Source organism: Podarcis tiliguerta (assembly GCF_965153285.1).
Source record: "Podarcis tiliguerta genome assembly, chromosome: 5".
NCBI lineage: Eukaryota > Metazoa > Chordata > Lepidosauria > Squamata > Lacertidae > Podarcis > Podarcis tiliguerta.
In genome coordinates this window covers 15,501,757-15,643,411 of record NC_139538.1, presented here as the reverse complement: position 1 = coordinate 15,643,411, position 141,655 = coordinate 15,501,757, and the positions used below count along the sequence as shown (strand labels likewise).

Here is a 141,655-nt window from a genome sequence, read left to right as displayed (position 1 = left end):
TGGCGTGCTCTGGTCCATGGGATCACGAAGAGTCGGACACGACTAAACGACTAAACAGCAACAAATTAAACCTATCAGTCCACCATGCTCACCTGTTAACCTCTTTCGTTTGTCTGCAAAGCAATGTAAGTCCCAAAGTTCCCTGGGAAGTAGGATTGACTGCTAACCCAATCTGGATGTTGTAGCTTTGTGAGGGAAATAGGGGTCTCCTAACAGTCCTCAGCACCCTTGAAAGACTACCCTTCCAAGGATTCTTTGTGAGAAGGCATGGCTCTTTAAAGTGGTATGATACTTCTTGAAGTGCACAGTGCATATGGTGCCTTTGGTCTAATCCCTTAAAAAAACAAAATACCCCATGTAAGTCTCCAGCTACCACCACATCTTGAGGCAGTAAGTTCCATAGTTTACTTTTATGTCTCTGAATAAGAATGTTCCAGGTTTAGTTTCTGACATCTCCTGTTAAGATGATTGAGTAGCAAGTAACCGGAGTGTTTGCCAGGCATTTGGCAGCTTGCAAGACATGGTTTCTTGGGACACAGGTGGCACTGTGGGTTAAACCACAGAGCCTAGGACTTGCCGATCACAAGGTCAGCGGTTCGAATCCCCGCAACGGGGTGAGCTCCCGTTGCTCAGTCCCTGCTCCCGCCAACCTAGCAGTTCGAAAGCACGTCCAAGTGCAAGTAGATAAATAGGTACCACTCCGGCGGGAAGGTAAACGGCGTTTCCGTGCGCTGCTCTGGTTCACCAGAAGTGGCTTAGTCATGCTGGCCACATGATCCGGAAGCTGTGCGCCAGCTCCCTCGGCCAATAAAGTGAGATGAGCACTGCAACTCCAGAGTTGGTCACGACTGGACCTAATGGTCAGGGGTCCCTTTACCTTTACCTAAGACATGGTTTAGGGGGGGGCTTCACATCAAACTGCAGGCCTTAAACCATGCAAGCTGGTTAGGGTTAAGTGATTAAGAGTTTCTCTTTCATTTTTCCAGTATTAAATTCATTTTTCCACATTTCCACTTTAGTTTGCATTAAAAAACAAAAATCCTCATGAAAATTCAGCAGCATTTTACTGCAAAATTCTCCTGACATGCACAATTTTGTTTGCAATTCTTCCAAATACAGGGAATTTTGCAACAGTTTTTCCTAATGTAACACATTTCTCCACGTTGTTTTCACGAATATATGCATGAACACTTTCTCCTAGTATTGGTGCCAGATTTAGGGTGATTCCCCCATACAGGTTGTCAAGTCAAGGGGGAGCAAAACTGAGGCGATCCATAATTGGGAAGATGCATTAGGGAGTGCCGAATTTTGGCCTCAAACAGAGCACCATATTATGAAAGATGGTCAAAGTCTGCCTCAGCTGGTATATGCATTTTGTACACATTAGTTGACTAGAAAAGACTACTGAAAATTCAGAGGACATGCAAATTACAACAGTTGTTCGTGTTTTAGTCCTTATTGTTTCAGAAAGTGTGAATTGGTGTAGGTTTGCCTTTAAATGTGAACCAAGTTAAATGTGAAGCTTTATTACTTAGGCTCTTAAAGTCAGCTGGAAGCCAAATAATGTCTCTGACCAGAATGCCCATTTCAGGATATCACTATTGCAGGCCAAGTAATAGCTTGGTGTATTGCAGTCCACCAGGCATAACACCTACAACTACAACTCCCATCATCCCCGGCCATTGGCCATGCTTGCTTGAACTGGTAGCAGTTGTAGTCAAGCAACATCTGTAGGGCCAAAGGTCCAGGGGTGAACGAAGGCGTTGTGACACCCAGGGCAGGCGTCACTATGTAAGGCACATGAGCGGCATTGCTATGTACAATGCATGTGCTGTATAAAGCCTTCGTTCGATCCTCCGTTTGTGGCTGTAGTGGCGACAGAGGGATCCTGGCACTGACTGTACGGCGCTGGAGCAGCGCTGGTGGCAAACCGCTAAGTACAGTGCATGTGCAGTGTCATTACATACAGCGCATGCGTGCGAAGCCACACATGCACTGTACATAGCGGTTTGCCGCTGGCGCCAGGATCCTCTGCTCACGGCTGCAGCCATGAATGGAGGATCCTCCACATGCGGCTGCAGCAGCATGATGGCTGCTTGCGCTACTGCGAGCCCCCGTGGGGTGCCTTCTTGTCACCCCTGCAGACATGGCACCCGGGGCGCACCGCCCCCCCATTGCGATGCCACTGCAAAGGTCCCCTAGACCTGTAATATTTGAAGACGACATTGTACTAATAAGCACAATCTCAGGGGAAGGCATGCGGACTATACACAGCTTAACAACAAATGCACTCTTACTGCACAACAGTGGAGAAAAGCATGGAGTGTCTCCATCTATCCTCTAGTTTCTTTCAGCAGAAGATGAGGGCACTCAGCACCTCTTAAGAAACCATCAGCACCTAATAGATGGGGAGGGTGCAATTACCAAGTACTGTCTCTGCAGAGTGAGCCTGCTCTTTTTTCCTTCTCTTTTCTTAAATACAGCTAGCCCCAAACTCATTTCACCAGAGGTCAAATTCACATATGTGACCCAGGTGCCCTTTGCTGCTCTCTGGTGATAACATCTAACATAACATAAGTTGAACTCCTGATCCCTCGGCTGTCCGTGAGTCATCTAACAGTTGCAGGAAAGCTCCATAAATAATACAAATGCATAAAGCTTCATGAGATGGATGACAATGGTAATTAAAATGGTCTTGCCACTGGTGGACACCATTAGCCCAGCAACAGCTGTAGGTAAATTGTTAACTGTAGTCAACGTATTAGAGTTTGTCAAATATATTCCTTGTGGCACTAATACATTCTGGAGATTAAGTAGTACCAAATGAGGGTTAATAATCGGGAACATGCTGCAGTCGGTGTTGGTTACGACTTTTCTTCTTCATATTTTGTTCCTGAGGTCTCTCTTATTTTCTTTAAAAATTCGCTCTTCTGTGTTAAAAGACAAAAACACTTGGAATCCAGCTTCTTTAGCTTACAAATGTAAATTGCAATTTTCAGGGGTGACGTACCCCTATTCATCTCTTGAGGCAAAATGGAAAGTGCTGTCCAGTCCTGCTCTCCTGCTGCCGCTGGCGCCACCATACCTGCTGCCGTCAATGCTGCTCTCCACTTGTCCTGCTACCTCTTGCTGCTGGTGAAGGAGTGGTGGCAAAAATTGATTTCGGTGCCACCTTGAGGGATTCTGCCACCTGAGGCAGGCGCCTCAGTCTGCCTAATGGCTGAAGCGGCTCGGGTACTTCCTTAGAATAAACTGAGAAGCATTCATTGGAGTGGGTAAGAAGTACTGGATTTCAGAAGCAGAGACCAGGGACCAAATCATCAATAGGGTTTATTAAGTTTTGGGCGAAAGGAGAGTAAGGGGGAACATGATAGAGGTGTTGAGAAAGTGGTTAGAGAGAACTCCCCCACACCGCCAGTAATAGAACCTGCGGCCATCCAAGAAAGTGGAGTATTGGAAAGTTCAGAACAGTTATAAGTATTTGATTGCATAGCATAGTCAAATTAGGGACTCTGCTACCAGAAGATGGACAACAGCTTGTGGCTCTAAAAGGAAGTTAGAGTAATAATGATGATGATGATGTCTCTATTTTGGCTGAACCACAAAGTTCATTGAGTGGCCTTGCGCAAATCCTTGTCTTACAGCCTCACCAGCCACAGAGGATTGTGGCAATTCTCTAACTCATTGTCTTCAGCCATCAATATGCATATCAGAGGCAGGATATAGATAAAACGCCTTAAACTATACCCAACGCTTATTCTTGGTACAATCCTAACAAAACAAAAGATGGACCCAACTTTTTACAAACCCATTCTTGCTCCACTGGAGCCAAAAGAAGCATTAACTGCTTGCTTCAACAACCAGCTGTTATTTTGAAAACAATAGTGCTTTGTTTTTTATTCTTTTCAATAGCATTCTTTTCAGATGCATTTCCCCCCCATATTTATTTTCTGCTTCAAAGGCTAAATTCCAGCCTTGCATAATGTTCATCACTGGAAAAACACACTCAATAGTTGTGATGTGGTTGAAATTGTGTCCATGGTTCATTTAGCATGATCGCTATTTTTTCAGATGAAATAAGTGGTCATAATTAATTACATATCCTTTAGTGCCATGGCATTATTTACTCTCCTAAATCTATTGAGGCTACTTTGAAGCCACACATTTCACTGTCGCATTGGGAAGCATAAGCAGGATGAGATGGGAGGGGTCTGCTGGCTTTATTTGAATAATAATTCATGTCTAAGGTCTTTTACATGTTTTTGACATAATTTGATGCTATTTTGGCAGTCAGATACCAGTTACATTTAGAAACATAGGAAGCTGCCTTCTGCTGAGTCAGGTCATTGGTCCATCTACCTCAGTATTGTCCACACTGACTGGCAGAAGCTCTCCAGGATTTCAGATTGAAGTATTTTCCAGCCCTACCTGGGGTTGTTCCTGGGACCTTCCATATGTAAAGCAGATGCTCTACCACCAAGCTATGGTCCTTCATGTTATAGAATCATAGAATTGGAAGGGACTCCAAGGGCCATCTAGTCCAACCCCCTGCAATGCAGGAATCTCAGTTAAAGCATCCATGATAGATGGCCACCCAACCTCTGCTTAAAAACCTCCAAGGAAGGAGAGTCCACAATCTCTCAAGTGAGACTGTTCTCTGCTGAACAGCTCTTACTGTCAGAAAGTTCTTCCTGGTTTTATCCAGAATCTCCTTTCTTGTAACTTGAAGCCACTGGTTTGTGTCCTACCCTCCAGAGCAGGAGGAAACAATCTTGCCCGTCTTCCATGAGATAGCCCTTGAGATGGTTGAAGATGGTTATCATATCTCCTCTGTTTCCTCTTTTCCATGCTAAACAAACCCAGTTCCCTCAACCATTCCTCATAAGGCTTGGTTTCCAGACCCTTTGATCATTTGGTTGCCCTTCTGTGCACACTTTCCAGCTTGTCAACACCCTTATTAAACTGTGGCACCCAGAACTGGGCACAGCACTCTAGCTATGGTCTTACCAAGGCAGACTAGAGTGGTACTATTATTTCCCTCGATCTGGACTTCTGTTGATGCAGCCTAGACTAGCAGACTTATGGGACAGACTGATGATTAAGTCAGTGCTACAAGATTTCAGTGGAAGTGACTCCCACAAAGGCTTGACCTCCCCATGACCAATAGCTGAAAATTCATTTCAGGTCATTGGTAAACAGTGGTTCATTACTGAATCTAATACAGATTCTCACATTTCCCTCCCTGCCCTCACAACACACTCCTTTTAGTCAGCATGGTGTTAGTGTTAGAATTTGAACAAAGAGGCCCTGTTTTACATGAAGCTTACTGGATGACAGAGCTGGCCCAGGATATTTTTTTCCTGCCTGAGGCAAAGGACAGGATGGCAACCACCTCCTCCATTTTCCATGAACAGCAGATGACTGGGTTGACTTTGACAGGACAGCATCCTCCACTGCACCTGATGGCAGCAGGATAGCTGTCTTCCAACAGTGGAAGACAGTGTTGACTCACAACACCTGTTACCTGAGGCGCTTGCCTCATAATGTCTAATGGCAGGGCCAGCCCTACTGGGTGACATTAGAATCTTCAGCTTACCTTAACTAATGGGTTGGTGCTAAGCATGAAGAATGAGGACGCCTGACATGCAGTCTTCTTGGGGGAATAGTGGGGTTTCAATGTGATAAACATGAATTGATTTTAAAAGGTGGAGGGGGGGGGGAGGATTGAATATGGGCAAACTGGCTATTCACTGGATCAAACCAGAGCCCACTGGGCTACCATCTGATGGGCTGCAGTGGGACAGAAAATTGATTCCGTACTGCAAAGGAAAGGTCACATCAATTGTGCATGGTACTTTTGTGTGTGTGTCTCTTAAAAGGTAATCAAAATGCTTTTATTTTTGAAAGCAACTGGGATCTTGTCCCCTATGTAGTTATTGATACCAATGGAACAGCTTACTTGCAAATAACTTTAACCCCTTTATTTTCAAATAGTCTTACTACAGCAAGATTTGGGCTCAAAACTGTCATTGTAATTTGTGGGAATGGGGTGGGGTTGTGTGTGAGGATATTATATTGCATATGTTCTATGCAACAGAAGCCTGTCAAGCTGGAATATTAGTCAAGGAGAAATAGGGGATAATGTTTTCATAAAAATAAATAAAATAATCTTTCCCTGGTTGCTATATAAAATTCAGTTTTATTAGTCTGAATCTTCTGGGAAGGATCTATTTTAATAAGGCATAAAAGAACTGTCTAGTAGTTGACTCTTGGCATTTGCTTGATACTTAATGTAATCTGTAATTACTCTAGTTGTTTCAGCGTTGGCTAGCATGCTGAGGTCATTGGCAAGCTATACTATGTAGTACTTGACGTACAAGAACATCCTTACATTGATTAATGTTTAGGCTTTACTGAAGTGTTTTGATTTTGTCCTTGAAGTATGTCTTAAGAAATGCTCTCAGTGTGCATCCTTTCCTATCAAATACCGCACAGTACTTGGAAATCTGGAAACAGATTATGAACTATGAGTGCTCCTGCAAGAAAATCAGGATGAATTGCTCTGTGTCGTAAAATTAGAAGAAATGCTCAGTTAAGACCTCATATAATCTAACTGCACATAAGCTTTGTACAAGGAAATCAGGATGGATATACAATAGATAGGTCATCTGGAATGGATCTCAGGTCTTGCTAGCAGTGTTAGTACATGCTACAGTGTACAACACTAGAATTTACAAGACTTTTTAAAAATCAGCAAAGTATACAGCAATGTTTTCCCCTTTAATGTTTAAGAGCATGAGGCCTGTATCTTTCCATTTCATAAAATTAGAATATGGTTATTATTTAACCCAACTAAATCAGTGGCTCTCACTGTTCATTAATCAGGAGCAAAATGTATTGGGCTGATCCTCAGAACTTCCGTAGTACCTCAAACACAATGGTGTTCATTCTAGTCAGTTTTCACATGTCCAGGAGTTAGTTGTCAAATGAACAAGTAATCAAAGAAACCACCAAATAAATCCACAAGGTATTTCAAGGATAATTGACTAACCATTTTCTTTCCTTGTTTCCGGATACCAATGATAAAATCTTTCCTATTCTGAATTTCAGAACAATTCTAGTTCTCTTACACCTTGGAAATAAATACCTCAGTCTGGTGAAGGGTTAAACACTTTTTTTTTTACACACACACACAGCTGAATATGTTTTACACACACCCTAATATACCATGACACAGGATCACAGGATGGATGTTTAAGGAGGGCATCTGTGTTTAAACTGTACTTATAAGCAAAGAGTTTATTAGAACAGCAATCAATTAATCTTAGGCCTTATCTTAAGCCTGGACTTGATGCAAGGCCAACACAGATGGAAACGAAATATATTCTTGGTCACCTGTAATGAAAGAGCAGCCCATGTTTACACAATGCTCTATTTAACTTCTAACTAACAATTCTGTGCATGGAAAGCCAACAAGCTTCTGCCCTTGAAGGAACCGTTTGACGGTCTTTGCTGAAAAATGTGTTTTGTTCTGCCTGTCAGCTGTGTTGCATCATTCTCTTCAGGAACTGTGACAGCACCAAGAACAGGCACATCAAAATAATGACATACAATCTCTAGTTAACAGGATCAAGATCAGACATGTCCAAGACTGAAAGATTGCCCATTTTAACACAAAGAAAAATATACTAAAATCAAGGTAATTACAGGAGGGGCGACTTCTACTCAACCCAGCACCGAAGATCTCCCTACTTATCTGTTAAGATTCCTGCTGTAATCCCAGATAATTTTTTGGAACAGGATCAGAGAGGTACACCACTCACTACCAAACGGCCAGGGAAAATATATATTGAAAAAAATGAAAAAATAAATTTTCTTATGTTTGGTTTAGAAGTGCTCAATTAGCACATGAAAAGATCCAGCACAATTTGTCTTACTATTTGAACACTCTCTTGTAAACATGCAGATAAAGACATTTACCTAAGGGAATTGGTTATGGGGCGGGGGAAACAAAATTAGGAGATTTCAGTTTGTTCCTTTAATTTCACTTTTGCAATGCCCTACTTGTTAAAAGTTGATAACAAAAAGCATAGTATGAAGCATTTACTAGATTGTAATATAATATAATGTTGGGTAATATTTACACATACTTGTCTTTAACCACAGCTACACCTTCCTAGGCAGCACAACAGAGACATTGTGAAAAAAGGCAAGAGTATTTACTTTACAATTTCTAAATTACTCTGGCTGCTTCCTGCAGAAACATGCATCTTGTAAATAAACTACGGGTAAATATGAATAATATTTGAGTGGTTACCTCTTTGGTCTTGAATACAAGCATACATTGGGTTGGACTCAGACATAGCCATGCTTAAATTCACGACCCACTGAGATCAATGAGTTCTATCTACACTTAAGCATGATGAAGTCTAGATCCAACCTATTACCTTTTTTTTTTAGTTAGGGGGTTAGCATGCTCTATTTTTCAATTATATATCCCAGTGCAACATATCCACACCTTTTCTGAGACAACAGCAGCAGATCATCACATCGTTCTTTCAGGATGAGACACCTGTTATTTGACAGCTCAAAAAAACCAAAGGCAATGTTTATATGTCAATACATGCTTACCAGAGCTGCTTTATTGCAGCTGTCCAGTTTTTCACTGAAGATGAACTCCACCCAGCAGTGTTTTTCAATGATGCGTTCCACAGTACAATCAATATCTTTATAGCTGTGGCAAAAAAAAAAATGCCAAAATCTGTTCACTGACATTGTTCAAAGTACCTACTCTTCTGAAGTAAATAAAGTAAATAACTGGGATGGGGTGGGGGAATAGGCAACAAATTCAATTACTCTGCTGTTTATATGTCAGGCCATTCATATAAGCACAACAGAAGTACTTAGACAAGCACTCTTACTATAAAAGCCAGCCTTCACCAACCTGGTGCCCTCCAGATGTTCTGGAGTACAGCTCCCTTCAGCTTTGAGAGTTGTAGCTCCAAACATCTGGAGGGCATCGGATTGGCCAATGCATCTGCCTGCCATACCCTGCACTTTGGAAAGTCTGTCTTGCACACAGACTTGTAAATTCCAAATGACTGGTTGATAATGGACAAGTACAGGCACACAAAATGGAATCCATAGCTCAGAAAACTGGATCAGCACTGGATCGCACTAATCTGACTTTGCCAAGGTCAGTGCTAGAGATTAAGGTCTGGATATGCTGTTCTAATCCAAGGAATATGTTATATGCAATTCTCTTAAAAGTAAAACACAACTTCTGATTAACTATCATGCTTGCTTCCTCAAGGAAGCAATCCTGCACTACTACACATATAGTAAGGTGGACTTACTATCTAGTAAGGTGGATACAATCTAAGGTCGGCAGCTGGAAATAACTGTGCATACATGGAGCAGTCGTGTGATCATAGTTCTTAATCCCACTGCAGTCTATGGATTTTAAGAACAATTTAACAGGTACTTCCTTAAGCATGTTATCTTGATATTCATTTAGAATGCATTTATTATTTCTTTTCTGACATTTATATCCTGCCCTTCTTCCTTTATGGAACAAAAATGTGCTTCTCAAGAGGTTAACCATCACTGGCCAAACTCAGAATGGCTTAGCTTTAGCAAGGGTGTGTGTCTTGTGTGCATTCAGACAATACCCTGTGAATGTATGCATATATATATATATATATATATATATATATATACACACACACACACACACACACATACACATTCAAACTGACACCTAATTTCAATGGGCAGAAATGGGATTTCATAACAGTGTATTTTCATCTCACTTGTTTTGGAACAGGAGACATAGCAATTATTTTATTATTTGTAGTCTGCAAAAAATCCCCCCCAAATCTGAGCTCTTCATAGTTTGCACTAGCGACTACGTAAAGGTTTAGAGGGAAATATGCTATCATGATCATAGAACTGTATTTTAAATGTTTAACTGTTTTAAGTACTGTACTGTATCTTCAATCTTGCGAGTTCTGTGAGATCTACACTTTATTTCTACTTCTAGTGAAAGTATGTTGCCATCTGCTGTTGGAAAAAAAAAATATGCTCATTCAAAACAGACTGAGTTGAACTTAGTTACCATTGAAATCAACAGGAACAAAATCAATTCGTAACTTGTCCCATTGGTTCAAGGGGAACTAAGAGCAGCTAGTCTTCTGGCTCCAACCCAATGGCATATGAGTGTGATTCTGTTTGCAGGATGGTGCTTCCCCTTCCTCTCCTCCACTCTGTGCACTACCAAAAACTGCTTCCATCCTTCTGAAGCTGATTTTTACAGGCACACACAGGGTGGTCCAAAAGTAAGTATACTGCTTTAGAATCCACTTTGTTTTTGACTCGTTTGCTGTCATCATTTATGATATCAGTAAAGAAAAATAATCATTTTATCTGACTCCACTATTCTTTCCATCAGCCTGAAATTTAACTGCCACTTTGTTGTGTGTCAGTTATGTGTACCCATTTCATCTGTTGCTGATGAATTTCGTTGATTCAACTGAATACCTACTTTTGGGTCACCCTGTATAGGAGATTGCAGGAGGTGGTGAGAAATCAGTTATGTCAATAGTATTCCATTTCACTGGCATATTGGCACTATTGGATTTCACCCATGTTTTTAAAAATGCAGTGTTCCATCATTTCATTAATAGCTATTCCTTTGTTGTTTCATGAATACATGGTACTATCTTCTTCTTCTTGTTGTTGTTTAGTCGTTCAGTCATGTCCGACTCTTTGTGACCCCATGGACCAGAGCACGCCAGGCACTTCTGTCTTCCACTGCCACCCGCAGTTTGGTCAGATTCACGGTACTATCTTACGCTGTCTCAAACCAGTAATCCATGTAGCCCAACATCATTTATAGAGTGGAAGCAAGTCCTGGGCCTCAGGCAAAGATCTTCTCCAACCCAATTCCACCCCCTCCAACTGGAGATGCCAGACTGAACCTGGACCCTTCTGCTCAGCTGTTGTCTGACACCATGTCAAATGATATACAATCCTGAAATAATGTTAGAGCAGAATGCATCCACTTAAGTTGTTAAACTATTATACTTGCACATGGTATGCCTATCATGGGGCATTCTACTATAAAAGTGCTGTGGTTTTTAGATGAAAGCTAGGCAGACTATGCATAGTTGATATTTACTTAGAAACACAAGGGCCTTGCCCTAAGTTCTTTGATGATTAATTTGCACAGTAAATCAGCAGCTTTGGCAAACAAACTTATACACCAGCAGCACAGTTCTTTACCTGCTTCCATGGAGTAAGCGCCACAGGGGTTGATTGAGTGAACACATGCAGGACTGGGTCGGACAGCACTCAGATGTTTTAGGGCCAGGCTTCTGTAACCTGGTGCCGTCTAAATGCTTTGGACTATAACCCCCATCTTCCCCAGTCAGCAGTCAAACACGATGGGAGTTGCAGATCAAAAATATGGAGGGCACTGTATGGTTTTCCAATTGAGATAAATATTTCTCATTCCTGCTTGGCAGGGGGTTGGACTCAATGACCCTTGTGGTCTCTTCCAACTCTATGATTCTATGAAAACAGACTATATCTTCCTTGGTATGGCATAACTCTTCTCATGCAAAAGTCAACAAGATTGCTGCTCAGACTCTGTGCCTCACATCTCACCTGTAAAAACAGACAATGGATAATTGAATCGCAGATGTCCCTCCCCCCACTTATGTGTGATTGACCAACACACGGCTCTGGGAAATAAATCTAACCAGGAAATGGAGAAAGAGAGCTGGAGGGTCCTTGTAGCTCACAAGAAGACCCTCTCCAGAGCCTAGAGAGGACTTCAGTGAGGGCGGGAAATGGCTGAAAGGGACTGGAGGTGCAGTGAGACTTTGTTTAGGCTGCTCAGCTGCCCCACCTAGCAGCAGCCACTTTCCCGTGTGTCCTCCAGATGGCTCCTCCAGGGCTTGAATAATCAGGATGTTCATTTTTAAATGTACAGCTACAACATCAGAGTTGGAATTGAACTGAAACATCATTTGGACTAATCACCTGCAAAAGCAGAAAATCTACAACAGAACCTCTGTTAGGATGCTTTCCAGCCTAGAATTAAAACCAACGAATGAGGTTGCCTGTTCCACTGTCTCCAGTCACTTACGGATTCAATGTTAAGACTGTGTTCATGGAAGACAATCTTACTTGGCTTCGAGTGATCGCCAAAGAAGTAGTAGTCAGTCAACAAGTGCATTCTTTCATTAGCTGAAATTCCTTTCTTGTAATTTGAATCCACTGGTTTGAGTGCCACCCACTAGAACAGAAAACCAATATAATCCAGCATGTGACAGAAACTTAGAAGAAAATATACACATATTTGGTCTCATTTTCTTTAAGTAAAGTGGTTTCCACCTCTTTACTTGTGTTAATATTACAGTATACCACTAGATGACAGCATACTCAAGAGCATACTCCTTGCAATTAGTTGTATTTGATTTTTTATTTTTTTAAAAAATACAACAAGTTAAAGGTGTTGAGACATTAAGTTTGGTATCTTCTAAATAAAATAACACTTTCCTAACTTAAACCAGACCATTCCTAATCGTTCTTAATTCTAAAATTAGCAATTTTTATACTGTCTTTCTCCAAATTTTCATATTGATAGATTGGCTGCCGGTATGTCAATGTAACTTTATAATGCATTACACCAGTAGCTTATCATAGCTGACAAGCAGCAAAGTCATTAGGAAAAATCACATGAGCCCATAGGGAATTAAGTTTTAGTACTGGTCTGCAGGATCTTGATATACTGTGAAAGAAGTATTCCAACAAGTATCAGACACAGCACAATTTTATATGCATGCACAACTGTCTAAGCACACAATTCACAAGAGCTAATGCCATTTTAACAAACAAAGAGGAACAAACATCAGAAGTGCAGAGAAACAAGTTACAAGTTGGGGCAACAGGGGGACTGAGAATTGACGAAACAGCTCTGCTGTTTTTTTATGATTTTATAAAATTCAAAATATATAAATACATTTGCATAGACTTACAATTTGGTTGCATATGAACATATAACATAAGAAATAAAATTTCAAAATAGCATCATTTTTAACTTGTAGACTGAGTAAAAAGCTCTGTTCTACAGAGATCAGGGGAAGAGAAGGGGCATGAGAGAGATAAAAATGTACCGTATTTTTCGCTGTATAGCTCGCACCCAACCATAGGATGCACCTTGTTTTAGAGGGGAAGAACAAGGGGGGAAAAATCTCCCCCTCTCTGCTCAGCGCCCCTTCAGCGAAGCTGCAGGAGAAACGGAGCCCCTTCCATTTCTCCTCCCGCTTGGCTGAAGGGGCGCTGCACACTCTCCCTCTCTGCTGAAGCCAGGAGAGTCTTGCTCTCCAGGCTTCAGCAAAAGGAACCTGAAGCCTCCGGAGCACAGTGCGAGTTCCCGCTGTGCTCTGGAGGCTTCAAGCGCCTATCTCTGAAGCCTGGAGAGCAAGAGGGGTCGGTGCGCACTGACCCCTCTCGCTCTCCAGGCTTCAGCGAAAGCAACGCGAAGCCTCCGGATTTTCTTCTTTTTAAAAGGCCTTTATTTTGGAAGACTAGTAACTCTTAAGCGCTGTGGCGTTTGCCTCCTAGGATGGGTCAAGGAAAGGGTTAAAACGGGTGTGATGTGATTGGCCAGTGAGAATGCGAGGGGGGAGTAAAAGATAGAGTGGGAGGTTTTGAAAAGTCAGTTGAGGTTTGGGAGTTGGGAATTGAGGTTTGTCAGTTGGGAGTGGAGGCTTGGGTGTTGGAGAAGGAAGAGGGTGGAATAGGCAGTGGGTTGGTCGAGTTGTATTGTGAGAGAGTGAGAGGAATTGTTAGGGAGTTAGATAGATAGTTGGGAATAATTCAGATTGAAGTTGTTAGGAACTAAGATTTAAGAAACTGACAAGAGAAAAATAAACCGAAACCATATGCTTATTCCTGCACTTAAAAATAAACTTGATTATTTGTTTATATTAACAACTGTCTGGACTCCGTGTGTCCCCATGAGAAGCGGGGTGGTGGCAGCGAAGAAAGCAACCGCAGAGGTGGCACAGGGTCAATAGACCGTGAAACGTCCGGGGGCCCTGTGTGATCGTCACAAGCGCCTATCCAAGAAAATGTAGAATGCTCATGTCAATGCTCCCCAACCCATCGACGCGCTTCCTATTTAAACGGCGGCAACTTTTCTGAAGTTGCCTCTGCTTGGCGCCCATGCCGGCTGGCTCCGCCCCTTTAGCCGCATGCAGGGCGTGCGCGCTGTGTCACGGGCCTCACGTTGTCCATAGGCAACGGTGATATGTCAAGAATGCAGCCCCGCCCTGTTTGAGGGCTTGTCACAATGGCCCCCCTAGCATCGGCAGCACTAGGGGCAGTAACCAGGAGCATCCAGGTAAATACCCCCCATCACCCTCAAACTATATTGAGCTTCATCTCTGCGGGCTTCTGAGTGAGGTTCTGCTTGTGGCCGTGGGAGGAAAGGCGGAGACTGAGGGTTACACGGGACTTCGCTGGTTTCATACACATGTCTGAAAACTACCACCGTTGCTCGCTATGCCGTCTGGGCCTCGATTAACGCGTCTATTATTCCCGCAAATAAAGGGATCCAGTACTGTCAGGACCGGCTGAGCCATGGCGCAGCGGGGATCAAGACCCTTTGAAGGCGGCGGATCCGCAACCGCCCACCTTATGGGCCTTGTTCGCAGGAACTATTATGTGCGTGAAAGTTCTGGTGTGCTCTGAGTTTGTCAAATTGCAAGTAGATAAATAGGTACCGCTCTGGCGGGAAGGTAAACGGCGTTTCTGTGCACTGCTCTGGTTCGCCAGAAGCATCTTAGTCATGCTGGCCACATGACCTGGAAGCTGTATGCCAGCTCCCTCGGCCAATAAAGCAAGATAAGCGCTGCAACCCCAGAGTCGGCGACGACTGGACCTAATGGTCGGGGGTCCCTTTACCTTTAGTATGTCCTGCTTACCAGCAAAGGAAAAGAAAGCCATAGCAGCAGAGCTAGAGATGAAGAAAAGAGGGTGAACTGTCTCATCGCTTTTGACACAAAGTTGTTAAAATGGCAAACGCTAATTAGCAACATTATCTCACCTCCTTTTTTTGTGCTTCTAAAATCAGAAATTCTTGATACCATTTCTCATGCTGCAGAATATCCTCCCTTGTTCTGTCAGGAAGATGATCAAGGACTTCACCAATGTACGATGGTTTTCCTTTGCTTTGTCCACAGTTTCAAAAATTCTTGGTGATCATATACATCCCAACCTCCTTGCTTCCCCCCTGTCTGTTGAAAGAATTTATCAAGCTCAACTACTCCAGGAGGCAGGTGATTTCGTGTCTTTTTATCCACTACAAGCATGCCTTGATAAAGCATATTTCCTGTTGCTGAAGTACTTAATGGCCAGAGCTCAATTTTTCTCTCCAATGAATTAATCTCATTGGTAGCTGTCTTCTCCTCTCTCAGAAGCTCCTCAGATCTTAAATAAAAGCATAATTAATAAACCATTAACAATTAGCAAAATAATTATCCAACAATCCCAAAGGCAGTAAGATCTCGATAACTATGTGACTAGTACCAACCATGCTTGCCTGGAAAAATATGTTTGAAACTGAGTAGATTTGTAAAAGTAGTTTTGGAAGGCATGCTGATAAAAGTCAAAAATCCCACTGAGAATGCCTACATTATTGGATGTGTTCAACAATTGGAGCCTGACAGTGGCAGCAAAACGTTGGAATAGTAAGTTTTCAGACAGTATTTATGCCAAAAGGTCATATAAACAATCTCTTGTCTCTGTAGATGAAGAGCGGCATGCATTCCTGAAAACTGGGAAATACTGTTTAAAAATCACCAACAATACAATCCTACTGAATTCAAACGGACTTACTCCCAGGTAAGTGTGTATAGGACTGCAGCCTTAAAATCTTAGGTAAGGAACCAAATAATAAACAAACGGTTCTTTAAAAAAAAAACAACTATATACATTTCAATATTTACAAGATGGTACCAGGTACCGTATTTTTCGCTCTGTAAGACGCACCTAGTTTTTAGAGAACAAGAAAAAAAAATATTCTGAATCAAATGTTGTTGAAGAGGCTTTGTGTGACTATCTCTGAAGCCAGAACAGCAAGAGGAATTCTGCGCAGCAATCCCTCTTGCTGTTCTGGCCTCAGCGAAAGCAATGCAAAGCCTCTTCAGGGAGGCGGGAGAACGTTCCCGCTGTGCTGAAGAGGCTTCACGCGGCTATACCTGATCATGGGCTGCGCAGCCTGCATTTGCTCCATAAGACGCACACACATTTCCCCTTACCTTTTAGGAGGGAAAAAGTGTGTCTTATAGAGTAAAAAATACGGTAAGTATTATTCTTAATTAAATTTATAAACTGCTTTTCATCTTAAGATCAAGTATGGTTTACAGTATAAAAAGGGTGGTTTACAGTATATGTTAAGAATACAGAAATTGAAGAAGGAAAAGCAGTCCTTCCACTGCCTTCAGGCTATAGTCATTCTTGAGAAAGGCTTTGGGAACAAACCCCAATAGCAATCAATACCTACTGCTATGTGGGACATCTTTGGGAAAAGAAAAGGCTCAGGAGGAAACCCTACACAAATCCGGAGTGAAGCCCCTAAGGGAATTGGATGGATGCCTCCTTCCAGCAACTCCTGCAGCCATGCTGCTGCCAGATGTATTTCCTTAGACCACATCAGCAAGGCCAAGAGGGGGGTGGGTCTTGTGTTTTGGGCTGCTCAGGAGTCAGGACCTCTATACACATTGCCCAGGCTTACACTCCGGAGAGGTGGCAACACAGGAGGCAGCAGTTATGAGCAAATAACAACACAGAAATAATAACAATACAGTGGTGCCTCGCAAGATGAAAAGAATCCATTCCGTGAGTCTCTTCGTCTAGCGGTTTTTTCGTCTTGCGAAGCAAGCCCATTAGTGGATTAGCGGTTTAGCGGCTATTAAAGGCTTAAGGGATTAGCGGATTAGCTGCTAAAAGGCTATTAGCAGCTTAGTGCCTTAGAAAAAGGGGGTGGGGAGCGGAAAAAAACCCCAGGAATCGCAAGACATTTTCGTCTTGCGAAGCAAGCCCATAGCAAATTCGTTTTGCGAAGCACCTCCAAAACGGAAAACCCTTTCGTCTAGTGGGTTTTCCGTCTTGCGAGGCATTCGTCTTGCGGGGCACCACTGTACACAAAAGACTTACTGGAATTAAGGCAAAACACCACATAGGCCAAGCTTCCTCAACCTCGGCCCTCCATATGTTTTTGGCCTACAACTCCCATGATACCAGCTAGCAGGACCAGTGGTCAGGGATGATGGGAACATCTGAGGGCTGAGGTTGAGGAAGCCTGACATAGGCAGAAGCTGTTAAAACTTGCCTAAAACATACAGAACACAGGCAGAAGAATGGCAAGAAAATGAGAATAACTCTCAGGGGCTTGATGACTCCCAATTGTATTATAATGCTTTTTTCTCTCTTTGCAGATTTAAACCCACCAGCATTTAGGAAGAATCAGAAGGTCAGCAGTTCGAATTCCTACAACGGGGTGAGCTCCCATTGTTCAGTCCCAGCTTCTGCCAACCTAGCAGTTCGAAAGCACGTCAAGTGCAAGTAGATAAATACCTTCCGGCGGGAAGGTAAACGGAGTTTCCGTGCGCTGCTCTGGTTCAGCAGAAACTGTTTAGTCATGCTGGCCACATGACCCGGAAGCTGTCTGCGGACAAACATCGTCTCTCTTGGCCTATAGAGCGAGATGAACACGCAACCCCAGAGTCATCTGCGACTGGACCTAACGGTCAGGGGTACCTTTACCTTTAGGGCAGGCCCAGCTGTACAAAAGTCCTACCAGGTAAAATATGAAATTTCAAGGAAGCTTGCCCTGCAGTCAGCATGCGTGGGAACCCAGTCAATTGCTACCACCTACATTGAAATTTGTCACTTCAGCAAACATACAAGCAGGGCTCCCACATCTCCCTTGCCCGTAGACTTGCTGACAAAGATACAAAAGGAGAGGAGGGAAGAGAAAAGCTACCAGCAGAGAGCAGCACCTGTACCAAACTTGTCTTCTTAGCATCCTGCACCAACAGAGCCTCCCTCCCTTAAACTCTATAGTCCCCGTTCCCCATGGTGGGCGTGCGGCTTCTTTTAAGCCAAACTTGAGGGGCCAAGGACACAACTTTCTCCCCGCATTGCTTCTTAAGGCGCATTTATTGCGCGCTCGCCACCACCATCACCTCCTTCCCTCTTCCCCTTTCGAGTGGGTGAGACGGGGGGGGGGGGGAGGATAACAGCAATAGCAACAGCTTTGTGTGTCCGGGCGGCGTCGGCCGCGCGCCCCACTGCTCAGGAGCGCGCGGCACCGGCTCGCGGGGAACCGCAGCACCGCCCGGTTGGTTTGGTTTGCTCTCGCGCCGGTACCCGCCCGCAAGCTCCTCAACCGCCCTTCAGCCGGCCGCGTCGCTCCCCAAGGCTGACAGGGCCGAACCCTTCGCGGCAGCAGCGGCCCAGGGCCAGGCTGACCGCGGCCTCTTCACCGGGGGTCGGGCTCTGGCCGCTTCAGGAGAAAGGAGTTGGGCGAGAAGGCGCGGCAGGCGGAGGAGAAGGCAGCTCCCCATTACACGGATGACGTTTTTTGAAAACAGAATTCGAATCGCTGAAAGTCAACGGTCAAAACAGCGAATGTGAGCGAGAGCCGTTAACGGCTAATTAGGGTTAGAACAGCCGGGGGGGGGGAGAAACCCCACCCGGGGGAGAGAACCTTTCGGCCGCCTGCGGACTGAATGTTGCCGACATGCGGTTTTATATAGCTGGTCCGCTTCAGGCGATTGCCCCGCCTCCCCGGCGTTTGATTGGCTTCTTCCGGCGCTTGCGCGGCCTACGCAGCGCTTGATTGGTTAGCAGGCGGAGCGAGCGCTGCTTCTCATTGGCTGCAGGTCGTGGGCGGGAATATAATCTGGCGGAAGTTCATGGTGAGGTCGCTCTGACTTGTAGCTGCATGCTAGGACATGCCTGCTTGATAGTTTACTGTGTGGAGTTGCTCGAATTTTGCAGCCCCCCCCCCCCCCCGTTTTCGTAGCCTTTGCCTTTGGGGCCCTTATTCGAACTGTTCAGACATGCACGGAGGCATGTTGCAGCACGCCTGTCTTTATACTACTGTGTTCCCCCATTTCCTTCACAAGCAGGGATGGGTCTTGCGAACACAATTTAAAGTCTAACAAATGTATCGCAGTATAAGCTTTCCGGACAAAAGGCTAGTTCATCTGATACTTTAATGTTTACCTTGATTTGTAGGCATATATACACATCGTTGAAGGCTTCGTCTGCCCTCTTGCTGTATTGATTTATCCCCTCCCCTCATTTAAAAGCCATGTGGATGGTTCTTTTCGTTCAACAACAAACATAAAAAGCTACTGTTGTTGCCGAAAGTATTTTGCTTTGCAGTGCTTCATGGTAAGTCCATTCTGGCTTAATGGTAAAACATGCCAAACTGGGATCTTATGTTGAATAAGGTTGTCAGAAAGGACCTGGTGAACTATATGAAAGAAACATGTAATTAAACCTATACTTGAAACAAAGAACTAGTGCCTTAGTTTGCTGTTTACAACCTTCCTCCAAGTATTTTTTTTCCTTATAGATTGCAAGCATGTCATTTTTCATCAATAAACAAGTAGTCTATTCTACAGACAATCCCAAATTTGTACTCTAAACAGGTATGCATGGAAGTGTTACCTTTATTCATCTTTCAGAAAGTTGTGAGGCTAAAAGCCTCACCAAGGATGCCGTGAATTTGTGTTTCTTCCCCACAGCTTTTTAAATAAAAATGTTTCAATACAACAGGAACCTAGAAGCACTTCCTGTGTACTATATTGGCCCCAACTTCAGCATATTCTTCCTTGGATATCCACATCTCCTGGAAGGCAGAGAGAGAAGCAAGGATAGATCCTCCCATCCAGACAGAGATCTTCCTGTCAGAAGGTGCTTGGACCATCACCTCCGTGTCCTTGGGAGCCATACGAATCAACTCCTTTGTGAGGCGATCAGAAATGCCAGGAAAGAGACTTGAACCACCAGAAAGGAGTATGTTGGCATACAAAGTGGTCCTCAAATCGATATCACATTTCATTATAGTGTTGAACAGCAGTTTATCAATACCTGGGGCTTCCATGCCAATGTTAGATGGGCGAAAGAGGGTCTCAGGGCAGCGGAACAATTGGTTGTGGATTTTAATGATTTGCCCATCAGGCAATTTCCAGGTTTTCTCAATTGAAGTAGGTTTTTTAGCCATCTCTTCCTCAGGGTTCAAGCACACGTAACACAGAGCCTCCTTGATGATTCGCACAATTTCCCTCTCAGCTGTGCTCACCAACGCAATGCCGCTTTCCCTCAGGATCCTCATGAGATATTCTGTAAGATCCCGGCCTGCCAGGTCAAGCCGAAGAACAGCATGAGGCAAACAGTAGCCCTCAAATATCGGGACAGTGTGGGTGACGCCGTCACCAGAATCCATCACACAACCTGTTGTGAGACCTGCTGCATAGAGCGCCAAGACAGCCTGGATGGCCACATAGAGAGCTGGTGCCTCAAATTTTTCAAAGAGCAGCTTTGTCATTTGTTCACGGTTGGCCAGTGGGTTGAGTGGTGCCTCTGTTATCAGAGCTGGTCTTGTGCAGGAGTTTAACCTTAATTCATTATCATAAACATGCTTCCATATTTTCTCCATGTCAGGCCAGGAAGTGACAATTCCATGTTCCACTGGATATCTATAGAAGAATAAAAGGAGATGGTGGTATTATATTATCATAATCTGCCGTTCCCTTTAGCCCTCCCAGCTTTAAAATGCAGCATGCCTATGTACCCTTGTGAAAGCACATAGCAAACTTCTTGTACTACTAAATTTGCCAGCATCTTATGTACTCTCTATGTATTGCATGTACAAGTGTATGTAAAAACACATTGAATCAGAAAATAACCAAAGTGCTAAGTGTGTCTAGTGTTGCACTTGAATCTGGGACATCAGGTTTCAAATTCTTTATCAGCTGTGTGGTTCATTGGGTGACCTTGGGCCAGTCACTAACTCTCCACCTAAACTACCTCTTAGGGTTGGTGTGTGGATGAAATGGAAGGGAAGGAGGAACCATATATGCTGCCTTGAGGATAACCGTAGTAAATGAAAATAAATCCCTCATGAAGAGTGGCTCCATGATGATGAATCGGAAGCAGTTTCAAACTTTTTTTTTTACTGTCATGGATTTAAGGATTCATTTCTAGATTGACTGACTGATTGATTTTACTTATACATCACTTTCCCACAACAAACTATGCCCAAAGCACCTTACAACAAACATTCAAAACATTAAAATAATACACAACATATGGAACATGTCAGTTAATTCAAAATACAAAAATCAACAATTTAGCAAACACAGAATAAATTCAGCATCCCCCCCCAATACGCCAATTTAGGCTCAAAGCAAAAACAAAAGTTAACCAACAATAAAATTTCTGGTAGTGGTCTTGCTACTTTCCAAAGGAGCCTGACTTAAATATGGTTCAGAGTGGAGATATAGATGACATACAAGCAGGGCTCCCACATCTCCTGCAGAGGAGGCTGACAGCACCAAAAGACTATTGCCAGGCAGAGCAATGGTGGCAAGTCTCTTCCCCAGCCTCCTGGAAGTGCCAACTCAGTTGCAGGTCTTACTGCACTTCAGGGAACACCTCAGCAGCCTGCCCTAAATGCTGTTCAGGGGGGAAGAATCCTCTCATCAGGTTAGATGACGTATAGCTGAATCCCATATCCTTACTCCAGAGGAGACTGACAGCAGCAATGATGGTAAATGCACTAAAATGCTGATGCATTTACATGAGGACTTCGTTTTTTGTTTTTTTTTTTTTAATGCCAACTGATGTAGAAATGTGGAGAACTGAATTTAAGATTGGGAAAAATAAAAACTGAGCAAAACCAACATTGATAGATTCACCCATCCCTCATGGGCCCTAGCTAATAAACCTTGGGAACTGTACCTGTGCCAGGGTGCTTCTTGGTGGGGTGAGGTAGCCATGACTGTTAAACCAATTTCATTTGTAATATAGATGTGTACCAAAGACTTTTAAGTGCCAGCCCTTCTACCACCATTTTAAACACAGTATGAGAAAACAAAGCCAAACTGATTTTAGCTACCTTATGTCTATCTCGTATGTGTGGTGGAGTTGGGGTGAAAAGTTCAGTGTGAAACTGGATACACTGCAAACCATAGATGAATGCTCCAGATAACTATCAATCCATTATAAGCTTTGAAACTCACTCTACCCTGTTACTAGGCATTGCATTGGTGGGACTGTGACATTTCCAGAACAAATTGCACCCGGACTGTAGATTGCAAAATTGGCTCTTTTCCCCCTGAGTCTGGCCATTTTGAATTTGACTATGAGTCTTCTGCAAATAAGTCAATTTGAATGTCAGATGCTTTTACCTGTGAACTAGTTCTATTAATTTATATTGACCTAATTTGCTAATTAGTGCAGTTAGATGACAGCCTAAATTTTGAATCCTAAACATGTTAACAAAAGCCATGTTGATGTAGGGCTTCCACACATTGGCTTCAGCCTACAAAATTTGGTTAAGCCTATAGCAGTGGGGCTTTTCATAATTTACCAGACTCATGCATTTGAATAAAATTTCAGGACAACTCTTTGGATCAGGACCAATGTGTTTCTTATTGTGAAGCCCTCCCGAAACCTGTTTATCCCGAATAAGACTATTTTGACTTTGTTAATTTGGAAAAAGATTTCACACTGCTCCTGTATAGGATATAGAAGATATAGAAGCATGATTAGTTGCACTAACAGGGTAAAGAACAGCTTCTATCCGTTGGCTGTTAGGCTGTGAATGAAAAGATAACAACAGGGCAACTGACTTTCGGGTTTGGTGGGTGTGCGTCAGTAAACGAGGGGAATTAAGACTAAAAGAGCTGAGTGGGGGGTGCTCGTGTAATCTCACTGTGTACAAGTTCTATGAGTGACAATAAAGTATTTCTATTTCTATTTCAATTATATGTAAAAAATAAAAATAAGAAAGTACCAATCAGTGAATAACCTTAAGATTTTACAAAATGTAGTCTTTGTCAAAAAGAATCATAGAAACATAGAGTTGGAAGAGACCACAAGGGCCATCGAGTCCAATCCCCTGCCAAGCAGGAAACACCATCAGAGCACTCCTGACATATGGTTGTCAAGCCTCTGCTTAAAGACCTCCAAAGAAGGAGACTCCACCACACTCCTTGGCAGCAAATTCCACTGTCGAACAGCTCTTACTGTCAGGAAGTTCTTCCTAATGTTTAGGTGGAATCTTCTTTCTTGTAGTTTGGATCCATTGCTCCTTGTCCGCTTCTCTGGAGCAGCAGAAAACAACCTTTCTCCCTCCTCTATGTGACATCCTTTTATATATTTGAACATGGCTATCATATCACCCCTTAATTTTGACCTCTAATTTGTTCATTTTCAAGAGTGACTCACAGCTGCAGATAAAAGGATGCAGCTGTTTCAGCTTGTGGGTGCAGCCCCTCTCTCACTGCTCTTAAACCCCTCCTCCTGGCCATTTCCCCTGATGCCACTGCCCTCCTCCCTGGACTGCTCCTATCCTTTTTTTGGTAACCTTCCATGGGCCACATGCTATTTGTGACTGGAACAAAAGGCAAAAGTGGGTGGAGCAATAAATGCAAACATTTGCCTTTAGCTAGTTTCTGCACACATTCACACACCTTCTCTCAGGAAAGCAAGAGGCATTATCAGAGTTAAAGGGCACATTCCAGCCAGGCAAAAACACTCAATGCCAGTGTGAAGCAGGGCCAGTGAGGGGGTGTATTCTGGGCAAAGTCCCAGGGGCCAGATAATAGAGGCTTGGAGGGCTGCATTTGGCCCCCAAGCCTGAAATCACCACCACCGTTCTACCCTATTGTGACACTATAGCCTTCATGAGCCTGAACCACTTTTTGCATGACCTCGCCACTCCCCTTCTGTGTACCATCTCAGGCCACTTGTTTCCCTAGACACCCCCACTCCTAAGAAAGTAGCGTAGCCAATATGTATTGCTTCCCTACGGTTCGAATTCCCCCACGTCTTCCAAGCACCTGAGGGAGAGGATCCCTCTCTTTGCTTGCGCTTCATCTCCAATGTAGAAGTCCTTCTGGCCAGCGCCCAACATCACAGACTTGGCCTTGGGGCGGCCTATTAGGTTGGTGAAGATGACACGCGGTTCCTTGTCCCCAGCCACGCCAGCCTTGAGCAGACCTGAGCCATTGTCTATCACCACAGCTGGTGGCAGCTCACCCATCCCTGAGAGTTGGTTCTGCTTCTGCCTAGTTCCTGAGCGGTGGTTCCCTGAGTGATGGTTCTGCTGCTGCCTGTTTCTGCTCAGGGCACTTGACTCTCAGTGGGCTTGTCTTATTTTGGGGGAAGAGTAAGGCTAACAATCTTCCCAGGCATGTGTGGCTGGCTCTATTGTGACTTACATGTTGCTATGATACCTTCTCCTGAAGCTTTGTAAGGCTGTGAATATCTATATGACTAGGAAATGGGGAAGGATTTTTCTTTTGTTTTGCTTTCTGTGCACGTACCGTGAATCATTATTCCAAGCCTCAAGAACCCAGTGGAAGCTGATACATACAATAAGGGTGAACAGGGCACTGCCCCACCAAGTTGTCAATAATAATAATAATAATAATAATAATAATAATAATAATAATAATAATAATTTATTTATATTCCGCCTATCTGCCTGGGTTTCCCCAGCCACTCTGGGCTGCTACCTTCAGCCAGCCCCCATTATGCAATATAAGCAAAAACAAGACTATGTTCTTAACTGTTAATGATTTTTTGCTGCAAACTGCTATACGTAGTTCAGTAGTGTCAAGCATGAAGCTTCTGGGACAAAAGGGATTCCTATGCCTGGGACTACTAGAGAGTAACAAATACCGGTACATTTGAAATCGTATCAGGCCCTGTTTAGCTTTGCAAATGTGCTAGCAGTTTTGTTGCTGCACCACTAGGAGGCAACATGAGCATACTTTGAACAACATGTCCTGTCTCCATAATTCAGCTACTTTTGGGGCAGAAATAAAGTTACAGTGATCCAGATTTGCGTTTTGTTTTATGCATCTGTTTGCTTATTTGTAGATTTTTCTATGAATGAGAGAGCTGTAAAGGTCTTAGGGGAAGGTTCACCTGCTGACTAACATGCTCAGCATATAATGCAGATTTGCATGACCCACAAATGAGAGAAGAAATGAACAAGGTGTGACATGATGAAGGAAGGACAACCAACAAACAGTTCCGCACAGAATAACCCTAAATTTACATAGTCAGAATTAAGTTCCAATGAGTTCAATTATAAGCTCTCTAGTCTGGAAATTTGCTGAGTGTTTGTCAGGCTTCTGGGTGCAAGCCTCTACCTTGGTCCACTGCAATGTTCACCTGCTAATTTCTTAAGGGCTTGCAGTAGGTTATGCCTACCTACCTGTAGTTGGATAAAATCACTTTGTGAATGTGTTCTTAATGGCTGCCCAAAACTGCACAAATTCCTCTTTCTGGACCTTCAGTGACCTCCTTCCTGGTCACTGTGCCTGAATTTCTTTGAATGTTTGTGATTTATGCATAAATAATAAAATAATTTATTAGCTGCTTTTCAAGTCCTCAGAAAAGAGAGGCACCGCAGGAGAATTTCAATAACGTTTTTTTAAAACCGTAAATTTAGTATATTTTTAAAGAACAATGTAGTTTTGGAGATCAAGGTCAATTCAGGCTACTGTCTATGCACACTTAACTGGGAGCAAGGCCAACACAGAATGCAACTGAGAATATAACTCACGAGGAAACATACCGAAGATTGAGTTGTCAAATCTTCCTGCACGGACATGGCTGATTGATCGGAAGAAGTTTTTTTTTTAAAAAAAGTTATGTTTCCGCCCGGTTTCGAACCGGGGACCTTTCGCGTGTTAGGCGAACGTGATAACCACTACACTACGGAAACCTGAATACAAGGACATCGCTTTCCTCTTCCTCCAGTAAGTACAATTGCTGTTAATTTCAGGTGTGTGTCCTAAACAAGTAGAGCAGATAATTTAAGTGGGGGGTTTTGTTATGGGAGAGCTAATAAGCACCATTTCCACAATTAACAAGGTTTTACCTTCGTATTCTGCTTGTGGAGATATATACGTATAAATTAGCATACATCAGGCAACCGCTGGGGTCTGCTGTAGCAATCCCCTGACAAATGCATTGGTCGTTAAAGCTAGAAAGGAGACAAGAGCAACCTTAGTTTTAACTGTAACCCAGCCTCCCCACCCCCCGGCATGCTGGCCGGGACAGATAGGAGTTGTAGTAAGCCCTTTAGAAATATATGCAATCATAAGTAGAAGGGAAAAAACCTCAAAAGCTGTCATTGCAATGATCTACTCTTTTCATTTAGAGCGCACGCCTGAGATTACAGCAATGGTACTTCCTAGGGAAAGAGGAGGCGTGGTGAGCTGTATGCAAGTTTCCGTAGTGTAGTGGTTATCACGTTCGCCTAACACGCGAAAGGTCCCCGGTTCGAAACCGGGCGGAAACAGGAAAAGTTTTTTAAAAATATGTATACACTATTGGACATCAGCATGTCCACGCAAGGAAGACCTGACAGCTCAGTCTTTGGCATGTTTCCTAGGGGTTGTAATCTCATTGCGTTCTGCGTGGGGCTTGCTCCCCATATGTTTGGAAGTTCCGTGCATATCTGTTTTTGGGCTTGACTATTTAGGATTATAAATATACTTTTGGAACAATAGTTCAGTATTAAGTACTATGTATTGTGCTGATGTTCCTATTCACTCCCCCATTGAGCCACAGGCATATATATAGAATAATTTCAAACGTTTTCATATAGAGGTTTCCGTAGTGTAGTGGTTATCACGTTCGCCTAACACGCGAAAGGTCCCCGGTTCGAAACCGGGCGGAAACACGTAGGTTTAGTTTTCTTGAATTTATTTATTTTGACCGGTTTACATTACGGATTTGGGATTCACTTTATTCGCTGCCAAAACGTGTTTTATTTAGTTCAATCTGAAATTGCCTAATCCTGGATTGTGGAGGGAGGGGGCAGAACTGGCTGGTAAATCTATTTCAGATTAACCCGAGTGTGCATTTGTAACCGAACTTTCAACATATCACTTTATATCTGCAGCCATTAGGGCCACATTGGAATCACATTTCCTGCAAAATAGCATTTAAGCGGCCGTTATATATCTTGATGGCAGTCCAATCTCGGGATTTTCATTTATTTCCCTCTTCTGCCCCGCATTGCAGTGCCTTCAGCATAAAAACCGCAATAAATGTTGGGAAATTATCTTATGCAGTTTTGCGGGTGAGGGGACATTCCTTTGCGTGTTCTGCAGCTACAACCCCCTTCCTAATAAAGCCTATTCCTATTCGTTCTCTTTTCATCCTGCCCTTGGCACCCAAGCAGTTAACCTCGGCGAGGCATTTAGGAACTACATTTCTCCTCACGCTGAGGAAAAAGTCTGCCGCCGGCAGAGTTCATTTTTGGTGCTAGGCATCATGGGAAACGTAGTTTTGTCAGGGGAGGTGGGCGGGAAGAACTTCCCGGCCGGAACCTAATTCGGCCCCGCCCTCCATTTCCACCTTTTTTTTTCTCCCGCCCCTCCCGCCGCCACTCTTTAGTTGCCGGAGTTCATTTGAGAGCGGAAGTGAGATTTCGGCCGCCGGTGCGGGTCGCGTCATCATAAAATGGCGGACTGAGGTGAACAAGGTTCCGCGTCCCCCATCCCCCCACCCCACCCCTGCCCCTCTCCAGGTGTGTTTCCCCCTAGTAGTTCTGAGGGGAGGGAAGAATGGGCGGTTGGATGGGACTAATCTGGCGCGGAGGGGGGGGGCGGTTCGGATAGTGGAGAGAAAGGGTGTTTTTATGTGAGGAAAGATACACAGGAGGTGTATAGGAAGGGCTGCCTCGACGAAGTGCAGGAGGAATGGGGCAGTGCAGAGGGCGGGGGGGGGGGCAGGGCAGGGCCAGTAACTGTGCGGAGTGGTCCTCAGACAGTCAAATCTGGGGGGCGGGTGGAAAGGGGCGCTCCTCGCCCGCAGTCTATTCGTTGGCAAGACTCTGTCCCGACCCTGGGGTAGATCAGTCGGTAGAGCCTGACGCTCTTAATCTCAGGGTTGTGTTTTGAACCCCATGTCGGACAAAAAGATTCCTGCCTCCATTTGGAGGGGGTTGGACTAGGTGATCGTCGGGGTCCCTTTCAGCTCTGTGATTCTAGGAAGTAGAGCTGCCATCCTAAGCACGATTATATCTATTTATTTCATCCAATTTATAACCGGAGGATTGGTCAGACAGACAAACCCGCCAAACCACTCCGAGTGATTTGCAAATAGAATTAATAAGGAACCGGAGCCACTGAACACAATGGTGACTGTTGTCCCCAAAGCGCTGAGTGAGCTTGTTGGGAAGAGGCATATTTGGTGTAAGATTACAACATGCGAGTGCAGTTGTGTACATACTTAGGGCATAGCTGTCAACTTTCCCATTTTTTTTTGTAAGGAATCTTATTCGGAATAAGGGAATTTCCCGTTAAAAAAAGGAAACTTTCACAGCTATGGCTTAGGGGTCATCTAAGCAAGCTGGGAGGAATTTACCTGCTAGCTGAGCAGCCTGAAATTTACAGTTCAGTTGTGATGGTGACAGGATTGGACCACGTTGCTCTCCACTCTACAGTATGGGAGCAAAATGTTGTGCTAAATGGGTGGTAGAATTGATGTAAGTTTTCAGGAGTAGGCTGGCTGAGGTTATTGGGGGGTGTCGGTAACCATCCTTGACAGACTTGCGCTTGGTTGGACTGAGAAGGCTGGAAGGTTGGTGATAATGATGTATGTACTGTATATAGATAATTGGGTAAAGGGAGAGCGATTTATAGGGAGCTGGCACCAAGGTCTAAATCTTTGGGCATAATATACGTGGCATAATGACTCCTGAACTCATTCCAACTTCTGTGTTGTTTTTATGTTCAAGTGTTGAAAGGGAGGCAAAACCCCAGAAAGATAAGGGATTCTTCTCTCCCCCCACCCCAATTGATATAAGTGATTGTGTATACTGAAGGAGAGTTAAATTATCCTGGTGGTTTAAGTGTGTAGTTTCAGACAAAGGCAGTGGTCTGTGAACACTCCAGAATAGTTACATACTGGATTTCTTTTTGTTTTTGGGGATTGTTGAATTGGAGCCCAATTCATATTTTACAAAGGTTCTATTTAGGAAGTACTTAAGATTACTTATTTTGAGCATTTGTATCCCAGTCTTCAGCTGAAAAGGCTCCCAGAGTAGTTTACCTACAGTCAGTTATTCTGGACTGGAAACTACATCTAACACACCTGTAAATATGTGTGTTCTATATGCAGCATATCCATGCAGATTTGCATCCGATTGGAGCTTTATCCTAGCAATTTATATTTGGATGCCATATTATTTTCTTTATGGATGTGCCTTCTTTGTAGGAACTACACGCTGTATGAATAATAACTATGCATAATAGTTCTAGTTACAGGTAGGTAGCCGTGTTGGTCTGCTGCAGTCGAAACTAAAAAAATTCCTTCCAGTAGCACCTTAGAGACCAACTAAGTTTGTTATTGGTATGAGCTTTCATGTGCATGCACACAAATTTTCAATAAGCTATCATATAAAAATGATAGTTGTGACCCAAACCAGTCTGTAAAATTTAATAATCTGGTTTTAGTGGCAAGTAACAGGAAAACTCACTGCATGTGATGCTATTCATATAATTTGTCCTTAAGTGCAGGATTGCTTAAAAGTTTAAGATCGTTGAGTGGGAACTATAGTACATCTATATTCTATTCTGAGCCTGGCATACTGATACTAAATATGTTCCTTTGCCTTCTCAGACCAAAGCAAGGAAGCTGTGTCTCAATACCCAAAATGCAGTATTCGCATCACTGTGAGCACCTACTGGAGAGACTGAACAAACAGCGAGAGGTGGGCTTCCTTTGTGACTGCACCATCGTTATTGGTGAATGCCAGTTTAAAGCTCACCGAAATGTTCTGGCTTCCTTTAGCGAGTACTTTGGGGCTTTTTACAGGGATACTTCGGAGAGTAACATATTTTTGGATCAGAATCAAGTGAAGGCTGATGGATTTCAGAAACTTCTGGAGTTCATATATACAGGAGATTTAAACCTTGACAGGTAATACAATAAGGCTGGGCATTTGTCTGCAGAGTATTCAAAATAAGACATTCACAGAGAACTAAAAAGACAGGTTGCTGCCTGACAGCTTGCAATTTAAGTAGACATGTCACAAATGGAGCAAGGACAAAGAGGTCAGAAAATACAACCAGGATGTGCTAGGATAATACCACCCCCCTGATAGTTGATATCGCTGTAGTTTCAGACTCCTCATTCAAGGGAGTAACTCATAGGCCAATATTATAACATAAAAGGAGGCAAACACTAATTCTAGTTTTGCCAGAGATTATTTACGGGAACAGTTTCTCACCCTAGCTTTCCCTTGCCCCCCAGAGGGATATAAATAGCAAATGGAAGGGAGCTGAGGGCTAAACTATTAGTGATGCCCTTGAGTGCATTATTTTTCTTTCAGAAATGACCAGCATGATCCACCAGATCCAGATCGTGACCCTGGTTTAGGGGGGCTTCAGCCCTTTACTCCCTGTGCCTACAATTTACACAGAATACAGTTCCCATTGGACTGTGATCATCTTGGGCCTGCACTGCTTCTGTTTTAGTATTATACTGCAGCCTCAGTTGTTGTATTGCAAGCAGCTGCTTAAAGACATTCCCTATTTCCACACCATCCCTCCCCAGGGACGCAGGTGGCACTGTGGACTAAACCACTGAGTCTCTTGGGCCTGCTGATCAGAAGATTGGCGGTTTGAATCCACACTGTGGTGGAAACAGCGTTTCCATGCGCTCTAGCTTCTTTCACAGTGTTCTGTTGCGTCAGAAGCAGTTTAGTCATGCTGGCCACATGATTTGGAAAACGTCAGCTCCCGCGGCCTGAAGCAAGATGGGTGCTGCACCCCATAGTCGCCTTTGATTGGACTTAACCATCCAGGGGTCATTGACCCTACCTTTTTTATTACCCTCCCTCCACTATGCATACCAGCCATTTTCTTCCATGCATCCTGAGGCAAAGACAAAAGTTGTAAGAAGTGGGGGGTCACTGAGGTGATAGAAAAGGTAAGCAGAATTAGAGGCTTTTGCAAAGACTATTCTTGCCTGAGTCAAGACACAGGGAAATTGTGAAAGGAGGGGTGGGGCTTTTCGTGAATTTCAGTTGATGTCCCAGTTGTGAAGGAAATGGGCTTAAGGGGTCTTTTGTGCAGCAGCAACAAACCTGTGGGTGAGACCAGTGTTACGTGTCCTTTAGCTTTGACCAGTTTCAAAATATAAACACTTGATCATTTTCAAAATATTAGCATTACTGACTGTGGTCTTGAGATGTGGTGGCTCATACCTAACACCTTTCCTAGGATTTAATATATTTATTTAAATCAAGTTCTTAACTTTAGTTCCCATGTTTTATTATGGAAATCTTATGTTTCTAATAACCTGGTTATAAACTGCATCTGAAGGGCACCTTTTAGATAGTGGGATCTGAACCTGAGTCTCTGTTGTGCAAATTAGATGTTCAACCACAGCACCACACTGGAAAAGAGCAGTGGTTGATGAAAACTCTATGAAATTCAGCTTTTAAACTAGATAATTTTTAAAGGAATATGTAATACATTTGAATTTTTTAAAAAGATGAAAAGTTCCAGTCTAAATTACAAAAACCTGATTTCAAGCTTCATCAGTTTTTATCCACTTAGTATTTATACTAATTCTATAAGACAGCCTGCTTTCTTCAGCTGGTACATTCCCATTTAACTTTTTTCCCTTGCAGCTGGAATGTTAAAGAAATACACCAGGCTGCCGACTATCTCAAAGTGGAGGAGGTGGTCACTAAATGTAAAATAAAGATGGAAGACTTTGCTTTTATTGCTAATCCCTCTTCTACAGAAATCTCTAGTATCACTGGGAATATTGCATTGAACCAGCAGACTTGCCTGCTAACCCTTCGTGACTATAACAGCCAAGAGAGATTGGATGCCCCTTCAGTGGACACGGTGCAGTCCCCAGTCTTAATAGCAACCACAGGGAAAAAATCTGTTCAAACCAAAAAGCGAAAGAAGGCCTTCAGCTCTCCCAAGAACCTGCCAAACAAGCCAGCGCAATATCCAAGTGATGCTGCAGAGAACTCTGCAGTGGAGATGTTTTTAGATGCAAATAAGCTCGCCACAGAGATCACGGAGCAAGCTGCCCAAGGTGGGGATAATTCTGAGCTGCAGCTTACACCTGTGGTGGAGAGTGAAACCTTTGCTGCGCAGGAGATCCTTGTCCAGACGATGACTCTGAAGTCCAAACGGGGTAAAGCACAGCAGGATTGTGCTTTGAAGGAGCACTGCTTGTCCAACATCGCCAGTGACAAGAACTCTTACCAGCTGGAAAGCTTGGGAGAGGAGCTGGATCCAAAATACCCCAAGGCCAAGCCCGTGTGTAACACCTGTGGCAAGGTGTTTTCCGAAGCTAGCAGTCTGAGGCGGCACATGAGGATCCACAAAGGAGTCAAACCGTACGTGTGCCAGCTCTGTGGGAAGGCCTTTACGCAGTGCAACCAGCTGAAAACACATGTAAGAACCCATACAGGTAGGCTCCTTGCTTTGTGTTGGGAGTTGCCTCTTGTGAAAGTCAGCAGAAAGACCCTCATTCTCCCCCAGAGAAGTTGCTTTCCCTTCTTCAGTATTGTGGGTGGATAGTTGCTTTTGAATGATCATGGCAATATTGTGAGTGGAATATTCTTTACTGCCAGTGTTTTATTTTTAGCTGTTATCAGATTTGTACAATTACCATTTTTAAAGATTTTTTTTTCTACACTGGCATTGCAGGGGACTACTTTCTTCCACATCAAGTTACAAATACCCATAGCTTGCTCATTTATTCAAACCATAAAGGGCCATATCTGTGTGATAGAGGACATGCTCTGCCTGCATAAGGTGAATTCCTGACAGATCTAAGTAGGGCTGTGGAATACTCTGGTCTGAAACTTAGGTGAGCCAGGGTCTATCAGTGTACAGTAACATATGAAACAATGCTCAGTATAGGTCAGTTTCATATGTTCATTAACCATATTAGGCATGGATTGTGTGACACCATAAACCATATTCATTTTCTTTTGCCTACAGTACAAGCCTGCAGACTTGTGACCAAGCAGCCATGCTGCTGGCTTGATAAACACCATTTCTTGGTGCCCAGCTGCAACTACAAAGGCAGCAGTGTTAACAGACCTCTGCCAGGCGTCTGTACAGAACTATGGTGATGTGCTCAGCTTGGTGACACACAAGTTATGTTGGCCGGCTCTGGTTTAAGCATTAAGTTTACCATTTGCCACAAAAGAATTTAAGAGGCAATTTTTTTTGTGTTTACCTTTTTGGTAGTCTTTTTTAACTGTTTGTTGTGGGAGCTGCAAAATAATTATTATTATTATTATTATTTATACCCTGCCCATCTGGCTGGGTTTCCCCAGCCACTTTGGGTGGCTCCCAACAGAATATTATTATTAATAATAAAAGCAACAACATCAAACATTAAAAACTTCCCTAAACAGGGCTGCCTTCAGATGTCTTCTAAAAGTCAAATAGTTGCCTATTTCCTTGACATCTGATGGGAGGGCATTCCACAGGGTGGGCACCACTACTGAGAAGACCCTACTGAGAATATGTAGTCCCCACTTCCATACTTTTCTCATGTACACTTAGAATAAAAATAATAATGTGAACTTCCTACATTTCCTTTCATTCTGTGGTAACCACTGATGACATTTGCTTTTGAACAGGTATTTCTGGTGGAATTATCAATAAGCTAATAAGCCCATCAAATCAGACTCTTTCTTTGTTTCTTTTTAGTCTTGGGAGAACATGGTGCATTTTAGTAATTCAAATGTGGCAGTGATTATTTATTAAATTTATATCTTGCTGATTCTCCCAAAGGCTATATTTATATGGCATTTAATTGGGGAAACAAATGCTTATGAAATTAAAGGAACACTTAGATAGCTGCCATATATACATTAATGGTGACTCTGAGACACCATGGGGTAAATGTGTTATCTGAAAATGGTCAAAATGGGAAGGATTCTAACTTAAAAAGACAGTACCTAGAGCTCCTGAACATTTGCCATTGTTTATTTTTTATTTTTTTTGTGTGTGTGTGTGTGTGTGTCAAGAGGTCTCCTAGCATCTACATTATTTTTTCAGCCATTAAAAGTAATACCAGCATTTCATCTGTCACCAGTGATAGATGTCGATTTCCAGTTGTTTGCTAAACATTGAAAAAAAGCTGCTTAGTGAGTTCATGGCAGAGGTGAGTCTTGAACCAGGGACATCCTGAGATGCCAGCTGCTGTGCCACACTAGCTAACATTAATGTTGGCTGGTTTGGAATAGTTATTTAGGGCCCTGCCAGCTCAAATTTAGAGACGGTTGAGTAGTCTATGACATACTTTCCCTTTATTCCGAACTTTGCCCCCATCCTCCGGTTTGCTGTCACTTCTCATCTGAAAAACCTCATCCTTCACAAGACACTGCTAAAGCAAGCAGCTCAATTCTCTACACAGGTGAAAAGCCATACAAATGTGAACTCTGCGACAAAGGCTTTGCTCAAAAATGCCAGCTGGTTTTCCACAGCCGCATGCATCACGGGGAGGAGAAACCGTACAAGTGTGATGCCTGCAACCTGCAGTTTGCAACCTCTAGCAATCTGAAGATTCATGCCAGGTGAGTAAAAGGACTGAATCTGAAACTGGCTGCTTAAGTTTGGGAGATTAGTCCCCCCCCCCATGCATTAAGAGAATGCATATGAGTATACAATGTGAAGGGGGCACAGGCTGTGTGCATGCACACCATCTGTACCCGTAGTTTCCTTGTCCCCTCTCTGACCTTCCCACATTGAACGGGAAAGTCTGAAGGCGGATACTTCCTGCTTTCAGCTGAGTGTGTGGATAATCCTTCCTATGGTCACAAATCCTGATAATGCAGGGGTTCCCATTCAAGGGGAGGACTCTTAAGTACTTTCACCTGAGCACACAACCCCCCTTCGGACCTTCCTGGTCAATGCAGGAAAGTTGGGGGTAGAGCCAACTGGAACATGGAACACTGGAGCTAGCCTGTGCAGCCTGACATCCCTTTTGCTATTTATGCCTGCATGCGTTCTTTGACTGTTTTAATAGGGCTGTTGTCCAGGGAAACCAATTGGTGCACCAATAGAATCTAACCAGTTCCTTTCCTTTAAGGAAGCACAGTGGAGAAAAGCCATATGTCTGCGATAGATGTGGGCAGCGATTTGCACAGGCAAGCACACTGACATATCATGTGCGGCGACATACAGGAGAAAAGCCGTATGTCTGTGACACCTGTGGGAAAGCCTTTGCAGTCTCGAGTTCCCTCATCACTCATTCAAGAAAGCATACAGGTGAGATCCAGAGTGGAAGACATGAGAGAGGTGTCGCAATCAAGTTTGCATGGAGTGCTATAGATATGGAATGGGAAGAGTATGGCTTTGTTGAGCAGTGCAACAGGCAAGAAAATCTGCAAATTGTACATGAGTTGACCTGTTCTTGCCTGCTTTATTGCCTGCTGAGCAGAACACCGTGATAAGTCCAGCTTTCGGTTGGCAACCATGCCACTTTGAACACACCTGATATTAAAAGCTAAGGCGGGGTGGAGATAGTTAGACTGTTTGAGAATACCAGATGCTTTAAATGTTAAATGAGGTGCTTGAGGTCAACAGCAGAGCTCAGCAAAAGAACGCATGCTTTGCATGCATGATTTCCTAGAAATCTCCCGTGAATGAAGCTCAGGCAAAATCTCAGAGATGCTTTAGAAGTGCTGCTAGTCTGGGTGGATGTATGTGTGATGTATATCAATCAGACCTTCCAACTGGTGAGCCCAAAGGGCTCAGTGGTTTAGACCACAGCGCTACCTGCATCCATGCCTACTAATAGGGGAGACTGAAGTGCATCCATACACTTGAGATTTCATGATGTCTTCACATGCATTGTTGCTAGGTCGTGTACTGAGTTCATCCACTTCTTTTTCTCTATAGGAGAGAAACCTTATGTATGTGGAATTTGTAGCAAAAGCTTCATTTCTTCAGGAGAGCTCAGCAAGCATTTTCGGTCCCATACAGGTTAGTTTTCAGACATGCTCCTCCCTCTTACCTTTTCCATGCCTTGTATGCAGGTATGTGCATACTCAAAGTCATTTAATATCAAATAGTTAAACGATAGTATACTACACATAATCTAGTTTCAATTAGCATGATCCTCCTACCTGCCTTTCTAATTGTCTGCCTGTATTAGAAGGGCCATAACTTAGAGGTAGAGCATCTGCCTTGCAAGGAGGAGGTGCTAGGTTCAATTCCTGGCATCTCCAGGCAGGGTTGGGAGAAACTTCTGCCTGAAATCCTGGAGCTTCTGCCAGTCAGTGTAGACAATTCTGAGCTAGATGGACCAACAGTCTGACTTTGTATAAGGGAGCTTCCTATATGTATGTGAACTGGGGATTATGATCTTTATATGTAATTCTCTAATAAAGAATTGTGAAATGATAGCATTTCCACATTAAATGTGCTCTTGTCCTCTGATATTGGACACCAATTTTGAAGGAACCGAAAAGCTTTATGCCTGAGGATCGAAGTCACTTTGTGACTTGTTATTTCCCAAACATGTAGAACAGCCTTAAGCAACTTTGCCATAGAAACCTGGGTGGAGTTTGAGATGCAGTGGCTACAGAAACTTGTTTTTGGTTGTGGGAAGCCCTGGTTCAGATCCTAGGATTGCACTGCACATCTATGAAGTCTAATTGACAATTTTTGTTGAAGGTGAAAGACCATTTATCTGTGAGCTGTGTGGAAACTCCTACACAGATATAAAAAACCTAAAGAAACACAAAGCAAAGGTTCATGCGGGTAAGTGCTGGTTATTTAAGAACTAATATCTACTACTCATAGAATCATAGGTAAAAAGGTTAGCTGTTCAGCAGTGCTATCCAAAGACAAACTTAGCCACACTAAAATGGTGGATTCTTTGGACTGTGCCTCAGTATGCTCTGTGGTTAACCTAGGCTCCTAAGTGCTACCAATGGGAGACCCGCTACCCTTTGTCAAGAGTGCCAACTCTGTACGTTAGTAAAGTGATGAAGGAATGGCATTGCTGAACCTGCCTAGGTACATGTTTAGGTACCCTACTAGCTGTCATGTATGAAGATGCACTTGGCTTTAGAGGGCAGATACCTGAAATGAGCTAATCTAGTATCAAATTCTGTCATAATGAAAATATTGGTTTTGAGGTGGTGGTTTTGAGATTCTCTCTCCCTCCACCCAAAACTGTAATGAGATTAGTCCTTGAAGTCAGGGCCATCAGCCATTCAGTTATCAAATTTTGCTGATAATTCTTGTAGCCCAACTATGAACTTTAAATCCAAGTTATCAGTTTTGTTTTCAGGTTTACAATAAACCTCTATGAAGGCTTGAAGACTAGTAAATAGTAGTGAGTGTCCTTGAATCGTTTGCAGGGGGAAATCATCTCTTCTTGTGTCTTCCTGTGCACAACTTTTAGCAATGAACGCAATTTTAGTTCTGTTTGCTTTCACAGGTTCTGAGAACCCCCTGGATCCCATCACACTTGACCATTCCTTCAATGATCAAGACTCCATTCCAAATGAGAAAAGCCCTTTGCTGGAATCTGCTGATGTGAAGCCTTCAGATATAGCATTACCTCTCCCCTTTGGAACAGAGGACCATCAAGTTCTGTTGCCTGTCACAGATAGCCAGTCACCCCAGTCAGACACACTTCTGAGGTCTACCATCACTGGCTATTCAGAACCTCAGTTTATTTTCCTCCAGCAGTTGTATTGACATCCTGCACATGATGAAAACTCGCAAAAAACTTTGGCCACGAGAGCTTCTTCGGTAAAGGGAACGTAATCATGCAAGCTGTTACTGAGCTGGACTTCATATGGGTTTCAAATAGGGACATTTGAAAACGCACCTGTTTTTCTTCCGTTTATTTTGTTACTCTAGAACAATGGTTGCCATTCTTTTTGTCATGCAGCAAAATCAGGATAGAATTACAGTGGTACCTTGGGTTACATACGCTTCAGGTTACAGACTCCGCTAACCCAGAAATATTACCTCGGGTTAAGAACTTTGCTTCAGGATGAGAACACAAATCGTGCAGCGGCGCAGCAGCAGGAGGCCCCATTAGCTAAAGTGTTGCTTCAGGTTAAGAACAGTTTCAGGTTAACAACGGACCTCCGGAACAAATTAAGTACTTAACCCGAGGTACCACTGTATTGTATTTCTAGAAGATAGATACTTCCTTTTTTTCTTTAGTAACACATGCCTTAAGAATTCTCAGTTCATGCTGGAGGTCTCCTTCATTGTTCATGCAGAAGCTAATTCTATGTAGCCAAGATGTTTGATCCGTGTTGTCCCCCCTCCACCACATTGGCTTTCTTCAAAGTGAAGATTGCAAATGTGCATGATTTCTCTATTTTGTGTAGATTTTGGTTAGTGATGAGGAAGGGCCAGAAACTATATGTGAGCATTAAAACTGTGTCCCAATGCCTGGAAATCTTTAGTAAATTCCCTAACTTTGGATATTTTTGTAGCTGTTGCCCCCTACACAGTTTTGAATGTATTTTAATAGCTATAAGGATTTTAAACTTTTTATTTACAAGAAGAAATGAAAGTTGAGATTCTCAGGAAGCTAGATTCTGTACCCAGCACCATATTTCGACCCTTTCTCACACTCCTCAGCAGATCTGCAGCAAACGCACAACCTTCCGAATATGCAGCTGTTTTATACAGGGATTCAGATTCTTGTAGTTATGATCAATGTTGGATTAGTTTTCTGTTGAATGATTTTTAGGAAACACTTACAGAGTGGTTCTTGGCCTTCAAGTTCAGTATTGTAGGACATGGAAATGCCCATGTTGTCTCATCATTTTACAGTGAAAATACCTTCTTTTTCTATTATGTAACAGCATCTTGTCGTTCAAGGTTTCATATTTCTCACCTTCTGAAGTTCTGGGATTAGAAAGAACGGTCAGTTTTGTTGCAGTGTCAGTGGGAAATCTTCCTTCAGAAGGCTCCCCTCCCTCCCCAATGAAAGGGGGGCCTGTTTCAGGAAGATCAAAGCAGCTTAAGGGGAGTGCAGGCAGTGGTAGAGTGTTGGCAAAAATGGTTCATGGGAAGAAAACAAACACACACTTGGCTATGATAAATCAAGCCCCTGCCCGTTATAAATTCTAAAGTGCCCTGCAAAAAGGGACAGAAAAACGGAAGCCTCATTTACAAGTAAGAAACATTTTGAGAAGCTGGAGGACAGGTTTTTGCATAGCACTACAGAAAACATTTGTTGGATCCATATTTTAGAGGAAGTCTGATGGCTCTAGCAAGTTACTATCCCGACAAGTCTAGGATTCTGTTCCCAGTTTTGGCTAGTAAGATGCTTTCCAAGAAGCTTGGCATATCGTGTATAGTTCTGGTCTCCTCGCTGCCAAAATGATATTGTAGAGTTGGAAGAGGTTCAGAAAATGTGGAAGGGCTGAATAGAGCGACTCTTCTATGAAGAAAAGTTGCAGCATTTGGATTTATTTTTTTTTAGTTTAGTGCAAAGGCAAGTAAGAGATGGCATGATAGAAGTTTATAAGATGGTGCATGGCATGGAGAAAGAGGATGGAGCAAAGTTTTGCTTCTCTCATAACAGAGTTTGTGGACATCCGGTGGAGCTGAATGTTGGAAGATTCAGGACAGATAAAAGAGAGCATAGCGCATAGTTACACTATGGACCTCACTCCCATAGGAGGCAATGATGGCTACCAGCTTAAATGGCTTTCAAAGAGGATTGGAGAAATTTACGGATAAGGCTATTTGATGGCTACTTGCCACGATGGCTATGCTCTGTATCCATGAGCAGAGGCAGAAACATTTCTGAATACCAGTTGCTAGAAAACTGCAGGAGTGGGAAGTACTCTTGTGTTTGGGTCCTGTTTGTGGGTTTTCCACAGGTATTTGGTTGACCACTGAGAAAAGGGTCTAGCAGCCTTTTACGTTCTTAAGTGCCGCAGCAGGGCCTGATGAAGATGGCTATCCCTTGTTTGTTCCTAGCTTTTGATAATTGGGGGTATACTGCTTCTGAGTACAGAGGTTGCATTATCAGCTGTTGTATCTAATAGATATTGATGGTCCTATTCTCACTCAATTTCCCTGGAGGTGCTCTGAATTAAGTATGCAAAGTGGAAGTGTCGGAATAAATGGTTATTTTTAGTGGTTCATCGGCATCCATACGAGATCACTTAAAAGTTCCAAGTTATACACTATCTAAACACCCAAAAGAACTTTTTGATCTCCCATGAGATCTTTTTTTAAGTCGAAAAAGCAATTTTATCATGTAGTTCAGCCAGTTACTATTTACTGTGCTGCTTCATAGGCTCTGCTTCCTAGTCTGTTGGGTGTTTAGGAAGCAACAAGCCAGGTGGCCTGATGGGATAGAAAAGCACCCTTGTAGGGTGCAGTTGTTTTAGAGCTTATCCAGTGCAACAAATGCAAGTTCAGTGTAGAATACAAATAATGAGTTGCCTGTTATGGAGCCAGTTTGGCACTGAAGAGGAAAGAGATAAAATCCAAGATCTGTTTGGGATGGGTTAGTGGTGTCCCCTGGAATAGGGCCACATGTATGCTGCCCAAATTAAACGCATTTCTGTAGAAAGGTCACCAAATTCCAACATCAGAATACAAGGAGCTATTTCACCCGACATCTTCCCAGTGGTTCCTCTAGCCTGGCAAGCAAGTAGCAAGAGCCCTTAATCATCGCTGCAGCTTCTGTCTCTCTTAACTGCATGTCAGCTATTGAACCTGGTTTAATATGCAAAACATACTCTTTGCCATCTGATTGTCTTGCCAATGTTTTCAAGATATTTGGTGACTTTTGGCATGAGTGAAACCGAGATAAATGGGTGAATGGTTTGAAGCTGTCTGCAAGCATTTCTCTGCAGTTGGAGGGGGGGTTATATTTGGAGATAAAGGCTGTAGCTTAGTGGTGGAGCCCATGTTTTGCATGCAAAAGGTCCCAGGTTCAACCCCTAGCATCTCCAGAGAGGGCTGGGAAAGAACTGTCCAAAATCCTTTAGAGCTACTGCCAGTCAGTGTAGACAATACTGAGCTAGATGGACCAATGATATTAGCCAACTTCCTATGTTCCTATTTGAGCTAGAAATCCCCCCTTTCCCCATATGATGCTTCAGAAACCATACCCCATGCCTGATATGCATGCTTGCCTAGTAAATCCACAAGGTATGCAGAATCCTCAATAGCCTCTGACCCTTGTTTCCACAGCTTCAAGAGAGGTTGCAGCACATGTCAGATAAGACCATCTTGTAGCAGCCCAACTTCTGTCCTCTTAGGCCACAATGCAAAGACTTCAGCACAGCAGCAGGTTGTTCACCTGTATCTGCTTTTGGGGATACTCTTAACCTCTGCTCTAATTAAAGCACTTAGCAACTCTTTTGACATGGTTGGGGGAAGAGAAAGTGGGTTGCATCTATGAGTTTGACACCAGTTCCCCCCCAAACAGGTGATCAGCTGCTGGAGCTGATCATCTTTGTATAGTGTTGGAGTATTATGCATGTGACTCCATGGGGGTTAGTTATGGTTGTATCTTCTTTTCCACACCATTTTCTCCAGCCACTTGCTTTTTTGATGAGAGAAATTAAAACACACACATCAAAACCCTAAATTTTGGTGGAATTTTGTTAAGACCTGATAGTACTAAGTTGCTGTTAGCACAAATGGGCTGTGTCTTCTGCAAAATATTCCGGACCTATTTCTTCACAATATGACTGCAACAGCTAACCATCTTCTTGAAAAAAGCATACTGTAGTGTATGCATATTTGATATGAATGTTTTCGCAATTTTTTTGGTGTCACTTTTAAAAATGGTTTTGGACTTTTAAAAAACCTGTTCTTAGATTTATAGTAGACCTTACTTAGCTATTTAATATTTATAAAGATGTTTTACTTTGTAGAACTCATTTGTCTTTTGTACATGAATATATTTTTTAAGAAACCATTGTTTTACCCCCTCTTATAACACTACGCAGGCTCTGGGAGAGCTAGAATCTATTGCAGCAATAATTGAATAAACAGCGCTTTTTGTTTCTAAACTGAAGTGTTTACCTGTGATAATCAAGAAATCTTGGGCTGTTAAGCTAGAGTGACCTCTTAAAAATACTTATTCATTAAATCATGACCTGCTGAAAATAAAATACAGTAGTTAGAGTATGATCAGCTTGGTTCTATAAAAGTTGCATCTTAGTAAGCAATATAGGGGTATGTTACAAACATCCTTTCTGTCGTTTATTGCTCCTAAGTTTTGTTTGGGAGTTTCAAGCTTTCCTGCAGTCATGAGATGCTCAACATGGAGACATGTTTAAGAGAAGGGAATACTTAAAAGCTTTTTTGGTTCTTGGAATGTTACTACTAGTTCTGGCACCATAACAATTCCAAGACTGGACATTCTGAGGAGCTGTTGTGAATCCTCTCTGGTTTAAATTATTTCCGAAGTACTTTGTCATGGGTGTTTGTGTGTATATAGCTCACCTGCTTTTATACTCCCTTCTGAGGGATTATGTACATAAATTTGCAACATTTTAATGTTTAGACCTGAATAAAACTTTGTTTTGTAACCCTTCTTTGTTCCTCTTGTTGCTCATTTAGCTATAAATAACTGAAGGAAACAAGTGGTTTGAAGAAGCTTCGTCCTAGAATGATCTATGAATGAGTCCTAAGCAAAAGCACAATAATAATTTGACAGCAAAGTAGAATAATGTCTTATAGTGGTAAAGTACATTCTCTTATTGCTTTGACTGTAACAGGCTTTTTCCTCAATCCCATTTAATACCATTGTGGACAGCAGCTAAAGTAAATCAAAGAAACTGGCATTTTGGTCTCGTGTTTTGAAAGTGAGTTATTGGGGAACATTGGTTTATAGAGACTTATATAAACATTACCATTGTGCGGTCGGCTGGTTTCTACACATACACAGCCAGGCAAGGAAGAAGCATTATCAAGAGTACAAGCAGGTATGGGGAACCTCTGGCCACTCGCCATGCTTGTTGGGGCCGATGGAACTTGTAGCTCAGCAACATCTGTAGGGGCAAAGCTTCCCTATACCCGTGGCCAAGAGCACATTTCAAGCACCCAAAAACCCTGAAAGGACCTGGGGGGTGGGGAGTGGCCAGATTAGAGAGGCCTAGAGGACTACATTTGGCCCTGATGCTTAATGAGAAGGGTGCCTGCGACACTGCCAGAGGTCTGGTTCACACATCTAAATATGCAACTGCGAATGTTGAAAGAACCACAAATGTTCCAGCACCACAGCTACGTCGCTAACAGTGACCGAAACATAATGCTTGCCAATGAAGATGGCACATTCAGTACACCAAGGCTTGAGAAATCAAATGATGCATTTGTACCAGTCCATAGATGGCTAATAGTTTGGAGTAAAAGGGCAGGGACTGCAAAGAAGGAGAGGATGCTGCAAGCGAGTCTGATTGTACTAATCAGATCCTTCCTGGTCTCTTGGAGCCTGTATAGCAGGCGTAGGAAACTTGCCGTCTTCTGGATGTTGTTGGACTCCCAACTGCCATCAGCCCCAGCCAGCATAGGCAATGATCAAGAATGATTGGAGCTGTAGTGCAGCAACATCGAGTGAGTCACAGGTCCGCGCCCCCCGTGCACTGTGAATGATGGGCTCGTCACTTAAGATCTTGTCTCTAGCCATGAAGTCTATCTTTGTACAATTCTAATAGCTTGCAAAATATGATTAACAGGAGCATAATGCATTCACTGAAAGCCAGTGTCGATGAATGTATAAAATTCAGTGCAGTTCAGACTTAACAGATCAGAACAAACTTTATTGAACATCATTTAGATTACCCCGCCCCACCCCCAATGTAGCTCATTTTTAAGCAAAATTTATCATCATAATACCTGGAAAACCTATATTCTTAGAAAATAATGTGTCTCAGTCTAAGTCATGAGCCATAAGCCTGGCACTGCTGCATTGTCACAACTTCCTTCTTGCCCATGCTCCCCCACCCCACAGTCGGCTTCAATGAATTCATTTGCATAGACAAATGTTAATATAAATAATAAACATCCTAAAAACACTTACATTGGCATCATGTTGATTTATATGGTGTTTTATTTCCAAAGAACCATGCCTAGCATAGGAGCCTTACTTTCAAGCTATTGAACATTCCTTAGTAGCCTCCAAGTGTTTGAATTGTATGAAATCACTTCTACAGGCTGCTTTGTATTATCACAGTAAGTGTTGCTCATGACGGTCCCAATGCAGTTAAGAACCTATGGAACTCACTGAAAGCTCTGGAACAAGGGAGTCATCAGTAGTTTAAGTTCTGCTTTCAACGGGACCTGAAATTAGCTGTCGCTAGACTGGGATCCAGCACTTTCCCACTTCAGTTTAATATAGTATTTATGGTTCAAAACCTTTTAAAATCAGTTCTCCAAGTAACTACATGTAATTGGTTGCAGGTTTGAAGCACACATTGTTTTAAAAAAACAACAACCCCAAGATGCCAAGGCTTAAGAAAAAATATGTTGGCATTTACAAGTTTTCTGCAACAGGAGTTATTGCCAGAGAGGCATTCTCATCGTGGTTATCAGGCTGCCCGTAACTTGGTGTCCAGTAATAGTGCCTCTTAAGGCCATGGGAGACTTCGGCAAAGTATGTGTTCCCATCCACTTCATACGGATCGACATCTGTGCCAGTTGGTTTCAGGCGACCGCTTTTAATTAACTCTGCAAATGCCTGAAACACACAGGGTAGAGAGATATCTCTTGGTAAGAGATCCTTGTTCTTTTAAGGGGAAATGCAGCCGTGGGTGGCTGCAACACTGGGAGAGGGAGATCAAACCCTCCCCCCACCCACCACCACCCCAGCATTGTTTTTCTAATCCAAATCCCTCTTCCTCTATCTATTTTTTTACAGGGTTAGAAGGATGTCAGCTATTTCATTTCATAAGAAGACAACAGATGTACCACACAGCAGTCTTCATCAAATTTGTTCCCCCATATGTAGATATAGGAAAGAACTAGGTTTGTTTTCATTGACTCTGCAAGGGCCACCAGTCCTTTCCCAGATATGTTGTTGTTTGTCACTGCCAGCCTAGAGAGCAGAAGGATAAAAAAAACAACAACCCCAAGGTGATTGAGTAGATGCAGACAGCCAAGCAATCATAAATTACACAAATCCATATATATGAGCCATTCTATTCTTTTCTCCCAGCAGCTACCAGCCATGAAGTCCACCCAGCTCCTCCCTTAACAGCCTCTGCTTCTTCCTGCCCACTAGCGAACCCAAGAGAGGAAGGCTGTCCTGTTCCTCGTGACTAGAAAACCCTCTGCTGCTGGTTTTTGAGATTTGAAGCTGTTGTTCTCTTCTGTTTTCAACTTTTCCTGATCTACCGTCATATCTGTTTACTGGGTTCACAGCAGGGATGAGGAAGAAGATTGATTCAGTTTACATCTCAAGGCAAACTTAAACGCGCAAGAAGAAATCCTTGCACTGAGGGGACTCGAAGGTTGACTACTGCCCAAAATTTCTAAGACAGCCCCCCCCCCCCCCAATGCAGGCTCTGATTGCACAAGAAGTTACTTGGGGACAGTAATACTTTTATGGCAGTCGCAAGCAGCAGGTAATCTGAAAGGTGCAGTGTAACAGAAGTTGCTGAGGGGGGCCTTTTGGATTGGAAACTGCTTCCCCAGTGATGTCACCATCACCTCAGCAGTTTTCTGGAGCTAGGCCCATGGGTCACTGTTGTGTTTACTGCAGACACATTTGGGTCTGAAGTATGGGCCATTTTGCTTCCGAAATTCTGTGCTGCCTTATTCAAATGCCTGTGCTCACAGTAATGCATTATGGGAGTTAGGAGTTCTGTATACTAACGCTTGAAGAGTCCGATTATGTGTAGTAAGGGCCTCACTCAGATAGAAAGCTCCATCGTCCTCTATCCTGTTAAAATTAAGGTCCAGGATTTCCAGGGTGGCGTTGTGTTTTAACAGCTTTCCCAAAAATTTAATACCATCCCGAGTAATTTTGTTGCTGAAAAGAGACAAGCGTACACATTTGTTTTTGTTCAGAAACATCGGTCAGAGGACAAAGTGGACTTTGTTCTACAAAAACTTAGGTTGCTATAAGTGAGCTAGTTTTTGCCGTGCCACAAAACTCTTGTTTCTTTTAACTGTCAAGGGGCATTACTTTTTATTATATTTATCAGTCGCCTTGTAAAATAAATGCTGAAGTCATTGTACAAATAAAATGTGAATAAAAACATGACAATAAAACCATACTAAAGCCACAATAAACTTAAGAGACAACTGGCATAAAAACCCAAATGCAAAATAAAATACTATGTATGTGTAGCACTGAGCAAGAAGAGTCATCAAATATTTACAATAAAACCACCAACCACATTACAGGGACTTAAAACCAGATCTTAGGAGCCAGTGTAGTGGATATTGTAATTAAGAGTGTGTGCTGGAGAGCTGCCAGTTCAGTCCTGTTACTGTCATGAATACATGAGGTGGCCTTAGACCAGGTGTGGAAAACCTTTGGCCCTCCAGATGTTGCTGAACTACAAGCTCCCATCATCCCTGGCCATTGGCCTCACTTGCTAGGGCTGATGGAATTGTACCGTATTTTTCACTCTATACGACGCACTGGACCATAGGACACATCGGACCACAGGAGGGGGAGAACAGGAAAAAGAAATTCAGGAGAAACAAAGCCCCTTTCAGGCTTCAGGCGGCTATTTGCAAGCCTTCGGAGTGCGGCAGGAACTCCTGCTGCACTCTGAAGGCTTGCGGATAGCTGCCAGAAGCCCCTGGAGTGCAGCGGGAGTTCCCTGCGCTTTGGGGGCTTCAAGCGGCTTCAGCAAAAGCAACGCGAAGCCTCCGGTGCGTGGGGGGAGCTCTCCTTCTGCGCTTTGGAGGCTTCGTGTTGCTATCGCTGAAGCCAAGGAGCCTGCATTCGCTCCATAGGATGCAGACACATTTCCCCTCCCCTTCATTTTTGGAGGGGGGAAAGTGCGTCCTATAGAGCGAAAAATATGGTAATTTAGAGACATACGGAGAGCCAAAGGTTCCCCATCCCTGCATTAGACAATCCATATTCTCTCAGCCTCACCCGCTGCAAAATGGCCCGCTGCAAGAAATACCAGAATAATGTATGTGAAGCACTTTGCATATTTAAACTGCATGATCTAAATCTTAAGCATTATTATTAAACATTGTACAGTCGTACCTTAATTGACAAACGCCTTGCGAGTCGAATGTTTTGGCTCCCAAACACCACAAATCCGGAAGTGAGTGTTTTGGTTTGCGAACGTTCTTTGGAACCCGAACATCTGACGTGGCTTATGCGGCTTCCAATTGGCTGCAGGAGCACCATGCAGCCAATCGGAAGCTGTGCCTTGGTTTCTGAATGTTTTGGAAGTTGAACAGACTTCTGGAATGGATTCCATTTGACTTCCGAGGTATGACTGTATGTACAAGTACAGTTGTTTGAAACACTCAGTTAAAAATCGATCTTAGCTTATTTTGAGAAGTAGGTATCAAGTGCATCAGTTTTCATACACTGCATATCATTCTAATAGCTAAAATGCTATCTTTATAACTCAAGCTTCTCTTACCAGCTGAGATCAAGATATCGCAGGGTGCTGTTTTCATACAATGCATCACACAGGCGTTCCATGCCAAAGTTCTTCATTTCGTGTTTACACAAATGCAGTTCAACAAGAGTGCAGTTGACTTTCAACATGAGGGCTGTGTGGACCGTGGTCTCTTCCTAAAGTTCCGTATCATTGAATTAAAACTTGAACACAAGATGTTCTAGAGCCAGTGGGGATGTGTACCCTGCTCACATTACAAAATAATGTAAAAATAATGGTCACTTCTATGGGGATAAATGCAGATGTGATGCACATTATCGTTTGCTTTACTCCACAGGACACGTATGTTCCATCCACCAAATTCTATTGTGCGAACGTGTAGCATGTAATGCTAAGCCAAACCATTGCTTAGCTTGAATGTGTGAAGATTCCCAGAGAGGAGCTTGTGGCAGCTGTGCCCCTTCCCCAGTCCTTGAGCTCCTACACTGTTCTGAGCTAAGCCATGGTTTGGCTTAGTGCGTCATCTGAACCAGGGCTCATGTATTCTGCTGCTCCAGATAGACCATGATAACAGAACAAACCTTGATGACAGCCCGTGAGACAAACCATGAACCTGGGTTTAGAGGGCACACTTAGACAAACCATGGCTTAGTTCAAAGCAGAATAGCATCAGTAGGGCCAGAGAAGAAGCCAAGCAGCCGAACTCTCCTTTCCAGGAGCCCGCATGGTTGTGCATCTCCGCTAGGCCAGTTTGGCATAGCATTATGTGCAAACCAGCTCTGTATGTAACTAGCTACCCACAACATGAAGGTGTTTGGAGGTGGAGTTGCCCTGTGTTTAAATTCAAATATGCCTAACTCTAGGGTCCTGCTTTATGCTGAACCAAGGCTAATTTAATTGAATAGGAAAGCATCCCCTTGCACTGCACCTGAGCATACAACACAGCTCTTGCTGAGATTAACAATAACATCTATATTAAGGAATGGGGAAAAGCAGAACTGGAGACTACGTACAGACAATAGGGTTTGAAAATTCTGCTGCCTAGTTTAATCTTTTGGAGATGTGCTTTCTGCCATTTACCTTACAGTAAGGGTGGGTGGATGTCAGGCTAGTGGGGTGTGTGTGTGTTTGTTTGTTTGTTTCTAGATCTCTAAGATCCACCCACTAGAGCCAAGAGTTTGCACAGTGGGGCAGATACTTCAAACAGAAGGATAAAGGATACCTCTGAGAATTTGAGTTCTCAGCCATTTCACACAAAAATCTATTGCTTGTTCCCATCCCTGCCAAGTTTTCTTCATTTCAGCAGCCACAAAGAGAAAGAGAATTTTAGCTGTTATTGTTAAAACTGTTGAAAAGCTTTGTCAATGCTTATTCTTATTCCTTAGGCTTGTTTTTTGATGCATCATTCCTGGCTCCTGGCTCCCCATTTCAAGGGAAACAATGCAAAATGTTGCTTACCTCTTCGCTGTAGAGTATTGGCCGATTTAGATTTATGGCTTTGATTGCACTATTGTAATTCAAAACTGTTGCTAATGCTATGAGACTCTGTGTGCGCTGGAAATAAAAGACAAAAGACACAATCCAGAATAAGGCAGGTGCATTTAGCTCCCACTGAGTAAACCCTCCATCTACAAGCAAGCTTATATTTTGTCCCCCCAAACTCACAATGATATGTTTGAAACAGGCTTACATTTCTGTGCATGTAGACGTGTCCAAAAATGGCAATTTTACTCACCAGATCTGTGTCTCCCAAATCTAACTTCTGTAAAGTGTTGTTAACTTGCAACATTGCTGCAAAATACATTCCTCCCTTGTTGTCAATCTTGTTGCCAGTCATTCTTAGGTGAAGCAGTGTTTCATTCCTCTAGGTGTGAAAAGTCAATTATTTCCAATATAACCATAATCTAAACTCACAGATATAGGTTATCTCCTAGAATACTGTTTACTGCTATGAAAAATAATAACCTGCTACTGCTACAATCCTGTAACATGCTTAAGAATTATATCTGGGCAGCAGGGGCAGAGCGGGGGGGGGGGGGGGGGAGAGTACTAGTGTTAAATAATCCCACAGCTGGGAGGGAGCCTGTGGTTTACCTAATTGATCCCCATTTTCTTAAACCAAGACAGCCCACACCCAAAGCACTGCTCTCAGTGGCAATTCTAAATAAATATGCTTCTGACTGCAGCTTTAAACAATTTAGTTCTGCAAGCTGATTTCTGAGTTCCAAAGTATTTTGCTTCAAAGGGGAAACTCGTGTAGTGTTCTTTCTTATCCAGCTGAACAATACTTACATGCAATGATTTAGCTATGAATTCTGCTCCCATGGTACCAATGTCATTAAACATCAGGTTCAGGTACAGCAGAGTATGATTATCCTGGAATACAAGGAAATTCAGCTTGCTGTCAATGTGTGGGTTTTGCCACACCCTTCCTTCCCATTCTACCTTGTCATCTGAAAACTGCAAAGCCATGCCCTTCCCAAGTGGATGTACACTTCATTCCAAAGACACCAAACTCCAGGCAGGCACCGGGTCCCCAGAAACCTCTCCATGCTCTGAGTCTGAGATGCGCATAGCAATGCCGTACCAACGACATTGATTACGTCACCCTGCATTTACACATTGCGCTGAACTCTGTTAAGTTCTTTATAATACCTGAACGGTTTGTATTTCTCTCGCTTTTCTCATTTAAATTTAAATTTTAAAAAAACGATTTACAAACCCCCCGAAAACGATGACCTGGAAGGAACGCAGCGCATCCTAAAGGAGAAAGTTACATGGATAAAGCTCACTTTTGGAAGAAGGTCACCTTAACAAATCACCTATAAAATTCACAAATATCATTTAGCCTCCCCCCCCCCCCCCCGCAAGAAGTACCTGAAGGAAAGCTGCAATGTGTACTGCGCCAGCATCACTCAAAAGGTTGTATCTCAGGTCAAGTCCTGAAAGAGCCGAGGAATATAGAAATGAGCAGGCTCCATGTTAACCTTAATGGATCACTTTTCACCAGTCCTTTTGTCTTAGCCACCAAATTCTCTGCACCTTTTCATCTACTTTGGTACCTCGGGTTAAGAACTTAATTCGTTCTGGAGGTCCGTTCTTAATCTGAAACTGTTCTTAATCTGAGGTACCACTTGAGCTAATGGGGCCTCCCGCTGTCGCCGCGCAGCCAGAGCACAATTTCTGTTCTCATCCTGAAGCAAAGTTCTTAACCCGAGGTAATATTTCTGGGTGAGCAGAGCCTGTAACCTGAAGCATCCGTAACCCGAGGTACCATTGTAATTGCATTTCCATACATGAGACTAAGGATAACTGTCGAAGGAAAGAATCCTGGGAACCGTAGTTTACCTCTCAAAGCGCTACAATTACCAGCACCTTTAATAAACTACACTTTCCGATATTCTTCTTTTTGGGGTGGGGGGAGGATATGCTTTAAATGCATGGTGAGTACAAAAGTCGTCTTTCAAAGAAGCAGGTTTGTTGCACAATACCTCCAAACCACCTGCAATTGCATGCGCTGAATTTGGTGTGATGTGACTGCATCCCACCCGAAAATAGTGACGGTCTGTAAGTGCCCTTAAAGTGGCTCTTGCTTCCTTTAGTTTTCTAACACGAATAAGAAACCTAGCCTCTCTTTTGCTTCCACTTATGCAACCCTCATAGGTTGGACACTTTCACTGGAGGACAAAAACAGAGCTTCATTATCGTGTGACCCTGAAATTCTGGATTGCCCCCCCAAAAACCTGATGCCAAAGTTTAGTGCTCGTTTAGTGCCATTTTGTGCCACCCACAAACGGAGCAATTGACACAGAAAATCGAGGTCACAAGTTAATGCCAAAAAAATCCAACCTTCCTGCTTCAGTTGGGCTTATCAGCTGAAGGCAAAACCTTCTCCAGGGAAGAACACTCATTCATGCAGCAGGTGGCTCTTCTCTCTTTGTCTCTTCAGCATGAAATAATGCCTGCAGCTAATATAAGTAACTATGGGATAGACTCACAAGGTGATTTAAGCCTCCCTTGGCAAAATGCCCCATGTCCTGTTTGCACAAGAGCTGGCTTTTGCTCCAGCCCTGGGTTTGTTCTGTAGAGAATTCACAGGAAGAAAACCAACTCTCAGTATCCAAGGCTCTGGATGCCATGCAATGAGCTATTTCATAATGAAAGTTGCCGCTTAGGTTGTGTCTGCACCACGTTTCATTTCAGTATTAATTACATCCAGTGCTATTTTCCTAGAAAAAGAGGCGACAGAGCTCACCATGAACACCTCCCTTCTTCTCTTAAAATGGTATTGGCGCCCGCCTGAGAGGTGCCCCAATTGCACAATAGGTAATACTCTTTTCTTCCTTTTTTGGGCAGGGGGTAGGGAACCATTTCTCACCTGAGCACCCCATGTGCTTCTGGGAAATTTTCCAGGGGCTGCATGCCCAGAAGCAACAGTGGGAGGAGCAAGGAATATAAATGTTCAACGGTAACATTTATGCTCATTGCTGCACCCACATGCTCCACACGCTTGCATGGCCTTCTCTACCCTCCACCCAGGGAAGCGTGAGGCATTATCAGAATTCAAGGGCATATTCCAGCCAGGCAAAATCACTCAAGGAGGATGCAAAGCAAGGCCAGTAAGTGGTGTGGCTTGGAAGATCCCTTAGCGCTAAAAACAGAGGCTTGGAAAGTGGCCCTCAGTAGGTGATATTGCCTTTGTGCTGAAAAAGGTTCCCTATCCCGGTGAAAGACGTCTGGGAGAAGATTTATAACGTATTGAAAAAAATGTTGAAATATACATTTATTAAGAAACCAGAGGCCTTTCTTCTTGGAATAACAGGTTTGGAATTGCCCAAGAAAGATGTCAAATTGTTTTTGTATGCCACAACTGCAGCAAGAATTTTGTTAGCTAAGAACTGGAAAACACAAGAAGTTCCAACAGTGGAAGATTGGCAGATGAAGGTGATGGACTTTTCGGAGCTGGCCGACCTGACTGGAAGAGTCCGCGACCAGAAGGAGGAGGAGTACCAGGAGGAATGGATGAAATTTAAAGACTATTTAGTTAAATATGTTAAGATAACTTAATTGGAAAAGCTTGCAATTATCAGATAGGCTTAGGATTTAAATGTGTAATGTTAGGAATTAATATGTTTAAAGCTAAAATAGAAAGAAAGATGTTAAGTGATTAAGTTAATTTTATGAGAAAATTGGTTTTGGAAAACTGTTAAAATGATATACACTGAAATTCAACTAGCGGGATTCGAGGAAGTCACTTAACAATGTCACTAAGATTGGTTCAAATAGAGCTGAGATTTATGTTTGTCTGTTTGTTTAATTTTTTTTTGGAAAATCAATTAAAAAATTGAGGGGGAAAAAGAAAAAGGTTCCCTATCCCTGGCTTAGAGAAAGGGGGGGTATGTGAGTCTGAAAGGCAGTTTCTATAGTGGATCTTGTGCACAAAAACTGCTCTGTGGATCAGGTTGCAAATCCAAAATAAAGATTATTGATGGTTCTTTGTTTGCTCAGTCCTCCACCCTGGGCTAAGTGCAGGCATGGGTGTGATAAGGAATGTTTTCAGTGCTCACCCACAGCACAGAACAAGCAACAGAGAAAAAATGCCTACGTTAGTAGCTTAAGGTAGTTAGTAGCTTACCCCCTGGAAGGCTGAATATTTCTCAATATGCACATATGAAAAGACGGACAAAGGAAGTGGGCAGAGAATGGAACTAAAGCTATCAATTGGTCTGCTTTTCAAAGGCTTAAATAAAAACAAGACATACCTGTAAGAAACATATTATTTGTAAAAATCGTAGCCAGGATTTGAAAATCATCATCTGTCACCTTCTGCACAGGTATCAAGCGGTTATTTCCAGCAATTTTTATAGTTATTTTCTTTTTCAACCTGTTACAATGTAAATGGGAAAGTTGGTTGTCGTTGTGGTTTGGTTTCTCTTAGTGCTTCAAAAATTACTTCTGGACTCATAGAAGCTCCTCTTCAATTAAACTTTTAGTAGACAGTGATTGATTTATATAATTACAATGTGGATTTGCATGCTCTGTAATGTATGTATATGGTTTTTTTGTTTTGCTTGGTTGGTTGGTAGTAAGTCGCTTTGGGTTGCCTTGGGCAAGATAAAGCAACCAATAAATTAAATAACAACATCAACAACAACAACTTACTGATTGCAGAAGCCAGCTTAATTGCCGCAGAATTTGATTTTATCTCAGCATATAATGTTTGTATTTTGAAGCACAGCATATAAAAGCCCAACTTAACAGTTCAAAATCGTATTGGTTTAGTCCCCACAACATAACTATTCGCTTACGTTTCTTCGTCCTGCTTCACTTCTTGGAGAATGCGGACTATGAAGGGGTTCTCAGGGTGTTTTAGTTCTTCACACGCTAGAGAATATTGTTGGTCAAGGCTTATGTATTTTGGCATAGTATCTACCTGAGGGGGATAAAAACAATTGACTACACATCATGTATGAAGAGAATAATAACAATGCATACAGCAGCAGGAGAAAACGTCTGTCAGCCTCAGGGCCTCATTTCCTTCTGCAAAAGTTTCCAAAGGTGACATGTGGCAGCAAAAGTAGGTGGAGCAATGAATGTACATTTTACCTTTGTACAGTAGGCTAATTTTTACACATGCTCACACACCCTTCTCTGTTCTACATCCAGGGGAGCAAGAGGTATTATCACAGTTTAAGGCTACATTCCAGCCAGGCAAAAGGAGGCTGGTGAGCGGCAGAGAGAAAGACAAATTAGGAGGTGCTTTGAGAGAGAGAGAGAGAGAGAGAGAGAGAGAATATGCAGTGGCCCTGCCCATGCCAACATGCGGCCTCCAACAGAGAATGCAATTTCCCTCCCTTCCCTAAGACGTAACAACAAGGGAGTTGTGCCATCTCTCCAATACAAATTGGGCATTAAAGTCCTGGCGGCAGAGTTATTTTGTGTGCACGCCCACTGTTTTACCCAGGGGCATAATAACCCCAGAGGAAGTAAGCACAGGGTAGCCAAGATGGTGCCATCCATACGCTGTGGGTCCCAGCCAGCTTGGTCAATAACCAGGGATGATGGGAGCTGTAGTCCATGGAGGGCACCGTGTTGGGTAACCCTGAAGCTGACCAGGCAAATGCTGCTTCCAGTTACCAATCCTTCTTCACTCAGGAGCCAAGGTCCCTTCCTCCCCCCTCAATAAAATATTTTAAGGGGCTGCCCCCCCAATCAAAGTTGATGGGTATTGCCATTCAAACAGTGTGTGTCTGCTGTGTCATGGGATCAATTATGTGGGGCAGGGCTTACTTGCCCCCCCCCCATATTTTTTTCAAGTTGGCACTCCTGCTTCTTTATCCATCTAAACAAAATGCTAACAGACCAATTATGAACACAATTGTTTGGAAGCACATAAGCTGGTTCCAGTGGATTTTTTTTCTAAGTAGTTTTGTTCGGGGTTACACCTAGAGCATGGAAGGAGGAGGAGCGGGAGGAACACTAGGGGGGGGGGGTGTCATATGATCCCAGTTAATCCCTTTGAGCTGAGTAGTACTTGCTTCTAAATTGGCAGGCAAAAGGCTCAGGCTGCCTGCCTGCCCTGGGCTCAATTGGAGTATATACCCTGTTGACAAAGGGTTTTTCCAGACAAATGTTTATTGTGGTACAGGTGCTGCTCATGCACACAAGTTTTCTCCCAGCATCCACACAATAATGTCTTCAGCATCAGGATACCAGCTTGTATCCTTCCCCATTCAATCAGGATTTGCCCTATCTGTACACAGAAGCTGTGGGAATACCCTTTCCCCACGCACCCATCGTTTAAATGTCAGGGAGGGAGGGAGGACCAGGTCACGTTCTACTCTGTCAGCTGATGCCACCCACAGGATGACAGACACCCCCATCATCTCCTCTCCTTAATCCCCACCCAAAACCTGAAAATAAATTTCTAGCAGCTCCCAACTAAAAATATTGCCCTCCGTTCTAATACAGTACTTCACTGGAATTCCGCGTGTCAAAGATTTTCAGATTAATCCCGCAGGAGCCAATCCTTTGCACAGTTGCTTGTGAGCAAACCCCACTAAAAGCAGTACAGTACTTCTAAGTAAACGCGCACAGATTTTGCACACCGGCACTGCTTGAACGAAAATAATCCCTTTTGTAAATCCAATTCCGCTTTGTCGATCGCAGGGCAAAAAGTGAGGGCACCGCTGCCGAGAGCCTTGCACCCATCGCGCCTTTGGGGATCCGTGAAACCCCAGGATTAAGACCGCAACCCTCTCCAATTGCGCCACTTACCTCCTGCTGCTGTTGCCACCGAGACGCTTTTTATTTATTTTTTATTTTCTTATTTTTTTGCAGAGCGCGCGCGCCAAGACAACCAACTCCGCCCCGATCGCGGTTGCTATAGTGTCTGGGCACGCGCTTCTTTTTTCGCCTGCGTCCCGGGGGATTCCTGAATGCGCCTGCGCCCCTACAGTTTCAGTCTACAAGATCCCGGGTAAGAAGGGGCCTCGCGCCACCCGCCTTTCCCTACAAAGGCAACTAGTAAGAGGGCCTGGCGACCGCCTGATTTCGGGCTCCGTTGGAACTCAGTAAAGCACCACAGCGCGCCTACACCCCGGGTCTCCTTTGCAAAGCATGCAAAGTAATAGCAAAATAATGAGAAAGCGGCATAGCTCAGTGAGTAGAGCATCTGCTTTGCGTGCAGAGGATCCCAGGTTCAATCCCCGGCATCTCCAGGTAGGGCTTGGAAATGTTCGTTGTATGGAACATGGTAGATCTGCTGCCAGCCAAGGCAAGCAATACTGGGGCAGATCTAGCATTTGTTTCATTACAAGGCAGCTTCTTATGTTCATTGATCGGAGACGTCTTTCCTTCATAATGCATTTCTTTTGGTGAAGGTTGGTGGCATCTGAGCCCCGGCACATGGAAAGCAGAGCTAAATGGTGTCCCTGAACATGTTTATTAGTGAGTTAGTACAGCTAGTGCCCCTCCTGTCAACCTAGCAGTTCGAAAGCACGTCATAGTGCAAGTAGATCAATAGGTACCACTCCGGCGGGAAGGTAAACGGCGTTTTCGTGTGCTGCTCTGGTTCGCCAGAAGCGGCTTAGTCATGCTGGCCACATGACCCGGAAGCTGTACGCCGGCTCCCTTGGCCAATAAAGTGAGATGAGCTCCGCAGTCCCAGAGTCGGCCACAACTGGACCTAATGGTCAGGGGTCCCTTTACCTTACGGCTAGTGCCCACGCAGATGAGGTTAGCAAGAAGTGCTCATGTGAGGTTGAGAGACAGGATGACCTCCAAACTACTCATGCTATAAAATGCCTAAAGGGCTGGGTCCATGCCCTTAAGACTTTCAAGGGCAGGGGTGACTAGCCTTTTTCTCGCTGTGTACCCTATTCCCTCCGGGGTTGGGGGGGCACGTAGCAGGGGGTGGGGTAGGATGAGATGGAAAAGTGGGCAAAGCAGCAAATGTGATTTTTACCCAGTAGGCTAGTTTCTTCAAGCTTGCATGCCCTTCTCTATCCCCTAAATAAATATTCCAAGCAGTCAAATATACTTGATTGTGCAAAGCAGGGCAGGTGAGCGGTGTAGCTCAGGAGGAAGTGTAGAATGGGTAGAACCCCAAGGACCAGATAGCAAGGCTGAAAGGGCTGGATTTTGAGCCCCAGCACCTGGGACTGGAACCCTGTTGCCCTCCAGATGCTGTTGAACATTCTTTGTTGGCATCCGTCTGTCTCTGGAAACCATGGGAGGGAAGTCGAACTGCAGGAGAATCACAGCGCCTGAAGTGACCTGTGTGGAGTGCAAGCCTGGGCAGTGCGTATGGAGGCCCTGGGTTGCCTAGCCCTAGACAACAAGACCCTGCTGCCAGCCTGGCTGATGTGGTCCAAAGGAAATCAAAGCAATACATTTGGCACCAGTATGGCTACAGCTCTCCTTATCCCTCTGACCATTGGCCATGCCAGCTGGGGCTGAGGGAAGTTGAAGTACAGCAACCTCTGTCTACCCTACATTCTTCAGAAGGTTCTGTGAACTATTCCCACAGAGCACATTGAGTTCATGCGCTGGGGCTAAGCATCACTTGCAAGGGAATATCACTAACGACAGACGAGGTGCCCATCATGAAGTTTGTCCATGAAGTTTGTCCACAGTTAGGTAAAGGTAAAGGTACCCCTGCCCATACGAGCCAGTCTTGACAGACTCTAGGGTTGTGCGCCCATCTCACTCAAGGAGGCCATGGGCCAGCGCTGTCCGAAGACACTTCCGGGTCACGTGGCCAGCGTGACATCGCTGCTCTGGCGAGCCAGAGCCGCACACGGAAACGCCGTTTACCTTCCCGCTAGTAAGCAGTCCCTATTTATCTACTTGCACCCGGGAGTGCTTTCGAACTGCTAGGTTGGCAGGCGCTGGGACCGAACAACGGGAGCGCACCCCGCCGCGGGGATTCGAACCGCTGACCTTTCGATCGGCAAGCCCTAGGCACTGAGGCTTTAACCCACAGCGCCACCCGCGTCCCCACCCATGTCCACAGTTACTTATTTTCAAATTGAGGAACCATAGAGATCCTGGGTTGTGCAGTGGGCTAGTATGTCTGGCTCTTAACCAGAAGGTTGGCGGTTTGAGCCCACCCTGGGATGGCTGTGGGCAGGAATTCTGCATTGCAGGAGGCTGGACCAGCTGACTCTTGGGACCCCTTCCAACACACAATTCTATGATTCTATGATAAACATTCAAAGAAGTCAGTCCTCTGGAAAAGTTTGAAACCCACTGTTGCAGACTATTGCCCTGTTTTAGATGGGGGTCTGCTGTGCAAAGACAACCGAGGATGGTTACAGGCTGTGCTTTCAAGTCCAAAGCTGAATACTGCACCCCCTTGTAAGTTATGCCAATTTAACACGTTTGTCCATATTTCTTTATTTGGCACTATGAATGATGCTTCTGTTTGTTGGGAAGCAGCAGTGAAATGATGTGCAAGCCACTGCAGCCACTTATTCTTGGCCACTGAATAATTTTTCCTCTTTCCTTTGCCCTAGCTTGTAGCTGTTAATATAAAATTCCAGGCAAATCTAGACAAAACAGCAGGAGATGTTTGCAAGATAGTATGAATCTGAAGACATACTATGAAGCTGGTAAACAACAAAACTTTGGACACAGGATGTATCTTCCTGATTGGGGACTCTTCCTCTGCAAAGCTATGAAAGCCAGCCACCAGGGCACAGATTCCTACTATACATTTAAAGCACATCCAACACACATTTAAAGCACACAACTTCCCTCAAAGATTCCTGGGGGCTCTGGTTTGTTAAGTGTGCTGGGGCTTAAAGCTGTGTGAGCAGAAAGGTACAGTTCATAGGATTCTTTGGGGGAAGCCATGTATTTAAAATGTGAATTGGATATGCTTTAAATGTATGGAGTGGATCTGCTACAGATCCGTTTGTGCCTCCAACATGGACCTGTCTTGGCATTAAACGGTATGCTAATTAATTATTTGTGTTCAGTAGTATAATTAGGTTTGGGTAAACAGAGGAACCTGCCCTTGAGAAAACCTAGACAAGAGGTATAAAATAGCCAACAAAAGTTGTGTAATACATTGGCAGCTGTTAAAAGATCACATTAAATTATGTAAGGCTTTCTTTCCTGTTTGTAATAACTGGACCTGTTTTCAAGGTGCTAGATGCAAGGCTTTCAGGCAAAACAACAACAAGATTACGCCTTCTCATTATGGAGGGTTATTCTCCCATTCCTCCCAGGAAATGAATGTGGTACATATACCTCAAAACCAACCTGTGAAGTAAATTAGGCTAGGAGAACACAACTTTACATAATGCCACAGTGAGTTTCAGGATCTAGACAACGTCTCTGTGGGCCAAGGCTGTACCTACTGCACCATACTGCCAGTCATTATGAAGTAAATTAGGCTAGGATAACATAACTTTACATAATGCCACAGTGAGTTTCAGGATCTAGACAACGTCTCCGTGGGCCAAGGCTGTACCTACTGCACCATACTGCCAGTCATTATGCCGCCGCCAGGATGCAATTTGGTTGCTATATATTAAATTTTCTCCGCCCCTACAGCTCCCCACCCCGCCCCTGCTTTTACTGTTACCTGGGAGGTTGAGGCCAACTCCAAGAGGAAGCTGTCCATGGTGGTGGTGGTGGTATTATTATGATATCTGAGGTAAATGTGAGCTCATCAGCCTCTCCTCCTCACAGCTCTCCTTTCCTCTCATATCGGAGCCTGCCTATTGAAGATCAGACAGAGCCATCCGTCCCAAGTACTTTTATGACATCAGAGGTACGTGAACGAATCACATTCACTCCGTTTGAATTTTGACAGTTGGGTCAGAATTCAGGAAGAAACTCTGCCGTTAGGGGAAACTGGGGCGGAAGGCAACCTCTGGATGCTACTGCTAGCGATTCCCAGCGTCACATCCATATCAGACATTTAAAACACATGGCTTCCCCCCCCCCAAAAAAATCCTGGGAACTATAGTTTAACCATCACAGAGCTACAATTCCCAGCATACTTAACAAACTACAGTTCCCAATACAAAAAGGGTGGCACTCAACTTAAGTTTTACTCAGAGAAGACCTATTAACATTAATGGATCCCAGTCAGGGTCATTAATTTCAGTGGGCAATTAGTTATTTGAAGATCATTCCAAGTTTGCAATCAGCCATGCTCCCTCCTCCTCCTCCTTGCCATTGTTTGCTGTTTTATACAGTAAAGGTAAAGGTACCCCAGACCGTTAGGTCCAGTTGCGGATGACTCTGGGGTTGCAGCACTCACCTCGCTCTATAGGCCGAGGGAGCCGGCATTTGTCCACAGACAGCTTCTGGGTCATGTGGCCAGCATGACTAAGCCGCTTCTGGTGAACCAGAGCAGCACACGGAAACGCCGTTTACCTTCCCGCCAGAGCAGTACCTATTTTTCTACTTGTACTTTGACATGCTTTTGAACTGCTAGGTTGGCAGGAGCAGGGACCGAACAATGGGAGCTCACCCTGTCGCGGGGATTAGAGCCGCTGACCTTCTGATCAGTAAGCCCTAGACTCTGTGGTTTAGACCACAGCGCCACCTGCGTCCCTATGTTTATACAGTAAGGTAAAGGTAAAGGCACCCCTGACCATTAGGTCCAGTTGTGACCGACTCTGGGGTTGCGGCGCTCATCTTGCTTTATTGGCTGAGGGAGCCGGCATACAGCCTCCAGGTCATGTGGCCAGCATGACTAAGCCGCTTCTGGCGAACCAGAGCAGCGCACGGAAACGCTGTTTACCTTCCCGCTGGAGCGGTACCTATTTATCTACTTGCACTTTGACGTGCTTTCAAACTGCTAGGTTGGCAGGAGCAGGGACCGAGCAATGGGAGCTCACCCCATCGCAGGGATTCGAACCGCTGACCTTCTGATCAGCAAGTCCTAGGCTCTGTGTGGCTCAAAAGTAGGTATACTGCTTCAGAAGCCACTTTCTTTTTTCTTGGTTCCAGTTCTCATCATTCACAATATCAGTCAAGAAAAAATATTTGTTTATTTGTTCGTTTGTTTGGATATACTTTATAATTTATCCTCTTCTGCTAGTCACAATGTGGAACAAACCTACTAAATATTACTGTTGGCCTTCCTTTGTTAGTTAATGGTTCAGAATGGTTGGCTGACATTTCCTCAGTGATAGTGAGCGAATGGTTAGGAGATATTTGGAGATTAGCTGAAAGTTGAGGCATTGTGGGGTATATACATCTCTCCTTTTGGGATCTGTGATGTTTCCCCAATGTTACTGGATTATTGCTGTCTGGAGGGGAACTCTTGCACTATTATGCAACAAAAGCAAGACAAAACACACACACTTGTGGTATGAAATGTTTACAGAATTTCAGCAGGAGGCTATAGGACCTGCACTGACTGGAAATAAAGCAGAATATCATAGAATCACAGAGTTGGAAGAGACCACAAGGGCCACCGAGTCCAACCCCCTGCCAAGCAGAAAACACCATCAGAGCACTCCTGACATATGGTTGTCAAACCTCTGCTTAAAGACCTCCAAAGAAGGTGGACCTTTAAGAAGGTCCACCACACTCCTTGGCTGCAAATTCCACTGTCGAACAGCTCTTACTGTCAGGAAGTTCTTCCTAATGTTATCCTAATATATCCACCCTGAAACTCTTGTAGGGACAGATGATATTGAAAGTAGGATTGCATATAACTACCTCAGTGGCTTCATGACCACAAATTATCATGAGTGCACTATAAACAGGACACCTGGAGGGGCATCCAATGTTACAAAAATGCTCCCTTCTCAAGGAAACAAAAACTCAGGGAGTTTGGAACTTTTCACTGCTTGGCAAAGTAGGGAGCATGTAATAATATAACCCAAAAATCTTGATTTGGTTAAGTTCACATGATTTACTTCAGCTCAAGAGTAGGTTAAGTGCCAAAAATTCCTCCTACATTTCTCGCACAACCATTTCCCCACAACAACACTAGTTCAAGCACACTAGTTCAATTTGGGAAGAGATTCAAATCCTACCTGAATCTTCCTGGATTCAGCGCCATATCCTAAACATCATTTACACTGCCCCTTACTAAAGAAATAGTTGGGATTTATGAATGAAAACAACATATTTTGTTTATTCTTCATAAAAGGTGGTTTAAAGGAATGTCTCCAATTTCATTCCACTTTTTTTTTTTTGCAGCCAAAACTAGGTTTACAATGATTGCTACCTCCAAGAGTTTTGTTACCGCGGAAATAGTGTCCCAACTCTCTGAAAAATGGGCCACCATTCCAGAAGAGGATGACGCGGAAGAGACACAAGAAGAGGTTAATGTGGTTGTTGGTGCTGATGTTGGTGTTGAAGAGGTAATAGGGGAAAGGTTGGCAGATGAAGAACCCAAAGAGGAGGTGGTTGTGCCAGTGCAGATCACAGACCGCATCTTTTTTCTTGATTTAGCCAACAAAAAACTGGAAACCATCCCATGGCAGGTTTTTGAACTGGAAGACTTGGAGGAATTGCATCTGGAGAGAAATAGAATCAATAGTATCCCAGAAAGTATAAATCGGCTTAGAAATGTGAAAGTCCTTTATTTGAATAAGAACAACATACAAGACCTATGTGAGGAACTTGGAGAACTGAAAAGTCTTCAGAGCTTGGATTTAAGCAGTAATCCACTCCCTCTGAGTTCACTGAATATCATTAGTAAATTGAGGGCACTTTGCCAGCTTAGATTATATGACGTCAACCTGGATGAATTTCCAGTGGAAATCTGCAAACACCTCCACCATCTAGAATTGCTGGGACTCTCTAGTAACAATCTGAATTGCCTTCCCAAGGAAATTGTCAATTTGACCAAACTGAAAGAGATTTATCTAAAGAAGAACAAATTTGAAAATTTCCCACCAGAACTTTTCCAACTCTCTAATTTAGAAATAGTAGATCTAGAAGAAAATAGTCTGAGCCTCATTCCAGAAGAGATTTCCTCCCTGCAAAAATTATCCCAGTTCTTTGTTGCAGTTAACAGCCTAGCATCTTTACCCGATACAATGAGTAAATGCCCAAACCTATCTGTGCTTGATTTGTCCAGTAACCTCCTGCGCAAACTTCCACGATCTTTTAAGGAACTGACAGAGATGAAGGAATTTTCAATGTCTCGGAATAGCCTGGCAACCTTCCCACGCCAGATTCGCCGCTGGAGGTCGCTCATTGTGGTTTACTTGAAAAATTGTGCCCTGGAAGCGCTGCATCCTTCTTTTGCCAAGCTAACCAGCTTAATAATACTAGATCTAAGTGAAAATCTCCTAGAGGTGTTTCCAGTAGAGATTTGTTCGTTGGAAAATCTGGAAGTGTTGTTACTTGATGACAACTTGCTATGTGAGGTAATTGAAATTCAGTTAAAACCTTCTTTTAAAAAGCAGGGGCACCAGGGCAAAACTACACATGTTGGCAGCAGACAAATGTCCAGATGTCACTCACTGGGATGGGTGGAGCCATGATGCTAGCATCCCTGGAGCAGTGTTGCAGAGTGATACAAGCAAAAAGAAGAAGAAAAAGCCTTAGACCAAGGAGTTTATAATTTAAAAATTGTAAACTGCTTTTAGAAATCTCTCTTTAATGTATGCATGCCTGCTTATTTTCCGGATTACCTGAATCCAGGTAATCCACTTCCTGAACTTCTGTCAGTCTTGGCTTCTCTAATCAGGCAATTAGACTCTGAGATACCCTATTATTACAGCACCATCTATGTGGGTGGGGCTCCTCATAGAGAGTGAGGTGAGCCCTTCCCAACCTTCATCTTCACAGAGTTAAGGATTTGCAGGCTTGGGCGATTTCTGGCGCTGTGCTGTGCTGCGCCGGTTTAGTGCAGTGTGTGGGGACTCGCTGAGCGGGCGGCTTGGTTCAGTGGCGGCTCGTGGTCTTGTTAAACGACCCCTGTGGACTGATTGTGGCCCATGGGCCTTAGGTTGCCGACCCCTGGACTTGACAGTTGGTAGTGTGTGTGCATCACAGGTACCAACTCCAAAGCCGAAGGGGCTGGGCACCCACAAATTTCTGTGCAAGGGCCATGCACGCTCCTGGTGCCCATGCCCCCAGGCACCCACAGTGGCGGGGCCAAGCTGGCACTCCTTGCGTGCATGCATGTGTATAAGTTCAGGGGGAGCCAATAATGGGGAAAAAGGGAGACAGCTGCCTAGCTGGAATTCTGTACAGGAGCAGTCCATTTTGTAACATTTTGTTGCATGTCCCACTTCAGCATACTAATAGTGATCTAAGTTCCCCCATTGCTGGTCCCGCTATCAGCAGCCATTCTTATTTATATATTTATCGCTTTATGATTAGTGGTGTACATAAAAATAAATCATGCAGATAATAAAACAATAAGAATTAGGGAAATGTGGGGAAACTCAAGGTTTGCCCAATTGCAATCAAATGTCTTGTGGTGGTGGAGAAGCCATCTGGGGAGACACTCATCCCACAAAACTAGCCCAGTGGGCATGGAATACACTGACAGTTGGGTGTGTGTGTAGTTTTGCAGGTGGAATCCCAAACAGCAGAACTCCCACTTCTTGTCCTAAAAGGAGTTTGGGGTTTTGTCACAAGAAGATTTGCACCCAGCTTTCTGTACCCTGCTATGGGAGGATAATGATGCTCATTTCTTTGACTTGTAGTGGAGTGTTGCAGTTTGAGAAATCTATATATTTATATGTTTCAATAAATTGTGTGTGAAGCTATCTCCAGCAGTGTTCAGGCTTTGTAAGCTGAAATGCCTCAGTCTGACCGGCAACAAGTTCACCTCGTTCCCGGAAGAAATATTTGCAATTGGATCGCTGGAGAAACTGTACATGGGGCAAGACCAGGGAACCAAGCTTACAGCAATACCAGAAGGCATCAGTAAGCTAGAGGTAAGAAAATGAGCAAGGTTTGGATCTCAAAAGTAGCCTTCCCTTGTCGCCCAAAGAAACCTATATGTATCTGAATACACAGACAACATATAACGTAAAACCTTTTCGGACCAGTGGGTGCATTTGAGATTTCAAGAATGCGCTGTGGGAGTGAGTCATAAAATGGTTGCCGTGGGATGTGTGATATAACAGAAAAGGGCTGCCGTGGGGGTGTGGCGTAACGCAAAATTGGTTAATGGCACTTCCATAGTGTTATGCATTCAGTGGTCTGTGTTTGCCTGAGCTTGAGTCTGGACTAGGGTTTCTGAGCTCCTATGTTCTGGTTCAATACATGATATCCAGTCACAGAACATTTCAGGATTTGGGCCTCTGTCATTGGCCCTTAAACTCCGAGTTATGATTTGCAGCTTGGAAGTTTAGACAGCCAATCATGTTGGAAGTAGGAGTTCCACCTACCTCATGTCAGGTTTCTGATCCAGATCAGGACCCAGTCCTACTGTATCTGCAATTTACTTTTTAAAAAGCAATTTGTGCAATTGTTATTGGTGGTATTATGTCTAGATTGGCCCAGAGATGTTAGAAACGAGATATAAAGCATTCCTCCAGGACTGGAGCAGCCAAAGCCTATTTGCTGCCTGAGGCGAAGAACAAAGTGGCACATTCTCCACAAAAACTGACTAGATTGGTAGTTGAGTCTTACTTCAGCACTGATGATGGAGCAGAGTCCTCCAGTTCACCCTAGGGCAGCAAGTTAGCTTAGGAACTGCAGGGTAGAACACATGACATGCCTTTGCAACCACTTTCTGCCCCTCAGAATTTGCTGCCTGAGGCAGCCGCCTCACTTTGTCTGGCTGAAGCCAGAAAGATTAGAAAGACTTCTATGCCATGCAGAAACCTGCAATCTGGTACACACATATCTCACAAATAGGGCCGGCCTGGGACGCTTCGCCATTTGATGCAGCTCACCACTGCCACACCCTGGCTGCCTCCTCCATGGCAGAGGAGCTAAGGGTGGGGCAAACCTGAGGCAGAGGCAGCAGAGGAGCCCCTGAGTCGGCAGGGGCACCCATGGTAGCAGAAGAGGTAGGGTGTGCCCATGGCGGAGGCATGGCAGCAGCGAGCCAGGCAGTCCTCATGCTGGCCCTGCCCACAACACTGCCTATTTGCAAGGTCTTTAAAAATTGAGGCATTGGTACAACTAGCTGTCAAAATATGGGATGCAAATTTTTGCCACATAATAGAGGCCAGCACTGCAGAACTTACCAAGTCAAGCCAAAAGCATATTCCTACATTGCAGGCGGTTGGCCTAGATGATTCTCAGGGTCCCTTCTAACTCTATGATTCTATGAAAACATAAGTAGGGGGCTGGGCTGTTGGATTTGAGAGGATTTGTCCAATAGCCGATTTGGATCTATGCTTGAAGAACACAAACTGCATTTTCTAGTAGAGATGCTCTGTATACACTAGAATGCATATTTGAAATTCACAGTAATGCTTTAACTACAGTGCCCAGAATTCTTTGAGGGAAAGAAAGTGCTTTGAATGTTCTTTAAAGGTATAGTGTATGCACTGTTCATGGTTGCAAGTTTAAATTGTTAGAATAATGGCAAACTGATGTTTATTATGGTTAATGGCATTTAAAATCATCACAATAAGTAATAAACTGGCGAGGACCAAAAACTTTAAGCAGTGGGGCCAGCACCTTAAAAGGAACATTTACTTATTTTTTGATCCTGTTGTGCTTTTGGTGAGACTCTTCAGGAATATCAGAATTTGCTTTATACTGAATCAGACCCATTGGTCCATCTACTAGTTCAGTATTGTCTACAGTAACCACCAGAGGTTTTCCAGGGTTTCAGGCAGGGAAAATAGTTAACTATACCTGGAGTTGCTGGCAATGGATTCTGGAGCCTTTGCATGCAAAGCAGATTCTCTACCACTGAGCTACAGCCCCTTCCCCTGAAAAAATAATGGAGAAGAAAAAAGATTGGAGACGCCTTCTCCGTCTAACAGAGTGGTAGGTTATATTCCATAAATTGTAAGTTACCTTACAGAGAACACAGGTGAGTCTCTACACAAATATATATTCAAAATGCAAATTATGTGTATTTTCCTCCCCCAGAACCTGAAAGAATTGTACCTTGAGAACAACGATTTGGAGTATCTTCCCCCAAGCATAGGCTCGCTGCATAAGTTGGAAGTACTTGACCTTCACAACAACTATCTCATAGAGCTACCTGATCACATATGCGAACTACAAGGTAAAAGGATAGATAAAAGCAGACTCTGCACGAAGGCAGAATTCACAGCCATAGCTTCCTTTGCCAAGGGTACCTCTTGTCAACCCCTTATAATGTCTTTCAAGTCCCAATTTCCTCCAAAGCTAAATTTAAAATACATTCTTGCTTTGCATACTTTAGGCTGCAATTCATACTCCTGATTTGCCTTGCTGCGGGTGGAGGGTGAGGTTTCAGTGGGGCAGAGACCTCCCTCCGCCAGCCCAAAACAGCTCAGTTGGGGTCACCCCTCCAGTGCACAACTCCCTGTTCCACCTGCCAAAAGTGTGGGCAAGAAGAAGTACTCTTCATAGGATTCCCACTGGTGGTAGGCCTACAGAAAGCCTCAAAAAGGGATGTTCCAGGGGAGAACTCCACAGCTGTCACTTGACATCAAACCCAATCTGATTCTGATAGCTCCATCAGCTCCAGGCTGGCATAAAACAAGGTTTTGCCTCCCATCAAACACCTTCTCTCCTAGCTGGCATGTGTCTGGGTGGTGAATAGGCTGCCCTGTCACACACACCCCTTTGCCTGGAGCTAGGATTCCTCTGCTAGACTACTTGTGTAGGACCTATACAGACCACTGAAGCTCCTTGACCACTGGGGTTTTGTTCACCCCTTGCTCCCCTCACCTCTGCATCCTGAAATCCCTCCAGGCATTGCACACACACTTGCTAGCCAGTCTTCTGTACCGTAACGAGAAAGGTCCATTCCCATGTGGATGGAACACGACCCGTCCAAATGTTGTGTACATGCAGGCAGGGATCTCTGTAGGTCTTTATTGAGCATTCCTTCCGATTTGCTTGGACTGTTTTTATACGTCTTCCAGTTAATCATACATTCATCTCACACTATTCAGCGCATTTCCCTGTCACTAGCCTAATTGTAAAAAAAGGGGATTTGTTGTGCTAGGATTACGTAACACTTTTAAGTGGGTTTGTTGTGCTAGGATGGCACTGCACTTTGTAAAAAGTGCGTTTGTTGTGCCAGGATGACTGAGCACTTTAATCACTTTTAACTGTGCAAACCTCGATTTCCTGGGATGCACCTGAATCCCTCCCACAAAATACTGACAGTTCGGAGGTGCCCAGAGGGAACACAGACCAGAGTGCTTTCCCCCAAGGCAGGATGCAGTCTATATGAAGGCCAAACTCAGTGACTCCCAGCATCTTTTTCTTCTACAAAAAGCAGGTTCAGTCCAGACTAGGATCACAGCAGAAGTGAGTTAACCATTTATTGTTGAATTTTTCTGCTGGAAATCAGTGCCCCCCCCCAACCTACTATTTGCCACAACTGGGAATAGGGTGGTGGGCCTTACATACACAATTGTGTTTGCATTTTTCCAATCAGGACAAATGACAGCTTTAGGTCAGGAGTTGATTATTAACAAGAAAATTGTTTAGGGGAAAGGATTAACTCCTTCCCCCCCCCCCCCACGTTAACTCTCCCAAACTTGGTTGGCGGGCCCTGAAACTGCTTTTTGTAAAATCAAAAGTAATTGGGAGATACAAGCCATAGGAAGCACAGGTCACCATATTATACCATCTTATACCATCTTATACCATCAGACCACTGATCCATCTAACTCAGTATTGTCTGCACTGACTGGCAGTGGTTCTCCTGGATTTTCAGACAAGGGTTTTTCCCCATCCAATCTGGAGATGCAGAGGATTGAACCTGGGACCTTCTGAGTTCAAAGCAGATGCTCTACCACTTAGCTTTGGCCCTTTTGTAGTTTGATCCTGAGCCAACTGTTTCTCTCAGCCATGCTGACCGTGTCTCATTTAATGCGCGGTGTTCATGGGCTACCATGCTCCTGTTTCTGCCCCTCTTCACAGCAGGGATTACCCTCCTATGCAATCTTTGGCACTCCAGATGTTGCTGTAGAACCACCATCATCCCTAAGCATTGGCTTTGTTGGTTAGAGCTGATGGGAGTTGAAGTCCAGCAACACCTGGAGGGAACACAGCTTCCCTAGCTGTCCTCTAAGCTACTTGGTACATAAGGAATCTAGAGTCCTTACTTCAATTGAGCCTATTTTTATTGTCAACCAAAGAAAAAAAGAAAAATTTTGGTAGGTTGGCACTTGTAATATTAATATTAATAATACCCAAACATTTAGCTTACAAATAAACATGAAACAGATGTTGCTTATGCATCATATTCACCTTTATCATTCTCTTGTGTTTAGAGTTGCAAAAGCTATTTCTTCATTCCAATCAGTTATTTCAAGTCCCGGAGAATCTGGATAAGCTAGAGAAACTGCAGGTTCTGACACTTGAAGGAAACCCTCTGATGTTCCCAGCGGTGGAAATCTTTAGCCAAGGGTTGCAAGTCACCATGCAGTACTTGCGAGATGAAAGATACGAAAAGGCCTTGACCATAACGGTACAGAGAACACACACAAAAAGCCACATGGGTCTGCAGCACGTTGTAGTGACAATTCAGTGGAACTGTGGGTGGGCCACAGGATTTTAAATAGTGGAAGCAAAGTAGCAGATACCCCCACCGGAAAATATTCTGATTAGGGTGCATTATCTCCTGGTACATTGGTATGACTTGGTATTAGAGAACAGAGAAAAGAACAAGGGGAAAAGGAGCAGGTCTGGTCAGGTAGGAGAGTATTTTCCTCCTGACTTTGAGAAGAAGCTGGTGGGACAAGGCAGACAGGCATTAGCAGAACCTTTGAGAGCTCCACGTGAACACGGCAGCTTTTGCTAATCTGGTGTTTTGGACAACCTGATGGGAGTTCTAGCCCAAAGCATGGAGGGCACGAGGCTGGCAAACACCGCTGTCAGGGAACTGCCATCGGAGCTGGAGGCGGAGAGAAGGCTCCAGAGGGATGCCGGAGAGGGTCCCAGTAGGGAGAGAGGCAGCCCATCCGCTAGGGAAGGAAATCAGCATAACACCAGTGGAGAAGGGGGGGCAGATGGGGGAATCGGAGAGGTGGCTCCAGGACTCCTCGCCGGAGACCAGCGGAGAGAGTACGGGTACTCCGCTGCCCACACCCTCCCTGCGCAGAAGACTTCCGCGCAGGGAGAGTAGGAGGAGACTGGGCGTCAAACAGCTTTTATGCTGGAAAAGGTTCAAGAAACGCCCACTGACGGATTCTGCCAGCGACTGAGGCAGCCACGGAACTTGAGGCTGTCCAGACAGAAAGGGTTCAACCAGGTAACCTAGCCAGGAGTGGCAGCAACTTACGCACGAGCAACCCCTAGAACCATTACAACCGCCTACTGGCTCCTACAGACTCTAGGACCACTTTTAAAGAGGCAGCCCCCTGGCATATAAGCCATCATACCTCCTCTGCTTGGTGAATTCCCTCAGGGCTCTGCTGATGGCCCAACATAGTGATGTGTAGGGTCCATGATGTTGAGGAGGACTGTTCTTTGGAGAGGACAAGCACAGAGGTTACTGACTCTGGAGAGCTCTTAATTCAGGAGTCCTAATGGGGTACTGTATGAGGGAGTAGCAGAAGGGGAAGTGGTGCCAGAAGAATTCCTGCAAGAGATTTTTTGTCCACATGACTGAGCCTTGGGAGGAAAGCGGGAACACAGCATCCATTTTATGTGCCAACATTTGAAATCTGAAAAACAAATAGCTAGGAATGGACAGAGAAGCCTAGGTCTGTCCCATTTCAGTTTCATTATTTAATCGTAGGTCTGTTCAGCATGAACTTCTCCCTTGTTCTCTTAGAGCGGCCATGGTGCCCACCTGAGAGGTGCCTGAGCTGAGCTCTGGTGAGCTCCAGCTGAAAAAAAGCCCTGGGTCTCTTCCATCCCATATTGTGTATTTTTAAAAAGAATGTATGAAAAGTTCAGTTTAAATTGTATGCCTTATGTATGTCTTTCCCCTAAAATAGATATTTTTTCAATGCATGTCTCCATAACATGCATTTTGGCAGTAAAATACCTATTTCTGTGTGCCCTTTTTTCGCACACCAAAACTGCATTGTAAAATCCAGAGAAGCAGAGTTGTGCTCCAATCTGGTAGCGAGTTTGCAGCCATCAAATTGGTCTGTCTGCTGTAAGAACAAAATGAGCTAATTCTTCTCCCATCCCTACAAACTGCTGCTTTCCCTTTTTCTTTTCATTTTAATGCTTATGTGGTTGTTTCTCCCTCCCCTCAAAGGTCCAGGCTTGGTGGCGTGGCTTGATGGTGCGCAGAGGGATTGGAGCCTTTGGCGAGATCCTGAAAATGATCAGGAGAGGCAAGAAAGAGAAGAAAGAGAAGAAGAAGGAGAAAGACAAAAAGGGGAAAGACAAAGGAAAAGGAAAAGACAAGGGCAAGGAAAAGGACAAAGGCAAGGGCAAGAAGAAATAACTGCATTCTGTGATACCTCAAAGGGCCAGGGGAATAAATACAAGCAAGAAAAGAAAAGGACTCCTAGAAAGTCATTTTCTCAGATCAAGATAGTATTTTCTACTGCTCAGGTCACAAACTCCTCTTAGTGGCGAGAAATGGTCCAGCATGGCAAGTCTTGCATCCTGTGTGGTGAAAAATTACTCACAAGGTGGGGCTGAGTAGGATTTTCACTGAGATCAGGGCTTCAGTTTCTCAATTCTGGCGCTCTTCTCTCTCTGATAACGCCAAGGTTGCAGGTTCGATCAGCTGCATATTCCTGCATTGCAGGGGGTTGGACTAGATGATCCTCAGGGTCCCTTCCAACTCTACAGTGCTATGATTCTACCCCAATGCATTCTGTCAGGTAAGGCTATAGGAACTGTGTGCTGAGCCTCTGGGCCACCAGCTATAGATTGTTACACTGGCACAAGACATCATGCTCCATACCAAACATCAAAGCGAACATTTCGTTCATTGTCCCGATTAAAATGTTCCAGTTGCTTTTGCTGAACTTCGGAAAGAACCCAGCCTTGCAGCCCGAGCTCCGTGAACTGGGGCAGCTTCAGCAGTGCTGCCAAAAGTTTGCCCAACCATTCGCCACAGTTGCCACGTGATGACGGACGGCGGCTGACATCCAGTTCAGAAAGCTGCTCAAGGCCAACTATGTCTTGATAGAACATTGCCCATCCTTGGTCAGAGATCTGGTTGTTATAACTAAGGTCCAGTTCTTGTAGTTGAGCCAGATGCCCAGCTTGGATGACCAGGCCTAAAAGAAGCAACCAGTTCATCATTGTAGGTAACATTGGTTTTCAAAATATACTGTACATGCTTTCAAGTGGTGAAGGGACTTCTGTATCAGAAAAAAAGGGAGTGGTACTTTGGAAGGAGAAAAATCATAGAGAAAAATGAGATTGGGGTGTTCATGCATTACATTGGATGAGTGTAAAGCCTGTGTACCTGTGTTCACCAAAGGTAAGTTGTACACTCATACAATGGTACCTCAGGTTAAGTACTTAATTCGTTCCGGAGGTCCGTACTTAACCTGAAACTGTTCTTAACCTGAAGCACCACTTTAGCTAATGGGGCCTCCTGCTGCTGCTGCTGCGCCGCTGGAGCATGATCTCTGTTCTCATCCTGAAGCAAAGTTCTTAACCTGAAGCACTATTTCTGTGTTAGCGGAGTCTGTAACCTGAAGCGTATGTAACCCGAGGTACCACTGTACTTATTCCAATGAAATGTTCAATGGGTGTAGAGTCTGTACGTATGTACAAAGTTACAGCAGTACAAATTAACAAGTGTACACATTATCACATAAACATTTGTACATGCATAGACAGCTTGTATATATGTTCAGTGCATTGTGTGGACAAGCCAGAGGGTCCTGAGGGTGACAGCACAAGAACGGGCTTTTTTGCAGTGGCTCCCAGCTTGTGAAATGCTCTCCCCAGGGATGCTTGCCCGGCCTGGCGCCATTGTTATACAGTGGTACCTTGTTCTCGAACTTCATCAGTTCTGGGAGTCCGTTCGACTCCTGAAACCGTTCGAAAACCAAGGCGCGGCTTCCGATTGGCTGCAGGAGCTTCCTGCACTCAAGCAGAAGCCACGTCAGAAGTTCGGTTTCTGAAAAACATTTGCAAACTGGAACACTTACTTCGCGGCATTTGGGAGCTGCTTTGTTCAGGAGCCAAGCCATTCGAGTACCAAGGTATGGCTGTATATCTTTAAGTCCCAGGCAAAAACTTGCCTCTGTAACTATCTCTGGCCTTTTAGAAGTAGGATGTTTTTAATGTATTTCTTCCACCACTTGGTTTTAATGTATGTACCTATGTGGGGTTGTTTGGTTGTAAGTTGCTTTGGGTTGCCTTGGGCAAGACAGAGAGACTTAAAAATTTAATAAATAATAAATAAGCCTATAGTGAGTATCACCTGGCATTATTTGCTCTGCATAAGCATTGATAAAATACATTTATTTCATATCTCCCATCTTGGTCCATGATCAATAGTCCACTGAGTTGAGCCCACTATAAAGCAAATAGGCATGGTGAAATATCCAATTTGAAAATATACTACTGGCCAGATTTCCTTCCATTTGTGGAAAAGTCTCTCATGTCCAATGAACAAATCAGCTCTGACGTGTGGTCTGAAAACAAGGAGTACTAAGGAGAAGGGAAATACAATTTTATACCAACCAAGGCCAGCCAGGTCCTCATCCACCAAGCTGCAGCTGCTTAGTCTTAACACTCTGATCTCAGCTCCAAGGTTTAGCGCTTTCAAAATCAGCTTTAGGTTCCCGCCAACGCATTTATTCCAAGAAAGGTCTAATATCTCCAGTTCAGGAAGGTGAAGGGCAGCATCAGCTGAAAAGATTAGCAACAACATCTTGTGCTTACTGAAATAAATAGGCCTGGTCCAATGCCATTCAACCCTCTGCACCCGGCTGCGTATCTTCGAAATAGATCAGACCGTATACAACATTCTTTTCAACATTCTATCACACTTCAGTGCTACCAAGAAACAAAACCCAGAATGGGTCTGTGAAGTTCAAGTGACTTGAGTCCCAGCAGCTAGGAGTCCCCCTAAAGGGCAGGTTTGACTCCTTTCCCCCTGGAATCATTGAATGCAATTCTCCCATGCATATAAATGGTTGTCATTTTTTCCAGTGGAAAAGCAGAGTGCTGTACTGGGGCACATGGTTGTGGTCAGTGGCGTTGCATGGGTTGTCAGCACCCGGGGCAAGGCAAGTAATTTGCGCCCCCTAACCCGGGGCAAGGCAAATAATTTGTGCCTCCCGCTGCACTGTCCCTCCCCCAGATAGTCCCTCGCTCTCTCTCCGCACCGCACCGCATGCCTGGCACCCTCCCCCCCCCAGTGGGCGGCGACCCGGCGGCTCGGATCGGATTCGCACAGCCAGCACTGCAGTGAGAGAGAGTGAGTGAGCCAGGTAGGGGCAGAGAGCTGTGAGCGCGAGCGTGCCCCCCCCAGATGTTGCGCCCGGTGCGGCCGGCCCCCCCTGCACCCCCCACGCTACGCCACTGGTTGTGATTAAAGCAAATCTATGTGACTGAGCTTTTCCTGAAAGAAATTGTGCAGGAAGGGTGCCAAGAGGAGCTGCACAATGTACCTCCAAGCATTCTCTGTTCACAACCAGGAGGCCTACCTGCAAAAGTTATGTGAAATTAATGGGAGCTGAGCAGCAACACAACTGCTTATGCACAGCTGCTTATGCAGCAAACCTCCCTGGCGGTTTGGGCTTTGTATTGGCAATCAGAAATGTGCCTTTCCTATACTTTTCTAAGAGGGACCTCCCCTAAACCATGTTCAAACATTGAGAAAAAACACATGGGATGCAATCCATCCAATGTTGAGTACATTCAACCTCCAATTACTTTCAGTGAGGGATGTGCAACCTAACCATATATGTGTGCGCATGGAACTGTCCCAGTGAGCCCTCAGTGGGAGTTATCCTCAAGGAAGAGTGCACAGGGCTTTGGCCACAAGTGTGCTAAAATCTCTCTGATAGAAACAACTGCATATTTTTTCCCCTTGAAATTAAGATTTCTACAAACATATGGAAGTGTCCACAATGCGGAGGTCCCAGCAAGGGTTACAAAAATTTAAAATTCAGAATTCAGAACAGTTAAATCAGATTACAGTCAAAAGAATAGGGAGGGTCTTGAAAACACACATCTCAGGTGTCAAAGGTCAGTGTAAAGACTGCATCTGTATTAGCAGTCTCCATTCAGCTGCAGGTTGTCACACAGGCCAAGGGATTTTCTCTTTATTGCATCAAATGTCAAAGGATGCAGAGAAAATATCCCAGTTTGTATGACAAGCTTCTCTGTAGATACTGTAGCTGTTAGGATATTTCCGTTCCACCTTAAAAGGGAGCAGGATGTTTGTGTCACAACCTGCGTATTTCCTGTTTCACAGGATGTTTCTGTTGTGTCTTTGCTTTCGTCTCTCTCTGTGTGCCGGAGACACTGAAGCAGGCAGTCATGTTTTCTCTTAGTTCTGACCAATGCTGAATAAAGTTGTAAATATGCTCTCCTGTGTGCATCTTTCGCTGTGCATTATCTGCTGATAGAGCGTGCATCGGCTCTGGAATGTGGCAAGCTATTTCTGGAGCTCGTGTCGCTAATTGCTGATACTGCGTGTCTACGGGAGATTGATGGACGTCCGGAGACGACGTGGAGTCATGATGGACTTTGTCTCCCTGGCAGTATCCCAACAGTAGCTGCCAAGGGTGCAGTTTCAAGTGACCACCATATGAAGTGCACATCATGGACATAATCTAGAGGAAGCTACGTGTGCATGTGTTAGCTGCATCACAGATAAGCATTACCTATGTGCATAAAGTTCCACTGATTTTAATGGGACTTGGATGTGCCTAATTTTCACTCTGTGTTGCTCCTTTTCCACAGTACAGATATTTGGATAACAACTTTATTATAGCTTTGTTATAGGAAGATCAAACAGAATCAGCCTTGTAGGCAAAACAAAGATAGGAACAAGCCTACAGTGTTTCTGACAATGGAGCAATGTTTTTGTTAATTTGGGAATCAATAAACGATGCAATTATGTCTTAAGAAAGAGCTCATATTGCTTTACAGGACACAGTTAAATGAAGAAAAAGAAAAGAAGTTGCCAACTTCTATAATTAACTGTCAGCAGGACTCGAGATCACAAAAAATATAGCTCTTGATGTCTGGAGACTAGAAAAAAGGGGTTGAAAGAGATTCTCTGGACAGTGGCAAAGCAAGCTGCTGCTCTTGGTTTGTAGTGTTTTACGTTTTTCAAAGCTTTCATTGTGCTTTTGGTTTAGTACTCTGAGCTGCCACTAGAAACCTATTTGAAGAGTTGGATATAATTTCTTGAGTGAATGTATGAATAATGAATAAACAAAAAAATAGCAAAGCCATCTGGGAAAGAGAGAATGAGAATGAGGGAATGAGAATACTACAATTAAGTATTATCTTATACTGCTCTATGTCTAGCAAAAGATCTTTAATGGAAGGTGGTTATTTCAGTACTGAGAAGCCCTTCAATGAAATGTATTCTCTGCATAGAAATTGAACTTCTGCTCCCCTTTCCATACATTTCATTATATCAGACCTAATGAAAGTAGATGGCTCTGTAATGCACCTCCTGATAAATATTCCCAGGAATGTTTATTCAAATTACTGTCTGTTTCCATTTGACATTCATGCCCAATTGATATACTAGCCCTGTGGATTGGTAAGATGGAGACATAGATAAGGAAAGCTAGAATCATTTTAAGGCATATTCTTACCTAAAGATGCAAATGAATCATGTTTTAAAGAACAATTGCTGAGAAGCACAGATTTCAGTTTTGGTAAAAAACGGAGTCTGCTAAGAAGGTGGTCGGAAGACTTCCCAATGCTTTTATTTAATGATAAATCCAGGTCCTGAAGACTCGACAAAAGGGGAATTACATGGGCTGCAAAAAAATCAAAGGATAGTACAGCTGCAACATAGTAAACATCAACTCCAGAATCAACCTAAAGGAGCTGAAAATATTCAAGTCTGTCCCTTCCTTCCGCTCATCTCTATCACTCCCTTTTCTTGGATATTAATATACTATGTTATCTGAAAACCGTAGAATGATCAAATTCCATCAAATCCAGTGATGCCACTAAATTAAATAAACCTTAGCCAATAAACTGTCAGTTTTAGTATATTAACCAATTGATTGATTAAATCTGCATAAATTTGAATATGAATATACTTTTGAATCAAAAAGAATTTTGCTGCTGTTTTCAGATCATGCACCCACATGTTGCAGCAGCCACAAGCTTAGAACAGGCACTACTTCTTCACAGATGCCACCTGCTGCCTCCGTATTTTAGAAGTACTATTAACATTTCCTTGGATGATGAACTTCATCAGACTGTGCCAACAGCTTTGTAGCAAAACAGTCCCACCAAGAAGCAAGAAGTGGATATCATAATGTTTGGGTGAACTCTGAAGTTTGCAGAAGTGTTTGTGTGTATATCTATATATACACACACGCGAGTGACCAACCCTGCTCCCACCACCAAACATACACTTCGGCCCCATCTGCATTATACATTTAAGGCAGCATCATACCACTTTAAACAGTCACAGCTTCCCCCAAACTCTCCTCAGGGAACTTAGAGAATTGTGGCCTCCTGGTTTGTACACAAAACAGAAATCCTGACACTAATAAAGCCATGTTGATGGAAACAGCATTGTGGAACGCAGTGGGGAAGCACTGTGGAACGCACCAAAAAAGCCAATGTCAGTGTGATCCAAGGTGGCAATGTGAACACACCCAAGTGCAAATGTGACTTGAAATGCAGTGGGGAAGGGGAAGACTAAGTTGTACCTAGGCATAGCAGCAAGTTAGAAAATATGTTGGAGCAGGTTAGCCATAACACCCACCCACCTCACTCACACACGAAAACAAAGATCACCACAGCCAATCACAAGCAAACAATCACACCCTAGGCCAACCCCAACCTCTCTCACCACCAAAGGAACACAAGTGAACAACACAAGCAATGCTGACACCAAACTCTACATACATTAAGCATAATAGAAACACCGCCACCCGACCCCACCCCCATCCATCTTCCCTCTCTCCACCCCCCCTTTCTTTTTTCTTTCTTTTTCTTCTCCCCCTAATGCCTCAACAAATGAAATGGATTTGTAAAAATGTTACATGGGGGAAAAAAATATGAGGCATTACACTTACTTCTGTAAAACAAGAAAATCCTTAATAAAATATCAAGATCTAGCATTAAAAAAGAAAGAAAGAAAATATGTTGGAGAACCCGGGGAGCTGGTGCCTGACAATACTGGGCTGCTTATATTGCCTATTATAATACCTATTATTTTGCCTTCCAGATATTGTGGGACTTCAGCTGCCATCACTCCCATGTAGCATTGCGAACAGTCAGGGACAATGTGAGTTGTTAACCAACATCTGCTGGAGGGCACCTTGTTGGCTAAACTTGCTGTAACTTTAATCAAATACATTGCTGGTTTGGTCATGTCCACAGAATGGATCCCCAAGGATGTGCTCCTTATGTGGTCCTCTAGATATTGTTGGACTCCAGCTCACATCAGCGCATGCAAACATAGCTAATGAACATTCTGATATTATGGGATTTGTAGTCCAGCAACATCTGGAGGGCCAGAGGTATTTCTGAGCTAGTGGGAGAGATGATTGATTGATTGATTGATTGAAGATAAGATAATCTTCCAATTAAATATTCCAATTAAATATAATTATTTTGCAAAAACGATTCTACGATTAAATGATTCTGCAATATCTTACTTAAAACAGTCATGTCCTCTTCTGTAATACAGCACTGATGAAGATTCAGGACTTCTAGATTCGTTAGCTCGGCCAAATGAGCTGCTAAGTACTTGAAACCTCCTCCAATCTCTTTATTACATGACAGATCTAATTCTCTTAGTTCCAGCAGGTGCTGCAAGGCACTAGCTGAAATAAAATAGGCACAGGAAGACAACTTGTCAATAATCAATTTGCCATTGAGGAAATCTGTTGTTAGCCTCCTTTAGTCCTTTTGCACATTCCTTCTCTTCATTGGCAGAGGCTGGCAAAAAAAAATCAAATCAAATGATGTTGAAATTTGGCAATTTGAAAATTCAAATTTGATATTTTTAATTTCAAATGTTTTCAAATTACACTTAGATAAAACTGCCCAAAATCTGATTGATAAGTAGACCTGAAGCACATTTGGGAAAATATTTTCTAGCATTTTTGCCCTAATTTGGATTTGTGGGTGTGTATATATTTCTAACTCACATTTATTTCAAAATTCCCAGTTATAGATGTTGACAAATGCATATGCAGAATATATTTAAAGCACATTCAAAGAATTCTAAGTACTGTAGTTTGTTAAGCGTTGCAGGGAATTGTAGCTCTGTGAGGGGCGAAATCTTTGAGGGCGGAAATGTTCTTCAAGTACTTTAAAGGTCTACTGTGAACACAGCTTCAGTTTCCCATCTGCAATAGAGGTATAATCATAGAACCTCTGAGTTGGAAGGGACTCAAGGGTCAGCTAGTCTAACCCCTGCAATGCAGAATAATATTCATGTACCTTACAGGGTTGCTGTAAGGATTGCAAGAAGATAATGCATCTGAACAGTCAGAAATTCTGTGCACATGCTAAGTATCATTATTACAAGTCCCAGCTACCAAATCATCACCTGCACTTCACCCCCGAAGACACACCCTTGACAGATGCCAACCAACTTACCTAAACACTTGAATCCATCTAGTTTTAACCCACACCTGTTCAGATTAAGTACTTTCAGTCCTGAGACATGCTGTAATTCCTGGGCAATACTCTCCAGGCTATATCCTATCTTTTTGTTAATTGACAGATCCAGTACTTCAAGGCTGTGGATTTTGTAGAGCTGCTGAGCTGAAAAGAAGCCAAGGGATGAACTGGTCACAACGTATTCAGAGCAGATAATGGAAATGTAATAAATTTAAAATAGGTTTATTATTAGGAAATCAGGGCACTTGGAATTTAAAACAAAACAAGAAGGTAGTTCTAAATCCAATCGAAAAAGGAAATATTATTTGCCTCACGATAAATAAATGGGCAATAATTTCATTTATCCAGTTTCTAAATATTCTTTTTAAGGTCATGTCCAAGATGTAGTTATCTGGATGTTGTCTGGACTCCCTAGAATAACCACATAACCTTTATGTATGCATCTGTCTTAACAGGAAGTGAGCAGAGGGAGGGAGGGAGGAAGAGATACTACACATACCTCATTTTAAAATTTAACCCCTTTAGGATTTGAAAAAGCCTATCCTTCGTGACAAACATGAACTAGTCAATACCTCACACATCTTGAGAGACTGCCCATGCTTCTCAAAAGCCAATCAGACAACATATGCCAATTATGAAGTTTCCTTCCTCATGCTAATGAATGTTAATTTGCCTTAAAGGTAAAGGACCCCTGACAGCTAAGTCCAGTCACAAACGACTCTGGGGTTGCAGTGCTCATCTCGCTTTACTGGCCAAGGGAGCCGGCATTTGTCCTCAGACAGTTTTTCCAGGTAATGTGGCCAGCAATACTAAGCCGCTTCTGTCGAAACCAGAGCTGCGCACGGAAATGCCGTTTACCTTCCCACCGGAGCAGTACCTATTTATCTACTTGCACTTTGACATGCTTTCCAACTGCTAGGTTGGCAGGAGCTGGGACCGAACAAAGGGAGCTTAAACTCATTTAAATGTTGAACCAGTAAGGGAAAAATTTTCAAATGTTGATTTGATCGAACTAACTATATCTTTTGATACACCTCCCTAGCCATTTCTCGTTTATATCGTGCTATTCATTTTCATGACATTAAAATGTTTTAAATTGTTTTTAACAGGTTCTTATTTATGATATTAATATTTATTGCAAAGTGCTTCGAGGTTTTACACCATACTATAATCAAGCAGTTTGTAGATTTTATCAAATAAATAAACAATGCTTTCATCTCAATCACCAGTGCAAGAAACCAATGAAATAAGTTACTTGCTGAAAGCCACAATAATGACCGTATGGGAAAATTTGGGGAGGCACAATACAAACCATATTTGAAGCCCCCTAACTCATAAATCACAGGGCACAACCTGCCAGTTTTCACACAAATTCTTTAACGCATTCAAGTGCAGCAGGTTTAAAATCTTGATTCCATACAAAGTGGTATTTGGTCTGATAGCTAAATAAAATGCTAAAACAGTATTCAAAGCTGCTACATCACTATGCCATGGGCTCTTACCTAGTGATTCACCATCTTCAGAAGTTAGACTGCAATCCATCACTTTTAGTGTTTTGAGTTTATGGTCTTTGGGGATTTTTTGGATTAGAAGAAAAAGCTTCCCACCAATGTTGGTATTCCATGATAAATCTAGTGTTTCAAGGTGAGGAATTACTTCAAGCGCTTCCCCTGTAAATAAGCATTTGATACTATTTTATACATTGATTTGAAGAAGCAGAAGACAATAATGATCGCATCATACTTTTTCACTATTTAAACTTTGGTTTAAGAACATGCAAGAATGTAATAATTTCAGGTACATACACAGGTTTGTGTACCCAATTACAGCCCTACTTCAACAAGCTCATATTTGCATAGTCTGGATGCAGCCTTAGGGCTAATCCACATTTACCTTTCCTCTGCTCTTTCCAGGCACAGTCTGCATGCTAAAGCTCTTTAAAGCTCTGCACTTTAAAGTGTTTGAGTGCTCCCCCTTTTTGCTCCAGAGCTTTCCCCACAAAAACCCGCTCTTTTAACACTCAGTAGGAACAAACGTCAATCCACAGTTAACCAGAACTGACACTTACTCCAACTGAGGGCTGAAGAGAGGTTTTGCTGGGAAAACTCCAGGGCAAAAAAATCAACACACCTGGGCACGGTGCTTTAAGCGCAGATCTGTGCCTGGAAAGAGCGGGGCAAAAGGTAAGTGTGGACAAGCCCTGTGTCTGAAATGGAATTGCAGGACTAGGTCCCCGCAATCCAGATTAGAATTTACCTAGATCTCTAATGAAATAACCCACTGTAATAACCTCTCGGAGTAAGTTATGCAATTACTGGATGATACCTAAAAACGAAAGATCCATGGCTGTGAGTCTGCAGTTGTTCAGTCGGAGGACTTTCAGCTCTTGCAGACATTTGAACGGAAGGGTAAGAGACTTTAATGTCCCTCCTATTAAATCATTCCAGGAAAGATCAATCTCTTCCAGGCCTGGCAGCAAATGTATTATGGCAACTAGGGGAGAAAGCAGAGTGAGAGATAAACCACTGCTGATATACGTGGAGGCGGCATGACTGAACTGTGTGTGCACATTAAGGTTTATTGAGGCAGGTACGAAAAGCTGCAAGGTACTATTGGTACTACAAGTAACTCTGTGTAGCTTTGTTCTTACATCTACAAAGAAGGGGGTGGGGGTTCATATTTTAAGACTAAGATGGCTCCAATCCATTCATCTCTTCCATGCGTCTGGGAAGTCAAGTGGCAGCAGGGAGGTGACCAAAGAAGAGAACCTCCAGCCTGCAGACCAAACTTCATCCACCAGCCCTCCTCATTTGGTCCATGAGGTCAACTGAGGCAGGTCCCACCCATCCAGCATAACTCTTATATAATGCCATGTGTGTTGTGGGGAGCAGATATGGCCAGGACTTGGCAGAAAGCGGCTTTGCAGGGGCTACCAACTTTTGTAATTGTTTAGATATTTTGATTATATTAAGGGGCTATATTTTAAAATAAATAAATAAACACCCATAGCTGTTGCCAACAGATTGTGATTAGGGCAGAGGGCTGTCTCCATACACTGTGCATTGAGCTCAGAAAATCCTTTTGGCATACCTCAGCTCAGAGTAAATTCCTGACTGCCGAAGCTTGCTTTCCCTTTTGCAAGTGAGCCTAAATTTTCATCTATGCATGCAAATGACTACATGTAGATTTTATGTAAATTTGTGCCATAGGACTGTGCGCTCAAGTATTTAACAATGCCTCTGAAGCCATTACTAGGGTGAAAAAAATACGTATCAAAATGTATACTCACCCAGCTCCATTATATCTGTTGTACTTAATGCACAATTATTTAAGTCCAAAACCTTGCTAGAGGGCTGTTTGCCCAATTTCCCCAGGAAATTCTGGACTCTTTGCGGACACAGCATTGAGTCTGTGGAACCAAGACAACGGAAATGTAGTGACCTGAATGGTTTTCAACAATCCCAACATTTGCTGAAAACCAACCAAACCATGCTTCTGATCATGCAGGAGACTCTCTCCTGGTAGATCATGAACATATATTTCGTAATCATCGTTAACATGGAAAACGCCTTCACAGCTGCTGCACAGCAGTTCTACATCTTCACCTGATGACTCCAAAATCTTGTTTCTGGTCAGTTACTGCCAGTTCACACTCTATTAGTATATATGTGAAATAACTTTTTGCCCCAATGTGCACCACTGTACACTTGCTTACATGGAATTCCATTTGCCAACTGACTGCCCATTCACCCAGTTTGGAGTTCCTCACAATCCCGTTTGCAAAACATTGGGACAACATGGTGGGTGAAAATGCTACATCTGTCTTCACTCACAGAGAACTACTCTTGGAGCACAGGCCCCCTGGGCAGACAGTCCCTGTTCTTCAAGTGCACTTTCATATCACTATTACCTGGTGCAGGGAAAATCTGCTCCACCATTTGAGTTTCTAAACAGGAATCATTCATTTTGTGTCCTCTGCTTTCTTTTCCACTTTCCTCTTTGGATTCTTCATGGTCTGAGCCCTGATACTTTTCGCATCCCCCTTTCTCCGCAGAGGGTTTTTTCTTCTGGATCTGACTTCTAAAGAAGTTGAATGGGGATCTCTGAAAAAAGCCATCTGCAGCCTTTTCTGTGCTTGTCCACTTTGCGCCTTTCCGAGGAGAGAGAGAAAGAGAGGCAGAAATTGTCTTTCGGGTAGCACTTGCTCTTGAGCCTGCCTTAAAAACAAGGCAGAGAAGGCCATGCACTGTGTACTATGTACGCCCACACAATTTCATCGTAAGAGAAAGTTCAGAATGTATTGCGACTCCTGCCACGGTATGTACATAGTTATTACTTCCTAGCCATGTCTTCTTATTTTTCTGTATTTCTACACTGTCCAATCATCAAGGTCCTCTGGGCCATTCACAAACAAAAATACATTTAATCACAACAAAACATTTATGGAAACCATATCAATATAACCGTAATAAAAGCACGGGCACCAAGGACAGGGAGAAATTCAGTTTGTATTTAAAGGCAAACTTACCTTTAAGTTTGGGAATTTTTTACTTTGTGGGGTGTGTGATACTGTGCTTTGAAGCCTGGGTTGTTGGGACTTCAAATTGCAATGCAGAGTTGATTGAAAGCCCTGTTGCAAACAGTCCCACACTGCTCTTTAAGGCTCTGAAAACCAGCTGAAGGGTGGTGGGAGCACACCTTGTTCTGGCAAAGGAACAATCAAGAGCTCACTTTAAGCTCCTGATTCTTCCTTTGCAATACCCATAGCAAACCTGAAATCACATATGGCATCAGGTGTGAGGGAGGTGGGCATGGTTTGGAGACCAAATCTGGCATAAAAGCCAAAGGTTCCCCGCCCCATCATATAATATTTATGCTTGCTAACTACTGAGCATTTTGATCTGTTGGTTGCACCTGTTTTTAAGCATTGCTCCCTGAGTTCTTGGGACAGAGTATGCTAAAGCTTAAAATACCGTATTTTTTGCTCTATAAGACTCACTTTTTTCCTCCTAAAAAGTAAAGGGAAATGTGTGTGCGTCTTAGGGAGCAAATGCAGGCTGCGCAGCTATCCCAGAAGCCACAACAGCAAGAGGGATTGCTGCTTTCGCTGCGCAGCGATCCCTCTTGTTGTTCTGGCTTCTGAGTTTCAGAATAATTTTTTTTCTTGTTTTACTCCTCCAAAAACTAGGTGCGTCTTGTGGTCTGGTGCGTCTTATAGAGCGAAAAATACGGTACATAATACAGAATAAGCATTGCCAGAGGTTTTTAAGAGATACAGTAAAACAACCTACCTTCAGCTTCCATTTTTTTTTAATCGAAGGGTTGTTTTACCTTTCCAAGTATTTTCATGGCTTATGAAAAAAATCAGCTTTGATGCTGATCATCCTTTGAGTTTGTTCTTGATTCAGTTCCAGTTGCTTTATTGCTTGTCTTCAGACACTTTCTGTTCTTATATTAGCTTTCTCATGCAATATTCTTGATTTGGTGTGATGGTGAAGCAGCGACATACGCTCTTCAGAAGAACTGCAGAGTTCAAAAGTATTTTCAAGGGAGATGATGGTCCAGTGGAAAACATTACCGTAACTTTTTTTTTTATGCGTCTTTTCAACGGTTTTGCCCAACTACCTCCTTGAACATTTCATTTGAACAGTCTGGTCAGCATGTTTTGTGCAGTGGGGTAGGATCATTCGAAGAGAAAAGAGGAAGTAGTTGTGTAGACTTTGATACCGGAGCCTCTTACATGTGACGGATTGCTGGCAGCTGGGAAGGCTGAGTCACTTTATAGCTCAAATTACAAGACTACCTGAAGAAAAAAAGGATCGTTGTATTCCCTTTTAAAAGTAACACTGATGGAGTCTGGGAAAAGCCAAGAGATCAAATAGCTAGCATACTTCTGTGAAGATAAAGCTATGAAGCAATATTACTACAGTGTTTTCATTTCCCAAAAATATCTTATACCTATTGTGATTTAGTCTTCACAGTTAGTCCTCATAGTTATGGTAGGATTCATAATGAAATCTGCCAAAATCTTTTGAAGAGAGTGATCTGCCAGAAAAATGCTCTGTTTCTTCTGGCCACAATTACTTCTGCCATTAATGTAGCACATTATTTATTTTAAAATTTACAAAGGTCTTTGTCATTTCTACTATGTTTGCACGGACAAAATTCATTTAATTTTTTTCCCATTAGGTTTTCACACAAAACATCTTAAGAACATTCTTATTCTTCTGTGACTTCCCATATCACTGCAATGACAAAATTCCTATTAAGCAGATCACTATCATTCCATTTTACAGATTCAGAATTGAGGCTGAGAAATGAGTGACTTGTCCAAGGGCCAAGACATATGGTATCTAAACTCAGTGCTTTTTCAAAGACAAAGGCACAATTCTTGCCCAGCTGGTGCTTTAGAAGGCAAAATCTGTTGGAGCATCTGTCCTGTTATGTCCCCTCCCAGACCCACAGATGTTAATCTGTGGCCCTTCTCTGAGGATGGTTTGGAGGGTGGTGACAAGGGCCTTTTCAGTTGTAGCCCTCTGCTTGTGGAATGCTTTCCCCAGTCAGATCCGCCTGGTGCCTGGATAAACATCCTTTTGGTGCCAGGTATTTACTTATCTCTTCTCCCATGCATTTGAGAGATGATTTATTGGATGACATTTTTTGTTGCCAAAGCTTTTGCAGTTTTAACAGGTCTTTAGGGAATTTTGTATGGTTTTATTGTAATATATTGGGTACACCCTTCATTTCTTTTTGATTTCGTGTTATGCCTTATGTTTTTAAATCTTTGTAAGCTGCTTAGAAACTTTTTACATAGCAAATGCCTAATAAATTGAATTGTTAATGATAGCAATGCAAAAATGTATCTGTCTTTGAATCTAAGAATAAAAAGTAAGAATTACTAGTTGAAGATTCAGGAAAAAATGGGAGTAGCACATCAGATGAACTCATTGGATACTCACTTTTCCACTGCACACCCATGAGATGAAGCGCCAGAAAGTCAAGGAACACACCAAAGTATTGCAGAGATTTCAGTGCAGAGCAACCAAGAGGTGATGGATTGATGAAGGAGTGTGTACATAGCACACTGGTTGAAAGACGGGTAATGTTGGGTAAATACATCATTCTGCAAATATACAAAGGGTGTGAACACACAGGACAAGAAAAAGTTAACTCTGGGGATGTACAGAGTTATGGAATAGCAAAAGACCGAAGGCAGTGGGCAGCTGTATTTGGTCTTCAGAACCTCAAGCTTGGCTTAGTCTCTTGCAAGAATCTCCAAGAGACCCCATTCCTTCCAAACAGGCCTGGTTAACAGATGATGTACTTATTTTCTTTATTTTCTGATGCCTCCAGTTTTGTGGCGGATACTGTATTCATTCAGCTGGTATCATCTTCTGCATTTCACATAGAAATGGTGATCACACAACTTTGCCAGTATGTACGTTAACATCTCCAGAACTTTACCATTTGAAAGATGAGATGTGCAGCAATACTAAAATGTGCAGCCTTATATGATATCGCAGTAATCCAGAAACACAATGGACCATTGGTCCAACCAGCACAATATTGTCTGCACTGATTGGCAGTGTCTCCCCAGAGTTTGAGACTAGGAATTTCATTTCCAGTCCTATCTGGAGATGCCAGGGATTGACCTTTTGCTTGCACCTGTTCTGAGTTACGGCTCTTCCCCTTTCGCATGTGAAAATGGGTACCTAATCACTGGAAGTGAGCTACCTGGCCACCAGGTTCATGCAGCACGAGACCTTTTAATCTCTGGTTGAGGAGGCACTGCCTGGTTAGCCTGTAGCTCCAGCAATGGTGCGGTGGGAAGGCAATGAAGTTAACTGCCCCTTCCCATGGCTTCAGTTAGTATTGAGCTGTCCAAGAGGAGATGCTCCAGCCCCAGAAATGAAATCATGATGAGGGAGCTGTTTCCCCATATAATTGTGGAACCTTTAAAAAGCAGCGGTTGTTGGATAGTTGTTGAGGACGGGCTGTAGCTCACAGGTAGAGCTTCTGCTTTGCATGCAGAAGGTCCTGAGTTCAATCCTTGGCATCTCCAAGTGGGGCTGGGGGAGACCCCATCTGAAAGCCTGCCAGACATAAGAACAACCTGCTGGATCAGTCCAATGGCCCATCCGGTCCAGCATCCTGTTCTCACAGTGACCACCCAGATGCCTATGGGAAGCCAGTGAGCAGAGCATGACACACACATTACTACTCTCCCCTCTTGTGGTTTCCAGCAGCTAGTATTCAGAAGCATTGATGCCTACCCACTTGGCCCATGACACTGTTTGGGCCAAGCACACCTGCCCTAAACCTAAAAATTGAGGCTAGTATTGTACTGTGCTTGGAAGCTCCAACCATCAGCTGTGGATGACACTGAGTTCAATAGAACAATGGTCTGACTCTATATGGTGTGTTCTACAAGCTAGAGATAACATAGTGGTCTAGGCATTGCAGCACTCACCTCTGCTTACACTACAGAGGGACAGGACTGGGGGTATATCTGGGTTATCAGGCCATGCTTTTGTAGGAATAATATAGTCAGAAAGGGAATGCTAGTGACTATTTTCCTTTCTCAAAGACACGCAGGACATTCTTTTCCAAAAGCATGTTTTACTCAGGTGCTGAACTCTGCAACTATGATAAGGTCTTGTGCTTTCTTGTGTGATTTTCAGAAGAAAACCTAGCTTCCAAATGCACAAGGAAACAGGTTTCATAAGTTGTCTTGCATTCACATCGTTCAAAGCACAGAAGCCTTTACAATGGAAGTTATCAAGTTACTAATGACTGATTTCAAGGAGGGCAGATTCTGGCCACGGAACTGCTTGGGTGTTTCTTGTGTACACACCATCTACAAATATATTCCTTCCACTTCGTCACCATGATATGCCAGAAGGGGAAGGGACTAGGTGGACAGAAGAAGGACCGACCCTTAATGGGGACAACCTCGTTAGCTGCATCCCACGCAGCATCCTCCTTTGAAAGATTAGCGTGGATTTTTGTACTTTGCCTCATCATGACTCCTTAATCCGGCATATAGTCTAAGGGAATAATGCCATTAGAGGATTAATGCCACAAGTTGATTTGAAAAAAAGGATTTGCAAACACCAAAATCCTATATTGCATGCACTTAATCATGAAGTATTATTTTGAGGATTTCCTTTTCAGTTTAGTAGTGAGTCTAGTCCAGCCTAGGTGGTACTTCCCAAGAAGACACTCAGTTCTGCCATCTCAACATAAAAGTTTACAGTTCAAGGGCAAAGAGCCCTCTATAGTATCAGACATACCCTCCAACATTTCTCTGAGGAAAATAGGGACGTCCTATTCTACTATTTGGTCCTATTTGACCAAATTGCGGGAGGCAGTGGAAGACAGGAGTGCCTGGCGTGCTTTGGTCCATGGGGTCACGAAGAGTCAGACACGACTAAACGACTAAACAACAACAACATTCTACATTATTATTTTACTATTTATACCCTGCCCATTTGTCTGGGTTGCCCCAGCCACACAGGTGGCTTCCAACATATTAAAAAAAATCATTAAACATTAATCATTAAAAAAAACCTTTCTTATATAGGGCTGCCTTCATATGGCTTGGGAGTCAAATAACTCCACACCCTTCAACATTTCTCTGATGAAAATAGGGACATCTTAAGGAAAAGCAGGACATTCTGGGATCATATCAGAAACCGGGATGGCTTCTGTAAATCTGGGGCTATCGCTGGAAAATAGGGAAACTTGAAGGGTTTGATCTGATGCACATATATACCGTATTTTTTGCTCTATAAGACTCACTTTTTCCCTCCTAAAAAGTAAGGGGTAATGTGTGTGCGTCTTATGGAGCGAATGCAGGCTGCGCAGCTATCCCAGAAGCCAGAACAGCAAGAGGGATTGCTGCTTTCGCTGCACAGCGATTCCTCTTGCTGTTCTGGCTTCTGAGATTCAGATTTTTTTTTTTTTCTTGTTTTCCTCCTCCAAAAACTAGGTGCACCTTATGGTCTGGTGCGTCTTAAAGAGCGAAAAATATGGTAGTTCCTGTTCAAAGGTGCCTCAGTGTGAAGACAGCAGCTCCAGTCATGTATTGATTTGTGCCTATGGGTCTCACCACCCATGAAAAGAACAAGGAAGATTTTGTTGATGAGAGAGCTCTGTGTATACTCTACCTATGCATTGAAGTTCAGTCCCACCAAAGGAAACCAGATTGGGGCTCATGGATAAGAGCATCAATATTCCCCATGGGAAGGGCTGTTGCTCAGTTGTAGAGCACATGTTTCGCACGTGAAAGGGCTCTAAGGTTTAGTCACTGGCATCTAGCAGTAGGGCTGGGAAAGGCCCCTGCTTGAGACCCTGGAGCAGGGTGGTCCAACTTTTCATACTGAGTGGGCTGCAAGAGTATTTCAATATGGAACCCATGGGCCACACACTGCCTTGTCGCACTGGACAGCGGGAGCCAGGCCAACATTTGATCCCCCCCCCATCTTTCCAGAGCTGGCTAAGCAAGGCACAGGGCTATGGGAAGGAGGTGTGAGGATCTGGCAGGGCCCTAGAGCTCTCCTACCTCCTTTACAAAGCTGGGCTTTGGGAAGGAGGCAGGAGGACTTAAGGACCCTATCAGAGCCCTCATGCCACCTTCCCAAAGCCAGCAGTACAAGGGCTGAAGGCCACAAAAAGAGGCCCTGAGGGCCACTTGCAGCCCTTGGACTATTCATTGGACCACCCTGTCCTGAAGAGTCATTGCAGGTCAATATAGACCAGTTGGAGAGACTATTAATCTGACTTAATATGAGCAGTGGGGGAGGGGGGGCCTTGAAATGTGAAAAAAGTGCTTAAACTTAAACTCTGTGATGTGTTCCTCTCTTACTTGGATGGAAGTAAATCCCATTACATCTGAAAGATGTACAGCCGCAACCACAGGGCGATGATCTCTACGGAGCAGACTTGGAAGGATGAAATATATATAAAGATAAATATATAAAAGGATGTCATATAGAGGAGGGAGAAAGGTTGTTTTCTGCTGCTCCAGAGAAGCAGACACGGAGCAATGGATCCAAACTACAAGAAAGAAGATTCCACCTAAACATTAGGAAGAACTTCCTGACAGTAAGAGCTGTTCGACAGTGGAATTTGCTGCCAAGGAGTGTGGTGGAGTCTCCTTCTTTGGAGGTCTTTAAGCAGAGGCTTGACAACCATATGTCAGGAGTGCTCTGATGGTGTTTCCTGCTTGGCAGGGGGTTGGACTCGATGGCCCTTGTGGTCTATTCCAACTCTATGATTCTATGATTCTAAAGCTTCACCAATAGGGAATGGGGTAGAAAAATTGTGGACAGACAGCAGCCAGAATGGAAACACATCAAACTGTGATGATGTTTACCAGGAATTGCAAAATTGAATTGAAAACAGCAAGAGAATACAACTGCACTGCATTTTAAGCCTGTAATGTGTACTTAGCCTTAGTTTAGTCATGCTAAGGAACCTGTATGTATCTCCTAGTGTTTCTTTACCGACACTGAGGTGCTGATAGGCACATGAAATCCCCATGCCCACAACTGCTCCTTCATTCCCCTTAAGGAATAAAAGGGCTGAGGAAACGAAGGCATTATGCACACAGTACTTTGTCTGACCTTGCATGCCGTCAAATCTGTGCTGGAGAATGTGAGCATGGGGATGGTGTCCCACGGTACATACACTGTTTCCAAGTGATACATCTAAAACACACCTGATATATAAATAAATTGGTGGCTAGAAAATATTTTCCACAGGATACATTACTCTCAATTTTACCCGTGGACCGCCATATGTCCAGATTTTAATTTGCTCTGAACTAATTTTAAGATGTATTTTAATTAATTGATTGCCTGGTTTTATGTTCTTTGTATACTGTGTTAGTTTTATGATGTTTTATGATGGTTTGCACATAACACTAAGCCAAGCTATGGCTCAGTGTGAGTATGTGGGTTCTCAAAGGGAAGCTCAAGGCCACTGTACTCTTCATCAGTCCTGTTTCTGCTCCATTAACTGGAGCTAAGCTATGGTTTGGATTGGTGTGCCATCTGAACCCAGGCACATGGTTTGCCTCATGCCAAACAAACCACAAGCTGTAACCAAGGTTTCTTCTTGGTTTACAAGCTCATGATTTGTCCGGAGGGGACAGACCACGAGTTTGGATGATATGCTAAGCCAAACTACAACATATTTTGTGAGGTAGTGTGAGAACCAGAGAAGGAACATAGTGCCCACGATCTCCTCTCCAGGAACCTGCACTCTCATATGTGTTTGTGCTATGCCATGATTTGAACTGAGTCATTATTTCACTAATCCTTATGATGACCATGTAAAGTAGGTCAATATTATTACCTCCATTGGGGGTATTTTTGAGGCTCATATCCTGAGTTTACAGTCAAGGCAAGCTTTGAAAGAGCTTATTTCCAGCTTCATTGCTCAGCCTGTTAGTTCCTACACTACATTAGCCCTTAATATATCAAAAGTAATCCCCTTGCACTGAAGCATTTGCATGAATAAGTAATCTGATGAGTTCAATCAAGGCCTGCAAGCTACATTAATTGCCAGAGGCTAATTAAAATCATCATGACTAAGGATCACTGATGCTTCCATCTGGAATACAGATGTTTAGCTTGATTAAGGAGAACTCCACTGCCATGGCTGTTTAATAGGTCACATTTTAAATATTACTTATGATGAATATTAATGCCAGCATCACTTTATTTCCAGTTAATGAATCATTAACTAAATAGCGCAATATTAAATATAATTAATATATGGATTTACAGATCACAGTAAAAATACACAGAGATAATACAGTACTAGAGAATTACTATAACTTTGTAGTGTTAACACTGAATTGTTTTAAAATATTGGATGCCCCTGACTTAAGCTCTTAAGGACCAGACTGCATGTGACATGAATCACAAGGTTTGACTTGAGTGCATGATCCCTTCCCTCCCAAAATAGATAGTCCAGCAAGGCCTATCCAGATCTGAATCCTTTGATTGGGTTTAGGGGCTTTAGCCCTTAGCCACTAGCTGTGGCCCTGGTCTCCCTCCCCCCAATACACATTGTGGATGAGGGAGAGTCCTGAGGCTTGAAGGGCCATATTTTGCTCTCAGGCCTGAGGTTCCCCACCCTTGACATAAAAGGAGCCCAGCTGGAGTGGGCCCACAGATCTACCTAGTTTAGCATCCTTTTCTCAAGAGCTGCCTGCCAGATGCATCTGGAAGCACACAAGCCAAGCATGAAGTTGACATTCCTCTTTTCCTCTCTTAGCAGGAAGTGCCCTGGGCAGTATTGTAGAGCAGAGATTCTGATCCTTCTTTCTCACCAATGAACCAGAAGGCTAAAATTTTGTTGAACTTTTTGAGAAAGGTTTTAAGACACCGCAGGTGGCGCTGTGGGTGAAACCACAGAGCCTAGGACTTACCGATCAGAAGGTCGGTGGTTCAAATCCCCGCGACGGGGTGAGCTCTTGTCGCTCGGTCCCTGCTCCTGCCAACCTAGCAGTTCAAAAGCATGTCAAAGTGCAAGTAGATAAGTAGGTACTGCTCCGGCAGGAAGGTAAATGGCATTTCCGTGCGCTGCTCTGGTTCGCCAGAAGCAGCTTAGTCATGCTGGCCACATGACCCAGAAGCTGTACACCGGCTCCCTTGGCCAATAAAGCGAGATGAGCGCTGCAACCCCAGAGTCGGCCACAACTGGACCTAATGGTCAGTGGTCCCTTTACTTTTACCTTTAAGCAGGTTTAGTGATTTGAACTAGGTAGGTTTTAGTGATTGTGCTGAGCAGATGTCAGATGATGTCCCTTTTCATAGTTTCAAGTGAAATGTGAATGTATTCTCTATGTGTCCCTAGAAACTAAGAAAATGCCCTGGCACTTTTGAAAGAGAAACGTTAAGGAAGCAAATGCAAATATATGGAAAGCAGGTTTGGAACAGCAATAAAGTGCAATGACCAGATCTTCAGACAGAGGCTTGTGTCTCAGTACAGATAGTCAGAAGAGGATGTTTGAATAAAGTGACCTTTTAAAAAAAAAAATAGCCACAGGAAAGATCCAAGAATGATAAAAACTGGATTTTAAGCTCTTTTGCAGCAACTCTGTTGCACATGCCAACCAGAATGCCACAATTAAGGCAGACAAGAATTAACCTAGGGAGTGTAAAAAAGAAACAGAAAAGCACGCAAGTCCTGCTGGGCTGTTAAGAAGCAATTAATTCAGGTCTCCAGAAAAGCTCATCTGTCTGACATTCCCACCCACATGTATGTTTGAACTTAAGAGCATTGTGGTCACTGTTGCCAAGCAGCTTGACAAAGCTTACCCATTGTATTAGATCCAAGCACCATCTAGAATTAAATAAGGTGACTGGAATCAGTAATGGGGGTGGAAGCAGGGCAGTAAACTGAAACTCAGTCCCAAGAAGATGAGGATTTTGTTGGTAGCTCTTTGTTCAAGAAGATGGTATTCAAGATGTCTCAGATAGGACTGCACTTTCCCTAAAGAATCAGATTAATAGGGCTGGGCGTACTCCTGGATGCAGCTTTGACACTGGAAGCCTAGGTAAGCTTGGTAGCCTCTGCAACAAAGAACCACTTGCATCCTCTCCCGGGTAGAGATAACCTGTCCACAGTCATACATGCACCAGTATAATCTAGGGTTGACTGCTGTAATTTGTTGTACAGTACATGGGCCTGCGTTTGAAGACCATCCAGAAACTTTGGTTAGTTCAAAAAGTGGCCACTAGGCCAGGGGTGGCTAATCTGTGGCCCTCCTGCTGGATTACATTTCCCACCATCCCTGACTTTTGATCATGCTGGCTGAGCTAGTTGGAAGTTGGAGCCCAAGAACGCCTGGAAGGCCAGATGCTTCATACTCCAGAGCCAGGCTGTTGACTGGGACCAGTTGGAAGTATATCTCCCTAGTATTGAAAGAACTTCTCTGGGTTCCACTCTGCCTGCCTGTATATGGTGGTGGGTTGGCAAAACTACTGGCTTCATTTCATTATTTATTATTTAGTCCCTGCTCCCCCAATTGCAGCAAATATTATGTGTGTGGAACCTGTTTTAATTCTAAACCTATCTGATAGTGGAAGGGTAATGCCTCTCTCTTGCGGAATTTCATGGTAGTTTCTGTCAGGAACCAGCCTAAGTTCCCTGTTTTACGAGGCTAGAGTCTATTGGACCTTGGCTCACAGCAATGACTTCATCAATCTGTAATGGAGCTAGAAGGCCTCTATGCCTGCTGATGGCCCTGTGATGAGTTCCTGGCTCTCATTGCCCTCCCAATCCCTGCACTCTCCACAGGATGTGCAAAGCATCAGACCCATACCAGGCAGGCTACCGCAGTCACTGAGCTCAATGGGTAGTATTCTAGGGCTGCCATATGTCCAGATTTTCCTGGACACTACTGGGATTTCACAGACATAAGTGACCACCAGGGGGAATTTCCCAAAGGTAATGGTTTGCCCTGGGTCTTTTGGCATTTTCATTTTTAAAAATGCTTTTTGAAATATGGCAACCCTAAGTATTCAATTAAGTTTTACCCATGGTATACCCGTTAAAATTAATAAATGCAACTAAGTTAAAAAAAAGGTAAAGGGACCTCTGACCGTTAGGTCCAGTCATGGCCGACTCTGGGGTTGCGGTGCTCATCTTGCTTTATTGGCCGAGGGAGCCGACGTACAGCTTCCGGGTCATGCGGCCAGCATGCCTAAGCCGCTTCTGGCAAACCAGAGCAGCGCATGGAAACGCCGTTTACCTTCCCGCCAGAGCGGTACCTATTTATCTACTTGCACTTTGACATGCTTTTGAACTGCTAGGTTAGCAGGAGCAGGGACTGAGCAATGGGAGCTCACCTCGTTGCAGGGATTCAAACCACCAACCTTCTGATTGGCAAGTCCTAGGCTCTGTGGTTTAACCCACAGCGCCACCTGCTTCCCTCGCAACTAAGTTAGGTCCATTGATTTCAATGGGTCTGTGTTGGGCAAAATTTCACTGAATGCCACCTTGTGGTTCAGTTAGATGCATTCCAAGATGGCATGTATGCATGGAGCACACTTAGGACCGCATTATTATACCAGCAGCTACGTTCTCCTGAATGAATCTACGGGGCCCAAATTTGCATAGAATCCTTTTAGGACATGGAACCAATACCAGCTCAAGGGCCACATTCTCGTGTGGGCAACCTTTTGAGTGCCATATGGCATTGGTGGGAGAGGAGAGGAAAATGAAGGCTGAACAATGGTTGTTACTCTTATAGACTCATACAGTAATTTACATTTTACACCCAAACACCTGTCCATCCTCCAACTGACCAAGCAATAGACATGATGACATTTCAGCAGCACTTCCAGCCAGGTAAAAACCCCTGAAGAGGGGATGGTGCATAGCCAGTGAGGGGCGCTGCCAGGCAGAAAGGTCTGGAGGGCTGAATTTGGCTTTCAGGCCTGACATTTCCCTCCCATGCTTTAGGGAGTCAGTGGCACATGACGTCAAAAATTGAGGATCATCTGGTAGCATCATCTGGTATAACAGGTGACCCAGTAGATTAATCTTCTGATTAGAGAATGTTTGATTACAAATCCAAGGTACAGGCAGTAAAGCAGTATGCATCATTCCTATGCAAATCTGGTGAACGCAGAAGACGTTTGAGCAAGTACAGTAATAGTAGGAAGTGGCATATAACAAGGTATGCAGGTCTTTTCTGGGGAAGGTCAAAGCCAGACTTCAGTTAGTGAATACTGTACTGAGAAAAGGGAGATCAGGGCAGAGTTAGCCTTGCGTGGGCTGGGCCAAGTTGTCTTCAACTGACTGCAGCCTCCAGTTATAGGTCCTTGGCAAGGGAATGCTTCTCTGAAACCAGACAAGGGGGTGTTGTCAGTATTAATCACCCCAGTTCTAATTGTAATGTGTCATGCTACCTGGAACAGGTAATTTGACCTGTCCCTACATCTCACTAAGAAATGGATAACTTGTGAAGAGGCCCTTAGCATCTCAGTTTAGCCTGAGAGGTGTTAACTAACTGACAGGGAGAATTAAAGAGTAAACTGTGAGCTTGAGCAGTATAACCATCTGATCCGTCTGTTAGCCTCACAGTGTGCTTAACAGCACTTTAATCTTTCCAGCCCAACAGGATAAGTAATTATGGGGCAACAGACCTGTCATGTGGCAGAAATAAACAGCTTCTTAAAAAATCAATTGTGGACTGATAACAGTCAGAACAATTCTGATCATTTTTCTGTTGCCAAGTGCATAATTTCAGGAACGATTCAGATTTTCAGAGGACGCACCAATTGCCTTAAAGACTAACACCAGCTTAACAGGTTAAATGTTAAAATAGGTTTATCAGCTCAGTGGAATGTGCTACTTGTAAGTAATTATGTGTTGTTTTTTTACAGCCCTCCTGAGAGATGGTCTGGGAGAAGGGCCTGTGATGTCAGAGTGGGGAGGGCTTAAAGGCAGGGATGAAGGCTAATCAAGATAAATTGAGTTTGTATTTAAAGCAAAGTCATCGTTAGTTAAGAGTTTTTTGATGGGCTAATCCCAATGTGTCTTAAAAGCCAACCAAGCGACACAACCAGCCTGAAGAAAAGATCCACAGCGAAGTCACAAGCTCTTGGATATTCATGCAATCTTGCCCAGTTTCAAAACTGAGGTCTTGGCAATTGCTGTAAGTATATACATTGGTTAACGATCATAACTTATATGGAACATCAGGGTAATAAAAATGCCAGTTGTTTTAATGTTGCCTGTTGAGAAAGTGGTTGTTTTACATATGGAACCTAGCACCAGAAGTAATGTTCAGATTATCATCTAATATTTATGAATAATTGACATTAATTTAAAATTGTTATTTGTTTTTATTGTGTTTGAGTTATTTTTAGTCTTATAAATGGGATTGGCCAAATGTGGAAAGGCAGGGCACAGATGTTTTAAACAAATAAACAAAATAACAGCTTGTTGAATTTATAGTTCTAATTGTTAGCAATGCTGTAATTATCTCTACATGGTGATGCTATTGTTGTTGTTGTTTAGTCGTGTCCGACTCTTTGGCAATCAGCCTTCTTTATGGTCCAGCTCTCACTTCCATACATCACTACTGGGAAAACCATAGCTTTAACTATACGGACCTTTGTTGGCAAGGTGATGTCTCTGCTTTTTAAGATGCTGTCTAGGTTTGTCATTGCTTTTCTTCCAAGAAGCAGGCATCTTTTAATTTTGTGACTGCTGTCACCATCTGCAGTGATCATGGAGCCCAAGAAAGTAAAATCTCTCACTGCCTCCATTTCTTTCCCTTCTATTTGCCAGGAGGTGATGCTATTAGTGGGGGTACAAAACAAGCAACCTTTCCACAAGTCAGTTAATTTTGAATCCTTGGACTGGATCATGACAAATTTACATCCCATTGATTGTGATGTGTCTACTGTAAGCATTATTCAAGTCTGGATTCACCCCAATTAATTTAAACCAATGTAACTTTACTAACTACAGAAGCCATTTAAACCAAGAACTCCAACTTATGGCTTGAGGATCAATTTGTATAAATTGTCTTTCCCCCTGCTTTTTATTGTAAACCACCCTGAGTACTTTGTTATAGGATTGTATGTAAATACACATCATAATAATTCAAGTATTTTTCTGAGAGAAGGCATGAATGTGGTTGGGATAGGTGCAGAAGTAAGTTCTGGAGCTTTTGTTAAAGGCAGCATATTCTCTGTTGATCCCCATTATCTTACAGGGAATTTGCTGAAGAAGCTACTTAAAATCTCTTTCCCATCAATCTAAACACAAGAAACATTACTCTGAACCTCTCTTACCTAATCTACTATAGCATGCTATGATTCTCGGCTTCACTCACTCAATTTCTGTCTTTGGACAGATCCACACCATACATTTAAAGCACATCCAGCACACATGTAAAGCACATGACTTCCCTTAAAGAATCCTGGGAAGTGAGGCTTGGTAAGTATATGCGAATTGTAGTTCTGGGAGGAGAAAACTACAGTTTCAAGAATTCTTTGAGGAGGAGCCATGTTCTTTAAATGTATGGTGTGGATCTGCCCTTTATCTTCTACTTCCTGTCTTTGATCAGCATTAGCTCCCTTTTGTTCTGGGAACACACCAAAGTCATTATCTTGTTCACAGCAAGGTTCCTTTCCCAAAACTAATCATCATCATCATCATCATCATCATGCCTCCACTGTACTTACATTACACCAGGGCTGATGAGAGTTGTAGTCCAAAACAACTGGAGGGCATCAGGCTGGCTGAACTAGAGCCACAAAGATTGAACCTACAACTATATAAATACAAAGCATGAGTTAGCACTTAAATATGCTCTCTTGCGCTAAAGATTCCAAAAAGGTTTCAGAGATGGACCTTGGCTGTACATATAAAACTGAAAGTTAACTGAAGGGGAAAGAGTAGGCATTTTCAACAGTAGAACATATGTCACCAGATAAAGAGCTTAGACTTTTGTTTATTTTCAAAATCTGTTTCTTCAACCCTCTGCGCAGAATGGACACACACACACACACACTTTTGGGCTCTCATAACATGATTAACTGTATGGAAGTGCTTTTAGTCCATAAAGATTCTGCCCTTCCACCCTTTGCCTAATAAACCGAGACAGAATTAGCACTAGGTGAGTGGTTCTGCCTGCTGCCAAGAAGGGTTTGCTGAGGGTAAAACTCTAAAAGCAGAGATTAACTTGTCTTCATCCCTATAATGTGCTGTACAGTCCGGATTTACGGAATAGGATCAGCAGAGAGTCCTACACAAATGCAGTCTTGGACAGCTGGTGCATATTCTTTTACACAAACCCAGCTTCAAGGTTCTTAGCTATTTCACAGTCCTTATCTGGAGGGGCCATAGCTCAGGGAAGATCCCCTCGTCTGCATGCGTAAGGTTCCATTTTCAGTACCTACCATCTGTACCGGAAAGGACCTCCAAAAACTGGAGGCCTACAAGAGACCCATGCCTGAGACCTTAGGTAGTTGCTGCCTCTTGGGCTAGATGGCCCAGTGGACTGGCACAATATAGTCCGGCATCCTGTTTCCCATAGTTGCCAACCTGAGGCCTATGGCAAGAACAAAGCTTGGAGAGGAACAAACCATAAACGCTGGTTCATATGTAACACTAAGGCAGCCTCTCATTTGTTTCTTCACAGTTTTGGAAAAAGGAGCAGTCTAATGCATGCAATTTGACCAGTGTGCAATGCCAGCCTGCTTGTTTGTTCAAGCTGTTATACTTCCTCTTACCATGACAAGCACACTGGGTCTGAAAATAACTTTTCATATATAGATGGTACCTCCAGTATTCTTAGCTGATTTCATTCTGGCAGGGCCTGGGAGGTAGTCCTTCAGATAAGCAGGACCTGTACAGTTTTATATTCCTCTCATGTATCATTGATATTTACAACATATCTGTTCTATTATAAATCATGCTCTTTATTTTTCTCTCAGCTCGTACCAGTTTCACCAATAACTAGTGGAAAAGCCATCTGCATCCCTCCATAACATGACTCCTCGAGATCACATGAGAAAAATGTCAGTTCTTGGGGAACAGGGAACCTTGGAAGACAAGCATTTATACCGGTTAGCAAGTGGTATGGCAGCAGGCGGTAAGATGGAATACTGACCAACATTTCGGCCCAAAATATATCAAAGACCACCCATTTCTCTAGCGATCCTCTTGTGTGTTAAGATCAGCAGAAGGGCCCCTTTTGGAAGTTCTACCACCCCTAGAAGTGAGGGGAGGCAGTGGCCTGGGAAGGGGCAGCTCCTAGGTTGTGAAATTCCCTCCCCAAAGATGTGCCCTCATTATGTAATTTCTGTTGCATACCCTCCAACATCCTACTGGTCAACACTGGGACGCTTGTGGGAGCCAGCTCATTCACATTAGAAGACCAAAAAGTTACCACCATTTGGTCCCGCACTCTGGTGTGAGGCAGGTGATTTGTACGAGAGCATGAGACCAAAAAAAGGAACATTCCAGGATCCAATCAGAAGTGATTCTGTAATTGTGTGATGTCCCACTCAAATCGGAACAGTTGAGGGGTATGCTATCATATGTTGAAGACAAACATCTTTACCCTGGCTTTTAACACATGAGATGCATGTTTTCAGGACCCACCCCAATTCTGTGACATTTCGGTTTTTAATATTTAAGTTCAATTTATTGTCCTGGGACCTAATGGTGAAGAGTGGGTAAAAAATAGAAAAGAGAGAGAGAGAGTAGATAGATAGAATAGATATAGATATAGATATAGATATAGATATAGATATAGATATAGATATAGATATAGATATAGATGATTTAGCTGATATAGATATAGATATAGTGAGAGAACTTTGGCAGGTTGATATTGAGAGCAATGGCTACCATACTACTCCACCTAATTAAAAGTTTCTCCACATTTCATTATAAATTCACTTTGTTTTTAAATTATATGTGTAATTTATGTGTGGTATCACACTGATATCTGTTGCACAAGAACAATATCTAAGTGGAAAAGTGAGGGAAATTGCAAATTATTTTACTGATTGCAATTAATCCCATAAAATACCATTTATATGGCAGCAAAATATTTTGTCATCCTGTTTTTCTTCAACTTTTATTAATGTTAGATAAATTTATCAACTGAATTTAGCAATGGAATTCTTAGAACCTTGAAATAAGGGGGTGAAGATACTATTTCAGATCATTTTCTGTTTGGACTCTGATTTCTGGCATCTATGATGTATATTTACTCAAAGATACATGGTCTGATTTGTGTTAGAATTGCGACAGCGACAAGAGATTATAATGAGAAACCAGATGATGGCAGTAAATCCACAACTAATGGGAGCAGGTCAGCAGAGAATCCAAGCCATTCCTACACAGTTTGAGCCTCGGTTCATGGAAAGGTATTTCTCTTTCAACTGTTAAAGAGGCTTTGCCTAAACTATTAATCATGAAGGAAAAAACACATCCTCTGCCTGCAGCTATCATAATGCTTAAAGAATGATTATACTAGTTATGGATTATGAGAACTGTCATCCAAAACATCTGGAGAACACCTGGATGGAAAAAGCTGACCTCAAGACTAAACTAAGGTCCCATCTGCACCATATATTTACAGTGGTATACTACTTTAAAAAGCATTGACTTATCCAAGGAATCATGGGAACTGTAGTTTGTTACTGAGAGTTGTCAGGAAACCCCCTCCCCACAATTTCTCTTATAAAGCTACAGTTCTCAAAATTGTTTAACAGTGAATCCCTCTTCCCAGGAAATGCTGGGATTGGAAGCTCTGTGAAGGGAGCAGGGGTATTCTAACAACTCAATGCTAGTGGTGGTTTACGTGTTATTGTTACTGAACTTGCCCATTATGGGTGGTGGGTAAGAAATGTGAGTCTGGAATACTTAATATAAATTAGCCTTTAAATATGCATTGGTTTTCTACAGAGTATAAGCACTGGATGGTAAAAGAACAGTCTTGTTTGATACCCACAAGTTATTGTATTAGTTGCATAATGTCTAAGCATAAACTATAGCATATATTTGATTGGCAGTTCTAAAAATGCTTTAAGCTCCCCCCCCCTGGCTCCCCCCACTTTGCAAGTTGTGGCACTGTCTCTTTCTACTCTTATCATGCTCTGTCCATCGGCAGGCAATCTGCTCATCAGTAGGGGCAGTGGCTCTGCCAAGTGTTTATTATAGCTGTATTCCAGGGCTCTGGATACCGAATGAGTAACCATAGGCTGTCTGGTCTATTTTGCCAATTAGTGTGCCATTTATATGGCAGCAAAATATTTTGCCATCCTGTTTTTATTCAACTTTTATTAATGTTAGATAAATTTATCAACTGAACAGCTTTCCTCTATAGTAACTGCTGCAAAGATGTCCCTGCCTTAACCAGATACTTCTCTACCATCCTAGAGATTTGTTACCTTCAACTGAGATGTTGGCACCAGCTGATCCCAGGCAGATTCACGTAGCTTCCCACCTTGGCCCTTCGGTCCCACAGCATGCCACCATGCCAAACCTTTTATCTAACCGTGTTTACCAAGGGGCAGGTAAGAGACAATGATGGCTGGAGCATTCTCACCCATCAATAACGGTTGTCATAGTGCTTGGCTGGGGAACTTGTGGCCTTCCAGATGCTGAATTACCTCTGGTCACCGGCCATGCTGGCTGTGAATCCAAGGAATATGGCAAGGTGGCGCAAGCCCTGAAACAGTTCCTTCCTGCCCACGTCTTCCTCTACATTTGGGGATCAAGACTGAAAAAACAAACTTGTAAGGAAAACCAGCTATTGCTACATATGAAAATGAAGGCAGCTTACATCTTGCTTCAACTCTATGATTCTGTGATTCAGAGCTACTGTTGAATGCATAGCTGCAAAGTTATGCACATCTCATCAATTAGTTAATCAGCTTGTGTACCCCACATGGTACTTCCCATGCACAAGTGGGAGGTGCCAGTGGGCCCAGCAAAGCACCATAATTTGCAGAAGTACAATTTTTTAAGAGAAAAAAACCACTAGCCCTCCAATCAGTTGTTGCTTGTCCACCCATCTGCAGGTAGTATGCCCAATGACTGAGCATGCTCAGTGGATATGGACTACTGACTAACAGTTGTGGGGGGTGGGGTGGGGGTGGTTCAGAAACCTAGGTGGGAGGGGGAATGGAATAGAGGAGGCTGGCTGGAACACTGAACAGGACCACACCATAGTGCAACATTTTGCTGCAGATCCCATTTGTAAATAACATTAGCAGATACAATGAAATATTAAGAACACACTGTCCAACAACCAGAAACACACCCTGAGAGGTAGGAACCATGATGGGTTGGACCATGTGAAAAGGCTAGGCTGCCATCTATGGGTAGGGATATTGAATACACCATAATCTTTATTACAGGCTGTGGGGAAAGGATGTGCCATGTTAACAAGCAATCAGAATCTGGGTCATTGAGACAGTCCATTCACATGCTTGGAATTCTTCAACTGTCAGACAGATTGCAGAACACATATGCATCTTTCACTTTTCCTCGATGCAATACAAAATATACATTCACTCTTCCTCTTAGCAAACATTTTTATGCCATGTAACATTTTCCAAATAGTTATCTGTTGCAAGATTTGGATTGAAAACTGGCAATGCATGCAGACCTCAACTGTGGAATCTGGTGGCCAGTGTGCTCCACTAAATTATTTTATGCACCGCAAAATTCACAATATTCAGTGGGGGTAAGGGTAGGAAAAACCACTTAACTTTTGTGTTTAAATGGTACAATCCAAACAAGCACTTAACTTGGAAGCAAGTTCTATTGGAAATCAGTGGGACTTCTTTACAAGTAAAATATACTTCAGATTGTGGTGCCTGTTAATAATGTCAATCTGGTTCTCCAGGAAGTGAGGAACTTAAGAACATCAGAAGAGCCCTGCTGGGTGAGGCTAGTGGCACACCTAGTCCAGCATCCCGTTCTCACAGTGGCCAACCAGATGCCTGTGGGAAGCCTGCAAGCCAGACATGAGCACAACAGCATTCTGCCCACCTGTGATTCCCAGCAACTGGTATTTAGTGGCCAGGGAAAATGCTCCTCACCAATGACTGGGTCAGGCCTTTGAGAGGAAGACAGCAGAGCTTTTTTAAATTTTAACTTTTTTAAGTTTTAAGATTTCCCCATTGCGAAGCCCAGGAACGAAGCCCTCATCTAGGGCACTGCATGAGATGAGGTGCAGGCTTAAACAGCAATGCTAGGGAAACTGTGGTGTGACACAGCCCTTGGCAGCAAAGTGCCAGGAAGTTTGCTAGATAGTGAACGAGTCTGCAACTGAAATTCACTTGCCCTATTTCTTTTGCAGAAACCCTTGAGGGTTTTTTAAAAAAATGCACATCACTGCATGATTACATGTTGTAGCTATTCTTCTCTCCAATAGCTGCCCCTGCGTTTGTTTTGCGTGCATTAATCTGCATTTACATGACATAACTATTCAACTAATAATATTTAACCCCCTACCCATTTTTTTTTAGGCTATAGTTTCCTCCAACCAGAATCCATGGAAGCTGTAACCAGACGGCAGGAATTGGTTCAGAAACAAAATATTGCCAGGTAGAGTAATTTCAATAGAACTTGGAATAATAACGGGGAAAGGCAGGCCTCTTAGTTTTTCTGCTAGTTTTCTTCACTGTCCTACTAGAGTGAATTAAGATAGTGGGCACCTATAACATTTTGACACTTACTCATGCTTCACACTTGGGGCCTCCTGGCAGATTTCCCACGGTCATCTGGTTGGCCGCTGTGAGAACAGGATGCTGGACTAAATGGGCCATTGGCCTGATCCAGCAGGCTTTCTTATGTTCTCCTTGTAACCTGTTTGTTCAGTATTTATCCTGGTTTGCTTGCACAAAGTTCACATGGTGTTTAGACTATGTCTTGTCTTTACTGAATATTTCTTTTGATTTGTTCACGGGGCAGTTATTCATCTTGATTTGCTTGTTGGGTGCTTACATGCCTTCTTGTTACTCATTTGTTCATCCCACACATTTCTGAGCATTTCCCCAACACTTTCCTGGCCTTTTTTTGTTAAGTGAATTTGTTGTTGTTACAGTGACAGCACACTTTAACTGCACAACCCTAAAGTTCCAGTATGGACTTGTATCCCTCCTACAAAAGTAGTGGCAGTCTATCCTCAGTATGAAGTCAGCTAAGCAGTATTATTGGGTTTGTGGGCTGGAACTGGTTAAGAGTTTCAACATGACTCCTCTTCAGGCATTCAGTATGAATCCATGAAGGTGCTCTCAGGCACAACTGGGTGAGCCTGCCCCCTAGACGCTGAAGCATATATCAGCCATGCCCCCTGGCCGACATGGTCTGCATTAATCTGAAGGGGGCCCTATGCACACTGAGCTTCCTCCGTGGGGAAATGAACTATGCTCAGTTGGGAAGGAGGCATATAAGTTGGGTCAATGTTCAAGCATGAGAGCTACTCTTTCTTTTCCTGCTTTGGTGAAGTGATCATGTGATTGCCTAACCATATGCTGAGCTCACATGAACAGCTGCATTACATAAAGTGGCTCCCTCAAGGCCTCAAGCAGAGAAGGCTAAATAGTTCATCTCCTTTTATGCATTCCTCATTGCTTATACCATGTTCATTGCATAGGATGGAGATGGAAATGAATGCCATTTTCCAACAAAAAGAAATAGAGAAAGCTCACCGCAAGGGATTGTTGGGGCTGGAAGGCCCCTTTCTTTATCACGGCATGCCGGCTAGCCCAGTTGCTTTCCGAGGGAGGCACAGGGTACCCGAAGGCCATCTTCCTAACGACTTGTACGTTCATCGTACTACTCTTGACGAACTTCACGGCAACACCATGGTGATGGCCACCAGCCCATACCCACCCGTCAGCACTCTGCAAAGAGAGCGAGGCCGTCGGCCTGGCAGAAGAGCTGGGAATCACAAAGCCACCGAGTGTAACACCAATGGCATCAAGAGCCAAGCAGAGGACAAGAGCATAGACCCTTCCTCCGCAACCGCTGAAGAAGAGAAAGACGACAAAAAAGAAACAGAAGCGGAGATGCTGAGCAAGCATGAACAGAACAAGGTCCAAGCAGAGCCTTCTGCTGCAGCCACCAAAAATGACAAGGAATACGAGCATGGCTTGAGAAAACACTCTGGCAGCCATGAAATGCCCAGCGAAGCAAATGGGTGCAGCAACGGAAATGAGAAAGATCCCAACAGTTCTTGCGCAGCCTTTGATGAGAAGTACACTTATCCGTCAGCGTTCACATTCTCTGCTCTGCCATATGGCTTCTCTGTACCCAGCAACCCACTGCTACCGTCAGGTAAGTTAAATCTACCTGCATATCACACTTTGGAAACCTTATTTTAAAAGTGAAACGGCAAAAATGTACCCGTTTTCTGTGTTTAGCACTGAGCTGTACATGGGCCTGCTTTTTCAAAACCTCACCTGAAAGCCATGGACATAGCCAGGATTTAAGTTGGGGGGGGGGGCAGGATCACCCACCTATCATCCTCCTCTGTCTTGCAGATTCGGAATGAAATGTCTCAACAACAGCCGTTTTAAATTTTCTTTTGCTCAGGTGCTCATAAATACCTGTCAAAATCTTTCTACAATTTCTACTTTTAGTTAAGTATTTTTATCTATTTGATAAAATAGCAGCTGCTCACCCCACCCCCACCCCCCGGCTATGCCCAATGTGAAAGCCTTAGGAAATGATTTTTTGGGACAGTGGTGACAGTAGAAGTATGGGTAATGAAGGATGGGGAACATTTTTCCACCCATAGGCTGCATTCCCTTCTGAACAACTTTGATGGGGGGGGTGCTAGTGGTGGATGAGAGCAGAGACAAAAGGTAGGCAGAGCAATAAATGTAAATTTTACCTTCTACAGTAGGTTAGTTTCCACACATTCACACATCCCTCTCTGTCCCCCATCCAGGCAAGCAGTGGGTATTATCCTAATTTAAGAACATGTTCCAGCCAGGCATAAACTCTCAAGGAGAATGACCTGGGGAGAAGCAAGTGGCGGCAGCGGCAGCTGGGGAAACAGGTGGCCCAAGGGTCAGACAGAGAGGCCTGGAGGGCAGCATTTGGCTTCCAGGCCAGAGGTTCATAATCTCTGGAGTGTGGGATGTAGAAGGGAATGGCTGGAGACGTAGGAGGAAGACAGGTAGCAACATGCAGTGCAATTCTGCCACTTCAAGAACTAAGCTTTTTACAATAACTACAGGAAGCTTTCTTTTTAAAAAAGTAATCTGTTTTTTTCAGGAAATCTAAAGTCTGTGTTACATATAGGTTGTGAAATCCATATGCATGGAATCATAGGTAATAAGGAACAATGGTGATACAGAGTATTGTCATGGCTAAACTAAAAGCTGCATCGGAACTGTGTGCAGTGACCCATTTTATTCAAAGCATGACCAGAAAAGGGAAAGCAGAACCCTGGAACCCTGAGGGGGTCAAAAACAGAAGTCAGGAGAAGAACTAAGTCCCCCTCCCCGTTGTCATGCTCTGCTGCAAATCATCTTGTTCCAAGATTTCTCTGAAGAGGAGAAATGGCTGTTGTGGTTACTTTACACACAGCTTTCGTGTAATATCTAATTTAACCCCTAGCATACAACATAAATTCAAAACCTGCACGTTAAGATTTGATTTGCTTGCCACTCACTGAATGCAAAAACTATTTTTTGCTTCCATTCCCATAGCCACTTCCAGCCTGATTCTGAGTGGAGAAGACATTTCTGCCATTGAAGATATCCGCAAATGGACTGTTGAAGACGTATACAGTTTTATCATCAGCCTTCCAGGATGTTCAGACTATGCACAGGTTATTGCAACAGTTGAGGTTTTCTTAATGAGAATGGTGGTTCTTGGAGGCTTGACTTCTTTTATTTAACCAACAAACTTCACTAACAACAAAAAGAACTCTGGTGTAAGAACTGTAAGGAAAAGGAAGAAAAGTATAGGAAAATCCAGTTGCATTCAGTTCTCATAAGACTCAATGGGAGTTACAAAAAAGATATTTCCTTTCGGCCTGTTCCTTCCCAAACCATTCCCCTTAAAGTAATAATATAGGTTCAATTCAGGTAGTCATAAAGATTAAATATTTGTTTAATATTCTACAAAGAGATCTATCAATGGTTTCAAAATATGAAATTGTTGGCCTAAGGTTCAGCCAAAAACAAAGATGTTTAAGTCTCATTGCTTTCAGTGGGAGAGTGTGAAACAGGCTTAAGTTGCCCTCTGAAATTTATGGGTCTTAATTTAATTCAGGTTTTGTGGAGTTGTGCCCCTACATTTTTGTATATTTTGATTAAAAATTAAATTTTTAAAAAAACTACTTAGAAATACTTGCCATGGAATAAATGTTCCAATAGTGTGAAGAAAAGCTAAAGCATTATTTACATTGGCACAGAAAATGATCAAAGAGTACCTGATGCTGCATCCTTAGTAAAGCTAAGCAGGTCCAGACCTGGTCAAAACCTTGAATGGGAGACTAATGGGAACTCGATGCAAGAAGAGCATTGAAAGGCTGGGGTAGCCAATCTGGTACCCTCCAGATGTTGTTGGACTCTGGCTCTCATCAGCATAGTCAATGGTCAGAGACCATGGGAGTTGCAGTACAACAATATCTGGAAGGCATTACATTGGCTCTCTCTGGGGTAACTAGGGAACCATTGGCTAAATTCCTCTCTGAGTGATACCTCTAATGGACACCAACCAAGAGGCACAGAGAATGAAATGCCTGTGGCAAGAAAATGCACAGTACTGGTTGACTACTACTAAGATGCTTGCATTGCAGGGGGTTGGACCCTTGTGGCCCCTTCCCACTCTACAATTCTAATAGATGTTGTGAGTTGTGGCATAGCCTAGCCACCTCCATTTGCTCACTTCTCAAAGTGACACTCCAGGAAAACTAATTGTTGAGATTTGGACAGGTTACAATTTAAATCCAAAACATAAACTAATCAGTAAAATTAAGTTACTTTTTGGCTGTCGGTCTAAGATCTCCCACATCTAAAAGTGGAACTTTACCTATCAAAATCCAGTAAAATGAAATGTTCTGGCACTATTTCTACTCAGGTGAATCTCTGAGTGTAGAGTTGCACAGGTATAGGGACAGCATTTGGAATACTTTTCTGCAATACCAAAACTCTGGATTTGGCACACTGATGAAATAATTAAAAGGGTGCTGTTGATTTATCCTGGTGACTGTGATTTTCATTAAACAAATATATTTTCCTCTACTTAGAGCATGTGTTTGCTAATTTTGATTTGGCAAATGCCACAATGTGGAAAAATTGAAAAGTGTTTTCACCAACCACATTTTCCTTTTTTGTTAAAGATATTTAAAGATCATGCCATTGATGGAGAAACCTTACCACTACTCACAGAAGAACATCTTTTGGAAACAATGGGATTAAAACTTGGACCTGCATTAAAGATTCGGTCTCAGGTACAGCCAGTAGACATAGTGAAAATCAAAATATTGAATGAAAGATGTGTCCTAGAAAATGTGTTTATGTCTAGCATTTTCACTCTCTTGTTGTGGCTTGTGTTGAGCTCTCTGCCTGACCCCAAATGATAGGTAGGAAATTATTTCTGTAACATTTTAAATTCACAACATACTCTGCTGTTTAAAAATGTAACTGGACATAAGACTAGATAGGTCTGCTTAAAAAGGCTAGGATATTACTGAGAAAACATAGGGTATCTTAGTGATATCCACATCTGGCTGAGACACTGAGATGCATGCATCCCCACAATAGGTTTTCAGGATATGATTAAAGAACAGCTTCTCTGCTCTTGGTTCATTGTTTCCACACCCAACTGGAAGTGCAAAAGTGGAACAAGAGACCCAGAGAGTCACTAGCACAACATGAAGTTCAGAATCCAGTAGCATTCCAAGATTCACAAAATAAGACTGAAACTGCCTGAATTTTAATAGCAATCATAGCTAGAAACATATAACCTACAGACTGAAACATCACTGAGTGTGCATTGCAAAGCCAATGTTGGAATAGTTAAAATTAGTCCAGTCCAGTAAAATTGACCAAAAATCCCATTTACAACATGGTTAACAATAAAACCTATGTTTAACAGATTATTACAGCTGGGAAAGGTACAGGGTGTACAGGATTTAGAGTGAAAATCCAATATGCCTCCCATCTATACAACAAAATGTGCATGTTGCACAGTATATGCCAATGTCATCAACACTGGCTGTGTGCATGTGTGTTAAGACTGCACTCTAACTTTTATGCAGCACACACATTTGGTAGCCCGCGTATGATTAAACTGACTTCCAAAACCAAAAAAGAGACGTGTAAATGTTTTTAAAAGAAGCAGCTACCCCCTTTCCTTCCTTCCCCAGACTAGTAAAATATTGTTTACTTTAGCCTTTATTTCTCTGGCTGTTCTTTTAAATAAAAAAGGTTAATAAAAATCCACTTCCCTTTTATCTATACAAACAATTAAGATTTAGTGCAAGTCCATCCTACATACCTATCTTCTGTCAGTTTGAATTAACCTTATTGGTCTTGAAATACTGTTGTTTTTCATTTTAATCATTGTGCAGCTCTTATTGTCTCCTCAGCTTCTCTCTCCCTTCCTCTCTTTAACCTTATCTGATCAAATCCATGACTTGCACTATTGATGGCTCAGAGCATGATAAATGGCAGTACTTGCAGAGAAGGAAAACACTGAACTATTAAGCAGGGACGGAGGAAAGGGGTGCGGTGGGGATGGTACGCCCTGGGTGTCACCACTGAGGGGGGTGACAAAATGGCGGGTGGCACTCACTACAGGGCCTGCAGCACGCCCAAGCCATGCATTTCTCCTGGGAGTGAAGCGGTGGCTTGGGTGCCCACAGGCTCCACACTGCCCCAAACGGTTTGCCCGCCACCTCTCCTTCAGCTGTAGGGCAGCTGAGTGGGAGGAGGCAGACAGACTCCTCGGAGGCCCCACGGAGTGTCCTGCCCAGCGTCAGATCAGCTTGCTCTGCCGCTGCTATTAAGTGCCACTTTTCCTTTTTCAATATAAATTGTGCCAAAGCACTTCAGCCATGCCTAGATTTGGAGGAGAGGGAGAGTCAATGGAAGACATCCCTGATTAATTTACTAGTCCAATTTGCTGCCATGAAATGGCTGGATCACCCGGACCTAGAAGGCCCAAATGTCATGTCCTTATCAGTCCTGTGGACAATTTGCTATAGAATGTATGTGTAAAGTTAAGCTGGGCATCAAATGTAATCATTATTTTAAAAAAGTAATTACTGTAATTGCTTCTCTCTCTATAGGTGTCCCGGCGGCTGGGCAATGTATTCTACATGATGAATCTTCCTTTGTCCATGCCTACTCCATCTGCTGCGGGCAAGACTTCTGAACCTCCTCCAGATATGCCATTGCCTCTTCAGTGCAACAGTCCTCACGATGCTCTGACCAGTCCTTGCTCCCAGGACCCTGAAACTTCAAAAACAGTTGAACAAATTGTTGCAGAAAGCAGGGGAAATACATCTGATGTAGTTGGAGCTCAGACTGATTTCCAGTTGATCAACTACCAGAAAACTTGAAGCAAGTGACACAGTAGAACAGGCAGTATAATGAAGCCAGTGGATTTGTAAAAAAAAGTTTAAACTTTGGAAATGTGAAGTAACCTGTGTTCACTACAGTTTATTAAATCTATTTTTTTAAAGAACTGAAATCTGCGCAATTTATTTCGTAAACATGAATGCATCAAGGGAGTTTTCCCAAGTCCCCAATAGGGACTTTGTATGGGAAGCTTTGTATACTGCTGGCCTCCTGCTCCACTACTGCCCTTAGTATTCCTGGGTTGTGTGTGCTAAAGGCAAGTGGGGGCAGATCAGAAGAGGTATAGATTCTCCCAGGATGATAGTCCATCAAGTGGGTTACAACTGTAAGGATAGGAGGCTCTGCAGATATTATACTTGTTCTCTTCTTGGTCCTCTAGCTATTTTGTTGGACTGCCGACAGGGAAAACAAAACATTATAAAAACAGGAACAAGTAAAAACTGGAATTCTGAAGCAATAGATCCAGTCTTACGGGTCAGGGAAAGCCTGGGCAAATAAAAGTCTTCACAAGGCATCTGAAGCAATGAATAGATGCTTTGCTCCAGAAGGATGTGGAATCCTTTGGGAGATTGCTTGGAAGAATATAGAGAGAAAAATGGACAAAAAATCCCTCCCTCCTTCCCGTTAGCAGGACCTTACACAACACTGCATCCTTTTTCACAAACAAAAGGGACCTTCTTAGGATACAAACAAGGACACCTTCTGTCTGGTGAACCCACAATTTTTATGCTGGATATTTGATTCACGTTCAGAGTTGCTGTGTGTCAACAATTGGTTCAGCCTCCTCCTGTCACTGGCCATTCAAAAGTTCTATGAATCTATGCAAAATAATTAGGATAAAAATAAAAACAAAAAAATGATGATGTATTTTACAAGCATTTTCCACAAGCTTTAGAAGGATAAGGGCATTGGAAAAATGAACAGAAACCCATCAGGAGAAAGCAAGCTAAACTGCAGTCCAGACATATTTTGTTTTCCTAAAAAGAAAAATCTTCCAATTATTATTATTATTCTTTAAGTTGCCTAAGAATAACTGCTGGAAGTGAGTGGTCAAAAGACGTTACAACATATGAAGACTTTGTTCTTTTAAACAATCCAGTCTACCACCACCTTGTATTTACATCACTGCATCTGCCAGCAACATCACTGTGATTTTAAACACAAATTGGTAAGAGCATTTGCTCACTCAAAATGGGTAAATATGTTATTAAGTTACTGTAACTGACAATTCTAATATTTTATTTAGTTTGTGGATATACTGTATGCTGTTATTTCAAGTGGTACATCCTTTTTTGTCTTTGTCTCTGTAAATAAGGATTATTCATTAGGCTGCTCACCACAAGGCTTTTGTTCAGGAACAGGACACACTTATTCAGTTGTGAATTCAGACTCTGTTAGTCCCCTACCAGTCTATCATGACCATGCTATTTCTTTGCTTCTGGCTGAGCTACTTACAGTCAGTGGCTTATGTTTTCTGTACTTGCTGGACTTGAGGGTCTCAAAGAATGTTGTTTTGTGGCCTGCTATAATCATTTCCCCCTCTGAACAAAACGATTTTATTACAAGGATTTTAAACAGAACATGGGCTCTCTCTTTCAAAGGAAATTGGCACTACAAAAGCTACCTGATTATTGTGCTGCTCGTAGAAGAGTGACTTCATGGAAGAGTGAGCAAAACAGTACCTATGCCTTTGCTTTTGAAGTAACATTTTTTTTATCTGGAAAAGCTTCATGAAAGGTTTTTGGTTCATTATTTCCAAATAATTATGAAATCATGAGGAAAGGGAGGTTGAATACAAATCTACTTACAGCAGGGATAAGAAACCTTGTGGCTCTCAAAATGTTTTTGGACTATAACGTTCATCACCACTGCCCATACTGGCTGGAACCAATGGGAGTTAGAGTCTAACAACATCTGAAGGGCCACAGGATTCCCACCTCTGACTTACAACCTTTTCTTTCTCTCTGAAGAAGAGTTTTAAGATTATTATTATTACATTTGTATGCTGCTTAATGTGGAAATAGCTTCCAAGTGGTTTACAAGTATAAAGCCAATTACACATACATTCACACATAAACATCCATATTTAACATATGCAAGAAAACAATCCAGTTGAAACAATACATCAATTAAAACAGGCGACTTAGGTCAATAGATCAAAGGAATGCCTGTGTAAACAGGCCCATCTTCCATTCTTCTTTTCAAATGTTTTCATTTCATGAGGAATTGCATTTAGAAATCTTGGGAGTTGTGTGCAAGGACATGCAATTATTTTCTGCCTGTCAGGTCTACATGAAAAGTAAGAATACAGGAAAGCTAAGAACTATGTTCCATTAGTCATAAGTATTAAGTTTGCAGTAAGGGAATGGGCATCAAGTGGCTTACTTAGGAACACTGGAAACTGCCTTATTCTGAGATAGGCTAATGGTCCATCTAGCTTGGCTTGTTTACACTAACTGGCAGCAGCTCTCCAGCATTTCAGACTAGGGGCATTCCCAACCCTACCTGGAGATGCTGGGGGCTGAACATGGGACCTTCTGCATACAAAGCAGGTCCTCTACCACAAACTATAACCCTAAAGGAGATACCACAGCCCCGTCCTTAACGTCTTTAACAGCAAGGCAAGCATTATATACAGTGGTCAAGCAAGACCAAGAGACAGAAGCTGCAAACTACACTTTATTTATATACATACTACCTGTCAGGCACCACAGTTGTGCATTTTTAACAGTTGTGGAATATTTTATGGGTTCTCCAAAGTCGAGAACAATAAATATCAATACATTGTTTGCTATTCTCTGGGGAATTACCAAGAGCAAGTACTTTTTAACGTAAATTTCCACTGTCTAACCTAGACAGATATTTCAACAAGGTTGTTGGGTTTTAATCAGTTACTTGAGTAAGCTCTTGTAACCACTTCCCGTTACAACTGTTGCTTCAGTTAAAAACCTGCAATTCTTATCGCATTGTATTCCTTCCTGCCCAGCAACAATACATCTCTAGAATGTGAACATTCCTACAATAAACTGCAATGGTTAGGAATAAGCTTTTACATGGGACAGATATTCTATTGCTGTAGAGAACCTCTACAGACAAATCAAGATTTTTGTTCAAAAACCTGATGGCTAGGATAACAGAAGAACTACCCTATCATCTCTATGAATATTAATTTATTTGTAACTTTTTCTGTACCACCCTTTCTTTAAAAATCGAAGATGATTTACGACACATAGGGTTTAGGATCTAGTGGATCTCTTGACTGAGCTGGGAGGTTCTGGGGTAGCCAGGCTCTGCTGGTGTACTTCCTTAACTGTGGCTCAGCCAGAGATACACTGACATATTTTCCCCATCTCAGATGAGTCAAGCCCTGGCTGATTTTAAGCTGCCATAAGCACTGCAAGAAGGTGTTCTGGAGGTTCAGTGGGACTGGGAACAGAGAGTGGGAAGTTCATGTGATCTGGGTACTATGCTGTCAGTAGCAGCCCATTCCATTTTGTCTCCCGAGGCGAAATGTGAAGGTGCCCCCCCCCACCTACTGGGGTCACATGGCTGCAGCTTGTGGGTTCTTGGTGAGATCCTGCCAGAGGTCAGTGCGATCTTGCAGGAACCTGGAAGCCACATCTCCCTGGCTCTGGCAGCAGGGGACAGTGTCCCACACCATGAGAGACTTGAGAAGCCGCAGCAGCGACGAGATCTCGCAGAAGTTCTACAAGATCTTGCTGAAAGCAGCTTTTCAGGGCCGGCCAAACACATTTTTTGCACCTGAGAAAAACCACAAAATGGCATCCCCTTCTTTCAAGGGAAGAAGGGGTGAGCGAACACCTACATCAGGATCTGCTGTCCCTGTGGATCTTGCTGCCTGAGGCGGTTGCCTCACCTTGCCTCATGGGTGGGCAGGCCCTGCCTTAGATCTGCCGAAAAGGATGGTGTTCAAGTCAAATGCTATTTAAAAGGTTCAGCCACCAGCAGCCCCTCCTTCAGGAGTTAGGATCAGGTGTGTACATTGCGCCATCCTGTTTTATTCCAGCTTCTCGTGTACAGGGATTTTTGTACCAGCGAGCCTACCAAATAATGGTAACTTTAACCCTGAGGCCTAGTTTTAGCACTTATGCTTTAATATTTTAATTGAATTCGTTTGCTTTTACCGACACTTCGATTAGCATTTTTTTGACTGTTCGAAGTCTTTTGTTCCAGTAGCCAGCGGTATCTAAATTTGGTTTAATAACCGAAACAAGTAAAAACGCGACGCGATGACCCAGCGTCCCCGAGCGGCAGTTGCTGTGCGGAGCAGCGGCTTCTCCTCAGGGACAGACGCCCTCTTGGTCATTCACACCTTCAGGCATATTCAACACCACGCCATCCCGGCACATGCAATAAGAAGCGTGAGGGGAAAATAAGTCTCTCGCACACAATTTATTCTGAAGCGCAGCATAGTATTTTGTTTCAAGACTCTCCCTCAGCGCCCCCGTTGCTCCCCACGTGCCCTCAGCGCCCCTCCCCGCGCGAGAGGAAAACCGGAGGGCGGGAAAGAGCCCGGCAGACGCCACGCGCCTCGCCGCCCTCCTTTATCCTCCCCTCCCCTCGAGTTACATAATAGCTCGCGCGGCCTCTCGCGAGGTTGCCGGCCAGCTGTCCCTCCCCTCCCCGCTTCCATCCCTGTGTCTGTGCTTCCCTTTCTCACTCACTCACACACAGACAAAATCTGCCCCCCCTTCTCCTCCTCTTCCCAGCCCCCCTCCCCGCGCTCGCCTCAGCCCCACGTCACCGGGAGACCAGACGGGGACAACATGGCGGAGCGGAGGAGACACAGGAAGCGGATTCAGGTACCTCGCTCGCTCCTCTCCTCGCCAACCGCCGGCGGGAACCGCTTCCCTTTTTATCTCCGTCCCCCCCGCCTTCCACACGGACTCCCCCTCCCCTCAGTGCCTCTTGTGGTAGTTTCGCCTTCCTTCTTTTCGGCCTCTTTTATTCCCTCTCTTCTCTCGCCCCCCCCCCTCCATCTTCCTTTCGCCACAGGGCCAGCCACGTCACTGCTCTCCCCTTCTCTTCAGGGCATCTCTCTCTCCCCACCCTCCACTCGCGCCTCTTTCCTTAGTGGGAGACCGATGGGCGCTCCAGTCCCCCATTCCCACCCCACCCTCCAGTAGCTCCATACTGAGCAGATGTCTCTCCTCAGCCCAGGATGTCTATCTGCCCTTTTCACCCCACCAAACACCTCCCCCCCCCCCCCAGAGCAGTCCCTATGATGGTGACACAGGACTGTGGGGCACCCCAGCTCCAAACGCCAGGACGCAGCTGCTCCTTCTCCGGGCGCTGTGCCCCGAGGGAGTTATCACTCGCGAGCCCCTCTCCCATCTGCGCCTCCCGCCGTGCTCTTTTTGGGTGCGTCTTGACGGTGCCCCACCTACAGTCCCACCACGACTCATCTTTTCCCCCTTTCTATTCTGCGGTTGGGTGGTTTTCCCTCCGCAGAGGGGCATCCCTTCGCATTTCTTGGCTATGTGGTTCGAAGCCTAGTATTCCCCCAAATGGCAGCCCGGCACTCTTTTCCAGGCTCACCCTACAGTGTAAACGTTTCTACCATCACAACAGCTGTTTGCAATCATCTTTCCACTGTTAATTGTCTACACCCCCACCCCCACCCCTTATTGCACCATGTTGTGGCATGGAACTACCCCCCCCCCAAAAAAAACCCCACTTCATTGCCAAATGTACCTGTGAAACCCTGAGGGAATTCCCCAATAAACTGTCTTCTCTTTACACCAGCATAGTAGGCTATCTACTTCACATACATCTAAAATATAGACTTAGCATGCATGGTTATCACACATACAACCTGTAACTGAGAGAATTTCCTATTTGGTGAGCACTATACTTAATGCTGTTTAATCACCTCTGCATCATGTGGAGTTTGCTTGTTGCATGCTAGTGGATGCCACCCTGTTGCATTACAATATCAGTTTTTCACTTCTGCTCAATCCTGCTAATTCTAGCACGCTCACTCATTTACACGACCTGTATTCATTATCATCTTCTGTGATGCCCTTAGGTTCACAGGCATCCTCACACACACCTAGAAGAGTGTTTCTTCTTGGATGTTCCAGATGTAGTGACAGCATATGAATGAGTCACTTTTTCTGCAGTCAACTGCAGTAATTATTTTTGGTAGTCTCATTATGAGAGGAAGGGAAGGGAAGTTTTTCTCACTTCAAAGCTATGCTATAAAGTCGTCTGCAATAGATGACATATGTTAGGTATGCCACATAGTTATGTGCTCTGTAGTGAACTAATATATCTTTAAAAGTATCTGTGTCAATGAAGCTGTGCTATGTTTGTTAAGGTTATTTAATTCAATATCTTCCAAAACTTGTTCAAATGTGGAAAGGCCAAATAGTGACAATATTGATAAAAGTTTAACCTATGTTGCGTTCAGGGTAAGAATATGCAAAGTCTGTAAAGAATATTAACACTAGGTGGACCATTGTTTTTACAGTTAACAACGCTTGGCAAAAACAAGATATGATATTATTAGCAGTTATAATTTTGTGCAGCCTAAGCATAATGTTTATTTGATTGTAATAATTATGCCAACAAATATTTGAGAAATGTATTCTAAAATATTCATGGCCAACTTGACAGCTACCATCCTGTCTCATTGTGGCTTTGGTAAAACTATTCACCAAACCATAAAGATTGTGAATGAGCTGCAGACACACACTATATACCTCTCTTCCTCCTGGTTTTTTTTAAATTCTGAAATTCCCTCCCCCTCATTGCCTCCAAAATGTGAGGCTTCTCTCAACACCTCCCCAGTTAATATATAGTCTAAAGAAGGTTTAAACTGTAGGACAGTTTGAAGCCTGAGTTACTCACAATTAATACTAAAAAGAATCTTGTATGTTATCTAGATTATAGGAGCTCTTCAGTATTGGAAAAGATTCTTTAAAATATTGTTTGTTGTTTTTACATGCCAGCGGAGATAACATTTCACAAACTGTTCCTAGATAAAGCTGGAGTAATCTTTTGCAAATGTTTATGGACCTTTGCTTTTGAGTGTCACAGTTTGAATATGTTGCATCTTTGATTGCCAGGACGTTGATCTCATACAAAACATTTACTGACAGCTTTGGATACTTAGCATATGCTTTATTAGTAATATGCTAGTTTAGTGTGCAATACATTGTGCAGTCATCTCTTTCTAAATATATTTTGTTTGGGTGCTGGATGGTTTAAAATTTATTTAATGAGGGAAAAACTAGTTCAAATAAGTTTATATCAAATAGTAACAGCAATTATTTCTCTTCAAGAGTAGCACTATTTCTTGAATTATGCCCAGTGCCACAGCTATTGGGGGGGGGCCTAGCTGGGTCCCCCCCCCCTGAGGGGCGCCATTGAGGCTCCCAGCCTGTTTGTGCATGTGTGTACACACATACACATGGGGGTTCCAAACCAGGTCTTTGACCTGGGTGAAATAAAGCCTACCTAGTTTTGCCCCTGATTACGCCATTTCCTTTTTTCCACTTTTCTAATATTTCTATACAGTATTTCAGTTTAAACACCCCGATTGTCATGTTGCTCTGTTCCAGGTTTGTGTTATATATATATATATATATATATATAAATTTTATATTTTGTTTGGTGTCATAATGAATAGCAGGCTGATGAATGATACTATCATAAATTCTTAATAGCTGCACCTGGAGCAGTAGCACCAGAGGGACAGTGACTGAGAGATGTACTGTATTGGAATCATAGAAGTAAAACAAATACAGATCTCTGTATTAGTATAATTATTTGTATAACTAAAACTGGTGTCGTAATACACTTCTGATGGTCTTGGTTAATGAAAACTGAAGTTTTCCTCTGTATCACATTTGTGGCCACATTGCCATTAATTGACATACTACAGTAGAAAAATCCATCCCATCAAAAAGTACAGTGGTACCTCAGGTTACATACGCTTCAGGTTAAAGACTCCGCTAACCCAGAAATAGTGCTTCAGGTTAAGCACTTTGCCTCAGGATGAGAACAGAAATTGGGCTGCAGCGGCGCGGCAGCAGCAGCAGGAGGCCCCATTAGCTAAAGTGGTGCTTCAGGTTAAGAACAGTTTCAGGTTAAGTACAGACCTCCGGAACGAATTAAGTACTTAACCTGAGGTACCACTGTAGTCATATATATTGAGCACCTTCACTTAAGATTTAAACTTTTGACATTTTCATTTCTGTCTTGAAAGAACAGGATATGAGATTTACAAACATGATTGACTCAAATCTCAAGTCATTTAAGTTAATTTGGTTCTTGGAAGGCAGTTCATCTCACAAGCGGGGAAGTTGGTACAAAAAATGCTCTTTAAGAACAGACTGTGCGTGCCAGCTTCTTGCATGGGTAACTATGTTAAACTGACCTTTGCTTCAAGTTTCTTTGAAGAAACTGTAAAAACAGCTGTGGCAAACAAAGGCAACACTGGAATGGGGTAGCTATTTTCTGTTGATAAGAGACTGGAGAAGCCAAGGCAGCATGATCTCTGCCTCAAATTCACAACACTTCCGCAGTTATCACATGCTTATTGGTCTGAAAGAACCAAAATCTTGTCACCTGGAAAAGTAGGCAGTGGTTGCTTGGACAAGGAAGGGAGCTACATGCTCTTCTTCCTATCTCTGCATTCCATTTTAGAGATGTGATCAGGTGCCCTCCCTTGGTGCAGTTGACCATGTCCCCTAAACCATCACCTACATTCAGCTGCTTACCATAAGCACCTCTATTCGTGTGCAAGTGCTTTCGTGTGCAAGCCACTTTCTGATTCAAGTGAAATCTGTTATATGCAGTGCTGCTGAGAGGCAGGCACAGAGGTACTGATGTACTGGACCCTCAGTCAGCAGGCCCTCCAGTTGCTGAGTATTCATTTTTTAAAAAATGTCTCTAGACTTAAGTTGTGGAGCAAAATGTGCAGGCAGCCTTCTATGCAGTTTCTGTGAGATGAACTATATTTTTAGTGCAGTGGTATGGTAGGCAACTTTGTGATGGAATATATATGGAAATATATATATATAGGACAGACATTGTGTTCTGTTGATTCTTTATAGGTTGTTGATTGGACCCTAGAAATCTAATAAATTGCTTGCACAGGGGCTTTAGGGAGTAATGCAAGAGATGACATTTAATTACATAATATATGTTCAAATGAGCAGTGGTGATCTACTCTGGGCCTGATCCAAACCAGTTCAAGCTTAAACTTGTTAACTAGAACCTATTCCATACCAAATCCAGGGAATCTCACCCATTTCTTTTTTGTTTGTTCATTTTTTGTTTATTCATTGCATTTATATCCTACCTTTTTTCCTAAGGATTCTTTTTCTCATTTCTCCCACAACGACCCTGTGAGTTAGGCTAGGCTGAGAGATAGTGACTGGCTCAACACCCAGTGAGCTTCATGCTCAAGTGAGCTTCAGCCCACCCCCACTTTGAACTCTGGTCTTGTAGGTCCTAGTTGGACACTCTAATTACTGCACTGCACTGCACTGGCTCCCTAAGTAGGTAGTTAGTAGTCTATCATGTTAATTACATGAACTTGGAACATGCTGAAAAAACTGCTAATTGTATTTTTCTAATGTGAGCCTCTGTGCATAACAAGTTGCCTACCTTTGACGTACAAACAGTATTTTCCAAGCAAGTGTAATTAAGTGTCTGAGACAGCAAATTACAGAAACGACTATTGTTTTAGTTAGCCTATCATATTGCACCATTGCAAAACAGCCCTCTTGCAAAAAGAGATTTTAACATACCAAGGTGAACGTGTAAGAATTTAAGATATGATGACATTGTTTCCTTATTTGCATAACATTACTTCCTTTCCCGCAGTGGCTTGCATAGGGAAAAGAATAGGCTCCCAAGTAGCTTCTAGCAGCTGCTGATGTTGTCTTTGCTACGACTTCAGAGCAAACGTTCCTTCTTTGCTCAGTGTAGTGGTTAAGGTTTCATCTGGACATACTTTGTTCCACTGGTTCATTTCTGCACAAAGATTTCATGTGGGGATATGAAGATGAGAGTCCAGAGGACACGGCTCCATTCTACCCGCAGCTTCCTCCTGATCTATGTGGAAATGAGGTGCTGGTTTTAGTAATTTTATGGGGATTGGGAGGGATTGGCTTTTTGTAGCTGTTCATATTTAATTCTATGCAATAGACATTCTTTTGAGAATATTTTTTGTTATTGTTATTATTATTTGGTTTTTATTATTTCATTTTATAATTATATAAAACAGAGAAAACAATTATAACAGATAAAAATTAAAATATGAAAAACAAAACTATAAAGTAGGCACGTAGAATAAGTTAAAATAACAAAGCCCAAGTAAAGACCATCAACTTCATCAGCTCATCAAGTATAGTACTAGATTTGCCAGGCTTGTGACAAGGGTTGTCTTGAAAATGAAGGTTCCGCTGTATATGTCACAAAGGAATGCCAAATCTCAACTTCTTCATTATCCCCCCCCCCCCCCATTATAACTATATTCCAGAATGATTGGTATGAAGTGTCCAGTTTAAGATTTTTTACTGTTTTCCATTGAGTTGCAGTTACTATTCATGCTGCCAAGATCATATATTGTATAAGACCAATTCTTTTGACAATATAGTTACATTGGTATCTTCAAAAATATTCAGTAACATTAATTTTGGACAAGAAGCAATAGTGTTGGGTTTTTTTATTAATAATTGTCATTTCTGTCAAAATTACATTCCAAAAATAGTACCAACTAACATTCCCACCATGAATGGTAATAAGTACCAAGTTTATTGCAACCCTTCCAACAATTAGGTGATCTAGAAGGAAATATTTTAGACATTTGCAAAGGAGTGCTATTACCATCTGTGTAATAATTTTAAGGCATTTCCCCCAAGAAAACTGGAAACAGGTTTTGAGGTTAATGATTCCCAAGTTTTATTCCAATCATTTGGGAGAATTTGTGTGCCATATCTTTTTAAGGGGTTCCAAAAATTACATTAAGCAATTTAGAAACTAACCCTTCCCGCCTCTTACCCATTAGTTTGATTAGCAAAAATTTCCAGGATTTATCTCTCTTAACATTGTATAGTTTTTGCAGGACTGTTTTTGGACGCTCCAACCTGTTTGCAAAAAGGGAAGAAACAGCTGTGTCATCAATAAACTTGCTTCACAGGCTCAACATGATTTTTCTGTCTTGTAGCAGGTGGAGAATGTTCTGTAGCTTCAGCGTGGTTGCTTCATTTTAATAGTTTGTTCAGCCAAACAGGAACTGTCCAGTACTATAACTTTTTTATATTATTTAGCAAGTGTGTATGTGTTTTAACCAGCTTGCATGTTCTTTCTATTCCTTCTTACTACTTAGCTGCCTTGTTATAGGTGAAACATTAAAAGGTAGAAAACAGAGCTAAATACATTGTTTTAAAATCTTGTTAGTTTTAAGAATCCCTAATCACAACTTTTTGACAGATGTTAGCTATAGCCCTTTCTGTTTTTATTTATTTGTTAGCCATTTATAGGCTTGCATTACTTCCAAAAGATCACACACCAAAGCAGAGTATGAAACCAATTTAAAGCTACAATCATCAAATAAAATAATTGAAATAAAACACCCATCTGGAGTAATGAAGCAGTTAATAGAAACCATAATAATAATAATAATAATAATTTATTATTTATACCCTGCCCATCTGGCTGAGTTTCCAGTGCAGCAAAATAAAGAATTTATAACCAGACTAAAAGCAACTGCAATTAAAACACCCAATTAGCTGACACCAGAAGTGTTTTGTAAGAGCTGGGGTTTTCATTTACTACTAAAAGACTAACATTATAGGGACCAAATAGCGGTTCATGTTGTGTTCCCCCACAGAGAATATCAAGCTCTGCACCTTCACAGTTTTGGTTCTCTAAATGGAGGGGACACTGAGCTTTCCCTGTGAACATGGAAAAACAGGGCAGGAAATGCTCCCAAAGAGATGCAGGACCTAACCTAGACAGATTAAGGCCTTAAAAACAATCACCAGCATGTCCAAAGCAAAAATGCAGCCAGTAAAGATGAGCAATGACAGGAGTGACATTCTTTTTGCAACGTGTCCCTGTCAGGTAAACTGCAAACCACCTGCAACTTCTGAACTGTTTCCTAGAACACATAGAACACATTGTAATTGGCATTATATGACAGAAGTGGCCTCAATACGCTCTCCTGTGTTAAACTGGTAAAATGGCCTCCTGTTATTAGTACTACTACCTGGGAAGCCCTCAATACCAAAGAGTCTACGATCATTTCCAGACTATGTACTTTGTCATTAAGGGGGAGTATAAACAGTAAGGGTAAAGGTAAAGGACCCCTGGACAGTTAAGTCCAGTCAAAGGCAACTGTGGGGTGGGCCCTCATCTCGGTTCAGGCTGAGAGAGCTGGCATTTGTCCACAGATAGCGTTCCGGGTCATGTGGCCATCATAACTAAAACGATTCTGGCGCAATGGAACACTGTCAAAAAAAAGAAAGCATGGTGGTGTTCAAATATTCTGCCAGCTCTGTTCCCACCTTGTGGTTGCTTCTGTGTTAGCATGCTGACCTGCTGATAGAGGCAAAGAATCTAGAATAGTGTCCCAATTACAACTGATGTGGTTACCCATTCTTAACTTTTAAACTACAAGGCAACAATATTTGGTCTTGGGAGGTAAATTTCCTATATTTCCTATATCATGCATCTGATGGACTGTAGTCCATGAAAGATTATACTATGATAAATTTGTTAGTCTTTTAAGATTTCACAAGAGTCTTTGTTGATAATGAAGTATTTACAAAATATTAGCGTGTAACTATCTAAGGCATCATGTTTCACATGCTATGAAAGTGAGTTGAAGAGCTTTGTAAAATTTCAGTACAAATGAAAATACTGTAGCTTTCTGCTTTAAATTTGCATTTGCTCTGTTTTCTCTTAAAGGAGGTGGGTGAGCCATTCAAGGAGGAAAAGGCTGTTGCTAAATACCTGCGTTTCAACTGTCCAACCAAGTCTACCAATATGATGGGTCACAGAGTGGATTACTTCATTGGTAAGGTTAAATATTATCCAAATCATGTGGCAATCTGATTGTCAATATTTGTAGCACTTGGAGGAAAATGTTTTTATTCTTGCTTTTACCTGGGAGATAAGTGGGGATGAGAATCTGATTAAAAGTAATCACAACCTGATTCCCCTCCCCTCCCCCATTTTTTTTGTTTTTTAATAAGAGCATTTTATGGTCTGCACTTCACCTCAGTGAATTCCAGGGTAGGAGTAGAATCTTTATCTTCTGCAGAGTGTAGAAGTTTCTGGTTCAGACTGTGTTTATTTTTATTCAGATTTGAAAGCCTGAGTGAGTGACGGCGATGATAACACAACAAACATAATATTCCTATGGTATTAGTCATAATAATCCAGTGGAAAATGGATTGCTGATGGTTGGTGTCCTCTTATGACAACAGCAGTGATAACTGACAAGATGGTTTTGCCTTCTCCCATACTAACCATTGATGCCATCTCATTAACTGTGACAACTTGTATCTAATACTACAATTTATATCCTACCTGTACTTCTATGGAACTGCTGCACTGTGTAGCACCCTGAATATCTAACTACCACAGGGCAGCAAGTCTGTAAAACAATTCATTTCTATCTTAGAAAAAGAGAAAAGATATGGAGGAGGCACTCTGCTTTCGGCCAAAATGTCCTCGGCCTACTTAATCCACTAAGCAGTTTATCTTCATAATCACTTGCAGCAGATGGAAGCTTTGGGCTGCACTTCTTGCTCCGTTACCTGGGAGTAAGCTCCACTGAACTCAATGCAACTTACTTTTGAGTAGACATAACAGTGTGTGGTTCAAATAAAAGGCCCTCAGCTTCCCATTCCTTCAAGAGTATAGAAATTTGGACAAACCTAAAAGGTTTCAAATACTTCCAGACATTGGATTTATGTGTACAAGGTTTATTCATGCTGAAGCCAGAAAAAAGGAAAAGTGAAAATGTCTTAATCAATCAAAATCATTTCCTAGGTTGTCTTTGGACTCAAAAATTGTTGGGTTCTACTGTGGGTGAGCTTTTTAGACAGACACGTCATCAAATGAGGAAGAAAATTATTACCGTTCCAAAATTTCCATTTTCTTTAAGACTGGTCACATTTTTCCAGTGTAGCATTCTTGTGAGAGGTATGGTGTGTTTTTCTTTTTAGCTTCCAAAGCTGTGGATTGCCTTCTGGATTCTAAGTGGGCAAAAGCCAAGAAAGGAGAAGAAGCCCTGTTTACCACTCGAGAGTCTGTAGTTGATTATTGCAACAGGTAGGCCTGGTTGTTTTAATGTTGTAAACACTATGAATACTCCTAAATATAATGTTACAGAATGAATTAAAATGTATTTTCATTGTGTTATGTCCAGGTAATCAGAAATTATTTTTATATCGGGACTAGTCATGGAACCATAGATCCTCCATAGTTGTCTTTGGTCTTTGCTACTACTGTATGGCTTTCCTCATATCCCAACAGCCTATGTAGCTAGGATTATTCTAGTTGAATTACAACATTCAGTTGAAAATTACTTTGCTTCTGCAGTTGCAGAACTCCAAAAACTCAGCAACAAGACCTTATTATCTTGTCAGATTATAGTTTTATGCTTTGTAGGAATAGAAGAAACTGCCTATAATTGTTAAAGTTGGCTGGTTTTTATTATCAGTATTTTATGAAGAGTTCCCTTGGGTTAGGGTATATTGTCAAAATGTGTTGGAAACAGTGGTCTAATTTTCACTGTCATCTATTACCTTTACCATTTGTCACTGTTTTTTAATTAATAACATGTGCATATATCTAAGTGTGAAATGGCAACCGATAGGGAAGATTGATATTTTATGTGCTTATAAGAAAATAAGTTTATGTATGGCAAGTATTTTTATACTGCTCTTCAATCCTATTTCCTGAGCAGCTTACAAAAATTTCAAGGAGTAATCAAGCTCTGGCACTATTCTAATGATGACTATTTTTTAAATACAATTTTTATTTAAGAGATTCCCCCCGCCCCCCGTCTTTCTTAATAACCTGCCAAATGTGATGTAGACTTGGTTTGGTCATAGTTGTAGAATGGATTGCTTATTTGATCAAAGTAGTAGTTTGAGTTTACTTTACCATATGACTCCACTTTAGCAGTGGACTCCCAGATTAAGCATGAACTGAATTTTTCTTCTAAGACTTTTAAAGAAGCAGTTTTTCCACCGAGCTCTAAAAGTGATGAAGATGAAGCCAGACAAGGATGCAAAGAAAGAAAAGGAAAAAGAGAAAGGAAAGACTGAAAGTGGAAAAGAAGATGAGAAAAAGAGCAAAAAAGATGGTGGAAAAGAAGAAAAAGCTAAGAAGGAGAAAGAGAAGGAAAAGAAGAAGGATGGTGAGAAAGAAGAAGGCAAAAAGGTCAGTGTGAATCCCCAAGTCCAGCTGAGATGAAACCATAATATAAACAGTGGATTGAATAGCATTCCATTCAGAGTGAGAGAAAATTAAAAAGTGCAAAGAACTAATATTAAAGATTAACATCTAGTTTGGATTTCTTTACTTACCATAGCTTTACTCGTAATACTTTGGGGTCTTTGTAATATAGTTCCACATGAGAAAAACTGTACATGTTCAGTGGAGGACATTAACAGTATGGACTTGTTTTTACAGGAAGAAGTGAAAAAAGCTAAAAGAAATTAAAGAATACATAGTGCAAGGTACACACTTAAGAGAGTTTTAGCATTTTTTGCTGTCATATTAATAGACATGCTTAATAACACATTTAATAAGATTAGTATTACAGAGATAGTTCTGTGAATTTTTTCGGGGTGCTCAAAAGGTGTTCAGTAGGTTTCAGTGGCCCTTTCTATTACTTATTTCTGAAATAGATTTGTGAGAAGTATTTTCTGCAGTGTACAGTAATCTTCATCCCATTTGTGTATGAATAAATGTGTTTCTGTCGGGGCACTCTAATTTGGGAAGAGGCAGTAGACATGGTTAGACATAATTTCCTTCTCTTTTTTTCATCATTAGGTTCAATATTAAAATTTCAAGAATAAATACTAATATATGTGCTTAAGATTGTACCATATACATACTGTAAACAGTTTCAAGTTCTAAAAAAGTTACTGTTTTGATAACTACCTCTTTTAGTATTGGTTCCAGATTTAAGTTTAAGGAAAACTGAAATCCTTGGGGTGAATTTAACCATAGATGAATATCAGTTTCATTAAAAATACAAGGTCTCTTATTTAGAAATACAATATACTCAGGTAGGATGCATAAAATAACTGAGTTTACAATTTGTTTGAAACACATATTCCTGTCCTGGAGTTTTCCTGTTCAGGTGTCAGCCATGCCCTTTTCCATGACACTACATTTCATCTAGTCCTCCCCCCACTCCCAGTTGCCCATTCCAACCACCCCACCACTCAACACAATGTGCTGTAGCAACTGAGAATGCTTAGTCCTTATTGGGCCTGAGAATTCCCCCCTACAGTTTTTTGTTTGTTTTGTATTTCTGCAAAAGATGCAACTGTCAGCTGAAAAAAAATTCAGCTCCTAAAATTGATAGCATGACTCTTAAGTCAGCTAAAGAGGTTTGTGGAAGGAAGGAAAGTTGCTCATCCTGCTATGTGCAGAAGACCCCCTCCAAGCTGTCTGGAGGATCATGCGAGTTGTAATGTAGCTGTTTCATGCTGTGGCCTCCTTTGGAAATTCCTTTGTTCAAGTATGGCTACTTTAAGATCATTGGCAAAGTGCCCTAGTGGATTGAAGCATTCTCCTACCGGTCTATGAATATTGCCATTTCTTATGTCAGATATGTATTCATTGATTCTTTTGTGTAGGGATGGGCCTGTTTGTCCTATGTAGAATGCAGAAGGGCATTGCTGGCAGATGACATAATGCATTGGAAGATGAGCAGGTGAATGAACTATTGATGTTATTTTAGGTCCTGTAATACTGTTGCCAGAGAAGGTATGGGAAAAGAATTGGCATCTCGGTTTGTTGCAGGGCCTGGTTCCTGTTTTTGTGTTGTTATATGAGCTCTTGTTGGCGAGTAGTTGTTATGGGTGTTGTGTGTAAGCAAGAACAGGCCTCCTACCCAAGACCTGTGAGAAGGAAGCAATATTGTCCAAGATGGGCTGTAGATTATCAATGCTTGAGTGGCTATATCTGGGAGCTGTAGGTGGCTATAAATGGTGGTCTGTTGCTCTCTCTTCCTCATCTGTCCTGTAGTTGATTATTTCTGGAAATTGGTCTGACCTTGCTGATTTGCTCTTTCACTCCATTGGATTTGTATTGTAATCTGAGAAATGCCTGGTGTAAATCCTTAAATTGTGAGTCTGTGTGATGGGTCAGGGCAGATGTAATGCCTTTTAGGCTTTGTTGTTTTTGCTGCAACCAACTATCATGGCTATCCTACTGGAAATGGCTTCCTTCCATGAACTTTGTTAACTTGTTCTAGGATCTAAGATGGATTATGGGCAATTCTGTTGGCTATTTGCAGTTTAGTAGTGCTGCAGAGAGCTTGCTGGGGAGACCATGCATTAAAAAGGGACTCAAAAATAACTTAAACAAGGTTTTAATAACAAAAACAAAAACTCTTCATACACTAAATACATCAACAACAAACCAGACCCAACCACCAACCCATCCCCCAGGGTAAAGGGAGAGCTAGGTGCTGCTCCTTATATACTATACCCAATTGCTGTCACAGCTTGATTAGCACAACTCAGCAGCACCTGCTATGTTTCACAGCTGTAAGACTGGGTCTCGTTATTTGCCCTGGCCCTGGCCCTTAAAGACATACACAACTTGTGAAACAATAATGAACCTTCACATTTTAAAGTGACCATTCAACAGATTCTCCCCTTCCCTCAGAAGACCCCCCCCCCAGACATCACAAACTACATTGTTTAGAAGGGCCCACCAACTCTCTAGATAAGCTTTTTAGAGGGTGCAAGGTAGGGAAGGGAGAGGAGAGGAGACGGTCATTTTGTGAATGTCTTTCAGAGAACATATCTTAGGATTTATACCATTCAACTAAAATCTGGCAAGTAACAAGTTATGAATCTCACAACCTATATTTGAGCCAGAGAGGTATACCAAATGACAGATAGGTTTAGAGAACTGGACTCCATTTGTCTTGTATTAGAACAACAAGCAGCCTCCAAATTTTCATGAGTAAGAAACCTTTTGCACTGCCTAGCTTTCTTATACTCTTTCTCCTCACTGCTGTTTTCTGTGTCCTGGAAAAGCTACTCCTGTGGACAGGGAACCCTCAGAATTAGGATGTTATGTGGAAGGTTACAGATGGAGAAATCATCAGACATTGGACAAAAGCAGTTCCACTTCTGTGAGCTCCCTCTGTCTTTTGGCTATGTCTTCCCTCCCAGCACAACAATCCAGGGTGAACCCTATTTTGAGTGTTCTCTGATTTTACAGAGAATCATTTTTGGGGCACAGTAAGGAGGCGGGTATGGGAAATCAAGCAACCTTCTGCTTGAGTAACGTTTGGCCCAATAAGAACCACAATTAAGTAAAGGTAAAGGGACCCCTGACCATTAGGTCCAGTCGTGACTGACTCTAGGGTTGCGGCGCTCATCTCGCTTTATTGGCTGAGGGAGCCGGCATACAGCTTCCGGGTCATGTGGCCAGCATGACAAAGCCGCTTCTGGCGAACCAGAGCAGTGCACGGAAACGCCGTTTACCTTCCCGCCAGAGTGGTACCTATTTATCTACTTGCACTTTGACGTGCTTTCGAACTGCTAGGTGGGCAGGAGCTGGGACCGAGCAACGCGAGCTCACCCCGTCGCAGGGATTTGAACCGCCAACCTTCTGATCGGCAAATCCTAGGCTCTGTGGTTTAACCCACAGCGCCACCCGCGTCCCTAAGAACCACAATTATTGTACAATAATTACCCATTCACCTAATTTTCATCATCTTATTTATTCCCCCCACCCCTTTTAGGGCAGATTGTTATACAGCCCCTTACAATAAAAATGTGTAAAAAACCAACTAACAAATAGTATAATAAATTAGCAACAGATAAAATCATATCTGTGGTAGGAGTGTCACGGGAAAATCAATAGAATACTTGACAGGATCAGGACACTTTTAGGGGCCATTTAATACAAAAGGGGCCCAAAGCAGACTTTTCAGGGCAGGATATTTCACAGATGTAGGATCATTCCTGAAAGGGTCCTGTTCCTGACTAATCTGATTGTCTTCAATGGCAAGAACAGGTGCTCTAAGGTTGATTTGAGGGCCTGAGCAGCTTTCTGTGAGTTTGGTTATTTGTCAAATAATCTCGTACCAACCCTTTTGATGCTTTGAATGTTAATGCCAGCACATTAAATTGACCCAGGAAACGAATGGCTGACCAATGCAGCTGATGCAAAGTTTGTGTGGTGTGGCCGTACTGCCTACCCCACCCCACACCTTGGCAAGTATTCTGGTGGTTGAATTTTTCACTAGCTGAAGTTTCTGGACTGTCTTCAGAGGCAGCCCTATGTAGTTACAGTAGTGTAGTCTGTATGTTGTGTGTGTAGCTGACGCTTTCTCTAGACAGCATTGCAGCTGGTAAAAAGCATTATTATTATTACTGTATATTAAATTTGTATACCACCCTTCATCAATTGATCTCAAGATAGTTCTCAACATAAAAATACAAGATAAACATAGCAAATGCATAATAAAAACAAGAACAAAAAAACCACAAACCAACCCATAAACCAATAACCCCCTCTCCTCCCATCCCCTCCATGTCTACCATCTATACTTTCATAGGTAATGCTGGATCCATGAGTACTTTCAAACTGCATACCTGATTCTTTAGAGACAGAGTAAGCCTGTCTAAAATTGTTTGCAAACCTCTATGCAGAGCCCAAACTGTATATCCATTTTATCATGATTACGTTTCCATTTGTTTGACCTCATTTGTTCCATAACTGCCCCAAGATACCTGATAAGGTTTCTACTGCCTTTCTGAGAAGCAGAAACGAGAAGCAGAACTGTGTGTTCTCTGCATCTTGGTGACACACCAGCCCAAAACTCTGGCAGAGCTCATCCAGTGATTAGTCTCCCAACACCATGTTCTAGACTCACTCTTCCGGAAAGAACCAGAGCCACTGTAACATTGTGTCTCCAAGCCCCATTCAGACAAGGCAGTTCAGAGGGATGCCATGGTCTGCAGTATCGAAGACATTGGAGAATCAAGAATCAACAGGGTTGTGCTCCTTCTGTCCCTACTGATGAAGGTCATTAGCTAGAATGATCAAGATAGTTTCAGGGCTATAGCTAGGCTGGAAACCAGATTGTAATACTGTACAAGCAAGGCTCAACTTATGTGGGGGTTATGTTCTGGGGATAGCATATAAAGCCAAACTTGTGTGTAGTCAAAATGCATTGGGTGGAATGGCAGGTGGTATTGCCTAAAATGATTTTTCCCCAGGCAACCCACCCACTTTCAGCCCCTTTTTATTTATATATTTTTTAAATTTGCCAAGCGCGTAAAGTTGAATGCGCACAAGTTAAATGAGTGCAAGTTGTGAGTTAACTGTCGTTATTTTGAGCATTCTTCATTTTTTTGTCAGCGATTACCAACTGTAAATTATAATTAACAGCATTCAGCTATAGCTAAGCATATAAAAAGTCCCTTGATTTTAATAAAATACTTTAACAGGTGCTTAAATCTTTCCTTTTGAAATTGGTGAAAATAAAAAGGGCTTAATTTTGGCTGCATTGTGCACTTATTTTTGTAACACACATACTTGAGAGATTCCATAGCACAGGTAAGAATTCATGGCACCCCAGCAGTACAAAGGGGTGTGCCAGGGCAAGGACTGTGAGAAGGGGGAGAGTAAGAAGCTAGGCAGACATGCAGGCCAGAAAGTTTTAAGAATTTATTTGAAAAGATGCACATTAAATAACCTATATTATAGAGGCATGTTTGAGTTAAGATTTTTGGGGGGAATTGGTCTAATAAAGAGGAGGTTAAAGTATAAATAGCCTGTTCTAGAACTTTGTGTTCTAAGGAAGAAAAGAGAATCAGTCAGAACAATTGGTGTCTGTATCTTTCTTTCTGAGTTCTCAGTAATACTAAATAGTAAATTTTAACGAAATGTTTAGCTTTTTGCCAATGTTGTATTCCTTGATTTGCATGTAACTGAAATCAGTGGGAGAATTTTAATGGACTAACAGGTATGGGGTACCTGTTCAGTTCAGTTCAGTGGATAAGATCTTTGTATCTCCAGTCCTGACAGGGCCTACCCACCTGTCAAATTTATCTCTAGGAGAGTAAGTGTCAACGTGTTGTAATTCTTTATGGGACAATTTTTCTTTCTTTTAGGGGAGGTTTCATAGCCCCTTTGTCCAGGTACTCGGCGCCCAGTGCTTGGGAAGTGTAGCACAAGGGGCTTTCCAAACTCTGCTTGAAAGTGTCTGACAACCTCCTGGTTGTCAGGTGCTTAGGAGCTACTGCAGAAAGGGTTTTGCAGGCACCTTGGATTGGTGGTGCCTGCAAAGCCTCATTTGGCCAAACCCCACCTTTAACTCCCTCTCCATCTGATGTCGTATATGACATCAGGTTGAACGGCAGGTTGGCATAGCTTGTCCAACATGGCCCCGTGGGGCAAATGGTGCTGCCAGACAGGCCCACAGACTGGAGGTTCCCCAAAAGGAAATGCCTAGTTAAACCTTTATATCTCAGTCCAAAGACCACGGTCTGAAGTGGAACCATGTCTTTATCCTCAATGCTGCTTTCGAATCAGTATGTGGGAACAAAGGCAGAAGGGAAGGCTCTCTTGTATCCCAGCTACATGAGGTGTTCTCATGAGCACAATTTCACTGGCAATTGTTTCCAATATATGTCATTAGGATGAGACTCCTGGCACACCTAAGAAGAAGGAGACAAAGAGAAAATTCAAACTTGAGCCTCATGAAGATCAGGTTTTTCTGGATGGAAATGAGGTACAGTATCTGAATAATCTCTGTTGCTGAAATGTTTTCCTGTCTATAATGTTTACCAGTAATAAAAATGTGGAGAAATCCACTAGTCTGACTAGATTTTTCTTGATGTAGTTGGTCAGAATTGGAGACATCTGGCTCTGGTTTTATGAATGTTTGGTAATGTTTTAAAATACCTGTTTTAGCTGTTTTTATCAGTAATTTTTAAAAAATATATTTTTGTAAACTGCTTAGGGATTTTCTTACAATCACGTGGCTTATACATTCTGTTAAATAAATAAAAATAGGGGAATTCTTGGTTTTGATTTTTTATTTTTAAAATATATATTTTTCTGTTCTGTTGCTTTACTGCAGTCTTCTCTAACCTGGTGCCCCCAACTGTTTCAGACTACAATATGTCACCTTGAACTTCTTGGAGGAAAGGTGCAATAATGCAATAAATAAATTAAAAAAATTTCTGCGGAAAAACCATCTTCCACAGAAACTGCTGCTTGCCTTCTATCACTGTGCCATTGAGAGCGTGCTTACTTATGGCTTATGTGTGTGGTACGGAAGCTGTACTACCCAGGACAGGATGGGGTTGCGCAGGGTTGTTAAGGCAGCAGAGAGCATTGTTGGCTGCCCACTCTCCACCTTAGAGCAGATTTATGCCACAAGGTGCCATAGGAAGGCACTGGACATAGTAAAAGATCCATCGCATCCTGGTCACTGTCTCTTCGAGCTCTTGCCGTCGGGACGGAGATACAGGACGATGAAGACAAGAACGAGCCGTCTTAAGAACAGCTTCTTCTCCAGAGCGATCTCGGCCCTGAATGGGAAGCCCGGACTTTGAAAGTCATCTAATCTCCCTTGCTGTATTTTACTATATTGTTTAATTAGTGTTTTTATGGAGCAGCCAAGTAATTTCGTTGTCCCCGAAGGGGGCAATGACAATAAAGATATTATTATTATTATTATTATTATTATTATTATTATATCCCTGACCATTGGCTATGCTGGCTGAGGCGGATGGTAATTGTAGTCCAAAACATCTAGAGAGTACTAGGTTGGGAGACCCTGTTATGATGTAGTTTACTTGAGTGTAATTTCCTCTGAGACCATTAGGTGAAGAACAGGATATAAATCTTTTAAATAAAATAGGAGTCATAATCTAAGGGCTTTTTTCTGTTAAGATTTCATATTTAGTTTACTTATCACATAATCACAAGATGCATAAATTTCATACCAAGGCTAGATAGATTTTGGTCTGATTTAACAGGACAATGCTTATGTCCTGGTACTGTTGGTTGTTGCTCCCCAAAATGTGTACGCTTATTCAAAAGCACAGGTTTACTTCTGCCTTAAAGTCCCGAAAAGCTGCTGCCATAGACGGACCATTAGTCTTGCTTGAAATAAGGAACAGCACTTTCCAATTGTTCTTCATAGCCATGACGAGAATTACCTGTTGTGGCTGGATTCAGTAGATTGCATCTCTAGGCCTGCCCTTCAAATTGCGGGTGCATTGTGGGTTTATGGGATCTCAGATGTTGTTATAAGGCTAATTGAGCATTTGGTGGTGGAACCACACCACTGCTTTTCTGCTGCAAAGGGAAAGGCATTTTGCAGGGGAGATGTAGCTCTTCACGTGACACCTCTCTACCCTACACGCTACCCCCCCCCTCCATTTTGATCCTAGATGTATGTTTGCTGCTCTTGTTGCAGAAAGCAATGGTAGATGGGTGTTGTGCAGAAACAGTGATGGGCATCTTCACCCAGCCTTGCTTTTCCCCTATACGTCCATCCCCGGCCTACTTTGCAGAGAAGTGCTTATGAGGTTCCCAGATCTATGATAATAACCATAAATACTTAGACCTAGTTCTCCTTGAGGAACTAGACCTGTGTCTGAGTTTCATTCCCTTACGCTGCAGTACGCTAGTACAGGAGAAGGGAGGGAGGGAGAGCACTAGCTGTCATGGAGAAAGGTTGCAGTTTTCTTCCTGATGCACAGTTTTCTACATGCCAGCAACTTTTTCTATGGAGGAACATTAAAGGATATAAACTTCCATCTCCAGTCTGAAGTGACACAGCCCCAGACATAGAATCATAGAATTGTAGAGTTGGAAGGGACCTGAGGCTCATCTGTTCCAACCCCCTGCAATGCTTAGATAAAATACATAGATTTATTGTTGCACAGAGAACAAGGCTTTAGCTCAGCTCATTAATAAGCTGCCTCAGGTCACGGAGAAAATGTTTAGACTTCGTTACGTGCTACAGTGATGAACTATTGCAAGCAGAACATATTATTTCCAATCAACTTCCTCATAAACCTTTGTTTTCAGAACCTGGTTTAATTTTTATGTAATCATTCTCCTTCCAGGTATACGTGTGGATTTATGACCCAGTTCATTTTAAAACATTTGCCATGGGACTCATACTTGGTAAGTAAGTGAGCACTGTTGGGTGAAACTGGCAACCCACCCAACAAATGGTTTGCCTCTTAGCACATCTGTGGCTTTCACAGGGGCAACCCCCCCCCTTCCCATTGAAATAAATGGGGCTTGTTAAGTTCCAATAGATGTTAATTGGTTTTGGGCAGGGCAAACACTGCAGTGGATTACACCCATATTCTGTAGAGGCACAGCACCCACTTTTACAAGACAATTGTGAGGGCTCAAAACCTCCCCCCCCCCCAAATTAAAGTGGCGCTGTTGCATTTATTTCAGTCCTAAAGCTCCCAGTATTTCTTATGCTTGTGCTGTCTTTCTTTTAACAGTGACTGCTGTTATAGCTGCAACTCTCTTCCCACTCTGGCCTGCAGAGATGCGAGTAGGCGTTTATTATTTGAGCGTAGGTGCAGGGTGTTTTGTGGCTAGTATTCTCCTCCTGGCTGTTGGTAAGTGTGTGTTTCTCTTCTCTTCCTCTCCATCTCTCACAGTTCAGATTTAAGCATCTCATAGACTTGCCTTGCACCATGTGAATGTTTCCCAGGTGGCCACCATATGTCACCATTGCGCCATTTGTAATAAAGCTGACTGCAAGTGTGCATTCATTCTGGTTGCTTTCACGCAGTGGGAGCAGTTCTGATGTTTGTGTTGCCATTTCTGTCTCATGGGAGAAGCTAAGTGCACCAGTCCCTGTACAGTAGTCTTGCTTACATTTCCTCTGACTGCTCTTGCAGCAATGACTTGTTTTAGGACTGTACTTAACATTTCCCTCTAGCTTTACTGCTTCAATGAGAGACTTTTTGTCTCCTTACTGACAGTTAGAAGTGCTAAACCTACAGGAGAGGTATTTTGTGAGACTTTGCTGTGAGGCTTGATTTACAGAATAAAAACGGCATTCTGTGCTTTATTGCACATATGATCACTTCATGGAACCATGTTTTATATGGGGCGGCACCTGGTTGTACAGCTTTATGCTAAATTATCTGCCACTGGCTACAAGCAGTTCATTTACTTACTTGAAAGCATTCACTGCTGAAACTATTTTTGGTAGTAAAAGGAAGCTAGAAGGAAACATATATATGTATAATGAGGCAGGGGGAAAGGTTAAGAGACAGAATGAGATCCCTTTAACATTCTTGAGATTGTAGTGTACAAATTAATTAAATTACTGAGCATAGACAGGACAGTAAATACACTTAACTGAAATGGTTCTCTAGAATCAGGTTTTATTCCAGATATTCCTGCATCTGCTCCAGATACCTACAGTCTCTCAGATAGAGGTCTCTCAGATTATAAAACTTTATAAATGTCTTGGTCCCTGCTTACCTTTATATATTACTATTACTATTATATTTCCAGTTGTGTTGACTGTTATTGTTCAGAATTCCCTCTTGGTTCTGTTCTATATGTCTATTCCTCAAGGGCATGTAGAGAGTGGTTGTGGGCTTACTCACAGCAGTGTAATTTCATTCTTCTAGAGACTTGCCAATCAGTCTCCTTTTGAATGTGCTTAAGCCACATCATTGGAGCTAGATTGCAGTATCCGCAGCCAAGCAAAAATAGGGCTTAAAATTGTTTGGTAATGATCCAATTTTATTTTAAATGTTTTGTTATATGGTATATGTGTAATGCATGTTTTGTTATCTGCCCTGTGAGGTTTAGTGTGGTCTAGAAATTTAAGTAAACAAAAACCAATGAGCATCTTAACCATTTAGGTATTGCTTGGTGGAATCGAAAGGGAATGCTTACTCAATATTATTATATTTTGATGTTTTCAACCTTTACCTTGTAGTTTGAACTATTAGCCAGCAACCAAAGTTGGTCATTAACTGGCAGTAGAGAATGTACACCATACAGATTTTCAACAAGTGGTGAAACAGTTTAAGAATGTTAGGGCCTTAATTAGAACTCAGCAGTTGAGTTTGCATTTTAACCCTTGATCTTAATGTAATTAATAGATATGGAAAGCAATTTCTGGAAAAGAATTGGAGGTGGGAGAACCCGGAGCCCTTTAAATTCCTGAGCTGCCTCTTAAGTGTGGGCCCCAAGGTTGCAGTGGCTTACTTAATTTCTCTCACTCAGAATTTTCTGCTTTGCCAGTTCAGGCATTTTGTCATTTGCAAACATAAATGTAGCTCTGTGTTCTGTAAATATCCTGTTTAAGACATTTGGACATTTTCTTCTTGTAGCCCGCTGCATCCTCTTCCTTATCATCTGGCTGATAACTGGCGGAAGACATCACTTCTGGTTCTTGCCAAACCTGACTGCTGACGTTGGCTTCATTGACTCCTTCAGGCCCCTGTATACACATGAGTACAAAGGACCAAAAGCTGATTCAAAGAAAGATGAGAAGTCCGAATCCAAAAAGCAGCCAAAATTCGACAGTGAGGAGAAATCTGATAGTGAGAAAAAAGAAGATGAGGACGGCAAAGCTGATCCACTGGGAGGCTTGGGATCAGAAGCTTCTGGCGGAGAGCGGAATTCGGACACAGACAGTGATAGGCGGGAGGATGACCGGTCCCAGCACAGTAGTGGCAATGGAAATGATTTTGAAATGATCACAAAAGAGGAACTTGACCAGCAAACGGATGAAGAGGATTGTGAAGAGGAGGAAGAGGAAGAGGAGGAGCAAGATACTAGGCCTTTACATGAACAATCTTAATTCAGCTGTAGTTTGGGACTAAATTTTGTGCAGACAGTTGGATTTTCTATGTTGGCTGCTACACCATCTTGACAGCATTCATTTCTTCCTTTATTTGCTGAAATATACAGATGCCGCTTAGCCAAACAGCTTTATAACATAGTTCTTAATTTGTTTTACAAACAGAAGAAAACCACTTAACTTGATAGTTGTTGTAAGTAATCTAATATACACTTACAAAAGCCATCTGTTTCACAACTTGTCAGTCAGATATTTTGGTCTGCTTAAGTCATCAAATATACGGAGGAATGTAGTTCTTTTAATAATATTTTGGGAAATTGCATGTTTTCAGTAACTACACTTTTCCAGAATAGTAATTTAAAATGGCACTTGTTGCATTTATTCCTAATAGCTTAATTTGATTGATACTTACAACAACTGAACTTTTCGGTTCATTCTATTTATATTGTTATTAATCTTCATAAAACTGTAAGACTTTTCTTAGAACTTTTTGTTTAAGAATATTTTTTTTCTTAAGACATATAAGTTAATGCTGACTTGGCTGTAGGGTTTTAAACTTTTTAACTGTGTGTGACCAACTTAGGAAATCCAGACTGTTCTGTCCATCTGGTTCAGAGCAAAGAAATCATCTTCAACAGGTGGCGGGGGGGGGGGGAGAGAGAGCATAATTTGGAGGTTATAGCTCTTGTCTTGACTTGCCCCATCATACTACAAGAAGTGTATTCTGTACATAACATACAAATAAAGCAACCCCCTTATTTTACCTGTTACTTATTATTTGGAGGATTTATCCAGTTTTCAATTTGTATAATTAAAAGCCATTTCAGAATGTGTGTGTGTAAGGGAAATGCAAGTCACAAGGACCTAACAGAATCAGTGAGATTGGCAGCTGTGTTCACTACTGCTTTAGTTTTGTGCCAACATTCCACGTATTCAAGTCCAAGTAAACTGATTCTAATTCAACAAAAGCAGACAGCGTAGCTCTGTGTATGCCTTAATGTTAGTCTTTTATTTCTTTCTGTCTTCAGAAAGTGGAGTACTGTATTTGATGAGTAGACACTGCCATGAGAGAGGATAGGCTTGGCTTGAACATTAAAAGAAGCTCATAAAAAAAAGATTACCAAGACCAAATAATTTCTTGAAATCTTGAAGGAGTTCTGATTGTTCACTTTCTCTCTTATGCATCCCTCATTTGACTGACTTGGAAGACCATTGTGTGTTTAGTTCTATAAACATTTTTAAAGTTAAGACTTTACATCATTCCTCTGAATCATTGAATTTCAGCCTAAAACTGAAATTATGAATAGAGATTCAGTTCTTTCTTAGCAAAGTGACTGTGAAGAGATAATGCTAGTTACTTGCTTGCATTTTCGATAGCTGACTTAACAGATCTCTCCTTTTTTCCTTGAACTGCTTTTTCCATCACCAGTGTTTTGACTGAAGATGTTAATTTTTTCTGATTGTGCAAATATATGCATTTTATGTGTGCATTGATAAAAACCATTCACAAATGTGGTCTGACTTGCTTATTACCTATTCCTCTCATTTAACAGCTGGGAAAGTAAAATGGTATGTTGTTTCCATTTTTCTGTTCCTCTTGATAGCAGTTTTGAGTTTTCAAGAGCCCTGTCGCCACCATCTATTGCTTTAAATGTGTGTGTTTTATTTCTCACTGCACTTGCTCAGAATCCTCTTATTCAGCTGTGCAGTAATTATCAGTAATTCATGGTGTTCATTCAAAAGGTGTTAGAGTCTTACAACACATTTTAAATACGGATTTGCTAAAACAATTTCTCTCTGCCAGCACACCCTTTTTTTACACTGAGCCATTCATGGGCAGTGCAGTGACCAAGGTTTGATGTGGAACTACAGTAGAGAACAGTAACTGAAATGGCCTCTAGATCACTTGCAGCTTGTCAAGTATTCAATTCTGAGTAGTGAATGCTGCCTTGGAAAGATTGCTCTTCAGCTTAGTGCAATAAGACAATTGGGCTGAGCTCTTGGAGGTTGATGGCAGATTTTTCACATCAGTGGAGTAAATCACAACTACTTTAGCCAGTTTACCTGGATGTAATCTGATGGGACATACATGACCTTTTGAGCCCATAGCAGCTGCACTTTCCCCATCTATTCATGCTAACTTATGACAGTATTAACTTGGACTGAGTTTGTTGGTTATTTGTGTTTTGAGTATCAATCAAAACTACTCAGTTGTGACAGTTGGATACCAGCTCCTGACCAATGCTTAGTGTAATATATTTTGTTAACAGACAATTCAGTCCATTGCAA

The 141,655-nt window shown here is 42.7% G+C and overlaps 7 protein-coding genes, 2 long non-coding RNA genes and 1 pseudogene across 31 annotated transcripts; 5 read left to right on the top strand and 5 right to left on the bottom strand.

Annotated features, from left to right (window-relative positions):
- Positions 1-7,284: 7,284 nt before the first annotated feature.
- LOC310677973 (coiled-coil domain-containing protein 112-like) lies at positions 7,285-17,967 on the bottom strand (annotated as a pseudogene). Its single transcript, XR_014515482.1, has 5 exons — positions 17,650-17,967; positions 15,119-15,501; positions 12,193-12,301; positions 8,632-8,734; positions 7,285-7,395 (listed from the first exon to the last, which is right to left on the bottom strand). The product of XR_014515482.1 is annotated as a coiled-coil domain-containing protein 112-like (transcript).
- LOC310677974 lies at positions 15,499-19,604 on the top strand. The gene is made up of 2 exons (XR_014511541.1): positions 15,499-15,915; positions 17,511-19,604. It is a non-coding gene; the product is annotated as an uncharacterized lncRNA (long non-coding RNA).
- A 135-nt stretch (positions 19,605-19,739) lies between these two features.
- ACTRT3 (actin related protein T3) lies at positions 19,740-24,501 on the bottom strand. 2 transcript variants are annotated; one of them, XM_083441218.1, is made up of 2 exons: positions 24,156-24,501; positions 19,740-20,786 (listed from the first exon to the last, which is right to left on the bottom strand). In XM_083441218.1, exons 1-2 carry the CDS (start codon positions 24,356-24,358, stop codon positions 19,868-19,870), a joined length of 1,122 nt encoding a protein of 373 aa, XP_083297344.1. In that variant the 5' UTR covers positions 24,359-24,501; the 3' UTR covers positions 19,740-19,867. The 2 variants fall into 2 exon arrangements, with proteins under 2 accessions (XP_083297344.1, XP_083297345.1); XM_083441219.1 differs by having other exon boundaries at positions 24,355-24,495.
- A 3,214-nt stretch (positions 24,502-27,715) lies between these two features.
- MYNN (myoneurin) lies at positions 27,716-42,885 on the top strand. 5 transcript variants are annotated; one of them, XM_083442195.1, is made up of 8 exons: positions 27,716-27,814; positions 29,965-30,264; positions 31,982-32,784; positions 34,750-34,909; positions 35,425-35,603; positions 36,237-36,320; positions 37,014-37,100; positions 37,786-42,885. In XM_083442195.1, the coding sequence occupies exons 2-8, from the start codon at positions 29,999-30,001 to the stop codon at positions 38,046-38,048; spliced, it is 1,842 nt and encodes a 613-aa protein (XP_083298321.1). In that variant the 5' UTR covers positions 27,716-27,814; positions 29,965-29,998; the 3' UTR covers positions 38,049-42,885. The 5 variants fall into 5 exon arrangements, with proteins under 5 accessions (XP_083298321.1, XP_083298324.1, XP_083298320.1 ...); XM_083442198.1 differs by having other exon boundaries at positions 27,724-27,814; positions 29,965-30,055; XM_083442194.1 differs by having other exon boundaries at positions 27,727-27,868.
- Positions 42,886-44,382: 1,497 nt separating this feature from the next.
- Positions 44,383-60,120, bottom strand: LRRC34 (leucine rich repeat containing 34). Of its 3 annotated transcripts, none has more exons than XM_083442332.1 (11): positions 59,982-60,120; positions 54,196-54,320; positions 53,650-53,771; positions 50,765-50,829; positions 50,180-50,263; positions 49,623-49,751; positions 49,346-49,441; positions 47,909-48,063; positions 46,165-46,320; positions 45,258-45,384; positions 44,383-45,027 (listed from the first exon to the last, which is right to left on the bottom strand). In XM_083442332.1, the coding sequence occupies exons 1-11, from the start codon at positions 60,018-60,020 to the stop codon at positions 44,824-44,826; spliced, it is 1,302 nt and encodes a 433-aa protein (XP_083298458.1). In that variant the 5' UTR covers positions 60,021-60,120; the 3' UTR covers positions 44,383-44,823. The 3 variants fall into 3 exon arrangements, with proteins under 3 accessions (XP_083298458.1, XP_083298459.1, XP_083298460.1); XM_083442333.1 differs by lacking the exon at positions 59,982-60,120 and adding an exon at positions 56,165-56,269; XM_083442334.1 differs by lacking the exon at positions 50,180-50,263.
- Positions 60,070-71,924, top strand: LRRIQ4 (leucine rich repeats and IQ motif containing 4). The gene is made up of 6 exons (XM_083442193.1): positions 60,070-60,170; positions 62,564-63,741; positions 65,092-65,265; positions 67,388-67,526; positions 69,736-69,932; positions 71,676-71,924. The coding sequence occupies exons 2-6, from the start codon at positions 62,581-62,583 to the stop codon at positions 71,865-71,867; spliced, it is 1,863 nt and encodes a 620-aa protein (XP_083298319.1). The 5' UTR covers positions 60,070-60,170; positions 62,564-62,580; the 3' UTR covers positions 71,868-71,924.
- Positions 62,757-72,126, bottom strand: LOC310678535. 2 transcript variants are annotated; one of them, XR_014511824.1, is made up of 3 exons: positions 72,055-72,126; positions 67,148-67,224; positions 62,757-62,883 (listed from the first exon to the last, which is right to left on the bottom strand). It is a non-coding gene; the product is annotated as an uncharacterized lncRNA (long non-coding RNA). The 2 variants fall into 2 exon arrangements; XR_014511825.1 differs by lacking the exon at positions 72,055-72,126 and adding an exon at positions 69,713-69,810.
- Positions 72,127-72,235: 109 nt separating this feature from the next.
- LRRC31 (leucine rich repeat containing 31) lies at positions 72,236-112,097 on the bottom strand. Of its 13 annotated transcripts, none has more exons than XM_083442186.1 (14): positions 111,979-112,097; positions 103,284-103,457; positions 99,403-99,491; positions 89,135-89,229; positions 87,142-87,305; positions 84,093-84,332; positions 83,472-83,591; positions 82,508-82,675; positions 81,685-81,852; positions 80,159-80,326; positions 79,210-79,377; positions 77,179-77,346; positions 74,078-74,245; positions 72,236-72,654 (listed from the first exon to the last, which is right to left on the bottom strand). In XM_083442186.1, the coding sequence occupies exons 4-14, from the start codon at positions 89,158-89,160 to the stop codon at positions 72,323-72,325; spliced, it is 1,890 nt and encodes a 629-aa protein (XP_083298312.1). In that variant the 5' UTR covers positions 89,161-89,229; positions 99,403-99,491; positions 103,284-103,457; positions 111,979-112,097; the 3' UTR covers positions 72,236-72,322. The 13 variants fall into 13 exon arrangements, with proteins under 13 accessions (XP_083298312.1, XP_083298313.1, XP_083298314.1 ...); XM_083442187.1 differs by having other exon boundaries at positions 103,348-103,457; XM_083442188.1 differs by lacking the exon at positions 103,284-103,457 and having other exon boundaries at positions 111,979-112,074.
- SAMD7 (sterile alpha motif domain containing 7) lies at positions 100,712-113,031 on the top strand (the record flags this gene model as incomplete). Its single annotated transcript, XM_083442488.1, has 8 exons — positions 100,712-100,814; positions 101,973-102,099; positions 103,115-103,251; positions 105,214-105,292; positions 106,344-107,026; positions 108,409-108,530; positions 110,049-110,159; positions 112,002-113,031. The coding sequence occupies 8 exons, from the start codon at positions 100,712-100,714 to the stop codon at positions 112,272-112,274; spliced, it is 1,635 nt and encodes a 544-aa protein (XP_083298614.1). The 3' UTR covers positions 112,275-113,031.
- Positions 113,032-116,983: 3,952 nt separating this feature from the next.
- On the top strand, positions 116,984-140,877 carry SEC62 (SEC62 homolog, preprotein translocation factor). Of its 2 annotated transcripts, none has more exons than XM_083442341.1 (8): positions 116,984-117,116; positions 125,242-125,350; positions 126,507-126,612; positions 127,512-127,728; positions 134,192-134,284; positions 136,638-136,698; positions 137,034-137,153; positions 138,894-140,877. In XM_083442341.1, the coding sequence occupies exons 1-8, from the start codon at positions 117,081-117,083 to the stop codon at positions 139,364-139,366; spliced, it is 1,215 nt and encodes a 404-aa protein (XP_083298467.1). In that variant the 5' UTR covers positions 116,984-117,080; the 3' UTR covers positions 139,367-140,877. The 2 variants fall into 2 exon arrangements, with proteins under 2 accessions (XP_083298467.1, XP_083298466.1); XM_083442340.1 differs by lacking the exon at positions 116,984-117,116 and adding an exon at positions 122,205-122,397.
- The last annotated feature ends 778 nt before the right edge of the window (positions 140,878-141,655 follow it).

Excerpts from the sequence above, each read along its gene's own strand:
- ACTRT3 (XM_083441218.1), bottom strand. The coding sequence starts at position 24,358 with ATGGGTGAGCTGCCACCAGCTGTGGTGATAGACAATGGCTCAGGTCTG. Across the intron at positions 20,787-24,155 it reads AGAGGGATCCTCTCCCTCAG|ATATCCAGTGGAACATGGAA; the intron begins GTGCTTGGAAGA and ends ATTCTTCTATAG.
- MYNN (XM_083442195.1), top strand. The coding sequence starts at position 29,999 with ATGCAGTATTCGCATCACTGTGAGCACCTACTGGAGAGACTGAACAAA. Across the intron at positions 32,785-34,749 it reads ACATGTAAGAACCCATACAG|GTGAAAAGCCATACAAATGT; the intron begins GTAGGCTCCTTG and ends TTCTCTACACAG. Across the intron at positions 34,910-35,424 it reads AATCTGAAGATTCATGCCAG|GAAGCACAGTGGAGAAAAGC; the intron begins GTGAGTAAAAGG and ends CTTTCCTTTAAG.
- LRRC34 (XM_083442332.1), bottom strand. The coding sequence starts at position 60,020 with ATGGACAGCTTCCTCTTGGAGTTGGCCTCAACCTCCCAG. Across the intron at positions 49,442-49,622 it reads ATTTGGGAGACACAGATCTG|CGCACACAGAGTCTCATAGC; the intron begins GTGAGTAAAATT and ends TTTTATTTCCAG. Across the intron at positions 48,064-49,345 it reads CAATACTCTACAGCGAAGAG|GAAGAGACCACGGTCCACAC; the intron begins GTAAGCAACATT and ends ACGGAACTTTAG.
- LRRIQ4 (XM_083442193.1), top strand. The coding sequence starts at position 62,581 with ATGATTGCTACCTCCAAGAGTTTTGTTACCGCGGAAATAGTGTCCCAA. Across the intron at positions 63,742-65,091 it reads ATGACAACTTGCTATGTGAG|CTATCTCCAGCAGTGTTCAG; the intron begins GTAATTGAAATT and ends TTGTGTGTGAAG. Across the intron at positions 65,266-67,387 it reads AAGGCATCAGTAAGCTAGAG|AACCTGAAAGAATTGTACCT; the intron begins GTAAGAAAATGA and ends TTCCTCCCCCAG.
- LRRC31 (XM_083442186.1), bottom strand. The coding sequence starts at position 89,160 with ATGCTGCGTGGGATGCAGCTAACGAG. Across the intron at positions 82,676-83,471 it reads AACAGATATAATGGAGCTGG|TTGCCATAATACATTTGCTG; the intron begins GTGAGTATACAT and ends TTTCTCCCCTAG. Across the intron at positions 80,327-81,684 it reads TGAAGATGGTGAATCACTAG|CTCAGCAGCTCTACAAAATC; the intron begins GTAAGAGCCCAT and ends GCTTCTTTTCAG.
- SEC62 (XM_083442340.1), top strand. The coding sequence starts at position 122,317 with ATGTGGGGATATGAAGATGAGAGTCCAGAGGACACGGCTCCATTCTAC. Across the intron at positions 125,351-126,506 it reads CAGAGTGGATTACTTCATTG|CTTCCAAAGCTGTGGATTGC; the intron begins GTAAGGTTAAAT and ends TTTTCTTTTTAG. Across the intron at positions 127,729-134,191 it reads AGAAAGAAGAAGGCAAAAAG|GATGAGACTCCTGGCACACC; the intron begins GTCAGTGTGAAT and ends ATATGTCATTAG.